This window comes from Coptis chinensis, chromosome 6 (genome assembly GCF_015680905.1).
Source record: "Coptis chinensis isolate HL-2020 chromosome 6, ASM1568090v1, whole genome shotgun sequence".
NCBI classification, from domain to species: domain Eukaryota; kingdom Viridiplantae; phylum Streptophyta; class Magnoliopsida; order Ranunculales; family Ranunculaceae; genus Coptis; species Coptis chinensis.
Genome location: NC_141461.1, coordinates 93,872,598 through 93,997,435, shown reverse-complemented (window position 1 = coordinate 93,997,435; position 124,838 = coordinate 93,872,598). Strand labels below are relative to the sequence as shown.

Below are 124,838 nucleotides of genomic sequence, written 5' to 3'. Positions count from 1 at the left end.
GAATTATAATCACCATTCTTGTAATCACGCTCATTATTGCACCAGTAAGGATATAAGTACCGATTAAAAGCTTCTTTGCTGTCAAGGGTTGAAACACAATCGTCGATACTGTTACTGTTATTGATACTTGTAACAGGATCATCGTTCCCCATTGTCTCAACAATGGGATTAGTCTTACCATCATCAGTGCAAAGCTGTGGTATCATATTCTCCATCACGCACCATGACGAACCATTTTCTTTGTAAGAATAATCATCACTAACTATTGCTGTGGGCATTCGAACAAAGTCACCACCGAATACATCATCTCCAAAGATAAATTCTGGTAACTCATCCTCCAATACGCGCAGTGATGAATCAAAATCTCCACAAACGTCATTAGTCTTAGCAAGATCAAGATTATTTGCTATTGCCGCTGAGGAGTCGAAGTTATACATAACATCATCATAAATAGTAGACGCTGGTATCATCGCTGAGGATGAACCAATTTCTGTATTACACACGCTCGTAGTATCAACACCATTACCATTGATGTTAGAAGTAGTCTCCAACCTCCTTAAGACACTCTGCTTTAGATTCTTTAAATTCCCCTCAAATTCTTGCAACTCCAACGAATTCAGTTGTGAAATATCAACGTCTTCATACCAAAAGTTATGCTGCGTTTCTTCTCCTTTGCAATAACGTTCAATGACTGCTTCTGGTGAAGGATGACCAAACTCAAAGCACTTGCCATTCGCTGAAAAGACAACCATGGCGATCTGCGCATCACAAAGTTTACATAGCGTCGAGGACTTACTGAAGAGGCCTTGTCTTCTTTTTGTGAAGGTCACCGACCTCCTCTCACTGTTCTCAATTTTCTCAATTGGAATTCTTCTCCGAACCATGTTTACGATGTATATAAGAACAAGTGTTATGTACGTAAGTATCTGTATCCTATATATAGAGTGTGTTGAAATCTTTTTAGAAACTCCTCAGTATCTTAGACGAACCGCCTAATGTTTTAAGTACTTTGAAACAAAGTGGGGGTTTTCGGGGGGTTTGGTGTTGTTCGTGGCTTTATTAAGTTTCCTTTTCGGTATTTTTTTTTTTTTTTTTTTTTGTTTAAGTTCTCTAACTTGTGCCAGCAAGGACGAGCACAATTACACAAGAAAGAGAGAGAATAACAACTGGCAATGAGATTTAGTAGTTCCAATGGCCGAGGAGAGAATTTAGAAACTCATGAGTAACCTAATAGTAGTGAGATTCTAATTCCTAAATTTTATTTTATTTCCAATCTCTACACTATATGATAGCCGTGTAGTGTGATTCTGATCTCTATTATCTCAGAATTTAGAAGGCACCTCCCTCAATTCTCTAAAATTATACATATATTTCTTCTAAAATTAGAAAAAACAACTTACAAATTTAATTAATTGGAAAGAGTTACATGGAATTGAAACTGCCAACGAAAGTTTCTTAAATGAATTGGGAACTCTAAGGGTTTTTGACGCACTTTAGGATTCGCTCCTTTCTTTTGCATAATTTCTGTCATATTCTTATTGTTGATTCTTATGGGATACTTTTCCTGTTTTTTTTCAATGCCATGAAACATGTCAAATATAGCTTTAAATGTCGCTGATTTGATTGTGGGTTTATAACTGTTGTGTTTGTAGAAGCACACATGTTTTCGTGGCTTTATATACAGAGTTGAAGATCCAAACAATCCTTGCCGTTGAATTGTCGTTGCGAGGTGTACATGTAAGTCTCTAAGTGGTTATTTGCAAAATTTTCTTGATATCTTAAATTGATGTACTTCATTCCTAATCACTATTAGAATAGCTATGTACTCTAATTATATGTTGATTTAGCATATATCAACATACAATGGTTAATTTAATAGTTTTCTAGCTTTATCTCTAGAACTTAGGCCAATTAGATTTACCCTCCAGTTCTTTCATATAGATATTTACCCCCCAAGATCACACCACATCTAAGTCAACTGTTATCTATTTGGTCAATACATGTAAAAAGACTTTATTGCCCTTTGCCCTTTTAATAGTTATCTATCTTTACCCTCCGAACTTAGGCCAATTAGCTTTACCCCCAGTTCTTTCATCTAGAGATTTACCCCCCAATATCACACCACATCCAAGTTAACTGTTATCTTTTTGGTCAATGCATGTAAAAAAACTTTATTGCCCTTTGCCCTTTTAATAGTTTTCTAACTTTACCCTCCCGAACTTAGGCCAATTAGTTTTATCCCTCCAGTTCTTTCATCTAGAGGTTTAACCCCTCCGAACCTAGGCCAATTAGCTTTAGCCCTATAGTTCTTTCATCTAGAGGTTTACCCCCACAAGACCACAACACATCCAAGTCAACTGAGTTTGACCATGATGTTTTTGGTCAAGACAAATGAAAGACTCTAATGCATTTTTCTAGGTATAATTACATAAATATCCTGTGAGTTTGGCAAATATAAAATTGGAATTCAAATCATCTAGGACACATGTCATGATTTTGTGAACTCTATCCGACAGTTACCACCAATCCTTATCAAATGACATCCACACCCTTAACATTATGAAATTACATAATTAACCTCACGGTTGTTAAAAGCTACATGTATACTAGGAGAAAACCAACCGTGAAAAGGCAATGAAGTCTTTGTATGTGGTAGTGGTGTATGACTTGGAGAAGATAATACTACAGTGATGGTGTATGACCGTCGGATAGAGTTCACAAGATCATGACATGTGTCATAGATGATTTGAATTCTAATTTTGTCTTTACCAAAGTCACATGATATTTATGTAATTATACCTAGAAAAGGGCATTAGCGTATTTTCATTTATCTTGACCAAAAATATTACGGTCAAACTCAGTTGACTTAGATGTGTTGTGGTTTTTGGGGGTAAACCTCTAGATGAAATAACTGAGGGGGTAAAACTAATTGGCCTAAGTTCTGAGGAGGGGATAAACCTCTAGATGAAATAATTTGGGAGATAAAGCTAATTGGTCTAAATTCGGAAGGATAAAGCTAGAAAACTATTAAAATGACAAAGGGCAACAAAGTCTTTTTACATGCATTGACAAAAAAGATAACAGTTGACTTGGATGTGGTGTGATCTTGGGGGGTAAACCTTAGATTAAAAAATTGGGGGATAAAACTAATTGGCTTAAGTTCTAGAGGAGTAAAGCTAGAAAACTGTTAATTACGCTATTTGACATATTTAAAGAGGTGATTTGTTATGACTTACTTTTATTTAATCATAGTGATCCACCCTTGATCTAATTTCTAGTGGTCTCTATATGTTGTTGGTATGATCAGAATGCACCTTCTCATAATTTCCATGCTAAGCAACATACAAAGTCTTATGAATTACATGAGCCAATTTGGCATGATTGGTAGTGCAGTAAAACAGCCATGAATTCATTCAAGAGCTTGGCAGGATGTATTACCACGCTGTATTGGTATGTTGTCCCTTATCTATCTATTAAAAGAATTTCCGAGTGAATGCATGTGGGCGGTTTTGTGTTACCAATATGAGTTTGATATTTCACTTTATTAGATTGACAGATCTGGCTTTCGAGGACGGAACGGCTGTGGCCGATGAGGATGTGTGTCACTGTGTCTCTTGAGCTTGAGGCATTGACAGAACTCAACTTATTTGTTGTTAAAGTGGTCTATCCTGAACCACGGTAAGCTATATCGTGCACTGTAAGTTCAAGTTCTTTTCCTTGGTTTCGTAGTTTTCAAAATATAAGAAGACACGTTCGGAGCGATTGAGTGTCAAACTATAACAAACAAAATGAGATGCACTTTGTTGACTACTAGGGTATGCCAATGTCTACGCCCCGCGAGACTTCAGCCCGTGAGACATCGACGCGCCTGTGGCGTTACCCCGACAACTCGTCGTGCCGCTAAACAACTCATCATGCCATCCCAGCCCAATTGCCCATTATCTATAAGCTCAATTGATCCATAGCATCAATTGGACCAACCAATTGTGCAATACCATATCAAATTTGGAGTCCCAACAGTTTATGGGCTAGCTTAACAGTTTATAAACCCAGTCGCAATTGTTGACTTTTGGATAGATTCCATGGTATTGATTGTACTTAACAAAATTGTACAAACTCTCCAAACACTTGGATATGCCAAGTCATATTTTTGTGAGAATGATTACCTACCATTGGATGGGGCCTTTTGGACCCCACACTTCCCTATTTTGTTAGATAGATTGAAAGAAGTTTCGCAAGTGTTTGATTTACTTATTTTATCTCCTTCAAGTAATTTAGAAGATCACTCAACTTACAATTGGTTGAAGATTGAATGAATTTTAATATGACAAGATGCCCAAAATTTTGTTTGAATCGCTTGTCAGTTTTTTTTCATTTTCATTTTATTTTTGTTCTTTTTTCCATGGTTTTATTGTCTACATGTGTAAGTAATATCAATCCCTAAATCAATACCGAGCATTCATGGGCAACTCACCATTTAAATTTCTTTTTTGGTCAGTATGAGTACCATCAAAGAGTTACTTATCTCATTTAAAACAGGTTTACCAATAAAAAAAAAAAGAGTGCCATCAAGAAATTCAAGGATTCACCTGCTGTTAGTGCTATTAACTAAAATTGCATAGAGCAATTTTAAGCCATAGAATAATATTAATGTCTGTGTCTGAGTCTTCTAGATTTTAAAACGATTAATGCATATGTGACCTATTTTCTTCTTCATGAATTGGAGGCTATTAGTAATTTGTTTCTTATTATGGTAAGGTACGTCTGCAGACTGTCATAGTTACACAACACAACTCAAAATATACACATCTTCATTATTCGATCAATGTCATCCCTACTCCACATTTGTGCTGGCCTTTTGATTATCCCCTACCTAGTTTGTAAGATACCAAATGCATGCTCGATATCTTTTTGACATACTTTTTGCATCTTAGCAAATAATCTCTCTCTTTGAGTTGTTAGATGAGGGATTGTTTGCACAAGTGTAACCCATTTAGGATAAATTCCATCGGCTATATAGTAACCCATTTTGTATTGGCGACCATTGCAATGAGGAGCATCACCATGCATAAAATTGTCAAAGAGGTGAGAACGTTGAAGTACGTTGACATCATTGTTTGAACCCGCATACAAAAAATTATGTGCCAAATCCACAAGTCTCTATCGGCGATGACTTCCAAAATTATCGTAGGTTTCTTCTTATGTCCTATATGTGTACCTTGTCATGCTATATGACACATTTTCCATTGCCAATGCATACAATCCAAACTTTTAAGCATACCCGGGAAACCATGATTTTCACCTTGTTGAATTAGACGTTGAATGTGTTTCTCGTTTGGAGCCCTCAAATATTCTTCTTTGAAGACCGCCATCACGACATCACAAAAATGCCTCAAGCTTTCAAAAAGAGTGTTTTTTGCCATTTGAACATATTCATCTCATGCATCCACACCACAATCATATGCAAACAACCACTTTTTGCATACCCGTCAAATATGGCTTTCCAATGCCATCAATCTTGTATATGAAGTACTTGTCATGGTCGAAGACGACTTTCAAGATTTGGAGGAAGAGATGGCGTTGCATCATAATCCTCCAACGAAAGACATTAAGGGGATATTTCGGGTTTTGCACGAAGTAATCCCTCATAATCTTATTGTGAGTCTCGATTCGATCACGATAAATGTACTTTCTACTGGTGACCAAGCCTCGATGGTCACAACTATCTTCGTGCATGTCTTGCAACAACAAGAAGATAGGTAAGAACATGTTCTCATCGTCATTCACCATGTTCTCTTTTTCGGATGAGGAACTTGATTCAACATAGCGAGGAAAAGAAACCATTTTGAATGTGAGAAGAAAGGTTGCGAAGTTGAGAATAGTGAGGCTTTGATGGTACAATGAAAAAAAAATGTGTGAGTGAAAGAGAATATTAGAAATTTGTGGCCTATAAAGTTGACACAAGAAATGAAGTTGGTGGAATGGATGGATGTGATTGAAACAAAAAATGGAGTTAGAACAATGGATGGATGTGATTGAAATGATATATATAATTGAAGTTGGTTGAGATTGTGAGGGTTGATGCTTTGATGACAAGTATATACATGTGAGTGAAGAATTGGTTGAATTTGGCTAAGGCTCTGTTTGGCACCAAAACTTTCTATAGTAGTTCAATGCGTTTAGGTCACCAAAGTATATTGAAAGGCACCTTAGAACAATTAGTCCAACAAGTGTTTAGTTGTCATTTGCACAATTATGCTGTCATACAAGTAGCTTGTTTGAATGTTTGGTTAGAGCTTATAACATTTACTGCTAATGAAAGAAACTAACAGCAAAAAAATTCAAAATCCGCAAACAACATCCATAGTCTAAACAAATCGAGGGGAAGTTCTTGATTACATATTATAATCAATTATAACTTCGTAGGAAATTGTCAACTCAAAATGAATTCTAAAAAAAAAAACTCTTTTTTTCCGAGATTATTGACATATATCATCCTTTTTTTTTTTATTATCTAAATCATGGAGTTTCTAAAGGTTTTGAACGAAAATGGTTTTAGCCATTAATGGAGGACAAGGTTTGAAAGGTCTCTTGGTATTATAGAGTTGATGATGAAACCATATCAAAGGGAGGAGCATGAGAATTTCAGAAGGGAGGGGATGTTTGCTTGGGAGGGAGAGAAGGGAAGAGAGAGCGAGAGGGAAATGGAAGATTATTTGGGAATTGGAAGTGGAGATCAACTATATAGGCCGAGTGAAGAAGGAGAGACCAGAAACAAGTGAAGAAGACGAACAATTTATGGTTTTGTTTTTCGCTCTCCTCCTTCCCACTATACACGATAGTGAATCGTAGCTAATCACTCGAATACCAATATACACACTTTTTGGGTTGGGCCAGCCAATTAGTAACATAAGGTCCACAATATAAGATCCAATAAAAAAGAACCAAACAAAAAAATTAGGACAGTGCATCCTAACCCATCTACAGGTTGGCCCATTCGTATTGCCAAACATGCCCTAAGTAAAAATTGTGTTGAGTGTCTAGAAGGGACGGACGACAGACTTCCATCAATTTAATTAAAATGGGAGACATACGACACAGTTTCTGCCGTCTATATACAAATTACCAACAGATCACAAAAACTGTGTCGTCCGTCTCCCGACAATTTATTTTGGCAGTTGCTAGACATGACAACAAATTTGGCTGGGTTTATCACACCAGCCAAATTTAGAACACTTCTAGCAGCCCCATTGAAATGACATTTTGGTGTTTGGGGGTGCTATATGGCCCTTCATTGGACTTGCTCTTAACCCCTTCACTAGAAAAACAATTAATATCCCTTCTCTAAGAGGGATCCGCCCCTTGAGATTTGATTTTAATGACTATGTTGATGGTGGCTACTACGATCATGCATATGGAGTATTACAATGTACTCCAAATACATGCTTATTCCTATGATATATAAGACAATTATTATTCCTGCTGCCGATAACTCTTTTTTTTAGGATCACCTTTCTGTAGACAGGGGAGGATCTATGAGTTGGCTGACCCGGGCTGTAGCCCCCTAACATTGCTCAAAACCAATAAATATAGTGGTAACTATTCACCAAAAAAAAAAATCAAAAAAGAAATAGTAGTGAGAATTAGTGTTAGAGCATCTCTAGGTGGTGGTAGTATTACCTCCTGTTGGAAATAAGGCTGGGTCAGACCTAATATGGATAAACGCCCACCAAGATAAGGATAAACCACGGGATAAGGATAACCACCGGTATATTGGGATGAGTATAAGACTCTATCCTTAGCGGATTTTGGATAAGTATGGGACTCTATCCTAGACGAATTTGAGGAGGTGGGAGAGCTCTATAAATAGACACCCCTCCCTTTCACATATTGATCATCCTTAAAACGAGCAAATCTCTCTATCCCTTTAATGGTGGCCTCCAACGTTTTGTAAAAAAGAAGCTAGTTTTTCGTGGAGATTCCATAGGTGGTAACCTCTATTGCTAGACATTGCCAGTTCTTAGTTCTTGGTTCATGAACAAAGGTTGTTTTCCGTTCGTGGTTGGAACTTGACTCTAGCTAAGTTGAGAAGAAGAAGATCTTAAGTGTGCCAAGAACATCAGCTTCTCTGGTAGATCAAAGCTTGGAACTTTGAAAACTGTAACCAAGGTACGATCTTCTGTTTCCACTGCTACTTTATGCATGTTATATAGCGTAGCGGAAACAGAAGATTGTACCTTGGTTACAACTTCAATTCGAAGTTCCAAGTTTTGATCTACCGGAGAAGCTGATGTTCTTGGCACACTCAAGATCTTCGTCTTCTCAACTTAGCTAGAGTCAAGTTCTAACCACGAACGGGAAGCAACCTTTGTTCACGAACCAAGAACCAAGAACTAACAATGGCTAGCAATAGAGGTTACCACCTATGGAATCTCCACGAAAAACTAGCTTCTTCTTTAGAAAACATTGGAGGCCACCATTAAAGGGAGAAAGAGATTTGCTCGTTTTTGGGATGATCAATATGTGAGGGGGGGAGGGGGGGGGGGTTATATTTATAGAGCTCTCCCACCTCCTTAAATTCGGCTAGGATAGAGTCCCATACTTATCCAAAATCGGCTAAAGATAGAGTCCTATACTCATCCCAATACCTGGTGGTTATCCTTATCCCGGTGGTTTATCCTTATCTTGGTGGGCATTTATCCATATCAGGTCTGACCCGGCCTTATTTCCAACATCTCCCACTCGCCCACAACGGCGAAGAAGGTTTCTAAGAGAAGCGTTTAAGTAGAATGTTCAGCCATTTGTGTGTCTCACACGACAAATGATTCGTGTGACCCTAGCACACGTATCATGATATCTGTGAAGTAGCAAGTCGCAATGAAAAGCACAACACAGTGATCTACCATGAAAGTGATCTTAAAGAAGACGAATCTGGAAACCTAATATCCGGAGAGTGTGTGTATACCCCAATATCTGTTTGTTTCATCACTTTGACAAATAACACTCATCCCAATGAGTCCACACCATAAAGTCAAAAACGTATCACATGATTCACAATTATCATCAATTGTCCCGCCGTAGAATCCCAGGTGATTGTGTGATAAACCTTCGTTCTTTTACCGCTTTGCACGCTAAGTCATTGTCGCCGAGTTCTACCAACTTCCCAAGTATGCATCCAAATGCCTTTTTAATAAGAGCTTGTGGGGAGCAAACCAAAGTTACGAGTAGTCCTCTTATTTTCTTGACAAGGTCAAAAGTTTAAGAAGGGTACCATTCAATATGTCTTAAACAAAAAACCTATCAATTGAGCTCACATAACAAGAATTTTTAGGGATATTTATTTTCTTGCTCTCAGGTGGTCAACTATACATATGTTGTGTGAAAACATGTCATGGAAAGAGTATCTAATTTGTTTACTCAACAACATATATCTGTATGTCAACTCATACCATGCAAGTGTTGTCATCCCTAATGACAATTCCAAGGATACTTTGCTCCCACTTGGCAACAACCGTTTGTAGGTTTAGAGAGAATCTTCCCTATGAAGCCTATTTCTTCTTATCCAATTATAAGAAGGGGCATGACTCGACACTAGGTCCACCCTTCCCATAAGGTTTAATGGCTTGTCAAGCTAAACTCCCACTGTTTAAAATGGAAGTGATTGTTCATGTGAGTGAACCAGTCAACCCTATTGACATACATATGAGATGATAAACAATATAATGAGAATGCAATCGATCTGGAAAGAATGCATGTTTATTCATTAAACTAACAAAGTGTTCTTAGCATACTCACATCCTCTTTAACCCAATCATTTTTACATGTACAAGGAAGAGTTCTTTTGGAATAGGTTTGGTCAATGGATCCGCAACCATCTGATCAGTGGATATATGTTGTAGAACCACTTTCTTCTTCATTATCATTTGTCGTACGTAGTGGTGCTTTAACTCTATATGGTTGGTTCTTCCATGGTACTTTGGATCTTTAGCATATGCAAGAGCAGCCATGCTGTCAGTCCAGATATGAACTGGTTCAGCAGCTCTTGAGAACACTGACAAGTGTTTGATGAATCGTCTGAGTCATGGCAGAGCATCATGCAATATACTCAGCTTCCATAGTTGAAAGTGCTATGGAAGTTTGCTTCTTGCTGCTCTAGGATATAACACCTCAATTCATTATGTAGGTATATCCTGAAGTTGACTTCCTCTCATCAAGGTCTCCAGCCCAGTCGGCATCGGAGTACCCAATCAGCTTAAGATCTTTCCCTTGGTAGACAAGCGAGTAGTCCACGGTGCCTTTTAGATACCTCATTATCTTCTTGACAGCCTTCCAGTGTGCGACCCCAGGATTTGTTTGGAACCTTGATACTAACCCAACTGCATAGCAGATGTCTGGCCTTGTACACAACATTGCATACATAAGGCTTCCGACTGCGCTTGAGTATGGTACATTTTTCATAGCCTGAGTTTCAGTAGGATACTTGGGAGACATTTCAAAACTCAAAAACTCTCCTAGACTTACTGGGAGATCCATTTGCTTGCAATTAGTCATGTTGAATATTTCCAAAACCTTCTTGATGTATGTATCCTGAGACAAAGATAACAAGCGTTTGGGTCGATCCTGAGTTATTTTAACTCCTAAGACATAACTAGTTTCATCCATGTCCTTCATTTCAAAGTTTAATTACAACCACTCCTTAGTAGAATTTATCAATGCCTTGTTGTTACCTGCTAACAAAATATCATCCACATATAGAGATAGAATCACAAAACCATTTTTAGATCTTTTGACATATACGCAATGGTCCTCATTTACCATTTCAAATTTGTCTTGAAACATAGCTTCATGGAATCTCATATTCCACTGTCTAGAGGCCTATTTTAAACCATATATGGATCTGTTTAGTTTACACACTTTGTGTTCCTGACCCTTGGTTGAAAAACCAGTAGGTTGATCCATATAGATTTTCTCTTGCAATTTTCCATTGAGAAAAGCAGTTTTGACATCCATCTGGTAAAGCTCTAAATCTAAGTGGGCAACCATTGACAAGAGGAGACGTATGGAGGCAAATCTCACTACTGGTGAGAAGGTGTCCTCATAGTCTATTCCTTCTTTTTGGGTGTAACCTTTTGCAACAAGCAATGCTTTGAATTTGTCTATGTTCCCTTCCGCATTTTTCTTGATCTTGAGAACCCACTTGTTCCCAATAGATCTCCTGTTTGGAGGTAGATCAACTAAGTCCCATACTTTGTTTTTCTTCATCGACTCCAATTTTTCCTTCATAGCTCCCATCCACTTACTTGTATTGGACCCAGAAATAGCCTCCTTGACCGTTTTAGGTTCATCAGATATTTATGTAAGTGCATTGGTCATATTTATCTCCCCTTCAATCTCAAACCGACGTTTGGGGATATGGCCTCTAACACTCTTACGAGATTGGGATTAAGCAATCAGTTGACCAATGCCATTGTCATTGGAATCAAGGTTGATGAAAGTTTCATCTTCGCCTTGTTTAACAGCAGTTATAAGGTTGTCAACTTCATAAAGTCGTAGATCCTTATCAACCTCACCCCTCATTAGGTATTGATCCTCTAAGAATCTGACGTTACATGCTTCTATTTTTGTGACATTCCCTTGAGTATCCTCTCCTAGGAAGATATACCCTTTAGAAGTCTCACTGTATCTTATAAAGACACACTTCTTTCTAGGAGCACTCAACTTCCCAAATTCTCAATTTTGAGAAGTGACAAAGGCTGCACACCCCCATGGTCTAAGGTAGTTCAAAACGGGTTGTCTACCAGTCCATAGTTCATATAGTGTTTTGTCAACAGATTTTGAAGGAACTAGGTTAAGTATGTGTGCAACCATTAACAATGCATCACCCCAAAATGAGATGGGCAAGTTAGCCTGAGCCATCATAGACCTAACCATGTCCAGCAGGGTTCTATTCCTTCTCTCAGAGACACCATTCTGCTGAGGGGTATAAGGAATAGTTAGCTGTCTAGCTATACCCTTATTTTCACAGAGTTCCTTAAACTCATTAGAAAGATACTCACGTCCGCGGTCAGTTCTTAAGGTCTTTATTGTCCAATCAAGTTGATTCTCAACAAGGTTCTTGTACTTTTTAAAACAGTCCAAGGCGTCTGATTTGTGAGACATCAAGTACACGGTCCCATAACATGTATAGTCATATGTGAAGGTAATGAAATACAAGCCCCATGCCTTGCTGTTACATTCATTGGTCCACAGATGTCTGAGTGAATAAGTTGTAAAGGATAAGTTGCTCTTTGGGCTTTCCCAAAAGGTTTCTTGGTGGCCTTTCCAGCAAGACAACTTTCACAAGTTTCCATTTTAACAGAGGTTAAGTTACCTAACAACCCTCCCCTTGCTAAACGGTCTATCCTACTGTGTCCAATATGTCCTAGTCTAGCATGCCACAATTGGCAACCAACCATTTTAGACATAAAAACTTCAGTTTGTGCTAAGTGTAATGTCATAAAAAAATCCATTAAATAAGCATGACCTATCAAACTGTTATTCGAAAATATCTCAAACGAGTTTTGGAAAAAATTAAACACATAGGATTCTTGAAGTAATTTCAAAACTAATAAAAGATTTCTCCTAATTGAGGGTACAAAGAGTACTTCTGCAACAAAGATGAATCTCCCACTCGCAAAATCCAACCTAGAAGTGTCTGTGCCCAAAACATCAGCTACACTTTGGTTTCCCATGTGGACTCCCCGAGTTCCTTGTGGAAGTTTATGGAAATCTTCAAACGGGGACCTATCGGCTTATGTGGTGCATCCGCTGCTGAATCTACAATCCAATATTGTGATGAATCAGACATCATGACAGTACTTAACACATTGACAGTACTTAAAGTAAAACTTACCTCAGGAGAAGGACATGCCCTAGCATAGTGTCCCATCTGATGACAACGGAAGCATTCAACACTAGTCATGTCTATCGACTTCCTAGGTTTCTTTTCTTTGGGTCGGGGCTTGGCCTTTTCCTTGCCTTTCCCTTTTCCACTTTTCTTGTTCCAAGGAGCCTTTCTCCTTTTGGAGTTGACAACATTTGCTTCAGTTTGAACAACAGGCTTTTCATTGAGAAGCCTTTGTTCCTCAAGTTCACATTTCCTTTGCACCTGTGCAAAATTTGTGATACTGTCGTCATGCGTCAAGATAAGATGAAATTGTTCCCAAGTTTTAGGTAAAGACCTAATGACAACTTGAATTTGCTGTTCATTTGACAAGACCTATCCTGCTTGGGCTAACTCAGCAACCATGTTCCTCATCACCGTGCAATGTTGTGTCATACAGGTATGAGGAAGCTTGATAAATTTGTCAAAGCTCATTTGTAGCCTCTTCAGCTATGCAGTAGTCATACCCCCAAGGTCCGCCTTTACTGCTTCCCATAGCTTTTTAGCCAATCCAATGCTATCATACCGCATCATGAAGTCATTCCTTATGGTGCCAAGTATGGCAATTCGGGCAACATTGTCTATGCTTGTATACTCATTGTACTTCCTAAGTGCAGCAGTATAAGCAGCTTGTGTTAATCCTTCGGCGGTAGGTTCTGCTTCTGTCTCAGTTATTACGTCAATGACCTTCCTATCTGCCAGAATTAGCCTAACTTTCCTAGACCAAAGTTTGTAATTCTTATCGTTTAACAAGTCCTTTTCAGGTAGCATGGTAAACGGGGATTTTCCATCGGGTGCCATTCTATCAAGTTTGAATTCCAAAAAAAAATAAGATACTACGAAGAAGAATCATCTCTTAAAATAAATCTAAGTAATCCACATTTTTACATATGAGATGATCATGATAATCTATTAGCATGATTCTAGCCATTAAATAAAATCAATGCATTTGACTATCAATAACATAGAATATGCAAAAAAATCTACTACTTAAATTTCCATTTAATAAAATTGTTTCGACAAAAAAGACTTTTCTATCTTTCAAAAACAATGTGGAACTAAAAAGAGCTAGTCAACCATGAACATAGAAACGTCCTGGGTGCCTAGGGGGGTCATCCTCATCCTCACAGTCACTATCAGCTATTTGAAAAATGCTAGCCACTTCCTCTTTTTCCCTGTGTGGTGGGAAAATAAACCCTGATGGCACGTCATATGGATTTGGTTCCTTAGCATCGTCCCATAACCGATGTAGGAGAGATTTAAGTGGTCGAGCCTTATTCCTATCTTGAATAGGACTGGGGCTCTTTGGTGTATATTCTGGTGATGGTGGCTCTGTCTTTATCCTATCAAATTTCAAGACAGTACGCTTCAAAACTCTCCTATATTGGTTTGCAATCATGCGTTTCTTGGAAGCCCGTCTCCCAAGATCTGGTTCAATTTTCCTACAAGTCTCGGGTCTATGCGACTTAGGCATTGTGCCTTAGTTTTCATATGACCGTTGATAGAAAATAGACAATTTTATTTACATGCAATAGTAAAAATCAGATTTAAGTAATTACTGCATGGTAAAAATAAACATCCTAATGTCAATTTTTAATCGTGAAAAAATACATGTGAAAAATCCTAAAATTTCTAGAGAAATAATCTTAGAAAATAAATTTCCATGTAAAAATTTCTAAGGAAAAAAATTTTCTAGAAAAAAATTACCACTAAAATTTTAATTAAAAATTGCCAAATTATTTTCCATAAATAATTTATTTTGCAAAAAGTTTTTAAGTAATTTCTAATTAATTTTAAACAACCTGATTATTTAAAAATTAATTAAAAGATTTTGAAAAAAATACAGTTTTCAAAAAAAATTAGTAGATCACAAGATCAAAACTACAAACAAAAGCATGCAAACTATGAAAAACATGACTCATGTATGATCCATAATAGAAGCTGATGATCTCATTATACATTATACATGTTGATATCCGGTAGAAGAGGAAGGCTTTTTTTGGATGCTAGTTTACCGATGTTGTCATCCATTATACCGATGCAATATCTGGTTGATAGTCAAATGCATTATACCGATGCAATACCTGTAACTACATGATATCCATTATACATGTTGATATCGGTTTGGATGCTGAGTATATTGCATCGAGCTAGGTTTTCTATGGTTTGCATGCTTTTGTTTGTAGTTTTGATCTTGTGATCTACTATTTTTTTTTTGAAAAATTGTGTTTTTTTTTTCAACATTTTTTAATTAATTTTTAAATAATCAGGTTGTTTAAAATTAATTAGAAATTGCTTAAATTTTTTTTTGCAAAATAAATTATTTATGGGAAATAATTTGGCTATTTTTAATTAAAATTTTAGTGGAATTTTTTTTTCTAGGAATTATTTTTTCCTTAGAAATTTTTACATGGAAATTTATTTTCTGAGATTATTTCTCTAGAAATTTTAGGATTTTTCACATGTATTTTTTCACGATTAAAAATTGACATTAGGATGTTTATTTTTACCATGCAGTAATTATTTAAATCTGGATTTTTACTATTGCATGTAAATAAAATTGTTTGTTTTCTATCAACGATCATATGAAAACTAAGGCACAATGCCTAAGTCGCATAGACCCGAGACTTGTAGGAAAACTGAACCAGATCTTGGGAGACGGGCTTCCAAGAAATGCATGACTGCAAAGCAATATAGGAGAGCTTTTAAGGGTATTGTCTTGAAATCTGATAGGATAAAGATAGAGCCACCATCACCATAATATACACCGAAGAGCCCCAATCCTATTCAGGATAGGAATGAGGCTCGACCACTTAAATCTCTCCTACATCGGTTATGGGACGATGCTAAGGAACCAAATCCATATTATGTGTCATTAGGGTTTATTTTCCCACCTCACAGGGAAAAAGAGGAAGTGGCTAGTATTTTTCAAATAGCTGATAATGACTGTGAGGATGAGGATGACCCCCCTAGGCACCCAGGACGTTTCTATGTTCATGGTTGACTATCTTTTTTTAGTTCCACATTGTTTTTGAAAGATAGAAAACTCTTTTTTGTCGAAACAATTTTATTAAATGGAAATTTAAGTCGTAGATGTTTTGCATATTCTATGTTATTGATAATCAAATGCATTGATTTTATTTAATGGCTAGAATCATGCTAGTATATTATCATGATAATCTCATATGTAAAAATGTGGATTACTTAGATTATTTTAAGAGATGATTCTTCATTGTAGTATCTTACTTTTTTTGGAATTCAAACTTGATAGAATGGCACCCGATGGAAAATCCCCGTTTACCATGCTACCTGAAAAGGACTTGTTAAACGATAAGAATTACGAACTTTGGTCTAGAAAAGTTAGGTTAAATTTGGTAGATAGGAATGTCATTGACGTAATAACCGACAGACGTATGAACCCCACCAAGGATTAACACAAGTCTGTTTATAATCGTTGCGCTTAGGAAGCGACAATGAGTATACAAGCAGAGACAATGTTGCCTGAATTTCCATACTTGGCACCATGAGGAATGACTTCATGATGCGGAATGATGGCCTTGGAAGCAGGAGGCTACAAATGAGCTTTGACAAATTTATCAAGCTTCTTTATACCTCTATGACACAACATTGCACGGTGATGAGGAACATGGTTGCTGAGTTAGCCCAAGCAGGACAGGTCCTGTCAAATGAACAACAAATTCAAGATGTCATTAGGTCTTTACCTAAAACTTGGGAACAATTTCGTTTTATCTTGACGCATGATGACAGTATCACAAACTTTGCACAGGTGCAAAGGAAATGTGAGCTTGAGGACAAAGGCTTCTCAATGAAAAGCCTGTTGTTCAAACTGAAGCAAATGTTGTCAACTCCAAAAAGAGAAAGGCTCCTTGGAACAAGAAAAGTGGAAAAGGGAAAGGCAAGGAAAAGGCCAAGCCTGACCCACAGCAAAAGAAACCTAGGAAGTCGATAGACATGACTAGTGTTAAATGCTTCCGTTATCATCAGATGGGACACTATGCTAGGGCATGTCCTTCTCCTGAGGTAAGTTTTACTTTAAGAATCTTGTCAATGTGTTAAGAAATCTTGTCATCTTTGTCCCGATTCATCACAATATTAGATTGTAGATTCAGCAGCGACAGACCACATAAGCCGGGATAAGTCCCTGTTTGAAGATTTCCGAAAACTTCCACAAGGAACTCGGAGAGTCCACATGGGAAACCAAAGTGTAGTTGATGTTTTGGGCACAGGCACTTCTAGGTTGGATTTTGCGAGTGGGAGATCCATCCTTATTTTAGAAGTACTCTTTGTACCCTCAATTAGGAGAAATCTTTTATTAGTTTTGAAATTACTTCAAGAATCCTATGTGTTTAATTTTTTCCAGAACTCGCTTGAGATATTTTCGAATAACAGTTTGATAGGTCATGCTTATTTAATGGATTTTTTTATGACATTACACTTAGCACAAACTGAAGTTTTTATGTCTAAAATGGTTGGTTGCCAATTGTGGCATGCTAGACTAGGATATATTTGACCGATGGGATAGACCTTAAGCAAGGAGAGGGTTGTTAGGTAACTTAACCTCTGTTAAAATGGAAACCTGTGAAAGTTGTCTTGCTGGAAAGGCCACCAAGAAACCTTTAGCGAAAGCCCAAAGGGCAACTTATCCTTTACAACTTATTCACTCAGACATCTGTGGACCAATGAATGTAACAGCAAGGCATGGGGCTTGTATTTCATTACCTTCACAGATGACTATACATGTTATGGGACCGTGTACTTGATGTCTCACAAATCAGATGCCTTGGACTGTTTTAAAAAGTACAATAACCTTGTTGGGAATCAACTTGATAGGACAATAAAGACCTTAAGAACTGACTGCGGACGTGAGTATCTTTCTAATGAGTTTAAGGAACTCTGTGAAAATAAGGGTATAGCTAGACGACTAACTATTCCTTATACCCCTCCCCGAGAATGGTGTCTCCGAGAAGGAATAGAACCCTTCCGACATGGTTAGGTCTATGATGGCTCAGGCTAACTTGCCTATCTCATTTTGGGGTGATGCATTGTTAACGGCTGCGCACACACTTAACCTAGTTCCTTCAAAATCTGTTGACAAAACACCCTATGAACTATGGACTGGCAGACAACCCATTTTGAACTACCTTAGACCATGGGGGTGTGTTGCCTTTGTCACTTCTCAAAATCGAGAATTTGGGAAGTTGAGTGCTCCTGGAAAGAAGTGTGTCTTTATAAGATACAGTGAGACTTCTAAGGGGTATATCTTCCTAGGGGAGGATACCCAAGGGCATGTCACAAAAATAGAAGCACGTAATGTCCAATTCTTAGAGGATCAATACCCAATGAGTGGTGAGGTTGATAAGGATCTACGACTTTACGATGTTGACAACCTTATAACTGCTGTTGAATAAGGCGAAGATGAAACTTTCATCAACCCTGATTCCATTGACAATGGCATTGGTCAACTGATTGGTCAATCCCTAGCGTTTTGTTGGGGAGTAGCAACATAACTACGTTGGTGGATAACCCCATGTTTGGAAAAAAATTGTTACATGGTATGGGATATAAATTCGGATCCATTGTCAGATTGAAGGACTTGGATTTCATGAAAATGGTCATTAATGTTGCCATGGCCAGATATGAGTGAATGTATTTTAGAATAAAATTGAGTATGAACCATGGCAAAAAAAGATTGTAAATGCATTGCATTTTCAGATTTAACAGTCATAAGATAAATCCATGTAGCACGACTAAAATCATCGACAATAGTTAAGAAAAAACGAGCATTGGAATAGGATGGTAAATGAAAATGACCTCAAATATCACAATGAATCATTTGAAAAGGTCTAATAGTTTTTATTGAACTATAGAAAAAGATAAATGTGTTTGCTTAGCTTGCGGACATACATGACAAGTAGCATTATTGGAACTAGAAATAAAAGGAAACTGCTTAGCTAAAATATGCAAAGGAGTGGAAGAGAGATATCCTAAGCGATAGTGCTATAAATTAGTGGTGGTGGAGTTATAGGATGAGCAAATGGAAGCTAGTGCGGAAGCTAGTTGAAGATGGTAGAGTTCCCCATTAAGCGGTCCCAATCCAATCTTCTTCTTCGATAACTGGTCCTGAAAAAGGCAAGAATCATTAGTGAATATGACAGAGATAGGGTGAGACTTGACTAGTTCACTAATGGAAAACAAGTTAAAATGATAAGTGGGAACAAACAAAACGTTGTCAAGACGCAATAGAGGAGAGAGAATAACACTACCAACATGAGTGATTAAATGGTATGTTCCATTCGGAAGTTTAAGAGTGGAATGTGTTAAACACGTATGATAATGAGAAAACAGATTTAACGATAAACAAACATGATTGGTAGCACCAGAGTCGATGATCCATATGGATTTACAGAAACATAAGAGAGAAATACCTGTCAGGTTGGCTTGTAAAGTGGTGCTACCTGAATCAAGCAAACTAAGAAGTTCGTTGTATTGTTCTATGGAGAAAACAGGAGGATTGGAGTCTGTAGCAATCGAATTAGCTTAAGCAGGCTTGGGGGGATAACCGTGCAGTTTATAACATGTACCAATTTGATGTCCAACTCTGTTACAATGATTGCAAAACGAACGCTAGGAGAAGGGGCGTGCGCCCTCTGTTTGCCCTGGATCTGAAGGTGCGCGTCCTCTAGGCTGTTGCAAACCGCTATTGCTTTGCTGAGGTTTGAACGGGCCTGGTTTCGAAAAAGAAGCCCAATTGGGCTTTTTAAAGTGGGTACTCAGGGCAGCAGCGTATGGAGCAGAAGGAAGAGATAGTCCATGAATCTCTTGTTGTTTTTCTTTCTGTCGGATTAAAGAATAAATCTTGGGCATACGAGGAAAAGGATACATTAAGAGAACTTGATTGCGAATTAAATGGATGTAAAATGATCATCGAGGCCTTGCATGAATTTCATAGAACGACCATCTTCAATCTCTTTGGTAAAAGTAGATGCATGACCACAAGTACAAACAAGCATAGTAGACAAAAAACTTAATTCATCCCATAAAGATTTAAGCAAAGTGAAGTAAGCAGATATCGGACGGTTGTCTTGTTTGAGAAGAGTGATGGAATCCTTGAGTTGAAAGACCTTGGGTGCGTTAGTTTGTGAAAAATGGTCACCTAAATCTTTCCAGATTTTGGATGCAGAGTTGGCATAGAGGATGGTTCCACGGATATCTGGAGTAACAAAATTAAGAATCCATAAAGCAACGAGATCATCACATCGCGACCACTTGACTTTCTCTTTGGGAGTAATGAGAGGTGTGACGGAGCCATCGACAAAACCAAACTTATTTTTTGCTCGAAGTGCTCTAGAGATAGATCGTAACCATGTCGGATAATTGTAACCGGATAACAGAGGAGATACAAGAACAGCCGTGGGGCTATCTGAGTGGTGTACAAAGAAATGATCATCGGAGCCTGGAGGAGAGTCATTATTGGTGTTTGAGTCGTCAGCCATTGAGAATTGAGAGGAGACGGAAGCTTAGAGTGGCTAGGGTTAGGGTTAGGATCGAAATTAGTCTGATACCATGATAAATTAGAAAGAGATAGATTTGAGAGAATATTTACTTTATTAATTTTTACTATTTACACAGTTGTTTATATAGAGTTTACAAGTTCATAATCCGTACATATTGTTGCTTTCTCGTTAGTAGAGATCCTAAAACAAATAGGAAACAAACTGTACAAGCAAAGTTGAGAGTCGTCTAATGGAATGGAAAGCGCTGCGCGCTCTTGTTGTACTAGAATAGAGGGCGTGCGCGCTCTGACTTCTATTAATTATTGACCAAGAGAAAGACAATTGTATGTACTTCAGAAATGAGAAAATCAATCACTTTGGCAACAATTTTCTTACTAAGGATTAAGGAAGCATGGAAAAACTATCCTGCTGGAAATACTCAAAAGTCTTCTTGATTCTTGTGTTTAGCGTTTACAAGAGCGTTGCTATGCAGGCTACGGGCAACAAGGAGGCGAATTGAACATATGACTCTTGATTTCTTGAATCTCGACTAAGGAGGTGTCTATTTTGGAACTTCAAAAAATACTTTGTTTCTCTACTCGATGTCTAGACAAGCATACAAGAACCAGAAGAAATTAATGTATAAACAAATTAAACACACATGCATACAAGTACAGATGAATGTGTTGGCCAGAACAAGAAGAGATAAGTCCTGTACTAGCATCATAAAAATATGTACAACAAACAGTAAAAAAAGATGATCGATCGTCACCTAATCCAGCCAGGAAAACTTATAATTCCAAGCTAGCTAGTGTGCGAAACCTTGTTAACAAGGCAAAACTCAAAAAACATGATCGCAGGCCAACAAATTTTGGACTGGACTCGGGTTGGCCCGCCCAAGTTACACCCCCATCCACTCAAAACCAAAAACAAGACCCCCCAACCGAATGAACCGATTCAGCAAGTTACACAAAACTTTTAGCCCAAGCTTTATTTCTACCAAAACAAGTGTTCTTGGCGCCTTGAGCTAAAAACTCATTTCTAAAGAAAACAAAAAACCTAAAATTTTATAACCTTTCTCTCATTCTAAGTCTATCTATGGTCATGGAGCAGAAATTTCGACCTAATAATCTGACTACGTACAGAAGAACAACAAGAAGTTGGAGAATTTGCAGCGCCAAAAACAACCACATGGTCATATTACCTGTTGAGCAACTTCAGGTATAGGCCAATTCATAACCTGTAAGTTTACATGTCACCTAACCCTGATACAAGATAAGAATGGAACAACGGATAGCAGGGTAGCACATCCGCGGAGCCCCAAAGTTATTTGGTGCACATAGTGACATGTGAGAGTAGAGCGGCCATTAGATGCAATGGAAAACCCCATTAACGTACGAGAAGAGGAGATGGGCCGCGATATAAAGAGAAAAGAGAGAGAGAGAGAGAAGAAAAGAGATGGGCCGCAATATAAAGAGAAAAGAGAGAGAGAGCAGAGAAGAGAGGAAGAAAAAACCCGAGAGAGAGAGAGAGAGAGGTCAATCAAAAATCTATATTCCTGGAAGACTAGTAAGATCAGAGGTGTAGATCTGGTTAAGACACATTTCTTTCTTTACATTACTATTGGAACATATCGTTTATTGTATATTTTTTTATCAACTACAATGTTTGTCCACTAGAATCTTTATTGGATTCTTTTGATAGATTGTTGATATGTTAATCTGGGTTGTTCGTTGTTTTGGATGTAAGGGTGTTTTGCTTTTTCATTCTTGAAAATGGGTCCCCCCTAATTTTCTTGTTTGAATGAGGGTTTTCTTTGAATTTTGAGAATTGGGGATTTCTTTATAGTTCTTGTTTATGCCAAAAATTGAATAATTTTGGGATTTTATGGTGTAATTGGTTTTTTTTACAATAATAGGCCTTCTTCAATTTTCTCTTATAATCTCTACAGCGAAATTTCAATTTTGAGGCCTGTTCTTGTATTCTCATTGTTGCTTAACTTTGGATTTGAAGACAAGTGTAGCTATTGACATTTGCATCTGATCTTGTCCAGTTTCTCATGTTCCCTTTATCTTTAGGCCGGGTTTTTCGTATTAAATATTATATGCTACTAACATAGTAGGCGCTCATTTCTGTATTTGAGATGGATATTATACTGGAACTATGTCATTTGTCAATGTTGATGTCCTTTTGCTCTGCAAATTATATTTTTGCTAATGAGCTATACATGGATTTAGTATACTTTTGCGCACTTTCTTCATTGATATTCATTTTAATCTCTCAAAAAATGATTTTCACTGTTATTCATGCTTGTATCTTAATGATAAGTTGGTAGTAATTAATTAACAAGCACATGCATGCTTTCTCTTAAACGGACATGTTTGTGGACATCTTATATAATATCTTGAACAATTTTTTAATTTACGCTTATTAATTTGTTTAACGGACGACACTATATAAGTTGTGAAAGACACAATATAATATGTCCGTTTAAGAGAAAACCTATTAACAAACCTAACAAGAATAATGAAGATAATTACACAAGCACAATCTGTTTCAAGGTAGAATATGTATCTCAATTTGAGGGAAGTTACACCATCAAAGTGCATTCGATGAACTAGTGCATTTAGTGAATTGCACCTAAGCTAAGAGCTTCAGTTTTGAAGTTCAAGGTGTTGCTTGAGTTGCTTCACTAGATCTAGACATAGTTGCATTCCTCATTAAGGAACCTATGAGTTCCATTGACTTGTCAAGATGACAGAAGCAGAATCAAAATATATATTCGATCACCCGAATACTCACGAATCTTAGTGTGTGAATTTCTGGCTGGTTTAATTTGTTTATGTGGGGGTTTCTTTCTAAACAATGGTTTTCGTACATGTAGCTTTCATCTATCTTGATTGGTTTGTAGTTGCAATCCAATATTGGGTTTAGTTCTCCTTTCCATTCGTTTCAGCTCATCATCTTTAGGTATTGATCGATATTCCAGAGGATTTGTCTATTTATAGCATAATTCGAAGAAGAGGAGTGAAGATATGTTGATGGAGAAAAAAAATTAAAGATGTGTCGGATCATAGACCAAAACATCATTGTCGAATCTGTACTACCGGATGCCAAAGACAAATTGTCTTGTGAGGAGTGGCGAAGCCATGATTTTGTTCTAGGTTGAGCCAATGGTACATGCAGTTCTTTAACGAAATCATATTGCTAGTGTCATAGTGTGTACGAAAGTAGGAACACAATTAATAGACACGTATACAACTATTAGTTATATCATTTTAGAGTCTGATGACGAGCATTGTGCGATTGGCTAGTTAGATATATGTAGAGACTGCATCTAAAAGCCGGACAAGAATACGTACAAAAATAATAGACTGCATCGATCTGTTGCGTCTCTCCATTGTATCATTGTTTTTTGTTCTAAAAAAAATTATTTTGTTTTCAAGTTGCTTCTAAATCAAATTTTCAAATTTACATTTAAATATCTACTTATTTGATTAATTCAATTAACCCTGAAAAATATGACCACATAAAGATATAAAGGTTGGTCAAATTTCTCAATTTCAAAGACGACATTTTTTTAATCAATTAAAATATCACCATTATTCAAAAAAATTGGACAAAGAGATGAATAAGATGGAAATAATAAATACAAATATATTAAACTATTAATGAGAAGTTACCAAAATAAAATGAGACGATAAGTGAGGGAAGTTGCGGAGGGTTAATCTTTAGTTTTCATCTCGCGGTTGAATTAGATAAGGAGTAAAGTAAATTTATTACTCTTTTCAAAAACAAGTAAACAACACTAATTTTTGGGCTAAAATACAGGGAGAGAGAGAGTACTTGAGGTGAATAGTATATTTTTTTCTTGGAAAGTGAGAGTGTGCCGGGGCATACCCTGGTCCCTGGTCCTCCTAGCTCTACCACTGCTTGAGATACTACACATGATTTGTTGCACTCTTGAGGGATTGACGAAGGGGAACGAACCTTACCCAAGTGAAGTTGGTAGTTCGGGAACCTATTTCATAAAGGGTTATGAATGTGAACAGTATGTGGCTGTGTTTAAATTAAACCTGTTGACGAGGAGGCCTATGCAGATAACAATCCACATGACTGTTTATATGATGAGTACGTTGCCTTCAGGATTTAAATGTGGTACATTTGCTGGACAAGGGGATACAAGAGGAGTAGCGGCTTACCTTTTGGATCGCCCCTAAGGTGAACCTAAGTCTATTATATATATATATATATTACAGTTGAGGTTTGGGGATTTTTTGGGGTTCCACCGACAATCATTGTCACCAAGTATTCCATTTTTTTTTGAAAAAGATTCGTTTAAAATCCGTCTTTAATGATTAAAACGCGTTTAAATGTGTTTTGAAGGGTTTAAATGCGTTTATTACGATATTTTCAAAGTATCCCGTTTTAAATTTATATAATTCTATGTTGAAAATTTACTTAATTTATTATCTAAAACTTCCATATTCTTATTCTCTACATTCTTTACAAAATTGCAACCTCTAAAATTGTTTCTAGTGGTACTTGTCAAATTGTCTTGTAGTGTTGAGGCAAGAAATTTTTAAATATCATTTGTAGAATGACAGTTTTTATTTATTTATTTTTTTTGGAAAAGGTTATGGATTTTAGGCAGACCCAGCCCTACCTGTTGATTTAACTTCAAAGAGTTACATACTTCTCTAAGAGTATGATCATTAGAGGGAGAATCCTCACTACAACATCACTAGGCTCTACGCCTTACAATCATGAAAAACCCATGAACAATGCACTCGGAAACACAAACACACACAGAGATAACACAACATAAAACATGTACATCAAATATATGTCTACCACCAAACATAATTTTAATTTATCCCTCAAGACTGGATAATCATATATTCCTCAGATGTTTATGTGTTTTCTCAAAGCTATAAAAAAAATGGATCCACATTATTCACAACAAGAATATGATAAACCAAGAGTATCATCCGAAATCTCTTTGATATATCCATCAAGATTTTTACTTTTATATTTTTTCTTAGAAGCTTACTTAATCATAGCTAAAGTAAGACTAATTTCACCAGGTAAACGCCCCTTGACCACACTTGGAGAGGACCACACTTGGAGAGGGTTCTTTGGTAGTTCTCTTTGACCTAACTGTAGTCCATTCCTCATCTTGAGCTTCCTTCTAAACTCTCGACCTTGTACAAGATGGAGAGATAAGATGTATGGAACTTTATATCTCGTCTGTTGTTGCATGGGAGCACGAGCTAAGCCTGCTCACGAATCAGGTTATGGGAAGCATTTGTAACTACAACAATATCCACCTCTTTATTGGCAGCAAGTAACTCCATTGGAGGGGATACGAGTTCCACCTCCACTTCGTGACTTACATGATGCTCAAGTACATGTGAGGTACTATTACCTATTTGCTCAAGTTCAACTTCAGTGGCGGAAGAGTTAGCACCTTGTTCATTTTGTATCCTTGCTTCCTCCTATGCTCAGAGTGTGGGTTTTATAGTTTGTTACATTTTCATTTGTTATTTCTTTCAATTATAATCATAGTCAAACAAAATTTTCCATGTCTATCGTTAATTTTTTTTTTCCTGTTTTTATTGCGATTTTTATGTTTTAAATCTGTTTTCCGTTTTCTATTATCATAATAGCTAGGCTCATAATAGAAATACACCCATATATATAAGTTGAGGTCCCACTCTTACTGGTGAAATTTCAAGAGATCAGATAAAATGTTGAAAGTTAATTAATAGGATAGCAAACACTAAATCTCTAACAGTCTCAGAATTATTGGTATTTGGTTTACACTTTACACCTGCACATAACAACAAGTAATGATGACTAATTATCGAGAAAAAATAAATAACAAAGATTTGTTATTATACTGACCAAGAGAAAGAAAATTGTATGGATTTCAGAAAATGAGAAAATCAATCACTTTCGCAACAATCTTCTTACTAAGGATTAAGGAAGCTTGGAAAAACTATCCTGGCAATACTCAACAGTCTTCTTGATTCTTGTGTTTAGCGTTTACAAGACCGTTGCTATGCAGGCTTAGGGGCAACAAGGAGGCGAATTGAACATATCAGCGATTAAAGACTCTTGAATCTCGACTGAGGAGGTGTCTGTTTTGGAACTTCAAAAAATACTTTGTTTCTCTCCTCGATGTCTGGACTGGCTAGATGCGTTCTTTAGAGCAAAATGTCTGTATATACACGCAATGGCTGTGCAAACCATTTTTTTTTACCATAAAGCTAGGTTAGAATGCCTTTGGCAGGGGTGGAGGATTTATGCGTAACTATAAACATATAAAACACGTATCCTGGATCATCAGTACTCCCAATGAATTTTACCCACTGAATTTCTTATGAGTTTTCGACGATTAACCAATTTAATTTTCTCCTTAGCATCAAGGTTCTTAATTGAGCTAATCACAACATATATCATCGTATAGTCCTAACTTTATCTTTGCTTGATTACAGAAAACAGAACAAATTAATGAGTAAACAAATTAAACACACATGCATACAAGTAAAGATGAATCAGTTGGTCAGAACAAGAAGAGATAAGCCTGTACTAGGATCATAAAAAAAATGTACAACAGCAAACAGTAAAGAAAGATGATTAAATTGTCACCTAATCCAGTGAGGAAAACTTTTAATTACAAGCTAGTGTGGCTAAGCCATGAAATCAACATGTTAACAAGGCAAAATAAAACTCAAGTCGAGGATCAGAGGGAAAAGGAGATTAGTGTTGAAACCTTGATGCAATACAAATCTATGTTTTATCCATCTCATGGACTTCAGGACTCTCCATGATACTCTCTAAAGAAGGTTTCCAAATTTTAACTTCTTCTACATTCCCTCTTCCTTTCTCCATTTCCCTCAATAGATCTTCCAAACTTTTCCCTCCTTTCTCGTTCAATTGATACATCAACCACTCTAGATCCTCCTTTCTCAACACTATCTTAAGCCTAGTGCCACCTTTTCCATGATTGTCTTCCCTTGGGGAATGACTTGGTTTTTTTTCATTTTCTTGTTCTTGTTCGTTAACTACTCCTTGTTCCTTCAATGTATAGGCTTCCATGCAATTACCCATATCTGCTTTAGTGCTAGAAAACTTTTTGTTGAAATCTAAAACACCATAAGGGCTAGATATGCTTTCACTTATACAATGACTATGCAGGAGTCTAGAAGTGAGGAAAGTGAAGTATTTAAACCACTTGACGGGGAACAGTCCTATTGTTTTTAATTGTCAAAAGAATATTAAAACGAATATAGATCCATTCACATTGAAAAATTAGGCCGGATTTGTTGTATTCCCATTATCATTTTAAATCTTTTATGCTTTCTCTTTCTTAATTTGATAGATTCTATGTGGACTAAAAGGAGTGATTCGGGGGAGGAAACCAACAGTGGACATGTCCTTGTCATCTATTCGGTTGAAAGTGAGAACAGTGTTTACTTATTTTTTTCATTACAATATGACTAATGAGTCTAAATTGATCTATTATTCATTTTAGCACTATTGCAATTTGCAAATGTTTGCATTAAACTTGCAAGTTTATTGTTAATGTTTGCTTTGTTTTGTGTCTGTTTTGCAATTGCATATTATTTCTGACCTTAAAAAACCAGTGAAAGTATTGTTTGATACCTCGTTGCTTGGCTGGTAAGCCAGTCTATTTCTTTTTTACAATTTTTGTCTTTAAGAAATCAAATGTATATTTTTTCATTGCTGGGATTAAGGATTGCAATTGGAAACCAAATATGACTAAGCCCAGTGATTTTTCCAACTTTTGGGAGGTGACTATAACTAATTGTTTGGTAATCGTGATGAACGAATGACGCATTAGAAAACATATCACTTTCAAGATCGGCTGAGAACACGAACCCCGACAAGCGGGCTTAGTGAATGTGAATAAGGTAGACTTATATTCTATAATTGAATTGAAATTAAGACTTTTGATGTTGGGGCACATGGAACCCTCTTCTTCTCTAGCCAACCTAATTTTTGTCTTCACTGGTGACTTGACTAATTATGTCCTCATTCCACCATGCATGCATAGACTAATTTTGTTTGATTTTGGTAGATAGACCCAAATTTGTGCTCCCATACCTGCGTAATCAACAGTATTGTGGAACATTAGTTATCAAAATGTTGTAGGGAAGAAGTTTTGGAGACTAAAGAAATTTGACTCAATTTTTACTCACGGACTCCACACGATACGTTATCACGATCCAAACAAAGTTGAAACGAATCAAATACATACCCGACCCATATTTTATGGTTGAGACCCATGTCAAAGCCCACAATTTCTCTGTACAAAAACCCACGTTTTTTTCTTTCTTCTCAAGTTTCCCACCATCACATTTTCATGCACCATCTCTCAATGAGAATCTCGAGGAAAATATGTACGGTCACAATTCTCATTACCATCATAGCATTTTTACTAACTCTAACCAAGACCACCACAAATTTCACTACAGGTCAATTTCTTGAAAAATTTGAAGATTTAACTAATCAGTTAGGGTTTAAGGCAAAGGCTAGTTTCTTCTTGGTTCAAACAATTGCAATCACTCTTTGTTTTTATTGGACCTGGTTCCTATTATGATTCTCGTTTATTGTGCAAAAATACTTGGTGCTGTACTTTCTTTCTTGATTGAAAAACAGTTTAAGAATAATATAGATGATGTGTTGCAGTCGTCTAATTGAATTGGAAGGTGATTGCAGTTTGATGGAGGCTTTCGATGTTTCTATATATGCTTGAAAGCTTAATTAAGTAACATACACAGTAAGTAATTGGGTAGATCATAAAATTGAAGTTTGTTACTTTGTTTAACATAATAGATAATATGTGTTGATTTCTTAAAAGTGAAATTTGAGGGATGTATGAAATAAGGGACACCATCTTTATGGACTTGGCTTATACAAAGACATTTTCTTGGGTGATGTGGAGGGGATCTCCTTTTGTGTGTGTGTGGATGGACGGATGGTGATCCGCCTCTGCTTCTAAAATGTTCACCACAGTGATAAAAACCAAAAGTATTGGTTGGATTGGAATGAGGCAATATGAGAACATCCCTGGCAAAAGAAAGGCTGTTATTGAATGGAAAATGGATGGATGCTGTTTTCTCATGGACTATATAAAATTATGAACAATGCTAGTGCATTAAGAGAGACCAGAGAGGTGGAAGTGGTCAAATAACAAAAGACGATTAAATCAATCACTTAGGACAGTTATGTCTGATTACATTATGCTTGGCGTAATATTCAAGATTGCTTTATGGAGTCGATGTTTGGTGTTGTCTTATCTTTTTGCGAGCATGTCTTTTTGAGGTCATTTGCAAGAATTGCAACTCCGTAGAAATAGGGTATGCATTAACTTGTGTTCTTACTCTTTTTTCTTTTATTGCAACTCTCTAGAAATAGGGTATAGTATAGTAGTGTTACTTATGATATAGTAGTGTTACTTATGAAAAAGGTGTTGGAATTATCCCTCACATAAGGACAAAAAGGAGTTCAATTTGCATGGATAAGCCTGAGCGCGCGCGTGCTTATATTAGTCTCGTGCTTATATTAGTCTTGCTCAAGGTGCGCACGCACCCATGTCGTAGACAACTTATAGTGTTTTGAGGGCGTGCGCGCTCGACATTGGCCTTGCCGAGAGCGCGCCCGCGCCCATGCCTATTTTTGGCAGAATTCTATTTTTGTGAAACCGCGAGTTTGCAATTTATGTTGGGGTTTTTGGCAAAACCTAACACACAGAACACAGAGAGAAACCAATCTTGAATCTTGAAAGCAATCAAGATTGATAGATAACCTTTACAGAGAGACAAACCTGTAAAGATAGTGGAGTGATCTAGTAAGGTGAGAGACTGAAAAGGAGTGATTGTAATTGTCCTTCCCACTTTATAAAAAGATTAACTCTTGTGGAACTAGGCACCATTGGCCGAACCACGGTATATCTTTGTGTTGTGGTATACGTTTTACTTCTTTACATTATTATCTGTTGTTAATAGTTGTTTAGAGAGTTGGGCATGTTAGCTAGGTTGTAGTTGATATTTAAAATTGTCTGGAGATTGTTGTTGGTTCAAATACAAGTTATCTGTGTAGTGGGGATCGATTGGTATCGGTGTTAAACCCCAACAAGTGGTTTCAGAGCCTTGGTTAAATTAACCTAGGGTGTTATCCAAACTTAGCCCAGAAGGTGTTTGAACAAATTCCTGAGAGGAGGTTTGAGTTGAAAATAACTTGTAGAGATAGACCAGTCCGTGAACACTCGCATGACGAGTCTGAATATGAAGAACTACACCATTTGGAAAGCCAAGATAGAAAACTTGCTCTACTGCAAGGACTTGACACAACCCATTAAAAATAGAGGAGAAAAACCGGAATCGGTTGCTGCGGCTGAGTGGAGCAAGCTTGACATAAAAGTAATTGGGTACATTTAACAGTGGATTGACGACAGTGTCTTTCACCATGTATGAGACTACAACTTTTAGCTTGTGAAAGAAACTCGAAGACCTCTATGAAAGGAAATCGGGCCGAAACAAAATGTTGCTCGTTAAGAAGTTTGTCAACACGAAGTATCAAGAAGGTTCTTCAATGTCTGAGCACCTTAATGAAGTACAGAATACCATCAATAAGTTGCATTTGATGAAGATTAATATGGGAGACAAAGTTGAGGCTTTGTTTCTATTAAACTCTCTACCCGAAAGTTGGGAGACATTAGCAGTTTCTCTACACGGATTAGCTAAGGATGGAATCATTTCCATGGAGATGGCTACCGCGTCAGACTAGAAGGAGTTCAAGAAGCAGCTCCTCTCACTCAGAGATCCTTGTCACAGAGAAACAGGGGAGAGGTAAAAGCAGAAAACCATCTCATTCTAGAGGTGATAACAGAAGCAAATCTAGGGGTGAAGCTAGAACTCCTAAGGCAGAGAGGCAATGTTATTACTGTGCCACCAAAGGTCACTTCAGGTATGAGTGCAGAACTCTGAAGAGGGATGAGAAGAATAATTGTGTACATGAAGACATGGTAAAGAGGAACGGAAACTCAGGCAGAGATACTACCACACTAGTCGATGACGGTCTAGTAGAAATTGTGTCAGATTGTGGTGAGTGTTGTCTTAGTACCTCATGCTACGATACAGAGTGAGTGATAGATACAGGAGCATCCTATCACGTCACACCACACAGAGGATTCTTCACTACCTACAACTGTGGTGAATATGGTGAAGTGAAGATGGGCAACAGTGGAGTCTCGAAGATTGCAAGCATTGGGGATAGTCACATAGAAACCAATGTTGGATACACCTTGACACTCAAGGATGTAAGACATGTCCCTGTCATTCGACTAAGCCTAATTTATGTTGGGAAGTTAGATGATGATGGCTTTGTAAACTCGTTTGGTAATGGGGTATGGAAACTGAGTAGAGGTTCCATTGTAGCAGTCAGAGAGAAGAAAACTTGCTCTCTTTATAAAACACAGGCTAGTTTGTGTAAAGCAGAAGTAAATGCGGCAGAAGAAGAAGCTTCCTCCGAACTATGGCACAAGAGACTGTGTCATATAGGTGAAAAAGGCATGGAAGTTCTTGCGAAACAAAAGGCCTTGCTAAACATCAAAGATACACATTTAAATAGATGTACTCACTGTTTGGTAGGAAAGCAACACAGGGTGTCTTTCCAAAGATTCCCGTCTCACAGAAAGGACAACGTCATTGAACTAGTGCACACAGATTTATATGGTCCTATAAAAGTAAAGTCCCACGGGAGAGCTTTATACTTCGTGACCTTCATTGATGATGCGTCGAGAAAGGTATGGGTATATAGCCTGAAGACCAAGGATGAAGTACTTGGCGTGTTTGAGAAATTCCATAGCATGGTGGAAAGAGAGACATGGAAGTTTTGAAGTGTATTCTCTCAAATAATAGGGGTGAGTATATTGGGTCGTTAGTTGAAGAGTATTGCTAGAGTCGTGGGATTCGTCATGAGGAGATTGTTCCCAAAACTCCGCAGCAAAATGGTATAGCTGAGAGGATGAATCGTACAAGCTACCTAGAAGCTACTGGGTAGAAGTAATGCGCACATCCGTACATGTGATCAACCTATTGCCGTCAAAGCCTCTGAATAGTAATTATCCATAGAGAGTATGGTCATGCAGAGATGTTGGGTATGAATACTTGAGGGTATTTGGGTGCAGGGCATTTGTGCATATTCCGAAGGATGAGAGGTCCAAGTTTGACGACAAAGCCAAGCAGTGCATTTTTCTGGGTTATGGGGATGAGAAGTTTGGCTACAAACTCTATGATCCGATTAACAAGAAGGTAATCCGAAGTCGAGATGCTATGTTCTTGGAAGACCAAACCATAGCAGATTTCGAGGAGGATGAGAAGCTACAAGCTTTTACTAATGATCTAGCTTGTTGATTCAGAACCAGAAGTTTCTACTGTGGAACGTGCAGAAGGCATTGAGAATGCAAAGAACCATAGGCTTGAAGCTCATGATGAAAATCCTATTGCTCATAATAGGATAAAACCTATTGATATAGAAGATGCAAATAAAGTGCATGAACCACCACCAGAGCAAGCAGAAGTGCATCCTTCTGAGGCACTAGCAGATGGGGCAAGGAAGTCAAACAGAGAGAGACAAACTTCAACCAGGTATCCACCGCATACGTATGTTCTACTATCGGATAGTGGAGAACTTATGTACTATCAAGAGGCTCTTGAAGGTATAGACAAAGAGAAGTGGTTAAAGGTCATGCATGATGAGATGAATTCTTTGCATAAGAATCACACTTATGACTTAGTTGAGAAACCGAAAGGAAGAAAAGTTCTCAAGAATAAGTGGATTTACAAAGTCAAGCATGAGGAAAATAATCCACACCCAAGGCACAAAGCTCGCCTTGTTATGAAGGAATTCGGTCAAAGGAAAGGTATTGACTTTGATGAGATTTTCTCTCCTGTAGTCAAGATGACTTCTATCCGAGTGGTATTGGGTATGACCGCAAGTATGAACCTAGAGGTTGAGCAACTAGATGTCAAGACAACTTTTCTTCATGGAGACCTTGAAGAAGATGTCTACATGAACTAGCCAGAGGGGTTTGAGGTCAAAAGCAAGGAGCACCTAGTATGCAAGCTAATAAAGAGCTTGTATGGGTTGAAGCAAGCACCGAGACAGTGGTACATAAAGTTTGATTTCTTTATGGCGAAGCAAGGATACAAGAAGTCTGCTTCCGATCATTGTGTGTTTGTTCAGAAATTTTCAGATGGGGATTTCATAGTGCTCTTGTTGTATGTGGATGATATGTTGATAGTTGGCCCAAACATCAACAAGATATCCAAGCTAAAGAAAGACTTGAGTAAGTCCTTTGAGATGAAGGATTTAGGTCAAGCAAAGCAGATACTTGGGATGCGGATCACTCATGACAGAAAGAGTGGGAAGTTATGGCTTTCTCAAGAAAGCTACATTGAGAAGGTGTTGAAGAGATTCAACATGGATCAAGCGAAGCCAATCAATTGTCCTCTTGGTGGCCAGTTCCGCATGACCAAATAAATGTGTCCAAAAGGTGAGCATGAGCAGAGTCAGATGGAAAATATTCCTTATGCATCCGTAGTGGGTAGCTTGATGTATGTAATGGTGTGTACAAGACCGGATATTGTTTTTGCCGTTGGTGTTGTAAGCCGATTTCTGTCAAATCCGGATAAGGAGCATCGGGAAGGTGTTAAGTGGATATTGAGATATCTCAAAGGCACTTCCAAATCGTGTTTGTATTTTGGTGGAAGTATGCCCTTACTTGAAAGCTACACTGATGCAGACATGGCAGGTGATGTTGACTCGATGAAGTCCACCTCCGGTTATTTGGTTACTTTTGCAAAAGGAACAAGTTTTGGAGACTAAAGAAATCTGACTCAATTTTTACTCACAGACTCGATATGTTGTCACGATCCAAACAAAGTTGAAGGTTGAAATAAATTAAATACATACCCAAACCATATTCTATGGTTGAGACCCATGTCCCACCAAAAAAGCCCAAAAAGCCACAATTTCTCTGTACAAAAACCCACATTTTTTTCTTTCTTCTCAAGTTTCCCACCTTCACATTTTCAAAAGAACACTGTTCAGTTTGCACCATCTCTCAATGAGAATCTCAAGGAAAATATGTATGGTCATAATTCTCACTACCATCACAGCATTTTTACTAACTCTAACCAAGACCACCACAAATTTCACTAAAGGTCAATTTCTTGAAAAATTTGAAGAATTACCTAATCAGTTAGGGTTTAAGGCAAAGGCTAGTTTCTTCTTGGTTCAAACAATCTCAATCACTCTTTGCTTTGATTGGACCTGGTTCCTATTATGATTATGCAAAAATACTTGGTGTTGTACTTTCTTTCTTGATTGAAAAACAATTTAAGAATAATATAGATGATGTGTTGCAGTCGTCTAATTGAATTGGAAGGTGATTGTAGTTTGATGGAGGCTTTCGATGTTTCTATATCTACTTGGAAGCTTAATTAAGTAACATACACAATAAGTAATTGGGTAGATCATAAAATTGAAGTTTGTTTACCATAATAGATAATATGTGTTGATTTCTTAAAAGAGAAATTTGAAAGATGAATGTGTTGGGTGATTTCACTAGGAAGTCACACCTCAACCCAGTTACTTTCAATCCCAAATGATTTCTTTTAGAGCTCACACTAAGGAAATCACCCACCCAAGACTTTGGTAGTTATCACAACAAACTCAACAAAGCAAAACCACTAATTTATCATCACAATTCATAGCAAACAATAAATATAGAAGTAAATTATAAATGCAAAGAGACACAAAGATTTAAGGTGGTTCGGTAAATGTTACCTACGTCCATATAAGAGCCGAGTTTCCTTTATAGTAAAGATTGGAGAGTTTACAAGAGGTAACTAGAATCAAGAACAAGAGGCCTCACTCAAACCCTAGCTCAATAGAGCTCCTACAATTCCCATGAAATGAATCTCTCAAAAAGTTGTCTCAAAACCCTAATTTATTTCCTTTATATAGGTACACATAGAAAAAAGTGAGAAAATGAGCTTTGGGCCGAAATATTGATAAACTGTCAAAATTTCGGAAAGGTGAAGCACGGGCGTGCCTTAGGCAAGGCAAAAGAAAGTGCGTGTGCGCCTTCTTCGTTTCCAACTTCCAGTAACATGAGCACGTGCGCCCCTTGGGTCTGGCTGTAGAGAAGCACGGGCATGCCCTCTTCTCAGAATGAAAACATGCTGAAGATCGACAACATGGTCGGACACCGGAGCAAAGCTCGACGGTTCCATAACCTAACAATCTCTCACTTGGAACCTTCAAGATTCTACATGCCCATCACATCTCAATGGTAACAACTCAATCCAAATCCAATTTACTAATGAAACACTCAGCTCATCCATCATGGTCTTCAAGCAAGAAGACCCACCAAAGTTAAACACAACTTCAACTTCTCAGTAGGCACGATCTTGGTCAACATATCCGCCGGATTCTCACTCCCTTGGATCTTCTCAAGTACCAAAATCTCATCCTCCAACAGAGATCGGATAAAATAATATCGGAGACCAATGTGCTTGGTCCTAGAATGAAAAGCGGAATTCTTAGCAAGATATATAGCACTCTAACTGTCACTGTGTAACACACTCCTCTCTTGCTTCATCCCAAGCTCTTCCATCAATCCTTGTAACCAAATCATCTCCTTGCTTGCCTCTATAACGACCACATACTCTGCTTCTGTGGTAGACAAAGTAACAATCTTCTGTAACTGAGAAATCCAACTTACTACAGTAGGTGCTTACTGCAGTAGCACCTACTGTAAAGACATAACCAGTAGTGCTTCTTCTGTGATCTACCTCACCTACAAAATTGGCATCCACATACCCTTGCAAGTTCACAACACCCCTTCCATAACATAGGTATTTCTCAGTAGTACCCCTCAGATATCTCAATATCCACTTCACGGCTTCCCAATGTTGCTTTCCAGGATTAGACATAAATCTACTGACAGCTCCCACTGCTTGGGCTATATTCGGACGCGTGCAAACCATGGCATACATAAGACTTCCAATGGTAGAGGCGTATGGTACCTTATCCATGAAGTTTCTTTCATCAACAGTCTTGGGAGAGTGTTCCTTGGACAACTTGAAGTGAACTGCCAAAGGTGTGCAAACTGGTTTCGCACCACCCATGTTGAACCTCTTCAATACCTTCTCAATATACTCAGCCTGAGACAACTCCAGAATACCTTTCTGCCTATATCTTCTGATCCTCATCCCTAGAGTCTGTTTCGCTGCACCCAAGTCCTTCATAGAGAACTCACTTGCCAACTTCTCTTTCAATCTCCAAATTTCTGACATATCATAACTCGCTATTAACTGCTTAGGGGCTTGTTTCAAACCATATAAGCTCTTTCTGAGCCTGCATACCATATTCTCTTTACCCTTCTTGATTAAACCCTCTGATTGCTGCATGTAAATTTCCTCAACTAGGTCACCATGGAGGAAGGCAGTTTTAACATCCAACTACTCAAGATACAAATCTTCCGCTGCAACAATACTCAACATTGACCGAATAGTATTCAATTTCACCACTGGGGAGAATATCTCTGTGAGGTCAACACCTGCTTTCTACTGAAAACCTTTGACTACTAGCCTCGCTCTGTAACTCTTAGAACCATCATGTTCCTCTTTGACTCTAAACACCCATTTGTTCTGTAGAGCCTTCTTGCCCATGGGTAGTTTGGCTAACTCCCAAGTGCCATTAGAGATGAGGGACTTCATCTCATCTTGCATAGCAAGCTCCCACTTGCTTGCAACACTTGCCTCCAATGCTTCATCATAGCATTGAGGCTTGCCACCATCAGTAAGTAGCAAGTAATTCACATAGGTGGAGGGTAGATATCTCATACTCGGTACATATGGCCTGGATGTATTCCTTGGAGCACGAGGTGGAAATGGACTCGGTGGTGTAGTATCCTCATTATTATCTGAGTCACTACTACTGTCATCCTCTGACTGTGGGGCTCCTACTATACCATGACTTACATTAAAGTCTTCCAACTCAACATACTCTGTGCCACTCTCTGTAACCGATTTCTTGGTGTGTGCTTCATCTCTGACGTCATTGTACATCACTTTCTCATTAAACACAACATTTCTACTATGAATGATTTTCCGATTTTGATCATCCCAAAAGCGATACCTAAAATCATCACCGCCATAGCCAATGAAGGTACACTTTAGTGACTTAGCATTAAGTTTGCTTCTAGCTTGGTCACTAACGTGGACATAGGACACACAACCAAACACCTTCAAATGGGAAAGGTTCACATCCTTCCCGCTCCACACTTCCTTTGGAATCTTAAAATCCAAAGGTACTGACAGTCCTCTATTGATCAGGTAAGTTGTTATGCTAACACTTTCTGCCCAGAACTGCTTGGGCAAGCCTGCTAGTGTATGCATACACCTAGCTCTATATGTCAATGTTCTATTCATCCGCTCTGCAACCCCATTCTGCTGAGGTGTCCCTGGCAAAGTCTTTTCCATCTTAATGCCATTGTCAGCACAGTACTTCTTAAAACCTGAATACTCATACTCTCCACCATTGTCGGATCTCAGCTTCTTTACTTTCAAGCTTGTCTCATGCTCAACCATGGCCTTCCAAGTCTTGAACACTTCAAATACTTCTGACTTATGTCTCAAGAAATAGACCCACACCTTCCTAGTATGGTCATCAATGAAAGTCACAAAATATAACTTTCCGCCAAGTGAAGAGACATTAGCTGTCCCCCAGATATCTGTATGAATCAACTCAAGCTTGCTAGCTTTCGGAGTCTGACCCATCTTATGAAAACTCACCTGTTTCTGCTTTCCAAATACACAGTTCTCACAGAAGTCAATTTCAGTCGACTGTAACTTTGGGAGTTTACCAGAAGAGTGAAGGATTTGCCTTTCTCACTCATGTGACCAAGTCTGCGATGCCAAACATTCGGATCCTCTATGCCATGTGCCACAGCAATCAATTCACAACCATGTGTAGTCATGTAGAGAGTACCATCTTTGTTACCATTTGCAACAACCATTAAACCCTTCGAGACCTTCCAAGTGTTGCCGGTGAAGATTGTAACAAATTCTTCACTTGCCAATTGCCCCACGAAAATCAAGTTCTTCTTCAAATCCGGAACGTGTCTAACGTCCCTCAATAACCATGATGAGCCATTCATCTTGACATGCACGTCACCCTTACCGATGATGTCACAAGGTTGGTCATCACCGAGAAAGACCGTTCCAAGGTCACTTTCGGTGTAGTTCTCAAAAAACTCTCGATGTGAGGTAGCATGGAAAGATGCGTCAGAATCAAGTACCCAAGACTCCTTCCTATGCTCCATCGAACATATTAAAATATCATCTACCATCTCAACAACATTAGCTTCTTGATTCTTTTTCTTATTCCTATTAATGTTGTTGTTGTTTCTTGGTGCCGAGCAATTGCTATTATATATAGTGGCCAGGCTTATTACCACAATTGTAGCATATAGCTTCACTTATATCTCGAGGATTATGTTCAACGCTTTGCAATCGAGGGGCTTGAGATTTCGATCTCCCCCTCCCCCTTTTCTTACCACGACTCTTATATGAATTTCTTCATCTACTTTTAGTGCTCAATGCCGACCCCGAAGTTGAAAGACTATCCTGTCTCCAAATTTCCTCGGTTAGTACCATACTAACAACGTGTTCAAACTTCAACTTGGTCATTCCCGTAGAGCCACTAATAGTCGACATAGTCGCCTTCCAACTTGGAGGCAATTGTCCAAGTATCGCCAAGGCTAGCACCTCATCACTAAATGTAATCTCAACTGACTCCAATTGGTCCTTAATTTAGTTGAATTTATTTAGGTGATCCTTGAAGGAGGTCCCTTCCGACATTCTTATGCTAAAGAGCTTGGTGATCAAATAAACTTTGTTCGCGGCCGAGGGTTGTTCATATATGATAATAAGTGCCTCCATGAGAGACTTCGCCATCTTCTCGGTTTTAATATTGAAGGCTACCGACTTCGAGAGAGTCAATCGAATTGTGGCCAATGCCTTTCTATCTTGCAAATCTCATATGCCTTGCGGAATCTCATCGGACTTCTCACTATCTTGCAAATCTCATATGCCTTGCGGAATCTCATCAGGCTTCTCACTTATCAAAGTTTCCATCAAATCCTTTTGATAGAGTACGTCCTCAATTTGCATCTTCCAATAGCCGAAGTTTGTACTATCAAACTTCTCTATCTTGTAGCTTTCTTTATCGGTCGTCATAACTTCCAATGAACAAAAACAACGGTGGAGAACCTCTCAAAGGAATTTCTACAAACACCTAACTTTCAATGCTAAAGGTGTAGTCTTTTCCTCATACACCTTGTATACAATGATTCAAGAACCAAGCTTTGATACCACTTGTTGGGTGATTTCACTAGGAAGTCACACCTCAACCTAGTTACTTTCAATCCCAAATGATTTCTTTTGGAGCTCACACTAAGGAAATCACCCACTCAAGACTTTGGTAGTTATCACAACAAACTCAACAAAGCAAAACCACTAATTTATCATCACAATCCATAGCAAACAATAAATATTGAAGTAAATGCAAAGAGACACAAAGATTTAAGGTGGTTCGGTAAATGTTACCTACGTCCACACAAGAGCCGAGTTTCCTTTATAATAAATATTAGAGAGTTTACAAGAGGTAACTAGAATCAAGAACAAGAGACCTCACTCAAACCCTAACTCAATAGAGGTCCCACAATTCCCATGAAATGAATCTCTCAAAAAGTTATCTCAAAATCCAAATCTATTTCCTTTATGTACACACAGAAAAAGGTGAGAAAATGGGCTTTGGGCCGAAATATCGACAAACTGTCAAAATTCAGGAAAGGTGGAGCGCAGGCGAGCCTTGGGCAAAGGAAAGTGCGTGCGCGCCTTCTTCGTTTCCAACTTCCAGTAACATGAGCGCGTGCGCCCCTTGGGTCTGGCTGTAGAGAAGCGCAGGAGTGCCCTCTTCTCAGAATGAAAACATGCTGAAGATCGACAACATGGTCGGACACCGGAGCAAAGCTGGACAGTTCCATAACATAACAATATGAAATAAGGGACACCGTCTTTATGGACTTGGCTTATACAAAGGCATTTTCTTGGGTGATGTGGAGTGGATCTCCTTTTGGTGTGTGTGTGTGGACGGTGTAGGGATGGTGATCCGCCTCTGCTTCTAAAATGTTCACCACAGAGATAAAAACCATAAGTATTGGTTGGATTGGAATGGGGCAATATGAGAACACCCCTGGCAGAAGCGAGGCTGTTACTGTGGTTGGTTAGGTGCCAGATTCTGCAAAATATTTTAGTTGGTTTTCTCTTTCGTCTGTTGGAGCTCCTGCCACGAATCCCAAAAGTCAAGGGTTTCTGGTGACCTCTTCTCTCTACTATGAGGAGCGGGGGGCAGTGTTGCTAGCTACTTGATGATGCGCCATGTTCAACTGAGAGAAATTCAGAAAGTTAAATGATGGATTTGCTTTTGCAGAATGGATCTGAAAGTCATCAGATGGATGGATGGTAGATGTATTTCTGAGGCTACAGCACACTGGTGTCGTTCTTCCTCCTTTTTATATCTTTTGAGCTTTTGGTGTATTAACATGCCGACTTCGTGGCCTTGGAATGTTTTTGCTGAGATCAATTTACTATGGCACATTAGAAAGTCTCCCCTCAACCTCGGCCTCATTATCATTCAATAATATAACTGAAACATCAACCAATACTTCAACACCATACTGTGGAAGTCCCTCTCTTTCCAAGACCCACAATGAAAGTTCAGAATCTGATATTCGCAACTGATCACTATTAGTACAGAACAACCATAACCGAAATCAAACTAACAGTGCTCCAGTTTTAAATACTTTGTTACTAGAGCTGTACAAATGAGACAAACCGTGCGGAGATATCAAGTAAAAACCGATGGACACATCATATTGCATAACGTATACTTGTCACACAAAATGCATTGTGGCTATAGTTCTACATTTTAAAAACCAATTGCAACAGTAAGGGATGGCTCTGGTTCTGGTTCTAACTTCTAACTCCTAAACAAATTAGGAATCACATAATATCCTAAGATTGCGAGTTAGACTTTATTTATGCTTGCAGAGAATGCAATTTCCATTGGCAACTATCTCTAATTAGGTGTAACGGAGTTAGTATGTATCGACGTATATGATATTGAAGAGGTTGTTCATCTAGACAGAGTGGATACACACCTGATAATGCATTCATGAAGATATAAAAACAAATCTCTGATCATGCTTGTGTGATTAAAATGGAAATGAGAATTCGAGCCTGATCGTGTTGGGAATGTTCAACTGTCCACCTCTGAAAGGTATGAAGGTTCTTAGCCTGGGAATGGAGGTAGTGAACTGGTTTGTAGAAATAGCTAGCGAAAACATGGTAGTTGGAGTCTTAGCCATAGGGCTCGGGGTTGTAATTAACTATGAGGCAGAGTCCATCGCCATTGTTCTTGCTGCTGAAACTGCAGTACTTCAAGGCTGTATGAGGATATGGATAGAGTCAGACTCTGGTACGTCTGTTCTTGCCTTCAAAGGGAACAAAGTCAACTAACCTCCTTGGCTGTGGAGACAAACATTGAGAAGGACTTGCAAACAACTTCACCATATCACACACACCTTCAGAGAAGTCAACTTTTCAGCCGATGCTGCTGCTAAGAAGGGCTCACAATTGGCTAAAGATGCAATCCTCTAAACCTGCACTAGGCCTGACTTTCTGATATCTCCTGAATGTCCGTCCAAATGGAACTTACTTTAGGTTTACCTAAATGTGTTGTATTATGTTGTAAAGGGCTCTGATCCTCCCTACTCTCTGTTTCATTCTTTCTTTAAAAAAATTACCTTGCTTGAGTGCTCTATGTAACTTCGAGAGATGTTACAGACATCCTTGTACAAAATTTGCAACCATATATAGTCTGAAATGTGAGGAAATAGAGAGGAGATCTGAACTAAGACGTACATGGTTAAAGAAGTTGCAGTTAACTCAATTATGATATACACTGAGTGATACGTAGAGGATGAGACTTGCTACATCTAAATATATAGCGATTAGCTTGTAGTAGTCGATGTGATAATTAATCCAAATTTACCCTGTGCTATGATCCAAACACCACATTCTTTGATAAACCGTAATGGCATATTTCTATACGAAAGAACCGGCCTGATGATAAATATGCAATTTGTTTAAGATTTTCCAGTTACATTGTACTCATTGTAATCTCTTACTTAACTCTGCTTCATACAAATGGGAACTAGCATTCCCTATTGCAGATTCATTATGCCTTTAACCTGTTCATGCCGCACAAATTTGATAGAAAGTAATTGTAATGCATAGATTTTTATGACTTGTGCTAAGAAGTAGGAATAAACTCTAGACTCACCTTTCAACCAAAAACAAGTCCCCTTTTCAACAATTGAATCACTGACAGAGTCACAGTAACATAATATAATCAAACCTCATCAAGAATAGAACAAAGGAAAACGTAGATGCAACAAAATCTAGCTGTATACTCCATCAATTCATAAATATCTGGAACACTAATGGGTCTAGAAATTCACACTAAAATTTCGTTATAACCTTAAAAATATAGAATAAAATACAATAATAAAAATCATCCTGCAAAGAATTCATTGTTCATGACTTTTCACCTGTCTTATATTTCATATAACAAAATGACAGAGGAAAAGCAATGAACACGAGATCTTTGGAGGTTGAACGGAAAATAACATTTGTGTGCAACAGGATGGGTTCTTGGAGACAATATATATAGGCCTTAATTGGATGAACGAATCCGAGAGGCTACCACAATGCAAATTAGGGAATATCTCAAATGCTATTATTCTGTATTAAGTTTGGCATGCCAACTTACAGTACAAGTCTATACCATGCATCTAAACTAGGAAAGCATTAAATTGCATTCAATCTCAAGATATTTGATTCTGTATCAAGTCTGGCATGCCAAGTTATCTAAACATACGGTATACCTAAAGGTCACTATACCTAATTCACACTTGATTCTTGTAATCAATTGAGATTGACAATCCTACAAGTGATATGATCGAATCAATGGGATGATTAGTTACTACGAAAACTTGTCTTATCACATACTCGATTTTTGTTTAGAGTAATGCTCTATTCTAATGATATCAACCCAATTCAATTCATATTAAACCCAATTATATCGGTATGAATTTATTATATCAATTCAACCACTTATATTAAACTTCATGAACAAAAGAACTTACCACTTCAATTCATACTGATACATCTCTTTTCAACAATGCATCTCTCTTATTATTCTCTCACTTCTTATTAAGCTAAAGTCTAGGCACTCACACATATATATAGCTTCTCCAATTACTAATTTCTACTAAGCTACTAATTAGAAATTTCTAATACCAACCCAATTCTAATTAATCTCACTAGCTTGTATTCCCGGCCCAATATCAATTTGGTTTCCTAATAGCAACTCAAATTTGCTAATCACACCACTTTCTAATTAATTAACCTCCAATACTAATTGAACCAAATTAGATAGATCTCAAATTACTAATTCCAATACAAGGTAACATTAGTAAAACCTAATCATATCTAGAACCACTTGAGAGATAACAAAAAGAAAAATGTAGATGCAAGAACTGCTTAAATTATTCATAAGAATCTGAACATTAGTACACAACCACATTAATGGGTCTAGCGATCGATTTGCACTAGCATTCAGTTTTGATTCTTTTCATTTTGTGTGACGAATAATAACTTCAAATAAAATTATAGATACTTCTGCATACAATTCAGAAAAGAAAGTCTTAGAGAAGACAACCTCTTGTAAGGTGTCATGGACAACACTACTCATTACTCAAGATCTGGCCATTCTACATGGGGTAGGTCTACAAGGGAAACTAAGGAATGCGCCTAAATTGATTGAGCGCTACTGGTTGCCTCCTCCGACTGGTGATAAAAAACTACTGATGGTTCTTCAACGGGGGATCCAGGAAATGCAGGTTGGGGACTATTCAGAGACAATATAATGATGGTTAGCAGCTATGGAGAGAATAAGAACTCAACCAATAGGCAGATGAATTGAATGAGAGATCACATGGACAATTTGTTTATAGACAACAGAAATGGTAGCATAACTGATATAGATGAAAGACACTAAGGATGATTGATCTAATATTCTAATGTTGGTTGAACACTCTGAATAAAAAGTGATGAGCTCAAGAGATGAAGACTTGGGACTGCTGTGGAAGTTTGCATTGGCCTATAGCTGGAGGACGAATTAAGAAGTCAAATTTCTGCATTGGTCTAGCATTTTATAACTCAGCTAGAAAACTTTCATGAACTGTAACATTGTTGAGTATTTCAATGGGAAACATAATTTTGGGCCGACTGTTATATAGGACACATTACAACAGCAACTATACTCTTTACCACCAAATCTACTAATGACAGAAATGGTTGAGCCGCAAAAACTTCTATTTTTTTTTTTCAAATCCTGCAGTTTCATGTATTCACATCACAATTCACAAATACTAGAGATAAAACTGTCACTAGAAAAAGCTAATGGCCAATTGGCCATTCCGTTGTGCCTGTAATTTGCAAGCCAAAATGGGGTTTGAAGAAACCAACCAAACACAGACACTGTAGGGGTTTAGGCTTCTCTCTTTTCACAAAAAACTAACAAGTAAACAAACTATACGGGTTTGTACGTATAAACTGTGTACTAAGGGAAAATCATGGTGCTAGAATTCGAGGTTCCTCATTTTAAGAAAAAAGTTCGAAAAAAAGTTCAGGAAAGCTAGGAAGTTCACATGTAACAATATTCCAAATCAGAGAGTTAGAGAGATCAATTGGTTGGACGTTCCAGACCATCTTCTACCTTTTATTGCCGAAAGGTTAATCGAGGTCAAAGATTACTTGGCGCTGTTTCTCAGTCATGGAGGCCTACATATTTTTGAAATTCGTCATTTGCGCTTTCGAGAACCTCCAGTCCTCATGCGTCCAGCTGAACATGACAATCAACACAAGCAAACACGGAGTTTTTACTGCTTGACCAAGAAGAGACTTTGCGATGTCCGGGTACCAGTACCCCACAGGCTGTTCTTCCGTGGATCAATCCATGGATGATTGGTAATTGTGGATCTGTTTCAGTTTCGGTTACATATTCGCCCTATTTAATCCCTTCTTGTCGGTTGATAATGAGATTCAACTGCCTCCTTTAAGGTATTCCCATGAATGGAACCAAATTTATGCTGAAGGTTTCCTGCAAAAGGCAGTTTTGTCGGACAACCCTGCGTCGAACCCAAATTATGTAGTCATGGCAATCTATGGTGACTACCGTAGATTGGCCTTCCTCAAGCCTGGTGACAGATTTTGGACAGTCCTAGATTTCAAATACGAGGACATGGATGATGTTATATTCTACAAAGATCAATTTTATGTGGTTGACTTCAATGGACAAGTTTTTTTCCTGTGATGTGAATCAACATCCTCCTAAGCTTGTAAAAGTAGCAACACAACCCGGATTGTATTACTACTATATAGGAGGAAGAAGTATCTCGTGGATTTATGTGGGGACTTGTTGCAAATTAGAAGGAGATACAAAATTACTGATGGTTCATATTCCATGGCTGGGTTCGAAGTCCATAAACTGGATTTCCTTAGGCGCAGCAACTGGGTTCGTCTAAAGAGCTTAGGCGGGCGAACCCTCTTCTTAGGGGATAATTCTTCCATGTCATTGTCATCGATAGAGTTTCCAGGAGGCAAGGCCAAATTGTATCTATTTCACAGATGACACCTATGATGGATTTTTCAGAGGCTTATATGATGAACCTGATGATATGGGACCTTCAACTTTGATGGCAGAAAATTTGAACCACATTATCAAATGAAAGCCAAGACTATCTCTCCCCGCCCTATCTGGATTGAGCCAACACAAGGATCTATGCATCTAACTAACCCACAACGTGTAGATGAGCCTAACGATCAACTGTTAAATACTTGATGAAACTGTATGGATCAAAGGAAATCTTCTACATCAACTACCTAAACTGCTAAACTGTTGAAATGTGTTCCCCTGTATTAGAGAGGTCAAACTACTAGAAGCAAGGTATCACATGTATTTTACTTTCTCATGCAATTCATTTTACAAATTCCAGGCATACATGAAGATTAACACCTAACTATAAAAACCATCACAGCAAAGAAGCCTAGCCCCTAATAATCTTTGTTTAAACTTAGACAATGCGCAACTCATGGCCAAACTAATATAAGGCAATTAGAATCGCAACCCTTAATAAGAAAATAGATCATGGTACTCAATGTTCTTTTGGTTAAAGCTATTAAATCAATGAAATTGTTACATTAATTGAAATGAAAATAAAGATTGAACCTGAGCCTCAAAACTTTCTCTCAGCAGTGAAAATGCCTGACAAGCACGTTTCGGCAATACAACACCATCTTTAGTAACACAGGCATCAGCTTCTGAATACCTTTGCCCAGGTTCTTGAACAACTGTTGATGATTTCACCCAACCTATAGCTTTACTAGATGGAAAATATACCCTGGTATGTTCATGTTAAACAAAATCCATAAATTTTCTAAGGTAATAAAATAATCATATTAAAACCAAGTAAACGCACAGAATTACATTTCCAGTGCATCTTTTAGTTCAGAAGACGTTTCTTTAGCCTCTTCTAGTGTCGGTACTCCACCGAAAACAATCCTTCGCGCCGCGTTCAATGAGTCCAGTACATATTCTCCATACGATGAAGCGTCAGTACAAAATTTAGTTGGCCTTCTTTTTGAATTGCAAAACGAGTGTTCCGTAAATTGTCATTATAACTGAATGAAGAAAGATTTAAATAAAACTGACAAAAACAAAAGGTTTTTTTTTTTGGGCCATGAGGGGAATTGAGCGGGTGACTATTGGGGAGCAAATCCAAGGCCGGATAGTATTCCTAATAATATTCTTTATAAATCAGATGTTCACCATGAGTTGATAATTGTTTTATTTTGCTTTCTCTAATCCAGATTATATTTGAGCTGGTACCCCTAATCCATAAATCAAGCAGAAAAATTGTCGATTGTTGATCTGTATCATTCATGCAGAATAACGGAAAGTACTTTCGGAAAGTGTAGGATGTATGTACATTTGTAATAGAGGAAGACCACATTTTCAAGCATGTCTTAGACAAAGTTTTGGGCGTTCGTACTATATTCTCTAGTACTGTTTCAAATTATATTACATTGTAACGACTAACGACTAACGACAAGATTAGAATTGTGTGTTTTTGGAAATTGGCACTGTGGCACTGTGGCTGTGGGCTCTACTTGGGAACATTCAGGCTTTATTGAAATTTACTTCGATTAAAAAAGGAAATGCTAAAATTGTCAATTTGAAAGAAAAACCTAGGAGTCAAGTAATCAAAATTTATAGAGTTCTAAAAGCATATAAAAGTTTTGATTGCATAATAGCAAGTCCAATGGGGAGCTGCTAAAAGGTACCACATAAGCCTTTTAGCTTGTCCAACCAAATTTGACTGCCCAAAATCAAAAAAATCATTCCAATCTTGTTTTTCATGGTAGAAACTTTGTTGTCTGTATAATCCAGACTATAAATTGCAAACTTCTCTTCTCCTCCCCATTTCTCTCTATCTTCAATTGCTTCCACCTCAAAATTTTCTCTCGCAAGCACTCAATTTGACAATTGTTTGGGCAAGATGGGTGAAATAAACATTGACACAACAACAAGGTATGAATTTGTCACGTTTAATCAAGTGCTAATTGAACACATTTACCTCATACCTTAATTAATTGTTAATCGAATGCGTAAATGTAAAGAGCTAGGATGGATGGGAATAATAGGTTAGTACGTAGTCAGTCTCAAGGTCAATTTTACATTAGTATTGTCAAGAATTGTTTTGGTTATGTAAAAAGATTGTTTGAAAGCTTGTGTATTGATGTAAAAGGATTGTTTGAAATGATTGTTTGCTAGTTTGTATATTGATGTAAATAGATTGTTTGAAAGGATTGCTTGCTAGGATTAATTGTTTGAAACGATTATTTGCTAGGATTGATTGTTTGTATGTTTGATCATGCTAATTTGCAAATATCTCATCGTGTTAGTATAAATGGTAAGCATTTGATCGTTAATTTTTTTTTTTTTTTTTAACATCCTAATTTGTATTTTCTTTAATTTTAATGAAATGTTTTGAATAAATATTTAGGCAGCGAAGGAGATGAAATTGCGGTGTTGTTGGGCATCCGTACTTGAACACTTGGTGGAATATAATGGTTGCCAAAGGAGACTATTTTGCAGACATACAAAATGAAATTTATAATCTCCATTTGGGTAATTGTTTCGATGTGGTTTAATATATGCTTTGATCGAGCGGTGGTGGGTAAAAACTCACACTTTTCACTTTCTGCAAGCCGAGATAGGTATCACTCCAGTGGATGTCACTATGCTAACGAGAATGAGTGTAGGAAAAAGAAAGACAGTCACGTTTAGAGAAGGCCGGTACTCGACTCGACTTTTGATTATGCAGAGGAGTGTTAACCCAGTATAAAGCGGGAGCATTGGTCTAAAGTGGTATCAACCTTATTTTTTTTTAAATGAGTTCATGGACAAGACTAAAGAGAGTGACGAAGGTTGGTGCCCGACAAGTACAGATCATGAGAGATAGTTGCGAGCCTTATATTTTTACTTAATCATGCAGTGTTTCTTCCCCACGTGTGATAGTTCACTGAGATTATGTTAGATAATGTGTTTGTCATGGTTAGAATACATTCATGAGTTTGATTGGAGTGGTGCTATGTTTGGAGTTTTGATTTACACGGTGGATCAAGCATGCTGACTTAATAATAATGTTGGGAATGGTCAATGCATGTGGTGGCTTCACCCCTATTTTACAAGTAAGTTTTAGATTTTTAGTATTACAACTTTATTTTAAATTACAAGTTTGTTTTTTATATTTATTTTTATTATAATATAAGTGGCATGAGTACGTACCTACAATGACTCCACTTCTGAGAGTGAACATGGACCGTGATATCGTTCCATGGATTAGAGCATGGATGAATGACTATAAAGATCGAACGCCGATCTGGTCAAAGACGCCACAACATTCACTTAGACCGTAACCAACTTAAGACTAGATCGGCATTGGCGATACAGTGGACACCATACTATACTACAAAGTATTTGCAATTAAATGTTGAGGATGTGGTTGGAGATACCGTGGATGATGGTTGGATGCGTGAGGTGATTCGCTGTGTACGTCGTTCATATGATCTTACAATGCATCGAGTTGTCTTTGAGTTTAGAGATATCATCGTGTGGTACATGGGCGATAGGTATTGGCACCAAATCGTTGGGACATATTTTATCCCACACTCTCCTCCGGAGAATATGTGCCCATTGGGAAGAGCTAGTCAGTAGAGGTTCTAACTATCTTAGAAATAATGAAGACTTGTCGCCCACAAGCTTCACTCTATTTAGATTTGAATAGTGACTATGACAGTTACTGGGATCGCGTCTTAAAGGGGCCTGCTAACATGTACAAAGCTGCTAACATAGATTTTGTAGGATATAAGACTATTAGAAGTGATTTGTGTATCCCACACTCTACTTAGTCCTACTCTTCATCGCAAGGTCCTTACGAAATTTTTGCTCCATCTCCTTCCGATCCGGATAACCCATAGAGCTATGACATAGTTACGTCTCAGGGAATGCATACCGCCATACCTATACCTCACATTGATTAAAGTTATCTTCCGAACCTTGTTCCGAAATTTGACACTCTATATGAGGTTCTAGATTAGGTTAGTATTTGGTTTATATTGAAACTTAAATTATATTTGGTTTATAATGATGAATTTTCTTCTCTTCTTCTTCACTCGAAACTCACATTATCTCTTCCTCCTTCACTCTCCGCATTCCCTCTCCCCGCTCACCAGTGGCGGAGCCAGGGGGGTCCAGGGTACGCCCCGGCTCACCCTCAACTTTCGCAAACAAATTTTTTTGTACTATTCACATATTCACAGAAACCAAAAAGCTAGCTAGTCATATCTGAAAAAGACTGAACAGTCTCCGAAAAAAGCTAACCGTGTGTCTGTGTAAAGTACTAAAGTGCTTGGGTTAACACTTAAGTACTTAACAGTGTTGGCTTTGAAGTCTAACTAAACCCACGACCCATAACCGACCAAAAGACAAAATAAAAAACAGGCACACAAACCGAAACCAAACAATTGAAACAAACAACGAAACAAAAATATCTTACTCCAGTTTGACTTTTTATCAAAAATTTAAGCAAAACCCACTACGCAGGTACCTACTTTTCCACAGTTTTATCTTTCTCTCTATTATTTTAATTAGTTATCTATAATTTCTAAAATTTTATAGGTAAGCCTAATATTATTAAATTTCTTGTCTTATTTTTTTTATCTTTTCATATTAAGTTGATTCCTAAACTATGTTTTTTAATTTTTTTGTATTCTTTTTGTGAATTCATTAAACCACATATTTTTATTTAATTTTATTTTGTGAATATCATAATAACATTGGTAGTTTATTTTAATTAGTGCAATTTCAATTCAGTTGATTAATAGTTTATTTTAATTGTTTAAACAGATATGTTAAAGTATTTGATCAAAGGAAAGTCGTTACCCACTCAACCTACTCAACCACCTAATAAAACAAATATTGTTGCCAATGTTGAAGTAGGATCCTCCTCAAAGCAAAGTCCCCAAGAAATTGAGGATGGTGGTGTTGAACAACCCACATCAAAGCGGGTTCAACGTGGAAATCGTGAAGAACTTGACTTGTCTAGTCTTTAGGGAGACCTTACACTGAGGAAAAAGATTTCAGATTATCATCCTAATGATCAAGACTTGGTGAGAAGAGCATATTTGCTTAGGGGTCATTGCCAGCCTAATCATGCTTTTCCTCCAATAACAAGAGGCAAGAGAATCCGACGCTTTCAGATTGAGTGGTATGAGGAGTTTAGTTGATTGGAATATAGTATTCACGAGGATTCCGCATTTTGTCTATATTGTTATCTCTTTAAACCTAATAAGGGGGCACAAGGAGGTGGGGATGTTTTTTCTCACAGGGGGTTTACTAATTGGGAAAGAAAAACCAAATTAAAGGAGCACGTTGGAGGACCAAATAGTGCTCATAATATTGCTTATAGGGCAACACATGCTTTGTTAAATCAAGAGCAGCATATCGAGACATTTCTTCACAGACAATCTGACCAAGTTCGAAGGGATTATCAAATACACCTAACTGCAATAACTGATTGCATTAGGTTTCTTTTAAGACAAGGTTTAGCTTTCCGTGGTCATGATGAATCAGATGAGTCAATCAATAAAGGTAATTTTCTTGAACTTATACGGTTTCTGAAATATCACAACGAAATCATTAAGAAAGTTCTTGATAATGCTTCTAAAAATCGGAAATTGATATTGCCTGGTATCCAAAAAGATATTGTGAATTCGGCTGCTGTGGAAACTACAAATGCTATTCTAAAATATTATGGAAATTCATTGTTTGCTATTTTAGTTGATGAAGCACGTGATATATCAATTAAGGAGCAAATGTTAGTTGTTTTGCGTTATGTCGATAAGAAAGGTTATAAGTGATTGAGAGATTTTTGGAGTTGTGCATGTTAAAGAAACTAGTGCATTAACACTTAAAAGACAATCGATGAGTTGTTCTCTAAGCATGGGTTGAGCATATCTAGACTGCGTGAACAAGGGTATGATGGGGCCCGACAATATGCAAGGTGATTTGAATAGCCTAAAACACTTGTAATGAAGGAGAATGAGTCCCAGCATTTTATGTTTATTGTTTTGCCCATCGCCTTCCCGGTTAGCCCTTGTAGCGGTTGCAAAAGAACCATGAGTCAATCGCTAACCTTTTTAGTATTCTCTCTAATGTGGTAAATACCGTTGGAGCATCATGTAAGCGGCAGAGATATGTTCATGTGATGCAATGAAGGCTAAAGTTGTTCTGCGCGTTACAAAGTGGAGAAATTTCAAGTGGCAAAGGGTTGAATCAAGAGACTAGTCTTAAACGATCTAGTGACACTCGATGGGGCTCACACTATTATACACTTCTTGGCATGATAACCACTTATGGTTCAGTAGTTGATGTGCTTGATAATGTAGCGGAAAATGGTTCAAGCTCGGAACAAAGAGGTGAGGCTTACGGTTATTAGATTCATCAGCGATCTTTTGAATTTATCTTCAATTTGCATTTGATGAAAGCGATACTAGGAATTAGCAATGATTTGTCAAAGGCATTGCAGCGTGAAAATCAAGACATTGTCAATGCCATGACTCTTGTTAAAATAACAAAGGTACGCTTACAAGCGATGAGAGATGATGGGTGGGATAGTCTCCTGACTGAAGTTTCTTCACTATGTGTCAAACATGATGTGGTTGTTCCAAATATGGAAGAGAGGTATATGACTCGAGGGAGGTCTCGACGAAGAGCATAAGGAAACACCAATTTACATTACTATCGTGTTGGATTATTCTATCACTGTATTGATTTGCAAATTCAAGAGTTAAACGACTGGTTTAATGAAGCAAACACAGAATTACTTCTTTGTATGACATGTCTTGATCCTAGTGAATCGTTTGTTGCTTTCGATAAGCAAAAGTTGATCCGTTTTGCTCGACTTTATCCCGATGATTTTTCAGAGATAGATAAGATGGAATTAGCGGATTAGCTTGAGAATTATATCATTGATGTGCGTTCCGATACTAAGTTTGGTAAAGTAAATGGAATTAGTGGCCTAACCAAAAAAATGGTTGAGACGAAGAAAGACATTGTGTATCCACTTGTTTATTTGTTGATTAAGTTGGGGCTGATTTTACCTGTTGCTACTGCCACTGTGGAGAGGGCATTTTCTGCTATGAATATCATAAAAAATCGTTTGCGCAATCGGATGGCGGATGAGTAGTTGAATGATTGTTTAATAACATACATTGAAAAAAAAAATTGATAGCATTGATACTGAATTGATCTTACAACACTTCCAGAAGATGAAGAAGGATGACGAAAAAGAAGGCCGCTGAGGACAACTATGCACAAGTACTTGTTTAAATTTGATTTTTTTTTTCTAATACATTAATATATATAATATATGTTTTTTTTATTTTTTTATTTTTTTTGTATGCTTGGTTTTTGTCTGGCTGGCTCACCCTCACTTACTTTCCTAGCTCCGCCGTTGCCGCTCACTCTCCCCTGCTAGCAGTTATACTAGTTTACATTAGAGAGATCGGTAGAAGAGACAACCAAAAACAAGTTTCCTGTGCCATATTTGTTTCCAGCAAATACCCCTACTGATGTGGGGGCCATACAGAACACTATGCTCTTTCAAAAAGCCCAAAATAAAAGCCCAACTTCCCTCCTTTTCTTCTTCCTTTCCCACCTTCTCTAAACACACTGTTCCTCATTTTCCCAACCATCACTATGCCCATCTCGAGGAAAGTATGGACGATCTCTATTACAATTGGCATTTTAGCAATCCTAAGATCACTGAGCAAGAAATTTGGATTCGAAAAAGATGAAATATTGGAACTGTTTCGTGATTTATCAGATCGTTTGGGGTTTTGGGCAATACCCATTTACGTATTGATTCACACTGTAACACTTTCTCTTTGTTTGCCTTACGCCGTTTTCTTTGAAGCCGGGGCTTCCCTTCTTTTCGGATTCTTTACAGCTGTCATTTGTGTTTTCTGTGCTAAGATTCTTGGTGCCTCTCTTTCTTTCTGGATTGGAAGGTCAGATTATTTTATTTTTCTAATTTTACGTAATTATTATATTATTTAATGTCGTGTAATAATTGAGAAAGAAAAAAAAAATGCTGAGTAATGTTAGCAAAATGAGTCAATATTTTCATAATGTGCATGTCTTGTTGTAGAGTTGAATAGAGGAGAGTGTTTTGGTCAATGACATAAACATTTCTAATATAATGTACAAATAATGGTGAACATAAGTGCGTTGTGTTAGTCTACTGTTTCCTTTTGGTCAATAGATCGTTGAACTTTTATAGGAGTTATTAGGAACTAGGCTAGGTGACTTGGTCTCTTCGTATTTGTGGTGCGTTGTGATTTATGGGATGCTCTGACTGCTAGAGGGTTGTGTAGAGGATTTATGGTCTGTGAAGACCTTAGTTTTCCATCCTACTTTACCAGTACGGTGTTTTAACATGTTCTTAAGGTTGTTCCAAGTCTTGGCTCAATCTGTTGAAAAGCCAATATGTTAGGATTAGGGAGATAGAAGAGTTTACCTATCTGAACTTAATACTAGCTTTCTTCAATAAGTCATAGGTACATCGTTATTTCTCTTGGGACGCCATAATGTACCTAATTTATCTTGGTTTCTATAGTGAGTACTTCAGGATAAAACTGTGTGTGTCTAAATATTGTCCAAGGAAGCAAGTCCCATTGAGTTCTCCAGATTGGTTTTCTACATGTCATTCTTTTTACAATGTAATTTGGAAAGTTACTGAAAATAATCATTTGGATCTCATTTTGCAATGACTTAGACCGTTAGATGCGAATCATCTGTTTGACTGATTCGATAGACTTGATTTGCTCCTTATTAGGTAGAGTTAGTAAGTCCATTAGACTCTAAGGCTGTGTTTGGTTCGCTGAAATTCAATTCCAAAATGAAATTAGATTCTTTGATTTGTGTTTCCATGAATTGTTTTTCAAGAAACTGGATCGTGTTTGTCTGGCTATAAATGGAAAAGTTTATTTTTAGTTGAGTTTAGCTTGGGAGTACTGGATTAAGGCTTATGAAACCTGCAAAGCATTCAATCAAAACCTGCTATCTTCACATTTCTCCTCCTCTCTCTCCTGCGAGCCATCGGGTGGCCAAAGTTAGAAAACAACTTCCTTTTTTCTGAAAGTGGAGGTTGCTTTCCTCCTTTTCAGCCCATTTAAAAAATCTGTTTTCAAGTTTTTCACTTTCCAGGTTGAACCAAACAGTTGAGAGTTTTCAATTTCCATGAAAACACTTTATTTTCCTCACTTTTCCTTGAGCCAAACACGGCCTTAGAGTTGTGAATCATGCTTTGTCTGAATGGTCGTAGTGGAGGTGTAGAGAGGATGAGGGCATATTGGAGTGTGCTGACTAATAAATTTGGTGTGTCTAGCCTTGGAGCGACAGAACGCTAGTCTGGTCATTGTGCCAGTGTACTGTTTATAGTGGTAATGAAATAACATTTTGGTAGGCTTTAACTGTTTAAGGTGTGCCTAGGTAACAAATTCGATCTTGAGATGATTGGTGGTGTGGACAGAGCCTAGGAGCTACCAGTTAAAAAGCATCGACTGACTTACTGTTTTTAGAACTTGGAAGTTAAATCTTTTTTGCCTTGGAGTTCTACAAAATTTTTGTATTTTAGAGGCTTACTCGCTGCAGTTGCTAAAAGTTGCTGCTTGGAGTACTAGTTTCTATTGTCTAATTAAAGGTTGTATCTCCGGAAATGTTGGAGAATAATAGCTCTCTGGTTTGGTATATTATCTGAGACTATAGGGTTTTTTCCACCTCTTCTTCCTGAGAGTAATCTGTTTAACAGTTTTCTGTCATCTGTTGTATTTTGCAAGACAAACTCTTGCGGAATTTAATTTTCTCCTGGGCTTTTATTTTTTCAGGCTTGTTTTTAGGAATTCAAGCTCAACGATGGAGTGGATCCAGAAAAACAAATACTTCCACATCCTTGCCAAAGGAGTTGAGAGGGACGGCTGGAAATTTGTCCTACTTGCTCGCTTCTCACCAATGCCATCCTATGTAATAAACTATGGTTTGGCAGCGACTAAAGTTGGGTTCCTTGTAGATTTTCTGCTTCCTTCAGTTATTGGATGCCTGCCAATGATTATACAGAACACATCCATCGGCAGTCTTGCTGGTGCTGCTGTAGCTTCTGCATCTGGTTCTCAAAAATCGCAGATTTTCTCGTACCTTTTCCCCCTACTTGGCATCATATCCAGTATTCTCATCTCTTTGAGGATCAAGAAGTACTCTTCAGAGCTCTCTGTGGATGAACCTTCTTCTGGCAAGGATATTCTTGACACTAATAAAACTGACGACTCATCTCAAGAGGCATTACGTGAAGTAGGAAGTGAGGGGTTGAGAAAAAGGCAATGAATCGAGCTGACATTTTTGTAAAAAATATTATTTCATATTCTAGAGATCAAAGAGTGTTAGAGGGGGAAGGAGTAAATGGCATTTGAGATGAGTCTTAACCATGAATATCTGATGTTGTATGTTGATGATAATTTTGGTCTTTGCAAATTTGATACTGGGTAAACTGCGTTGAATGGAAGAAAAAAAAAATAATGGGCTTCAAATTCTTTTAGTTTTTGGCATCTGCAACCTTATGGTTATGGACTTCAATTTGATCAGATAGTCGATGTTCTCTTGAATGTACCATTTTTCTATACTTCAACAAGAATTTGCTTGGCAGGTGTTATTTTCCTTCAGATCATCAGTCACTAAGTCCAGTTGTGTTGCCATACATGATACATGTAGCACAAAATTGTAATTGTTGTGAACCAATCGCAGTAATCCATACGCGTGGGCTGGCCTGTGCAGCTATTCTCAAGGTGTCTGAAGGTGAGATTTGCGAACATTGAGATACCTTTAGATTGTAAGTGTATAATTAAATTCATTTGGTGTCCCGCGGCAAAAAGTGTAAATGGAAACAGCGATCTAATTACGTGTTAATTGACTGTGCAGTGGATTTGTTATTAAAGCTTCTGCATTTGATGTAGTGTTTTGTAGTATAAACGTGGAATCACTTCCAGTTGGTGCATAGGGACAGAGCAAAGACGGGCTCAGATATGGGTGGAGTTGCCGTTAGTTGTGTCATTGAACATGTCACAGTTTGTTAGAGAGCAGTGGTCAAACGGCCATGGGGTGTAGAGAGATGCGGGAGTGGACCTGGTCTGAATCTATCATCGTCTGGTAAACTTTGAACACAATCTCACAGCCCCATCTACATTAATAAGTAGATTGACATAGTCACCTATGGCCTATTTGACCATGGCTGTTTGACTTGCGAGTAAGCTGACCTAATATCAAAGTCCAGCAGTAGCTTGATACTGTTGACATACAATAGTCAGTACGTAGTCACTAGATTAATTTTAAATTTGCTATGATTATCTTCAAATGTTTGTAGCTATGAAGTCTCAACTCTGAAACCTTACTTCCAAATATCACAAATATCAGTAATGTTAATATATATGAAGATGTCACTTTAAGGATCAAACTATAGGAATGACCTGAAGTACAAAAAGAATCCCACCAGTGTTTGTCTGAAAATCTATCTAATAAAACATGATGGTGTAGGAAGCAGGCTCCATCCGATGAATTCTGAATTTATCGTTTTTTCTAAGTTGTGATACTCAAGAAAATAAGTCAATCCCAAAAGATGATGCCTTTTATCCTAACACTGGGATCTATTCGATCTTATTCTTCAAACAAACTATGTATGCCTTATCCTTCTTTCCTGCCGCCATCACTGTAGTTCTTGCTTAAAGTTAATTCGTGACCAAATCTTCAGATGCTTGATAATGGCCTAAAGTTAATTCGTGATCAAGTTAGTGAAGTTACACTCTTTAGCCAAGGCAATGGAGGGAGTTGGCAAGGAGGGTGTTATTACTATTGCTGTAAGTTGTTGAAATTAGCCCCATTTCTCTTTCTTTCATCCCTTAAGTGTTCTCTTAATGATAAAGAATATGATCATCATTAACTGTTCTCTTAATGATTGTTCAAGCACTTGTAAATAAGTAATCTATTATGTTAAAATTTACTGCTGCTATTCTCTTAATGATTGATTTATTCCTCTAGGGCATTTATAGTAAATCTCGGTGACATGTTGGAGCATTGGAGCAATGGTACTTTCAGGTACAACTCTTAATTTGATAAGAAACATCAATAGTGCCCCTTTAGTGAATGAGAGTGCAACTTTATATTCTTTAAGTCATTCTAAGATGACTGCTTGCTGGAATTTAATTATTCTGGTAATAAAACAATTCAAACTACATAATTTATATATTTTTATGAGACCTAGCCAGCGATTTGCCAAATGGTCAAAGTTCCACATATACTGGTGTCCAGGAAAGGTATATGCGTTGTTGATGAGTTGGTCAAAAAGCAAATCAGCAATCTGAAATGTATTTGTTTCTCGCTGAATTTTGATAAAATAGATAAAGTTAGTCTAAGTAAAGATTCCTTATTGTTTTCGATACATTTATTTGAACACATCAGTTAATTGATTTCATCCAAATAAGGATAAATGGTTGATGTTCACCAATTTATTTTGATAGAACACTTTGGATCTGTTGACTGTCATTTGTTTGCCCATAAATCCATGAGACAAATTGCCAATTTATCTAGGTCAGTTCAAGGCCATTTTCCGTAGCCGTAGGATACTGTTAAGGAGATCTCACTTCAAGGCACAAAAACTTTTCTGAGAGAAGCTAATGACCCAACTCGTACTGTGTTTGCTTTCATATCGAGGAAAGAAACCATCTGGTCTGCGTGTGTATGTGCAATGAAATCTCGATGTCAGAGACCAACCTTCTCTCTGTCGCAGCACATGTTTGAGAGAATTATTTAGACTGCAACCTTTGCACTGTTAATTGGATGTGCAAGTGTATTTTTAGCTAAATGCCCTTTTCTTTTCTCTAGACCCTCTTCGAGCTTGAGAGCCATTCTTTCTTCCAAACTCGCATAGTTTAATCTCTCACCCTATTATTTGAGAAGATGATTGGAGAAGCACAAGATACAATTTGCCAAGCGATTGAGGTGGCGGATGTGTTCTTCTTGGAAATTCTGTTAGGCGTCCAACACAAAGAACCATCCCACGGTCTGTAGATAACAGAGGCCCATCCGACGGTCTCTATATAACCAGCGCATAAGCCCATCGATAGTCTCAAAGATTTCCTCGATCCCATGCGGGTTTGCGAGAGAATCATCGTCTTTTGAAACCGCCGTGCGTATTAGTGAATGGGGTGTTTTCTTAATTGTTTTGGTGCAAAAAAAGAACGTAGAACAAAAGAGTAATATCCATTTTATGGATCAAGTAAGCTTGCGTTGTTTATTAGTGGTATTTGTCAGTTTTTGTTTCTTTTTGAGTTTTGAACATTTTATGGAAATGTTTTGCAGAGAATTGGTTGTAATGAATCGGCCAAGAGAGTGCAACCTTTAGACCAAGTAAGACGTTTTATGGGGTTTTGTCATTTTTTATTCTTTTTGAGGAATCGACAGAGAAAACCAAAGTTAAAAGAACACAAATCTGTAAAGTATAGTTTAGTCATGGTCTTTACAGTTTAGTCATGGTCTGTTTATTAATTTATTTGTTGTTATTCATATATGTTTAGTCATGGTCTATTTATTAATTTATTTGTTGTTATTCATAGTTTAGTCATGGTCTGTTTAGTCAATATTGGTTGCAAAATCTAAATGTCATAATATGTGGTACTTTTATATATGTGATCTAATTTACTTCCGCTTGCTATCGTCTGATTTTTATTTCTGATTTGTTTTTTTTTGTTTAATTTCGGCGTGGTTTACTACCGTCTAATTTTTTTAATCCCCTTTGTTTTATTTCATCGCCACCTAATTTTTATCTGTGTTTACGCCTAATTACTACTACATTTACATGCGAAATAATCACTGTTCGTGGTTTACTACCGTCAGCTACCCTCTAATTTTTTAAATCCCCTTTGTTTTATTTATTGCCACCTAATTTTTATCTCTGTTTATACCTAATTACTACTACCTTTACATGCGAAATAATCACTACTACTTTGTCTTTTTTTTTAGGCACCCTTTTTCATTGCAGATTCGACTTTCAATGGTATGTTATCCCCACCTATCTTTTTATGTTTGTTTCTACAGGTTTTATTGAGTATCTATTTCTATTTGTTTCTACAGGATCCCATAGATAAGGGTAAACGTCCAATGGACCCTTCGAACAAGAAAAACAATATTTATGTTCCAGTTCAAGATGGACTCTACCTTCAGCCACCTACTCCTCAACGACCTGCTCGCCCCCAGGTATTGATAACTTCTATTAACATACTTTGAGTTACCCAAATTGTCCTAACACTCTTATTGGTTTCACATCACATTTTTGAACTCGCTTTCAAATATTTATAGCTTCCTACGCGACCAATTCTTGACAAAGGAAAACGCCTCTATGGACTCCTTTTTAAGGAACCTTCAAACCAAAACAAACATGTCTTTGTTGCCCCCAAGATAGGCTCAATTTTCAACCGCCTCTTTGGCTTCCGGGTATTTCTTGCTTGCATTGCCTTATTTATTCTTTTGTTTTATAAATGTCTTCTATCTAATCTCCCGCCATCCGGTTAAAAAAAATGTAATGGCCTGATATATCGTGTCCATAAGGTGTTTTAATATACTGATTTTATGAATCTCATTTCCCCACTTGCGAATTAGTTTTCTACACTGTTGGCATTAGTCGAGACATTCAAATATTTTGTAATGTTGAAGTGATCTCATTTTTTTAAGCCAATTATTTGACTACTCTGGCATCTGTCGAGACAGTTAAGTAACTGGATTAACCAATGAGAAATATATGATTGTGATTTTCAGGTTACGACAGGTTTATATTTATGAAATGTCAAAAATACAGAGGAGATGTTGCGAAATTTTACTATAAAACCACGTGTCATAGGTTTGTAATTGTTTTAGTTTTTGGCGTTACATATTTGCTTGTTCCAAAACTAGAAAAGAGTCTAGAGGTGAATGAATACAATCGTTCATTGTTTCACTTCCGAAATTGTCAATTTCTTCTTCCCTTTAGTATATATAATATTTCCTACTCACTCTATTTAACGAATTTAAAACAGATAATTACATACTTCTTCGATGAAGTTTCCTCAGGCTTAGGATTTATGATAATGACCTTGACATTGGCGCATGAGGATGGGGTTTCTGGAAGACTTATGATTGTCAACAATGTTATCTGTACTTCCGCTACTTTTTTTTGTACTTGGCGTACTTTTGTGGGTGCTCTCTTTGGTACTGTTTTGATGTCCTCATTCAAACCACTTGTGGGAGTCTGATTATGTATCTGTTTCTCATATTGTTCTTATTTCATTTGGTTTAATTGGTGTTCTTCTATGTTTAAGTCCATTTAGATGAATGAGTCTAGAGCATCTATGCAAATCACTATCGGATTTATTGAATGAGAATTGTCTTTGCAGCCTTTTAACATGATCCAAAACATTGGAAAATCATAAAATAATGGGGAGGTTCTATCCAAATTGCCCCTTAGATGGAACAATATCCAGTATAATAAAATCAAAATAGAGTGTTCAAGTTCAGCTTCTATAGAGTTAGCGTTGCGGCGACTCTATCGATCTTGGATGCAACGCGGGCATACCCTAGTTCCGAAATAAGTAATCTTGTTTATCATATTCTAAAGTACGAAACCTCCAATGCTACGTCCGAGTAGGGGTGGGAATTTGGCCCTAACGACCACTAACCCTACGACCGACCCGGACCCTAAGCCCTATAAAGCCCTCACAACTAAAGCCCTCACAGAGTTTAGGGTCAGGCCGACCCTAATGCCTTCTAGGCGGGGCTGGGGCTAAGATTCTAAAACATAGGCCTCAACTAACCAAGCCCTAACCGCCCCTGTTTTCATACTTTCACTATAAATACACATACCATAATTGTCCAACTCTTTGTTAAATATTTTCAATTAAAATAACATTGTCTTTTGTAATTTATCACTTACACCCAATGGTACTTCCAATAACTTGTTTTATATAACAAAAACTTGTCGACTTAAGCGGCCGTGAAGAAACAATGAGCACTAAAACAATAAAAATAAAACTTTATTCCTTTTGATCATCAAGTCAAAGTCCATAACTTATTATTCTCGATTTCTTTTCTCACTTATTTCTTATAAATTATATTTTTATTCACATCCAAGCCAAGTCTAAAACTAAAGATTTCCTTCCACACCATTAAAGCAAAATCTGAGGCGGACATTTGTAACATAGAAACCAAAAACAACCTTTGTCGGAAAAATGACATTTGTAATCTCAAACCTTTCTCCATCACTTGTTCAAAAGCCAATATTTTCATTTCCATATACAAAGCTTGAATCACTTTTAAATTAGAAGAAAGGTAATATTATATTTGTTTGAATCTATTATAGAAATAATTTATGATATTACAAATAGTTTAACAACTTCCAGTGACCATAACCAAAACTATTATGTTTCTTCTTTATATATATTACTTCTTCCTTTAAAATGATAATATAATTATTTGTCTACATGTATTTCAATGTTAAATGTAATTTTAGTGAGGTTTGAGTCTGAGGAAGAAACAAATTCGAACTCTCGATGTCTTGATTCATTAGATTGTGGATGTCGATTTTAAATTTTTGACTTATCACGCGATTATTACTTAGATTGGTTGGACTTTGAGTTTGTATATTATTATGCGTTTTGTAATATAAATGAGTTTTAAAGCCCATGTAAAAAAAAAAATATAGGCTAGCCCCAAAAAAGCCCGACCCTAAAGTCTTTAAAGAGGGCTAGGGTCAGGGTCAGGGCTTGAGGTTTTGACTTGTGACCCGGCCCGACCCGGCCCTATGCTGATTTTAGGGCCGGGCCGACCCGGCCCTAATATCTTAAGGGCTTTAAATGTTTAGGGCCGGGCTAGCCCGACCCGGCCCATTGCCCACCCCTACGTCCGAGTGAGCTTTTCTCATCAAATAATGGATAAGCTAAGTAGGTTGGGAAGGAACTGACATATTTTTAATGGAATAGGTTTCCCCACAGAAGTTTTCTATGCTTCTGTACTGCTGCTGCACATGGGTCAACTGTCAAAGAAAAATATAAAACTTGTAAATAAACTATTTATTGGTGTTTAGAACTCAGTACGTGTACACCACCCAAGATTGTCAAATAAACATGAAGTAACATTGGGGTATGGTATCTTCATTTTATATTCAAGGATCTTGCTTCTAGAAGAAATTAGGAATGTCTATAACATGGAACGTGGAAAAATAAGTTCAAATTTTCCTCTTTCAGCGAATAGAGACTCGATAATAGACATGATATGGAGATAATTAAATACAGAATCATCCATCCTTGTGTAGAGGATTACATTTTTGTGTATATTTAAACCCACCGTTGCTGTTGGGTAACAGACATTTGCTCTGAAAATTTATGCGAGAATGAGTAATATGATGAAAACTGTAGCTTTGTCTATCATTGTCAAAGTTGGTGAGAGCCATAAAAGGGTGTGGACACTTTAGCTTCTTATGTCAAAAATTAAGGACCGAAGTCAAAGTATGACTGTAAGAAAACAAACGTATTTCTAGCAGTGGAGAATGCAATTGCAACAAATTAAAGGCACCATGAACCTTTCATTATGCCACATTTAGATTAATATTGCCCAAAGATTCAGAGAATAGAATCATTACAACAATGATGATGGTTCTTGAGAACTATGTCTTGATTAGTAGTTTTGGTTCTGTTAGTATTTCAGATAGCAGAAGCAGGGTATGAATCAGAAGTTGATGCTCTCCTTCAATGGAAAACCAGTCTCATGAGTCAAGCTGCTATTAGTTCATGGACAACAGATACCAACACAAACAACTCGACTCCATGCATGTGGTATGGGTAGTTTGTGACAGGACCGGAAGAGTAACTGAACTGAACCTTCAAGAAGCCAGCCTGCAAGGTACACTTGAAAACTTAGACTTTTCATCCTTGCCGAAGCTAGTCTATCTTGATCTCAGCAACAACAAACTCACGGGAAATATCCCGTCGCAGATTGGTACACTTTCCAGGCTCACCCACTTGGATCTTTCAGTAAATTTTCTTACTGGTAGCCTTCCACTTTCTTTTGGTAATCTTAGTAGAATCATCGAGCTCAATGTATCTGCTAATGGCTTAACTGGGGAACTAGACCCACTCTTGTTCACCAACTGGACCAAACTTGTGAGTCTTGGACTGCAAAATAACGAGTTTATTGGTACCATCCCTCGTAAAATTGATCTCCTTACAAGCCTTAAAAAACTCACCCTGTCATACAATAATATAGGTGGTTCAATACCTCCAGAGATTGGTAACTTGAAAGATTTGTTCCTAGTAGCTCTCCGTGGGAACTTTTTGATTGGTTCCATCCCTCAATCTTTGGGTAACTTAAGCAACCTCATGGTGTTATACTGTTATACCTTGATCAGAATCAACTCTCTGGATCAGTTCCCTTAAATATTGGTATAGTGAGGAACCTGCGAGATTTGCGTCTCTTCAAAAATCATTTATCTGGTTTACTACCTGAAGAACTTAGCAACCTATCGTCTCTGGCTCGACTTCATTTGAACGGTAATAACTTCTCGGGAAATTTACCACAAGAAGTGTGTCGAGGTGGATCGCTACAGTATTTTGCAGCGGCCAACAACCAGTTAACTGGCCCCATCCCCAGAAGTTTCAAGAATTGTACGACCTTATTCAGAGTTCTACTCAGAGGAAATCTGCTTAATGGAGATATATCCCAAGATTTTGGATTACATACAAGTCTCAATTATATTGATCTGGGATATAATAGACTCAGTGGGAAACTCCCATCAAACTGGACAGCATTTAAAGATTTGACAGCGTTACTTGTTCCTGGTAATGAGATCAGTGGGAGGATTTCGGGGGGACTAGGCCAACTGAATGACTTACAGGTACTTGATCTTTCTGAGAACCAACTCGTAGGAGAAATACCAAAGGAGTTGAGTAATCTGTCTGTTTTGTTCAATCTGACCTTGTGTTGCAATCAATTATCTGGTAATGTACCACCGGAATTTGAAAGACTGTCCAATCTTGAGTTCCTAGACCTCTCATTCAATCAGCTAGGTGGGCCGATTCCAGAGCAGATAGGTGAGTGCTTGACGTTGCGGTATTTGAATTTGAAAAAGAATGAGTTGTCAGGTCTGATCCCATTTCAGATTGGAAATCTAGTGCAATTGCAGGAATAACTAGACCTTAGTCAGAACTCACTCGCTGGAAATATTCCAGCACAATTCAGCAAGCTCATTATGTTGGAACAATTGAATCTCTCCCAGAATCAGCTTACAGGTTCTATCCCTACTTCCTTCAGTCAGATGGTAAGTCTATTAACCATTGATTTTTCGAACAATAAGTTGGAAGGCTGTCTTTCCAGAAGTAAAGTTTTTGAAGAAGCTCCATCCGAAGCATTCAGTAATAATAAAGGTTTGTTCAGTGATGTTGAAGCTTTGCCGCCCAGAAGCTTCTCTGGTAACGAGGGTACTGAAAAAGGTTTGCATAATGGTGTAACAAAGATTGTTGGTTCTATTGTGGGCTCATTGTTTTTACTGCTCCTGCTCGTTGCAATCTTATTTTATTTTCATCGAAAAAGAAAAGTGCAAAATTCTGATGATAATGGACCTGCATCTGCCAGCAAAAACATATTTTCAGTTTGGAATTACGATGGGAGCATTATCTACGAAAATGTCATTGATGCTACAAATAATTTTGATGACACGTATTGCATTGGGAAGGGAGGATCTGGAAGGGTTTTCAGGGCAGAATTACCAACTGGGAATGTAGTAGCTATAAAGATGCTTTCTTCACAAGAAGATGGCAAACTAGATAATTTGGAATGTTTTATGAATGAGATTCAATCCTTAACAGAAGTACGGCATCAAAACATTGTAAAACTTTATGGGTTCTGTTCTCACCCCAGGCACACATTTTTGATTTATGAGTACATGGAAAAGGGAAGCTTAGCTGATATTATCAGTAGAGAGAATGGAGCAAAAGAGTTTGATTGGCTTAAGAGACTGAATGTCATCAGAAATGTTGCCAATGCTTTATCATACTTGCATTATGATTGTAAGCCACCCATCCTTCATCGTGACATATCTAGCAGCAATATTTTACTGAATGCAGAATTTGAGGGTTGTATCTCTGATTTCAGCATCGCAAGACTTTTAAATCCTGATTCATCATTATGGGCCAAAGTTGCTGGCACGAAGGGCTACATGGCGCCAGGCAAGCTTATGCTTCCCCTTCCCTTTTCCATTCAATAAACATAATCATGTCTTGAGAAAGTATATCCAACTTTTGAAAGTACTTCTTTATAATCATATTGGATTAGATAGGTAGATAGATACTGTCTTAAGTTTCCTACATTTAGCTCGGTTTCCTAATTAACTTCGGAGTACTTTTTATTTGTTTCAGAGCTTGCTTACACAATGGCGGTGACAGAAAAATGTGATGTTTACAGCTTTGGTGTATTAACATTAGAAATTATTATGGGAAGGCATCCAAGGGAACTCATCTCTTTACCATTGCCGCCAGTTGATCTGAACATATCACCGCATGATGTGTTAGATTCGCGTCTCTCCTCTCCCGATCCACAGGTTGTACTCAGAATCTCTTCAGCATTCATGCTAGCTCTTGCATGCTTGCATACCAATCCACAATCTAGGCCAACAATGCGACAAGTGTTGCAGAGTATGTTAATCATGTAACTTCTTGAGTAAAATTTTGAGAATAAAAAGGAAATTGTGTATACCTTTTTTTATAGTGAAAAGACCTGCAAATGCATCTTTATATTCCTTATTTTTTGCCATTGGTAGGTATGGATCCAGACGAGTATATGTAAACAATCTCATGGTGCAAAAGTCTAGTTATACATTTATGGAGCGGCTAAGAGCCAATATTTTGGCGTGTATATATGTTGCAGGTTACACAGTCGTTCCAGCCTCCAGCTGGATTTGTCCCTCAGATGGATGTTTTAGTAAACGCTCTTGTTGTAATATCCCTAGAATCACAGTGCGTGTTGATCACGTCGAAATGATCTTGTAATCCTAACCAGTGTTGAATCCTAACCAATAAAATTGATTTGCACATTATATATCTATTAATCGAAACTTGTAATGTATCCTGTCGGTAGTGGAAAGCGCATACCTGCTTAACCTGGATATGACCTGAGAGTTGCTATTAGGGAGTTGTAGTGTGGCCGCATCATCAAAAATGATGTCTGAATTTTCAGCAGTAGGTATGACTACCAGAGTTCATATATGCATATCCTCAAATTTGAGGTACCAGTGTTGACTTGAAGATGGTTTTAGGAATGTGACTCGTAAGATATTTTCCTTCAATTTGTAGTCTCCTGCCAGAAACGTCATCAACAGATATCATGGGCGGTTTGACTTTATTTAAGTAGAAGTATTTCTTATAAACATTCTGGAGTCTCTGATGTGCCAAGTATATGGTTACGAACTTACGATTGATTGTTTCTGTCCAAGTAAGTATAAGTATTTTCAAAGTTACTGATTTGAAAAATCATAGATTGTAGAATACTCTTATTTGAAAAATCATAGCAAACCAAACTTACCAAAGTACGATGTGACCTCCAACACGGTTTTGACCAAGTAGATTCTTGAATGAGCGTCTTCTTCTCTGTTTTGTCACCTAATTGAATTGAATTGAAGTATAAACAAAAGCTGGAAACATCACAAAATTATAAAATTACCGAGTGAGAGAAGACTTGACGCATTTTGATGATGACTTATTACCCTTGAATGACTTAGAAATGAATCTAACTAATATATATCTTTCTGATTACGATCAAGGCTTTCAATCTCTTCCCAAGCATGGGCTTCTTAAGAGTCCTCCCGCCCCTGTTCCTTGTCTTTCTATTCTATACAAACTTCGCAACAAGTCAAAAAAATTGTCCAGTTAGATGCGGCGGCGACGAAAGAGAACCTAAAATTCACTTTCCTTTCGGCGTTAACGGTGATGAGCGACAAAGTTGTGGTTATCCAGGATTTAATCTTTCTTGCAACAATAATGGAACAGTTCTTGACCTTGGATCGTCGGGTAAATTTATGGTACGAGGAATAGATTATGTCACACGGGCAGTAGCAATCTATGACCAAGAGAATTGTCTTCCTAAACGGCTTATGAATCTTAACCTTTCAAATTCTCCTTTCAAGAGTGCTTACTCTTGGTACGTCGGCTTCTACAATTGTTCTTCACCGCCTGATCCATCATATCGTATAGATCCTATCCCTTGTCTCAGTACGTCAAACTACTCAATATATGCTACAACTTCTCCGAACCCAACAATAATACCAAGCTGCGAGTTCATTAATTCAGTTGCGGTTCCAGCATGGCCAGTTTACCCGTTTGGATATCCCGCTGTTGATATTTACAAACATCTTTTTCTTATGTGGGATACGCCGGACTGTACGGAGTGTGTTGTACGAGGTGGCCAATGCGGATTCAAGAACAGCAAGAGCTCTGAGGTCGAATGTTTTAATCTTCGAAAACGTGGTAATTATCTCTCATATTTAGCATCTCGAATTGGCTTATGAAATATCAAGCTTGACTAGTTATTAGATTAAATAATTTTTTGACTGAAACCATCAAAATGATTTCGCTTTGCTTCACTTCGAATTTAAATCTCTGAATTTAAATGATGTCGCTTCGAATTTAAATGATTCTTCGCTTCACGGGTGAATTAAGAAAAGAACCTGCTCAACTATGCTATTGTTGTGGATTCAAAGAGAATCAGCGCTTAGCAATGAAATGGGTCTGACAATTAGACACAATGGACACAATAGTCTTTATTGTTGAGTACTGAATTACTTGATGAAGTTCTGATTTCCATATTTTTTTTGTTCGGGGCACGATTTGTTATTCTGGTCCAAACCAAAAAATTTCCTAAACTTCGCACCGAACGAAACGACCATACATACATGATGGTAAAGTGTGTAATTCTCCACCTTGAAAGGCCCTTAATTAAGAAAAATATCTCCTTCGCCAAATTTTGATCCTGACTTCAGTATTTTGTTCGGGAATTCTAGTAGTCCCATAAGTTAACACTACCTTTACGAACCTGTGAACCTGTGATTCTAGTATCTACGAACCTGTGATTGCAGACTTGCAGTACCTAAAATGTTAAGGACAAAGGTATAACGTAGTATATATGCTTAATTACGACTTATATATGAGCTATCTCAATTCTCAACCATGGCCAAAAAACAGAAAATGTGTTCCAACAGGTGATAGAAAAAGAAAATGATAATTAAAAAATAACAAAGAGAATAATAATAAAATAATATAAAAAATGATAATTTTGGTATGTTCAAGCTGAAATTTAACTTTGATTAGGGTAAAAAAGAAATGTATTATTAGGTTATCGAAAAAAAAAAGAAAAGAAATGTATTATTGTAAAATTAAATAGGCTAAGAGATTGTGTGTCTTCTCTCTTTAATTGAGAAAAGATGATAATTTATCATTTATATATATATATATATATATATATATATATATATATATATATATATATATATATATATAGATTACATTAGGTTTACATCTAGGGTTAGAGTTCCCAAAACGATTTTGGTTATAGAATAGGAAACTTCTAATACAAGAAAAACAACCGACTTTATTAGTCAAGTTAGTTATCAGTGAATCAAGCGTCGCGTCTTGGATAATGTGAAGCAAAAAGCCAAGCCGCCTTGTTGTACAACAACAGCCAAGTATATCTTATTACTCCCCTCAAGTTGGATCGTGGATATCGATAGCGTCCAACTTGCCAACCGTGGTTTGAAAGGAATGACTTCCTAGTGGTTTGGTGAAAATGTCGACAATTTGATCAACATAATGAGTGTCTTCTTGGAGCAATTAGCGTGATTGGATCTTTCACGAACAAAGTGGCAATCAAGCTCAATATGCTTGGTCGTTAAGTGAAATACTTGGATTCTCAACTATGTGAATAGCGGCTTGATTGTCACAGGGGAAGAGAAATAGGTTGGCAAAGAGAAATACCAAGATCGGTAAGAAGATATGTCAACCATTGCAATTCAAAAAGTGATATAAGCCATAACACGATATTCTCCTTGGGCGGATGACACCGCGTAACGATTATCCGTTTCTTGGTTTTCAAGATATAGGACTGAACTAAGAAAAATGCAATAACCGGTGGTAGAAGCGGCGGTTGTGGGACAACCTCGCCCAATCAAAATCACAAAATCCCTCGTAAGTGGAGGACTATTGGAGGAAAGAAGGATGCCTTTACCAGGAGATCCTTTGAGATATCGAAGAAGTCGATGTGCGGCATCCATGTGAGCAATACCGCGAGCGTGCATGAATTGGCTTAGTACATGAACCACATAAACATCCAGTCCTCATGCGTCCAGCTGAACATGACAATCAACACATGCAAACCACCCGAAGTTTTACAGCTTGACCAAGAAGAGACTTTGCAACGCCCAGGTACCAGTACCCCACAGGCTGTTCTTCCGTGGCTCAAGTCATGGATGGTTGTACTGTGGATCTGTTTCAGTTCCGGTTAGATGTAAAGCCCTATTTAATCCTTCTTGTCGGGTTGATAATGAGATTCAACTGCCTCCTTTAAAAGGTATTCCCATGAATGGAACCAAATTTATGCTGAAGGTTTCCTGCAAAAGGCAGTTTTGTTGGACAACCCTGCGTCAAACCCAAATTATGTAGTCATGGCAATTTATGGTGACTACCATAGATTCTTCTTCCTCAAGCCTGGTGACAGATTTTGGACAGTCCTAGATTTCAAATACGAGGGACATGGATGATGTTTTTTGCTAAGTAGGATTGGGGAATTCATTAATGAGAAAAAAAAAAAAAGAACTGTACAGTGTTGGAGAGTAAGGAGTGCTAGCCTCCTACATCACCAGTGCACACTCAAGCAAACCTACAGTAGATTTAAGTCTGGTACCTCCCATTTATGGGGTCTACCATCACATATGTAACTGTTACTGGTACCTAATTTTACTCCAAAACAGAAAAGAAAGGGCGTGGATGATGTTATATTCTACAAAGATCAGTTTTATGTGGTTGACTTCAATGGACAAGTTTTTTTCCTGTGATGTGAATCAACGTCCTCTAAGCTTGTAAAAGTAGCAACACAACCCGGATTGTATTACTACTATATAGGAGGAAGAAGTATCTCGTGGATTTATGTGGGAACTTGTTGCAAATTAGAAGGAGATACAAAATTACTGATGGTTCATATTCCACTGGGTTTGAATTCCATAAACTGGATTTCCTTGAAACAGCAACTGGGTTAGATCTAAAAGAGCTTAGGGCCAGGCTAACCCTCTTCTTAGGGATAATTATTCCATGTCATTTGTCATGATAGAGAGGTTTCCGAGGAGGCAAGGCCAAATTGTATCTATTTCTCAGATGATACCTATGATGGATTTTTCAGAGGCTTATATGATGAACCTGATGATATGGGACCTTCAACTTTGATGGCAGAAAATTTGAACCACATTATCAAATGAAAGCCAAGACTATCTCTCCCGCCCCTATCTGGATTGAGCCAACACAAGGATCTATGCATCTAACTAACCTAGCGTGTAGATGAGCCTAACGATCAACTGTTAAATGCTTGATGAAACTGTATGGATCAAAGGAAATCTTCTACATCAACTACCCTAAACTGTAAACTGTTGAAATGTGTTCCCCTGTATTAGAGGTCAAACTACTAGAAGCAAGGTTATCACATGTATTTTGCTTTCTCATGCAATTCATTTTACAAATTCCAGGCATACATGAAGATTAACACCTAACTATAAAACCATCACAGCAAAGAAGCCTAGCCCTAATAATCTTTGTTTAAACTTAGACAATCTCCAACTCATGGCCAAACTAATATAAGGCAATTAGAATCGCGAACCCTTAATAAGAAAATAGATCATGGTACTCAATGTTCTTTTGGTTAAAGCTATTAAATCAATGAAATTGTTACATTAATTGAAATGAAAATAAAGATTGAACCTGAGCCTCAAAACTTTCTCTCAGCAGTGAAAATGCCTGACAAGCACGTTTCGGCAATACAACACCATCTTTAGTAACACAGGCATCAGCTTCTGAATACCTTTGCCCAGGCTCTTGAACAACTGTTGATGATTTCACCCAACCTATAGCTTTACTAGATGGAAAATATACCCTGGTATGTTCATGTTAAACAAAATCCATAAATTTTCTAAGATAATAAAATAATCATATTAAAACCAAGTAAACGCACAGAATTACATTTCCAGTGCATCTTTTAGTTCAGAAGTCGTTTCTTTAGCCTCTTCTAGTGTCGGTACTCCACCGAAAACAATCCTTCACGCCACGTTCAATGAGTCCAGTACATATTCTCCATAACGATGAAGCGTCAGTACAAAATTTAGTTGGCCTTCTTTTTGAATTGCAAAACGAGTGTTTCGTAAATTGTCATTATAACTGAATGAAGATGAGCGGGTGACCATTGGGGAGCAAACCCAAGGCCGGACCGGCTGTGACATCGTCATGCCTGTTAGTATTCCTAATAATATTCTTTATAAATCAGATGTTCACCATGAGTTGATAATTGTCAACTGTATCCACTATTTGAGTTAATTTAAGACGATATTTTATTTTGCTTTCCCTAATCCAGACTAGCATATATTTGTGCTGGTACCCTAATCCATAAATCAAGCAGGAAAGTTGTCGATTGTTGATCTGTATCATTCATACGGAGTAACGGAAAGTACTTTCGGAAAGTGTAGGATGTATGTACCTTTGTAATAGAGGAAGACCACATTTTCAAGCATGTCTTAGACAAAGAAGTTGGGCGTTCGTACCATATTCTCTAGTACTGTTTCAAATTATATTACATTGTAACGACAAGATTAGAATTGTGTGTTTTTGGAAATTGGCAGTGTGGCTCCAATTGGAAACATTGAGGCTTTATTGAAATTTACTTTGATTAAAAAAGGAAATGCTAAAATTGTCAATTTGAAAGAAAAAACCTAAGAGTCAAGTAATCAAAATTTATGGAGTTCTGAAAGCATATAAAAGTTTTGATTGCATAATAGCAAGTCTAATGGAGAGCTGCTAAAAATTACCACATAAGCCTTTTAGCTTCCTTTAACCAAATTTGGCTGCCCAAAATCAAAAAAAATCATTCCAATCCTGTTTTCATGGTAGAAACTTTGTTGTCTGTATAATCCAGACCATAAATTGCAAACTTCTCTTCTCTTCCCCATTTCTCTCTGTCTTCAATTGCTTCCACCTCAAAGTTTTTCTCTCACAAGCACTCAATTTGACAATTGTTTGGGCAAGATGGGTGAAATAAACATTGACACAACAACAAATTATGAATTTGTCACGTTTAATCAAGTGCTAATTGAACACATTTACCTCATACCTTAATTAATTGTTAATTGAATGCGTAAAATGTAAAGAGCTAGGATTGATGGGAATAATAGGTTAGTACGTAGTTAGTCTCAAGGTCAATTTTACATTAGTATTGTCAAGAATTGTTTTGGTTATGTAAAAAGATTGTTTGAAAGCTTGTGTATTGATGTAAAAGGATTGTTTGAAATGATTGTTTGCTAGTTTGTATATTGATGTAAATAGATTGTTTGAAAGGATTGCTTGCTAGGATTAATTGTTTGAAACGATTATTTGCTAGGATTGATTGTTTGTATGTTTGATCATGCCTTTAATCATGGTTAATTGGGCATTATTTGGTGGTAATGGGTTTGATAATGTTTGAATTGCAGGTGTCACTCAAAATGAGTAACAAAGGTAAACGATTTTCCCGTTGAAAAATAGTTAGTAGATTGACAAAAAGTCAACGCCAACGCTAAACGACAATGAGGATGAAAAACAAAGTCTATAATTTGCAAAACCATCCAAGACTTTCATTTCCGTGACTCAATCGATCTACTAACACATCCTACATTGGCTAGAAACCCGTAAACACAAATATCTCATCGTGTTAGTATAAATGGTAAGCATTTGATCGTTATTTTTATTTTATTTTTTTAACATCCTAATTTGTATTTTCTTTAATTTTAATGAAATGTTTTGAATAAATATTTAGGCAACGAAGGAGATGAAATTCATGGTGTTGTTGGGCATCCGTGACGTGAACACTTAGTGGAATATAATGGTTGCCAAAAGGAGACTATTTTCGCATTATCTGAATGAAATTTATAATCTCTATTTGGGTAATTGTTTCGATGTGGTTTAATATATGTTTTGATCGAGCGGTGGTGGGTAAAAACTCACACTTTCCACTTTCTGCAAGCCGAGATAGGTATCACTCCATTGGATGTCACTATGCTAACGAGAATGAGTGTAGAAAAAAGAAAGACAAATAATGATCCGTTTGGAGAAGGTCGGTACTCGACTCGACTTTTGATTATGCAGAGGAGTGTTAACCCAATATAAAGCGGGAGCATTGGTCTAAAGTGGTATCAACCTTATTTTTTTTTAAATGAGTTCATGGACAAGACTAAAGAGAGTGACGAAGGTTGGTGCCCAACAAGTACGGTCGAGAGAGATAGTTATGAGAGCCTTATATTTTTACTTAATCATGCAGTTGTTTCTTCCCCACGTGTGATAGTTCACTGAGATTATGTTAGATAATGTGTTTGTCATGGTTAGAATACATTCATGAGTTTGATTGGGGTGGTGCTATGTTTGGAGTTTTGATTTACACGGTGGATCAAGCATGCTGACTTAACAATAATGTTGGGAATGGTCAATGCATGTGGTGGCTTCACCCCTATTTTACAAGTAAGTTTTAGATTTTTAGTATTATAACTTTATTTTAAATTACAAGTTTGTTTTTATATTTATTTTTATTATAGTATCAGTGGCATGAGTACGTACCTACAATGACTCCACTTCTGAGATTGAATATGGACCGTGATATCGTTCCACGGATTAGAGCATGGATGAATGACTATAAAGATCGAACGCCAATCTGGTCAAGACGCCACAACATTCACTTAGACCGTAACCAACTTAAGACTAGATCGGCATTGGCGATACAGTGGACACCATACTATACTACAAAGTATTTGCAATTAAATGTTGAGGATGTGGTTGGGGATACCGTGGATGATGGTTGGATGCGTGAGGCGATTCGCTGTGTACGTCGTTCATATGATCTTACAATGCACCGAGTTGTCTTTGAGTTTAGAGATATCATCGTGTGGTACATGGGCGATAGGTGTTGGCACCAAATTGTTGGGACATATTTTATCCCACACCCTCCTCCGGAGAATATGTGCCCATTGGGAAAAGCTAGTCAGTAGAGGTTCTAACTATCTTAGAAATAATGAAGACTTGTCGCCCACAAGCTTCACTCTATTTAGATTTGAATAGTGACTATGACAGTTACTGGGATCGTGTCTTAAAGGGGTCTGCTAACATGTACAAAGCTGCTAACATAGATTTTGTAGGATATAAGACTACTATTAGAAGTGATTTGTGTATTCCACACCCTACTTAGTCCTACTCTTCATCGCAAGGTCCTTACAAAATTTTTGCTCCACCTCCTTCCGATCCGATAACCCATAGAGCTATGACATAGTTACGTTTAGTGGAATGCATACCATCATACCTATACCTCACATTGATTAAAGTTATCTTCCTAACCTTGTTCGAATTTGACACTCTATATGAGGTTCTAGATTAGGTTAGTATTTGGTTTATATTGAAACTTAAATTATATTTGGTTTATAATGATGATTTTTCTTCTTTTCTTCTTCGCCGAAACTCACATTATCTCTTCCTCCTTTACTCTCCTCCCTTCCCTCTCCCCACTCACCGATGGATGAGCTGGGGCCTAGGGTACACCCTAGCTCACCCTCAACTTTCGCAAACAAATTTTTTTCTACTATTCACATATTCACGAAACCAAAAAGCTAGCTAGTCATATCCTAAAAAGACTCAATCAGCCTCCTAAAAAGCTAACCGTATTAATGTGTAAAAGTACTAAAGTACTTGGGTTAACACTTAAGTACTTAACAAGGTGTTGACTTCAAGTCTAACTAAAACCCACGACCCATAACCCACCAAAAGACAAAATAAAAAACAGTGCACGCAAAACCAAAACCAAACAATTGAAACAAACAACTAAACAAAAAATATCTTACTCCAAATTTGACTTTTTATCAAAATTTAAGCAAAACCCACTACGCAAGTACCTACTTTCCACAGTTTTACCTTTCTCTCTATTATTTTAATTAGTTATCTATAATTTCTAAAATTTTATAGGTAAGCCTAATATTATTAAATTTCTTGTCTTATTTTTTATCTTTTCATATTAAGTTGATTCCTAAACTATGTTTTTTAATTTTTGTATTCTTTTTGTGAATTCATTAAACCACATATTTTTATTTAATTTTATTTTGTGAATATCATAATAACATTGGTAGTTTATTTTAGTTAGTATAATTTCAATTCAAATTGATTAATAGTTTATTTTTAATTGTTTAAACGGATATGTTAAAGTATTTGATCAAAGGAAAGTCGCTACCCACTCAACCTACTCAACCACCTAATAAAACAAATATTGTTGCCAATGTTGAAGTAGGATCCTCCTCAAAGCAAAGTCACCAAGAAATTGAGGATGGTGGTGTTGCAACCCACGCCAAAGCGGGTTCAACGTGAAAATCGTGAAGAACTTGACTTGTCTAGTCTTCGTGGAGACCCCCGTGACCGAGGAAAAAGATTTTTAGATTATCATCCTAATGATCAAGACTTCGGTGAGAAAAGCATATTTGCTTAGGGGTCCTTGCCACCCTAATCATGTTTTTCCTCCAAGAACAAGAGGCAAGAGAACTGGCGCTTTCAGATTGAGTGGTATGAGGAGTTTAGTTGGTTGGAACATAGTATTCACGAGGATGCCGCATTTTGTCTATATTGTTATCTCTTTAAACCTAATAAGGGGCACAAGGAGGTGGGGATGTTTTTTTTTTCACGGGGGTTTACTAATTGGGAAAGAAAAACCAAATTAAAGGAGCACGTTGGAGGACCAAATAGTGCTCATAATATTGCTTATAGGGCCGCAGAGGCTTTGTTAAATCAAGAGCGATATCGAGACATTTCTTCACGCACAACGACCAAGTTCGAAGGGATTATCGAATACTCCTAACTGCAATAACTGATTGCATTAGGTTTCTTTTGAGACAAGGTTTAGCTTTCCGTGGTCATGATGAATCAGATGAGTCGATCAATAAAAGTAATTTTCTTGAACTTATACGGTTTCTGAAAAATCATAACGAAGTCATTAAGAAAGTTCTTGATAATGCTTCTAAAAATTGGAAATTGACATTGCCTGATATCCAAAAAGATATTGTGAATTCGGCTGCTGTGGAAACTACAAATGCTATTCTAAAAGATTATGGAAATTCATTGTTTGCTATTTTAGTTGATGAAGCACGTGATATATCAATTAAGGAGCAAATGTCAGTTGTTTTACGTTATGTCGATAAGAAAGGTTGCGTGATTGAGAGATTTTTTAGAGTTGTACATGTTAAGGAAACTAGTGCATTAACACTTAAAAAGGCAATCGATGAGTTGTTCTCCAAGCATGGGTTGAGCATATCTAGATCTAGCGTGAGACAAGGGGTATGATGGGGCCAGAATATGCAAGGTGATTTGAATGGCCTAAAAGCACTTGTAATGAAGGAGAATGAGTCTACATTTTATGTTCATTGTTTTGCCCATCGCCTTCGTTAGCCCTTGTAGCAGTTGCAAAAGAACCATGAGTCAATCGCTAACCTTTTAGTATTCTCTCTAATATGGTAAATATTGTTGGAGCATCATGTAAGCGGCGAGATATGTTGCTTGCGATGCAATGAAGGCTAAAGTTGTTGCAAATAAGTACAAAGTGGAGAAATTTCAAGTGGCAAAGGGTTGAATCAAGAGACTAGTCTTAAAACGATCCGGTGACACTTTCGATGGGCTCACACTATTATACACTTCTTGGCATGATAACCACTTATGGTTCAAGTAGTTGATGTGCTTGATAATGTAGCGGAAAATGGTTTAAGCTCGAACAAAGAGGTGAGACTTCACGGATTATTAGATTCAGTCGCCTTTTGAATTTATCTTCAATTTGCATTTGATGAAAGCGATACTAGGAATTAACAATGATTTGTCAAAGGCATTGCAGCCATGAAGATCAAGACATTGTCAATGTCATGGCTCTTGTTAAAATAACAAAGGTAAACTTTACAAAGGTGATGAGAGATGATGGGTGGGATAGTCTCATGATTGAAGTTTCTTCACTATGTGTCAAACATGATGTGGTTGTTCCAAATATGGAAGAGAGGTATATGGCTCGAGAGGGTCTCGACGAAGAGCGTAGGAAACACCAATTTACATTACTATCGTTTGGATTATTCTATCACCGTATTGATTTGCAAATTCAAGAGTTAAACGACGGGTTTAATGAAGCAAACACGAATTACTTCTTTGTATGACATGTCTTGATCCTAGTGAATCGTTTGTTGCTTTCGATAAGCAAAAGTTGATCTGTTTTGCTCAACTTTATCTCGATGATTTTTCAGAGATAGATCAGATGGAATTAGCGGATCAGCATGAGAATTATATCATTGATGTGCGTTCCGATACTAAGTTTGGTGAAGTAAATGGAATTAGCGGCTTAGCCAAAAAAATGGTTGAGACGAAGAAAGACATTGTATACCCACTTGTTTATTTGTTGATTAAGTTGGCGCTGATTTTACCTGTTGCTACTGCCACTGTGGAGAGGGCATTTTCTGCTATGAATATCATAAAGAATCGTTTACGCAATCGGATGGCGGATGAGTGGTTGAATGATTGTTTAATAACATACATTGAAAAAAAAGTTTTTGATAGCATTGATACCGAATTGATCTTACAACGTTTCCAGAAGATGAAGAAGGATGATTAAAAAGAAGGCGAAGGACAACTATGCACAAGTACTTGTTTAAATTTGATTTTTTTTTTTCTAATATATTAATATATATATATATATATATATATATATATATATATATATATATATATTTTATATATGCTTGGTTTTTGTCCGGGTTGGCTCACCCTCACTTACTTTCCTAGCTCCGCCATTGCCGCTCACTCTCCACTGCTAGCAGTTATACTAGTTTACATTAGAGAGATCGGTAGAAGAGCCAACCAAAAACAAGTTTCCTGTGCCATATTTGTTTCCAGCAAATACCCCTACTGATGTGGGGGCCATACAGAACACTATGCTCTTTCAAAAAGCCCAAAATAAAAGCCCAACTTCCCTCCTTTTCTTCTTCCTTTCCCACCTTCTCTAAACACACTGTTCCTCATTTTCCCAACCATCACTATGCCCATCTCAAAAGGAAAGTATGGACGATCTCTATTACAATTGGCATTTTAGCAATCCTAAGATCAGTGAGCAAGAAATTTGGATTCGAAAAAGATGAAATATTGGAACTGTTTCGTGATTTATCAGATCATTTGGGGTTTTGGGCAATAGCCATTTACGTATTGATTCACACTGTAACACTTTCTCTTTGTTTGCCTTACGCTGTTTTCTTTGAAGCTTTTCAAATTCTTTACAGCTGTCATTTGTGTTTTTTGTGCTAAGACTCTTGGTGCCTCTCTTTCTTTCTGGATTGGAAGGTCAGATTATTTTATTTTATATAATTTTATGTAATTATTATATTATTTAATGTCGTGTAATAATTGAGAAAGAAAAAAAAAATGCTGAGTAATGTTAGCAAAATGAGTCAATATTTTCATAATGTGCATGTCTTGTTTTAGAGTTGAATAGAGGAGAGTGTTTTGGTCAATGACATAAACATTTCTAATATAATGTACAAATAATGGTGAACATAAGTGCGTTGTGTTAGTCTACTGTTTCCTTTTGGTCAATAGATCGTTGAACTTTTATAGGAGTTATTAGGAACTAGGCTAGGTGACTTGGTCTCTTCGTATTTGTGGTGCGTTGTGATTTATGGGATGCTCTGACTGCTAGAGGGTTGTGTAGAGGATTTATGGTCTGTGAAGACCTTAGTTTTCCATCCTACTTTACCAGTACGGTGTTTTAACATGTTCTTAAGGTTGTTCCAAGTCTTGGCTCAATCTGTTGAAAAGCCAATATGTTAGGATTAGGGAGATAGAAGAGTTTACCTATCTGAACTTAATACTAGCTTTCTTCAATAAGCCATAGGTACATCGTTATTTCTCTTGGGACGCCATAATGTACCTAATTTATCTTGGTTTCTATAGTGAGTACTTCAGGATAAAACTGTGTGTGTCTAAATATTGTCCAAGGAAGCAAGTCCCATTGAGTTCTCCAGATTGGTTTTCTACATGTCATTCTTTTTACAATGTAATTTGGGAAGTTACTGAAAATAATCATTTGGATCTCATTTTGCAAATGACTTGGACCGTTAGGCGTGAATCATCTGATTGACTGATTCGATAGACTTGATTTGCTCCTTATTAGGTATAGTTAGTAAGTCCATTAGACTCTTAGGCTGTGTTTGGTTCGCTGAAATTCAATTCCATAATGAAATTAGATTCTTAGATTTGTGTTTCCATGAATTGTTTTTTCAAGAAATTGGATTGTGTTTGTCTGGTTATAAATGGAAAAGTTTATTTTTAGTGGAGTTTAGCTTGGGAGTACTGGATTACGGCTTATGAAACCTGCCAAGCATTCAATCAAAACCTGCTATCTTCACATTTCTCCTCCTCTCTCTCCTGCGAGCCATCGGGTGGCCAAAGTTAGAAAACAACTTCCTTTTTTTCTGAAAGTGGAGGTTGCTTTCCTCCTTTTCAACCCATTTAAAAAATCCGTTTTCAAGTTTTTCACTTTCCGGGTTGAACCAAACAGTTGAGAGTTTTCAATTTCCATGAAAACACTTTCTTTTCCTCACTTTTCCTTGAGCCAAACACAGCCTTAGAGTTGTGAATCATGCTTTGTCTGAATGGTTGTAGTGGAGGTGTAGAGAGGATGAGGGCATATTGGAGTGTGCTGACTAATAAATTTGGTGTGTCTAGCCTTGGAGTGACAGAATGCTAGTCTAGTCATTGTGCCAGTGTGCTGTTTATATGGTAATGAAATAACATTTTGGTAGGCTTTAACTGTTTAAGGTGTGCCTAGGTAACAAATTCGATCTTAAGATGATTGGTGGTGTGGACAGAGCCTAGGAGCTACCAGTTAAAAGCATCTACTGACTTACTGTTTTAGAACTTGGAAGTTAAATCTTTTTGCCTTGGAGTTCTACAAAAATTTTGTATTTTAGAGGCTTACTCGCTGCAGTTGCTAAAAGTTGCTGCTTGGAGTACTAGTTTCTATTGTCTAATTAAAGGTTGTATCTCCAGGAATGTTGGAGAATAATAGCTCTCTGGTTTGGTATATTATCTGAGACTATAGGGTTTTTTCCACCTCTTCTTCCTGAGAGTAATCTGTTTAACAGTTTTCTGTCATCAGTTGTATTTTGCAAGAAAAACTCTTGGAATTTAATTTTCTCCTGGGCTTTTATTTTTCAGGCTTGTTTTTAGGAGTTCAAGCTCAACGATGGAGTGGATCCAGAAAAACAAATACTTCCACATCCTTGCCAAAGGAGTTGAGAGGGACGGCTGGAAATTTGTCCTACTTGCTCGCTTCTCACCAATGCCATCCTATGTAATAAACTATGGTTTGGCAGCGACTAAAGTTGGGTTCCTTGTAGATTTTCTGCTTCCTTCAGTTATTGGATGCCTGCCAATGATTATACAGAACACATCCATCGGCAGTCTTGCTGGTGCTGCTGTAGCTTCTGCATCTGGTTCTCAAAAATCGCAGATTTTCTCGTACCTTTTCCCCCTACTTGGCATCATATCCAGTATTCTCATCTCTTTGAGGATCAAGAAGTACTCTTCAGAGCTCTCTGTGGATGAACCTTCTTCTGGCAAGGATATTCTTGACACTAATAACACTGACGACTCATCTCAAGAGGCATTACGTGAAGTAGGAAGTGAGGGATTGAAAAAAAGGCAATGAATCTAGCTGACATTTTTGTAAGAAATATTATTTCATATTCTAGAGATCAAAGATTGTTAGAGGGGGAGGGAGTAAATGGCATTTGAGTGAGTCTTAACCATGAACATCTGATGTTGTATGTTGATGATAATTTTGGTCTTTGCAAATTTGATACTGGGTAAACTGCGTTGAATGGAAGATAAAAAATAATAATGGGCTTCAAATTCTTTTAGTTTTTGGCATCTGCAACCATATGGTTATGGACTTCAATTCGATCAGATAGTCGATGTTGTCTTGAATGTACCATTTTTCTATACTTCAACAAGAATTTGCTTGGCAGATATTATTTTCCTTCAGATCATCAGTCACTAAGTCCAGTTGTGTTGCCATACATGATACATGTAGCACAAAATTGTAATTGTTGTGAACCAATCGCAGTAATCCACTCTACGCGTGGCCTGTGCAGCTATTCTCAAAATCTCAAGGCGTCTGAAGGTGAGATTTGGGAACATTGAGGTACCTTTAGATTGTAAGTGTATAATTAAATTCATTTGGTGTCCCGCGGCAAAAAGTGTAAATAGAAACAGCGATCTAATTACGTGTTAATTGAGTGTGCAGTGGATTTGTTATTAAAGCTTCTGCATTTGATGTAGTGTTTTGTAGTATAAACGTGGAATCACTTCCAGTTGGTGCATAGGGACAGAGCAAAGACGGGCTCAGATATGGGTGGAGTTGCCGTTAGTTGTGTCATTGAACATGTCACAGTTTGTTAGAGAGCAGTGGTCAAACGGCCATGGGGTGTAGGGAGATGCGGGAGTGGACCTGGTCTGAATCTATCATCTTCTGGTAAACTTTGAACACTCACAGCCCCATCTACATTAATAAGTAGATTGACATAATCACCTATGGCCTATTTGACCATGGCTGTTTGACTTGCGAGTAAGCTGACCTAATATCAAAGTCCAGCAGTAGCTTGATACTGTTGACATACAATAGTCAGTACGTAGTAACTAGATTAATTTTAAATTTGCTATGATTATCTTCAAATGTTTTTAGCTATGAAGTCTCAACTCTGAAACCTTATTTTCAAATATCACAAATATCAGCAATGTTAATATATATGAAGATGTCGCTTTAAGGATCAAACTATAGGAATGACCTGAAGTACAAAAAGAATCTCACCAGTGTTTGTCTGAAAATTCCGAAATAAGTAATCTTGTTTATCATATTCTAAAGTACGAAACCTCCAATGCTACGTACGAGTGAGCTTTTCTCTGCAAATAATGGAATTGGTTTCCCCACAGAAGTTTTCTATGCTTCTGTACTGCTGCAGTGCTGCTGCACATGGGTCAACTGTCAAAGAAAAATATAAAACTTGTAAATAAACTATTTATTGGTGTTTAGAACTCAGTACGTGTACACCACCCAAGATTGTCAAATAAACATGAAGTAACATTGGGGTATGGTATCTTCATTTTATATTCAAGGATCTTGCTTCTAGAAGAAATTAGGAATGTCTATAACATGGAACGTGGAAAAATAAGTTCAAATTTTCCTCTTTCAGCGAATAGAGACTCGATAATAGACATGACATGGAGATAATTAAATACAGAATCATCCATTCTTGTGTAGAGGATTACATTTTTGTGTATATTTAAACCCACCGTTGCTGTTGGGTAACAGACATTTGCTCTCAAAATTTATGCGAGAATGAGTAATATGATGAAAACTGTAGCTTTGTCTATCCTTGTCAAAGTTGGTGTGTACACTTTAGCTTCTTATGTCAAAAATTGAGGACCGAAGTCAAAGTATGACTGTAATAAAACAAACTGTATTAAATCGTTAGGACATTTATAAGTTTTGAATTAGGTTAATTTTTTGTAGATATAATCTCATAATTATTCTAAATATTGTCACAAATAATAAAAAAAATCAATTTTTTTTAAAACTTGCCAAATATAGTATTAAAAATGGTAAAAATGAACGGTCTACAATTAGCCAAATTTTATAAATTGTTAACTACATTTGGCAAGTTTGAATTTTTTTGATTTTTTTATATTATTTGTGACAATATTTAAAATAATTAGGAGATAATATCTACAAAAAATTAGCCTAATCCAAAACTTATAAATGTCCTAATGATTTTGAGTTTGTTTACGTATCAAGATAAAATATGTCCCTAGAACCCCTCCCTTGCAACAAATTAAAGGCACCATGAACCTTTCATTATGCCACAATTAGATTAATATTGCAAATCATTACAACAATGATGATGGTTCTTGAGAATTATGTCTTGATGACTTTTTTAGTAGTTTTGGTTCTGTTAGTATTTCAGATAGCAGAAGCAGGGTATGAATCAGAAGTTGATGCTCTCCTTCAATGGACAACAGATACCAACACAAACAACTCGACTCCATGCATGTGGCATGGGGTAGTTTGTGACAGGACCGGAAGTGTACTGAACTGAACCTTCAAGAAGCCAGCCTGCAAGGTACACTTGAAAACTTAGACTTTTCATCCTTGCCGAAGCTAGTCTATCTTGATCTCAGCAACAACAAACTCACGGGAAATATCCCGTCCCAGATTGGTACACTTTCCAGGCTCACCCACTTGGATCTTTCAGTAAATTTTCTTACTGGTAGCCTTCCTCTTTCTTTTGGTAATCTTAGTAGAATCATCAAGCTCAATGTATCTGCTAATGGCTTAACTGGGGAACTAGACCCACTCTTGTTCACCAACTGGACCAAACTTGTGAGTCTTGGACTGCAAAATAACGAGTTTATTGGTACCATCTCTCGTAAAATTGATCTCCTTACAAGCCTTAAAAAACTCACCCTGTCATACAATAATATAGGTGGTTCAATACCTCCAGAGATTGGTAACTTGAAAGATTTGTTCCTAGTAGCTCTCTGTGGGAACTTTTTTGATTGGTTCCATCCCTCAATCTTTGGGTAACTTAAGCAACCTCATGGTGTTATACTGTTATACCTTGATCAGAATCAACTCTCTGGATCAGTTCCCTTAAATATTGGTATAGTGAGGAACCTGCGAGATTTGCATCTCTTCAAAAATCATTTATCTGGTTTACTACCTGAAGAACTTAGCAACCTATCGTCTCTGGCTCGACTTCATTTGAACGGTAATAACTTCTCGGGAAATTTACCACAAGAAGTGTGTCGAGGTGGATCGCTACAGTATTTTGCAGCGGCCAACAACCAGTTAACTGGCCCCATCCCCAGAAGTTTCAAGAATTGTACGACCTTATTCAGAGTTCTACTCAGAGGAAATCTGCTTAATGGAGATATATCCCAAGATTTTGGATTACATACAAGTCTCAATTATATTGATCTGGGATATAATAGACTCAATGGGAAACTCCCATCAAACTGGACAGCATTTAAAGATTTGACAGCGTTACTTGTTCCTGGTAATGAGATCAGTGGGAGGATTTCGGGGGGACTAGGCCAACTGAATGACTTACAGGTACTTGATCTTTCTGAGAACCAACTCGTAGGAGAAATACCAAAGGAGTTGAGTAATCTGTCTGTTTTGTTCAATCTGACCTTGTGTTGCAATCAATTATCTGGTAATGTACCACCGGAATTTGAAAGACTGTCCAATCTTGAGTTCCTAGACCTCTCATTCAATCAGCTAGGTGGGCCGATTCCAGACCAGATAGGTGAGTGCTTGACGTTGCGGTATTTGAATTTGAAAAAGAATGAGTTGTCAGGTCTGATCCCATTTCAGATTGGAAATCTAGTGCAATTGCAGGAATAACTAGACCTTAGTCAGAACTCACTCGCTGGAAATATTCCAGCACAATTCAGCAAGCTCATTATGTTGGAACAATTGAATCTCTCCCAGAATCAGCTTACAGGTTCTATCCCTACTTCCTTCAGTCAGATGGTAAGTCTATTAACCATTGATTTTTCGAACAATAAGTTGGAAGGCTGTCTTCCCAGAAGTAAAGTTTTTGAAGAAGCTCCATCCGAAGCATTCAGTAATAATAAAGGTTTGTTCAGTGATGTTGAAGCTTTGCCGCCCAGAAGCTTCTCTGGTAACGAGGGTACTGAAAAGGGTTTGCATAATGGTGTAACAAAGATTGTTGGTTCTATTGTGGGCTCATTGTTTTTACTGCTCCTGCTCGTTGCAATCTTATTTTATTTTCATCGAAAAAGAAAAGTGCAAAATTCTGATGATAATGGACCTGCATCTGCCAGCAAAAACATATTTTCAGTTTGGAATTACGATGGGAGCATTATCTACGAAAATGTCATTGATGCTACAAATAATTTTGATGACACGTATTGCATTGGGAAGGGAGGATCTGGAAGGGTTTTCAGGGCAGAATTACCAACTGGGAATGTAGTAGCTATAAAGATGCTTTCTTCGCAAGAAGATGGCAAACTAGATAATTTGGAATGTTTTATGAATGAGATTCAATTCTTAACAGAAGTACGGCATCGAAACATTGTAAAACTTTATGGGTTCTGTTCTCACCCCAGGCACACATTTTTTATTTATGAGTACATGGAAAAGGGAAGCTTAGCTGATATTATCAGTAGAGAGAATGGAGCAAAAGAGTTTGATTGGCTTAAGAGATTGAATGTCATCAGAAATGTTGCCAATGCTTTATCATACTTGCATTATGATTGTAAGCCACCCATCCTTCATCGTGACATATCTAGCAGCAATATTTTACCGAATGCAGAATTTGAGGGTTGTATCTTTGATTTCGGCATCGCAAGACTTTTAAATCCTGATTCATCATTATGGACCAAAGTTGCTGGCACGAAGGGCTACATGGCACCAGGCAAGCTTATGCTTCCCCTTCCCTTTTCCATTCAATAAACATAATCATGTCTTGAGAAAGTATATCCAACTTTTGAAACTTCTTCTTTATAATCATATTGGATTAGATAGGTAGATAGATACTGTCTTAAGTTTCCTACATTTAGCTCGGTTTCCTAATTAACTTCGGAGTACTTTTTATTTGTTTCATAGCTTGCTTACACAATGGCGGTGACAGAAAAATGTGATGTTTACAGCTTTGGTGTATTAACATTAGAAATTATTATGGGAAGGTGTAGAGAAAAAACGAGTTTTTCTCTGTTTTTTACATTCGAGGCGTCCGCTTCAGAAAAAGGTACCCGACCATGGTCCAATGTTTTACGCCGACCAGAATTCCGTATAAGCGCGCCAGCCAGTCAATTTTGTGAGGGCTTTCACATCAAGAATCGCGATTTTGGTTTTGGTATAAAACAAAAATCTTTTTAAAACCTAACTTTTTCCAAAACCAAGAAAAAAAAGAGATTATAAGAGAAAGCAATTCTGTGAGTTGAGTGTTCATTCTTTGTGAGTGAATTGAGAGACTTGTAATCTGCTACTTAGGACATCTAGTAAAGCTTGGAACTTCAAGTGTGGAAGTAGGAAGAAATTCTTAACCACGATATATCTCGCCTTGTGGTTTGTTCTTCCTTTACATTAATTGTTTTACTTTATATGCTTGTTATTTGATATTGGAAGTGTTCGGATATTGCTTGGAGGGTGTTGAAGTCTTGTCTAGTGTGAAGGATCAATCTTTGTGTAGATTGATCGGTTTGTTCGCGGTAACGCCATTTTCGCGACTTATATATTCACAACAATTGGTATCGAGCTTAGGTATACGACTCCAGATTTTGAGTTTAGTGCTCAAAATTTGTGTAGACAAGGTGTTCGATTAAATTCGAAAGAAACCGTTTCTTTTGGGTTATTGTGTGTAACTTGAAAAGATGGCTCCCAAGATATTAAACGCAAGGTTTGAAGTAGAGAAGTTTAATGGGAAGAGTAACTTTGGGATTTGGCAAGTCCAGTAAAGCGACATCCCTCATCCAACAAGGCTTTTTAAAGGGGATTAAATCTAAGGCTACGAGTATGAGTAATGATGATTGGGAAGAGTTCGATCTTCAAGCTTGTTCATCAATCCTGTTATGTCTTGCTAATGAGGTTATGTATAGTGTGATGGGAGAAAATACCGCCGCCGTATTTGGCTCAAACCAGAGTCTATGTATATGACCAAGAGCATGACGAAACAAGATGTACCTTAAGAAGCGTCTTTATCTTTACATGATGGTCGATGGTTCATCGATGCAAAGAGCACGTTAGTGAGTTCCGCTGACGCCTAAGCGGATTATTTGAATGTTGGTATGAAGATGGATGATGAGGATCAAGTGGCATGTTTAATATTCTCTTTGCCGTAAAAGCTATGAGCATCTAATGACTACATTCATGAACGTAGAAGTCGCCGATCTTGACGAAGTTCAAAGTGCACTTCTTTCTTATGAAGTTAATGAAGAAGACATTAATAGAGAATAGCATCGATGCAGTCGGGGGCTAGTGGCAAGAGGAAATTCAGATAAAACGAATTATTCAAGTAATGAGAATTCTAGGTCCAAGTCAAAGAAGCCTTTAAAATATGTACAAAGGCTACAATTGCAAATGAAAAGGGACATTATGCAAGTAATTGTCCTCACCAAGAAAGAGAACAAGAGAGACGGTCGAAGAAAGGTAAGGCAAAAATCGAGGCAAATTATGCTTCGAGATCCGAAGAGGATGAGTTCACTCTCGGTGTCCACACAAGACTATATGACCGGTGCCGGATTCTTGATTCCTGATGTTCCTATCATATGTGCCCGAATAGAAAGTGGTTTACTTCTTATGAGAGCATTGATGGTGGTTCCGCTTTAACGGGTAATGACGTTGCTTGTAAGACGGTAGGAATTGGAACTATACGGGTCAAGATGTATGATGGTGTAGTGAGGACTTTAACCGATGTGAGACATGTTCCTGAGCTAAAGAAAAATCTTATTTCTCTTGGTACCTTGGATTCCAAAGGCCACAAGTTTGTAAGCGTGGAGTCCTAAATATTGTTAATGGCTCTTTAGTTGTTATGAAGCGGTCAAAAATATGGAACCTTGTATACTCTGATAGGTAGTACGGTGATAGGCGATGTAGCAGTGGGTGCATGTAGTAATGATTCTGAGTGCACTAAGATATGGCATATGTGTTTAGGGCATATGAGTGAAAAGGGTTTGTCTGAGTTAGGTAAGCCGGTGGTTCTTGAAGAACTTGAAGAAGCCAAATATGGGGTTCTGTGAGCATCGTCTATGGGAAGCAAAGCAGAGTCAAGTTCAAGTCAAGCACGACATTACAAATGAGCATCCTTGATTATGTGCATACGGATGTTTAGGGGACCCTCCGGGTGGCTTCCAAGGGAGGTAACCGCTATTATGTCTCATTCATTGATGATCATACTCGCTATGTGTGGGTGTATATGATGAAATCGAAAGATGAAGTGTTTGAGACATTTAAAAAGTGGAAGGCAAGGGGTTGAGAATCGCATTTATAGGAAGGTAAAGACATTACGGTCCGACAATGGTAATCGAGTATACCTATGGACCTTTCCAAGAGTTCTCGCGGCGCAATGGAATTGCCGCACACTTAAACGATTGTCGAGAGCACGCCACGCCAGAATGGAATGGCAGAGAGGATGAATAGAACTTTGCTTGAAAAGAGCAAGATGTTTATTGTCTAATGCCGCCTAGGCAAAGAGTATTGGGGGAGATGCAAAGGTCCATGGCGTGTTACCCGCATAAATAGGTCACCAATGCAGCCTATAGATTGCGGGACACCTTATGAGGTGTGGTCGTAACCCACCGATTATAGTATTTTGAAAGTGTTGGATCGACAAACTTACTACCATGTGAGGACATCAAGCTAGATCCTGTGAGCTAAAAGGCCATATTCTTAGGCTTTGCAAATGGGGTAAAGGGATATCGATTGTGGTGTCTAGAAGACCACAAGTTCCCCGGGTCGCCAGAGATGTTACCTTTGATGAGACTTCGGTTATCTTCAGCAGTTCTGAAGTAGGCGGGCGAATGGTGAGTCTATAGGTTCAAGCTTAATGAGCTTGAGTTGTCCCGATGCGCCAGATGACCGGTTAGATCATGATGAGGTACCAAATCATGGAACCACACAAAGAACAGGAAGAAGAGCAAGAGCATCCGCGAACTTGTAGTGGCTGAATCCAGCCACGAGACAAGTTAAAGAAGTGCACAAGTATGGGCACGAGAAGCCGTGAAACACTATGGTCGTGGATTTAGTGGCATATGCACCGAATATCGAAGATGATTTGTTTATAGCTTCAAGGAAGCCGTTAGAGATGCTCATTACGAGAGATTGGTTGGTAGTTATGCAAAGCAGAGATGGAATCTCTTGATAAAAATCACACATGGGACCTAGTTTTATCACCAAAGCGGCAAAAGGACTATCGGCAATAAATGGGTGTTCCCGAAAGAAAGAGGTCCTTCCCCGAACCGACAAGATCGGGTACAAGGCAAGAGTGGTAGCAAAGGGTTTTTCACGTAAAGAAGGAGTTGACTACAATGAGGTATTTTCCCCGGTCAAACATACGTCCATTCGCGGTGTTATTAAGTTTAGTTGCTCACTTCAACTTGGAGTTAAAGCAACTTGATGTGAAAACCGCTTTCTTGCATGGGGACTTGGAAGAAGAGATCTATATGAGACAACCTTTGAAGGGTTTTGTCGTCTTGAAAAAGAAAGAAGATTATGTATGCAAATTGAATCGGGTCACTTTATGCGGGTTAAAGCAATCGCCTGCAATGGTACAAGCGCTTTGATACATTCATGATGCAACATGAGTACACCCGGCGCAGTATGATCGGCCGCGGTCTACTTTGAAGGCTTCATGGTAATGACTTCATCTATCTCCCCGCTTTATGTGGATGACATGCTTATTGCTTCCAAAAGCATGGTGGAGATAGACAAGTTGAAATCTCAACTTAGCTCGAAGTTTGAGATGAAAGACTTAAAGGAGCCAAGAAGATCTTCGGGCATGGAGATTGACAGAGATAGGAAGAAGCGACGGATAGTTGTATCTCGGAAGAAATACATTCGTAAAGTAATTTCTCGATTTGGTATGGAGAATGCAAAGTCGGTTTCTACACCTTTAGTTTGGCATTTTAGGCTTTTCGCCTAAAGTCTTTCCTAGTTCGTGGAGGAACAACAAAAGTATATGGCAAATGTTCCTTATGCAAGTGTCGGGGCGCTTTGATGTATGCTATGGTGTGCACATGCCCGACATTTCACGTGCGCTTAGTGTTGTCGGCCGGTATATGGCAAATCGGGAAGCAAAGATTGGGAGGCGATGAAATGGGTACTAAGGTACTTGAAGGCTACTTTGGATGTGGATTAGCTTATGGTGGAGGCACTTGTTATGTCACTGGTTTGTGGATTCTCGATTATCGCGGTGATCTAGATAGACGGCGATCGACCACCGGTTATGTGTTTATGATGCATGGTGCACCGGTTAGTTGGAGGTATATGCTTCTACAGTACTCTGATTTACTCTATCTACTACCGGTGCAGTATATGGCGATGGCGAGGCGCGAAAAGAGGCACTATGGCTTCGAGGTCTTCTAGATGATTTGGGTATTGAGCAGAACAGTGTTGTTGTGTATTGTGATAGTCAGAGTGCTATTCATTTGGCGAAGAACCAAGTTCATCATGGTCGGACCAAGCATATTGATGTCCGATATCACTTTATACGGGATGTCGTTGAGGATGGTGATGTAGACTTGAAAGAAAGTAGACACCCATGACAACCCCTCGCCGATATCTTGACGAAAGTTGTCACCGGAGTTAAGTTCCAACACTGTTTGGACTTGCTCCAAATCCTACATGTTTGAAAGAGCCCTGTGTGGGCATAGCCTTTCGAGGCAAATGATTGGCGAAGTCTTTCTTCTTTGGAGGTGTTCTTACCGGATGTGATCTTCTTTGGATGTGTTCGCCTTAGTTTTATGTGTTAAAACCTCACCGAGGTGGAGAATGTAGAAAAACGAAGTTTTTCTCTGCTTTTACATTCAGAGCGCCCAAGCCGTGAGTGGCGCAACCCGCCATGGTCCGATGTTTTTAGACCGACCCGGAATCGGCGCCACTTCACCACCACCTTCAAGCTGAATGAGCGCCGCGCCAGTCAATTTTTGTGGGCTTCGCATAAGAATCGCGATTTTGGTTTTTGGTATAAAAACAAAATCAATTTTTGAAAACCTAACTTTTCCAAAACCAAGAAAAGAGATTATAAAGAGAAAGCAATTCCGTGTGAGTTGAAAGTGTTCATTCTTTGTGAGTGAATTGAGAGACTTGTAATCTGCTACTCGGACATCTAGTAAAGCTTGGAACTCGCAGTGATGTGGAAGTAGGCAAATTGCCGAACCACGATATATCTCGTCTTGTGGTTTGTTCTTCCTTTACACTAATTGTTTTACTTTATATGCTTGTTATTTGATATTGAGAAGTGTTGGGATATTGCTTGGAGGGTGTTGAAGTCTTGTCTAGTGTGAAGGATCGATCTTTGTGTAGGATTGATCCGTTTGTTGTGGGTAACGTTGTTTCCGCACTTATATATTCACAACAGAAGGCATCCAAGGGAACTCATCTCTTTACCATTGCCGCCAGTTGATCTGAACATATCACCGCATGATGTGTTAGATTCGCGTCTCTCCTCTCCCGATCCACAGGTTGTACTCAGAATCTCTTCAGCATTCATGCTAGCTCTTGCATGCTTGCATACCAATCCACAATCTAGGCCAACAATGCGACAAGTGTTGCAGAGTATGTTAATCATGTAACTTCTTGAGTAAAATTTTGAGAATAAAAAGGAAATTGTGTATACCTTTTTTATAGTGAAAAGACCTGCAAATGCATCTTTATATTCCTTATTTTTTGCCATTGGTAGGTATGGATCCAGACTAGTATATGTAAACAATCTCATGGTGCAAAAGTCCAGTTATACATTTATGGAGCGGCTAAGAGCCAATATTTTGGCGTGTATATATGTTGCAGGTTACACAGTCGTTCCAGCCGCCAGCTGGATTTGTCCCTCAGATGGATGTTTTAGTAAACGCTCTTGTTGTAATATCCCTAGAATCACAGTGCGTGTTGATCACGTCGAAATGATCTTGTAATCCTAACCAGTGTTGAATCCTAACCAATAAAATTGATTTGCGCATTATATATCTATTAATCGAAACTTGTAATGTATCCTGTCGGTAGTGGAAAGCGCATACCTGCTTAACCTGGATATGACCTGAGAGTTGCTATTAGGGAGTTGTAGTGTGGCCGCATCATCAAAAATGATGTCTGAATTTTCAGCAGTAGGTATGACTACCAGAGTTCATATATGCATATCCTCAAATTTGAGGTACCAGTGTTGACTTGAAGATGGTTTTAGGAAGAGTTCGGTTTTAACCGGTTATGGATCAAATCCAAAGAACCGTTGATTTAGATTCAATCCGTTGTGTGCCGAGATCTGTGTCCTGATCCACGAAACGTCAATCCAACAGCAAATTGTAATGGTTGCTGGGATTTGATCCCAGTAACCGGTTACTGTGTAGCCGGACTCTTTTAGGAATGTGACTCGTAAGATATTTTCCTTCAATTTGTAGTCTCCTGCCAGAAACGTCATCAACAGATATCATGGGCGGTTTGACTTTATTTAAGTAGAAGTATTTCTTATAAACATTCTGGAGTCTCTGATGTGCCAAGTATATGGTTACGAACTTACGATTGATTGCTTCTGTCCAAGTAAGTATACTGATTTGAAAGTTACTGATTTGAAAAATCATAGATTGTAGAATACTCTTATTTGAAAAATCATAGCAAACCAAACTTACCAAAGTACGATGTGACCTCCAACACGGTTTTGACCAAGTAGATTCTTGAATGAGCGTCTTCTTCTCTGTTTTGTCACCTAATTGAATTGAAGTATAAACAAAAGCTGGAAACATCACAAAATTATAAAATTACCGAGTGAGAGAAGACTTGACGCATTTTGATGATGACTTATTACCTTTGAATGACTTAGAAATGAATCTAACTAATATATATCTTTCTGATTACGATCAAGGCTTTCAATCTCTTCCCAAGCATGGGCTTCTTAAGAGTCCTCCCGCCCCTGTTCCTTGTCTTTCTATTCTATACAAACTTCGCAACAAGTCAAAAAAATTGTCCAGTTAGATGCGGCGGCGACGAAAGAGAACCTAAAATTCACTTTCCTTTCGGCGTTAACGGTGATGAGCGACAAAGTTGTGGTTATCCAGGATTTAATCTTTCTTGCAACAATAATGGAACAGTTCTTGACCTTGGATCGTCGGGTAAATTTATGGTACGAGGAATAGATTATGTCACACGGGCAGTAGCAATCTATGACCAAGAGAATTGTCTTCCTAAACGGCTTATGAATCTTAACCTTTCAAATTCTCCTTTCAAGAGTGCTTACTCTTGGTACGTCGGCTTCTACAATTGTTCTTCACCGCCTGATCCATCATATCGTATAAAACCTATCCCTTGTCTCAGTATGTCAAACTACTCAATATATGCTACAACTTCTCCGAACCCAACAATAATACCAAGCTGCGAGTTCATTAATTCAGTTGCGGTTCCAGCATGGCCAGTTTACCCGTTTGGATATCCCGCTGTTGATATTTACAAACATCTTTTTCTTATGTGGGATACGCCGGACTGTACGGAGTGTGTTGTACGAGGTGGCCAATGCGGATTCAAGAACAGCAAGAGCTCTGAGGTCGAATGTTTTAATCTTCGAAAACGTGGTAATTATCTCTCATATTTAGCATCTCGAATTGGCTTATGAAATATCAAGCTTGACTAGTTATTAGATTAAATAATTTTTTGACTGAAACCATCAAAATGATTTCGCTTTGCTTCACTTCGAATTTAAATCTCTGAATTTAAATGATGTCGCTTCGAATTTAAATGATTCTTCGCTTCACGGGTGAATTAAGAAAAGAACCTGCTCAACTATGCTATTGTTGTGGATTCAAAGAGAATCAGCGCTTAGCAATGAAATGGGTCTGACAATTAGACACAATGGACACAATAGTCTTTATTGTTGAGTACTGAATTACTTGATGAAGTTCTGATTTCCATATTTTTTTTGTTCGGGGCACGATTTGTTATTCTGGTCCAAACCAAAAAATTTCCTAAACTTCGCACCGAACGAAACGACCATACATACATGATGGTAAAGTGTGTAATTCTCCACCTTGAAAGGCCCTTAATTAAGAAAAAATATCTCCTTCGCCAAATTTTGATCCTGACTTCAGTATTTTGTTCGGGAATTCTAGTAGTCCCATAAGTTAACACTACCTTTACGAACCTGTGAACCTGTGATTCTAGTATCTACGAACCTGTGATTGCAGACTTGCAGTACCTAAAATGTTAAGGACAAAGGTATAACGTAGTATATATGCTTAATTACGACTTATATATGAGCTATCTCAATTCTCAACCATGGCCAAAAAACAGAAAATGTGTTCCAACAGGTGATAGAAAAAGAAAATGATAATTAAAAAATAACAAAGAGAATAATAATAAAATAATATAAAAAATGATAATTTTGGTATGTTCAAGCTGAAATTTAACTTTGATTAGGGTAAAAAGAAATGTATTATTAGGTTATCGAAAAAAAGAAAAGAAATGTATTATTGTAAAATTAAATAGGCTAAGAGATTGTGTGTCTTCTCTGAATTGAGAAAAGATGATAATTTATCATTTATATATATATATATATATATATATATATATATATATATATATATATATAGATTACATTAGGTTTACATCTAGGGTTAGAGTTCCCAAAACAGTACATGGTTATAGAATAGGAAACTTCTAATACAAGAAAAAACAACCGACTTTATTAGTCAAGTTAAGTCCAACAAGAATCCAAGCGCCGCGGCGCCGCTTAGGATGTGAAGTGAAAACAAAGCTGGCTTTGTTGTACAACAGCAGAGTATATCTTATTACTCCCCCTCAAGTTGGATCGTGGATATCAGTAACGTCCAACTTGCGAACCAGAAGCTGAAAGGAATGACTTCCTAGTGGTTTGGTGAAAATGTCAGCAATTTGATCAACATAATGAGTGTACTGCGGAGCAATTAGCCGTGATTGGATCTTTTCACGAACAAAGTGGCAATCAAGCTCAATATGCTTGGTCTGTTCGTGAAATACTGGATTCTCAGCTATGTGAATAGCAGCTTGATTGTCACAGGGAAGAGAAATAGGTTGACAGTGAGAAATACCAAGATCAGTAAGAAGATATGTCAACCATTGCAATTCAAAAGTGATATAAGCCATAACACGATATTCTGCTTCGGCGGATGACCTGGCAACAGTTATCTGTTTCTTGGTTTTCCAAGATATAGGACTGGAACTAAGAAAAATGCAATAACCAGTGGTAGAACGGCGGGTTGTGGGACAACCTGCCCAATCAAAATCACAAAATCCTCGTAAGTGGAGAGGACTACTGGAGGAAAGAAGGATGCCTTTACCAGGAGATCCTTTGAGATATCGAAGAAGTCGATGTGCAGCATCCATGTGAGCAATACACGGAGCGTGCATGAATTGGCTTAGTACATGAACCACATAAACAATGTCGGGACGTGTGACAGTAAGATATATTAGACGACCAATGAGACGCCTATAGGAGGAGGGATCGGACAAAGGATCACCATCAGTAGGGGATAAGCGGAGATTCTGCTCCATAGGAAAATCTACCACACGGCCACCTAGTAAACCAGCATCTCGAAGGATTTCCAAAGTATATTTCCGTTGATTCAAAAACATCCCTTGGTTCGAACGTGCCACTTCAATGCCAAGAAAATATTTTAAACGGCCCAAGTCTTTAATATGAAAATGCTGAAATAATAAGTCTTTGAGAAGGTTGATGGCATGAAGATCAGTTCCAGTAACAATAATATCGTCAACATGGACCAAGACATAAACAGAGGAGATGCTAGAAACTTTAGAGAAAAGGGAATAATCCACCTTGGACTGTATGAAGCCAACAGATATCAAAATGCTAGAAAACTTGGCAAACCATTGTCTGGATGCTTGCTTGAGGCTATACAATGATTTGTGAAGTTTGCATACCCTGGTCTCCCCCTTGCGAGCAAAGCCAGGCGGAAGAGACATGTAGACTTCCTCGTGTAAATCACCATGCAAGAAAGCATTGTTGACATCAAGTTGGTGAACATGCCAACCTTTAACCACTACAATGGATAGAAGTGCGCGAACGGTGACAAGCTTGGCTACAGGAGCAAAGGTCTCATGATAATCGAACCCCTTAACTTGAGTAAAACCTTTAGCCACCAAACGTGCTTTGAACCGTTCAATAGAACCATCAAAATTGTGTTTGACCTTGGAAACCCACTTGCAACCAATAAGCTTTTTGTGTGGTGGTAAAGGTGTGAGACTCCAAGTACCATTCTGTTCAAGAGCCGCAATCTCAGTAGCCATGGCATCACGCCAATGTTTAAACTTCATGGCTTGAGAAAAAGAAGTAGGCTCATCTACAGAAGAAATTGCAGAAAGAAATACTCTATGTGCAGTCATTGTCACCAAGTACGGTACGGGTTTAAAACGGTGTATTTGAAAAAAACTTAGTTCGTGTTTTAAACGGAACGTCTCGGGAAAAAAACAAAAAAAAAAAAAAAAAAAAAAACGTGGGGCATAAAATATGGGTTTAAAACGGTAAAACGGGTTTAAAACGTATAATACGTACAATACGTAAAAGAAACGGTAAAAACCGATGATAAAGAATATAATAGATAAAGAATTTGATTTTTTTATAAGAGTGGAAAAAAGAATTGACACATAAAATAAAAATAAAAATAATACAAATGAAAGAAAATTCAAATACATGAAAGTATCAAATTATCATTACTCATCCAAATACTAGAAGTTTTAGATTCAGTACCAAAACACGACTCTAAATAAGATACTACTAATTACCAACCATAATGGCATAATCAAGTTCTACAAATAAGTTAATAACTTTAAAATTTATAATAAATTATTAATAGTCCAAAACAAAATAAAACTGTCTCAATAAGTCAATCTAACGCCCACTCTTCAAAAAGGTAAACTCCAAAACCCCCTTTTCTCCTTCGTGTTTTCTTTTAGATAAAAAAAAAAAAAGTTTTAAACGGGATATTTTCAAAATCTCGGGTTTTAAACGTTTTTTAAGTTAAAAACGTTTAAAACGGGTTTTTTTTTAAAAACCCTGGTTTTAAACTGGAACCAGACGCCTTGCCAATATCTCGGGTTTTAAACACGTTTTTTTCAAAAAGATGCCGAACTTGGTGACAATGTGTGCAGTAGAGAACTTATCATAAGAGATGGAATAATGGAGAGGATGTGCAGTACCTGATTGCGCGAAAGCTGATGGAGAGGGCATTGTATTGCAGTAATAGTCCTTAAGTTTCACAGGAAGATGGCGGTCATGAGGTGGGAGTTCAACTGGTGTAGCAGGTTCAGGTGACGGGGAAAGGTTGAGGGGAATTGGAGATGGTGTCTCGGTTGGTGGAGGCTGTAAAGGAACTGGCATGGAGAAGGGAGTGCGTCAGAGGAAGTGATAGGGCGCGTGCGCTCTGATTGGGCATCAAAAGAGCACGGGCGCGCTGTAACCTGTGTGGGGAAATCAGGTGTAGGAAAATCAGGAAGAGACAATGACACAACTGGAATCGAGGTGGAGGGGGTGGAACTAGCCGGACCTATGTCGGTGAAAGGAAAAACTGACTCATGAAAGACAACATCACGAGAAACATAAAGTGTTTTAGAGGCAATATCATAAACACAATACCCCTTTTGTGCATAGGGATAGCCGACAAAGATACCCGGTTTAGCACGTTGATCAAACTTATGTCTAATGCGTGGATTATGTGCAAAACATAGGCAACCAAACACTCTTAAGTGTGCATACGAGGGTGGCTGGCCAATGAGAATTTCATGAGGAGTTTTACTAGATAAGAGAGGTGTGGGTAACTTATTGATGAGATAGGCAGCCGCTAAAATACATTCACCCCAAAACGTCAAAGGTAAACTGGATTGGAAACGAAAGGCACGTGCAACATCAAGGAGATGGCGGTGTTTTCTTTCAACAACCCCATTTTGTTGAGGTGTATAAACACAACTACGTTGGTGAATGACACCCTGAGTGGAGAAAAATTGTTGCATTTTCGCAGAAAGAAATTCAGAACCATTGTCAGAACAAAAAATTTGAATTTGAGGAAGAAAAACATCACCATTCCCAGAAGACACGTGACCTACAGAGTTATGGAATTGAGTGTGCACCATAGCAAAAAAAGATTGTAAAAGGTCCGTAGTGTCGGATTTAGAGTGCATTAAATAAACCCATGTACAACGTGAAAAATCATCAACAATAGTAAGAAAATAGCGTGCACCAGTCAAGGAAGTTTGAGAAAAAGGACTCCAAATGTCACAATGGATTAACTGAAAAGGTCGAGTTGTTTTTATTGAACTAGAAGAAAAAGACAATCTTGATTGTTTTGCCTGAGGACAAACATCACAAACATATTTCTTAGAACAAGTAATAATGGGAAAACTAGTAGCTAACTCCTGGAGACGACTCGACGATGGATGTCCTAATGTCAATGCCAGATGTCAATGGTGGGGTTGCCGGTCACTAAGGATGCAAAAGAGGAGTGAAAAAAATAAAGACCATCATGCACATTACCCTGTCTAATCCTCTTCCTCGCTTGCAGGTCCTGAAAAACACAATGGTCATAAAAAAAAGTTACTGAATATCGGAGAGTTTTTGTTAGTTGACTCACAAACAACATATTAAACTTGAATGAGGGTATAAAGAAAACATGTTCTAATTGAAAACCATGTGAGAACTGAACAGTGTCAATATGGGTGACAGATACATGGGAACCATCAGGAAGTTGTATATGTGTAGTATGAGAGCAAGGCGAGTATGAAGAAAATAGAGTCAATGAGGAACACATATGATTGGTTGCCCCTGTATCAATAATCCAGGCAGATGGTAATGGCGTAGAGAGGGCAATACCTGCAAGATTTGCATTACCACTACCTGATCCAAGCATTGCTAAGATTCGATTGTACTGATCTTGTGTAAGGGTAGGAGCTGTGGTCATTGCTTTCTTATCATATGGGCCAGAAGAATGTGAAGCAGTAGCATGAGCACGTGCGTGCTCTGGGTAGGCAGCAGATGAGGGCGCACGCCCCTTGAGTGGGTGCCAATCAGGATATCCATGTAGCTTGTAGCAAACATCTTTGGCGTGACCTTCAATCCCACAGTTTTCACAACGTGGTCTTGGTTTTCCTTTGCGACGAAAATCCCCTCCATTAGGACGATTGTCAGCATTTGCAGTTAGACGATTGTAACTGAAATTGGGCTTGTTAGAATATGCAGCAATGGAATTTGTGGTCGATCTTTCAACATGATTGACAGAGAGAGCACTGGAGTATGGAGTATGCGCGGAAGAATTTTGTATTTCTTGTTGTTTCTCTTCTTGTCGAACCAAAGAATAGATCTTGGTTGTGCTAGGAAAAGGGTGTACCAATAGAATTTGACTGCGAAGTCCTTTGTATTGATGATCAAGCCCTTGTAGAAATTCCATACCACAATCTTTGATCATATAGCGCTGCATTAGTTTTCCCATGTCCGCATGTGCAAGTTGGAATATTTCTAAGGGAACTTAATTCATCTCAAATAGCCTTCAACTTCGTGAAATATGTAGAGACAGATATGTCTTCTTGTTTTAAGGCAACCGACTGTTTGAGTTAAAAAATCTTTGGGGCGTTTGTTTGAGTAAAATGTTCCTCTAAATCTAGCCAAATCTCTCTTGCATTGAGTGCATAGAGTATACTGCCACGAAGGTGGCTCTCGGTGGAGTTAATGATCTAAGAACTAATAAGGTCGTTACATCTTGCCCATTGCTGAGATTCTCGTGGATCGATAGGTTGCTCCATAGTGCCGTCAACAAAACCTAGTTTATTCTTGGCACTCAGCGCCATGGTCGTGGCTTGAATCCATGTTCTATAGTTGTCGCCATCAAGAAGAGGAGTCACCAAAACAGCATTAGGATTGTTTGAGTGGTGGATATATGCGAGATGATTAGTTTGCGGTTCCATTGGATTGGTCGAGAGGGTGACTGGGGATGAAAAAATAGAACCGGTTGAAGCACTAGTATTGAATTCAGTAGAAGGGGATGTAGACATAGGTTACGGATCTTGAGTTCGTTCCGATACCATGTAAAATTAAATAGGCTAAGAGATTGTGTGCCTTCTCTGAATTGAGAAAATATGATAATTTATCATTCATATATATAGAGATTACATTAGGTTTACATCTAGGGTTAGAGTTCCCAAAACAGTACATGGTTAGAATAGGAAACTTCTAATACAAGAAAAAAACAACCGACTCTATTAGTCAAGTTGCGTCAACAGTAATCCAAGCGCGTGCACGCTTAGTATGTGTGAAGGAAAGGCGTGGGCGCGCCTTGTCGTACAGCAACAAAGTGTATCTTATTAATTATTGAAATACATAACTCAAATGATAGAACAACACCTTGTGAAAGTGCTACTATATACACTTATACAGTCAATTTCATTAATTAATGATGCATTTTTCTTCTAAACAATTGTTTTTTTCCTGCTAATTAATGATGCATTTCTCTTCTAAACAATTGTTTACTAGGTCTTCCATGGGCTGTGAAATATGTTATCAGCATTGGAATCGGCATACCAACCTTCGTATGCATCATTCTAATAGCATGCTACATTTGCGGAAGGTTCAAGCAGTCTTATGGTCATGGTAACAGCCACCGCAACCGCCACTCACACTTTGACACATCATCAGTGTTGCCACAGCCCGCCATTTTTGTGGTGGGCCTTGATGAAGCCATAATAAAATCTTACCCAAAAACCGTCCTTGGGGAGAGTCGACGATTGGACAAGCCTGAAGATAGTATTTGCACGATATGTTTGTCTGAATATCGAGCCAAAGAGACACTTAAGACCATCCCAGACTGTAAACATTTTTTCCATTCTGCTTGCATTGATGAATGGCTTCGTAGAAATGTAACATGTCCTCTTTGCCGGAGTCCTCCAAAGCCATTAATGCCACCACCTCCAGCATGATCTCTTTCTGTCAAAAGCAACAGAGTTTTTTTTACTACGTATCTTGAGAAACATTACTCTACCTTGTAGGCTTGTGGTATAGACGTATAGTATATTGGAGAATAAAAAGGTGCTACACTTACAAACAGTTATGAAGTGATGTCACTATGGCTGTGGTTGGTATAAAAGTCAAACTAAAATGTACACTGAATACTGATGGCGCAGCTTTCCATTGACCCTCGGTGGTCAAATAAAAAATTTGGATAACTTTTCTAATCAAATTTTGATGGGTTAACTAGTATTATCTCCCACTATGAGCCAATTAGGATTTCCATCTTACTAGAGGGGGAATTGGGTTGATCGTGTGTTTTTTTGTATATCTTTGGGGAGACCCTAATTTTCCATCTAGTAGGGGGCAAATCCTAATTGACTTATCTAGTAGGGGTAATAGTAGTTAGCCCTTATCCCAATTTTGATTAAACACAGGTGATCAAGGAGTGGGGAAGTAGTTCAAGTGAACTTTGCTCCAATTAAACCGCAAATTTGCATATTCTATATGCGATTTTTTATTGTAGAAGTGTAGAACCTCCCAAGTCACCCCTATCTTAGTTGAAATATGTTTTGGAAAGCTTTCCCGGCCAATTTGCAAATCAAACATGTACAACGGAGAATTCAACCAAACGTCACTGCATCTTCGAATTTCAAAGTGGGACTCATCCAGTACATTATTTGAGGTTGGTGAAGATGAATACAACTTCCTTTTTTAAAACAAATAAGATAGGTCCGGTTAAATATATGCTCTGGTTCTTAAGAGGGCACTCTCCGACCCCAGGAACCGGTTTATATATATGGTATAAAAAGTATTGTAAACAGAATTTGCTTTATATATATATTATAGGTGTTAAATTAGATAATGAATATTAACTTCCAAATGTACTAGATGTTAGATGCTAGATTCAAAATATAGTTAGAACTGTATTGGTCTAAACCCTAAACATATGTACAGTTGCTACATACCAATTATGAAATCATAAATAATAACTAAAATGTTTTATTATGGAATGAAAAATTGGTTTAAATTATATCATATACTCAAACATTAATTTGTTGGTAAAAATTTAGATGTTATATTGAAATAAAGTCTAGATAGAATTGTAATGTTTCAACCCCTAAACTCTAGGCACAAGTAAAGTTGCTATTAATTATGAAATAAAAAATTATAACCCAAATGTTTCATTATAGATTGGAGAATGGGTTAATTTAAATAATTATATTGTCTAATCCAATTTTAATATGTTAGTAAAAATTTAGATATTAGATTCAAAGTGTAGTTAGAATTGTACTAATTCAAACCCTAAACCCTAGACATAAGTACAGTTGCTACAAATTTCGAAATAAAAAATTATAACTTAAACGTTTTATTATAGATTGGAGAATAAATTATATCATATAATCCAATTTTAATTTGTTTGTTAAAATTTAGATGTTAGATTCAAAATCTAGTTAGAACTGTATTTATTTAAACCCTAAACCCTAGAGACATATACAATTGCTACCAATTCAAAAATAAAAAATTATAACATAAATGTTTTCTACTTGTTGGAACTAAGTTATCACCTAAAACAACTACAAATAAGTTAAAATATGTTAATTATTAATCAAATTATTATCAAATAGAGGATGAAACATTTAAATATTGGAATTTGACAACACAACAACAAGATATCGAATGGTTTAAGATTTTCCGGTGTCTATTTGTTGTATCTTTACTTAGTAAATAGTACCCGGCCCGATGCTGTAATTTACAGTTATATTTCGGCAACCTGTTACCGTGGTTTATGATATTTTACAGCAATGTGCTACCATTCCTCAAATAGCACATATATCAAGATTACACAAAATTTATTTTGAAGTATAGGATTCAAACTATCGTATTCCATTTAGTTTCAATTACATTAATCTCTAATTTCTTTTTTTTCTTGTTCAATTGGTTCTTTTAACATCATATAAATTTCAATTTATTCGACATTGAGATATGGGTAGTTATATTGTGATAAATCTCTCATTTGAGAGTTGGGTAATGATACATATACTCCATTTGAGAGTTAAAATGTAAAGGTATTGAGAGTTGAGAAGTAGGGGAAAATTGAGTTAAGTTGAGTTGAGTCAAGGAAAATTGAGTTGGATGTAGATAATTGGAGAAGGAGAGTACGTGTATTTTGATAATGTATAGAGTTGCATAGTGCAAATTAGTTAGTTAAGGGCAATAGGAGGTTACCACTATTTTTTATGGGGAGTGCCCTCTTAGAAAACATGGGTTTTAAGTTGGGACACAAATGTATTAACAAATTTTCGGGCAAAGAGTGCCCTCTTAGAAATGGAGAGTGTATTTAAGATTACCCTGCATAACTAAGAGGAATAATCACTGGGAGGGATTGCAAATCGATTTGTTTTGTTTTAATATACAAACAAATAAATACTTCGCCACGTAGCTATCATTTACACTGGAAATGGCAAGTTCACATACCAACTATTTTTTTAAAAAAAAAACACACCCAAAAGACTTCATTCATTCATCAGGAAATTACAAGTGTTCATAGAGCGACAATACTAAACAAAGAAACAACAGACACTGGTACAACCGTATAATAGTACCATCGCAACCTAAGTTGATATGACATATACCAACTATTTGCATACATCACTACATTTTCTGGTTTTATTTAACTTTCATTTAATTGAAAACACAATGCCCCATTTCTTATATTAGAACAACCTTGTTGGGGATGTAAATTGAGGACCGGAGTGTCGGACATCTTATTGTTCTTTTGTTTGGGATTACACCTTGGTGAGCTTCAAAATAGGTATAATTGAATTGCATTTCTACTAGCTGAATGGGATTAGCGCCACCGCATTGTATGCTTGGGTAATAAGTATACGGGAGGTAGAATTTATTGAATATAGTGGACAATGGATATAATCCCCCTGGAGATATACCTATAGCAATTAGCTTGGAATCAAACTTAAGTTCATTCGTAAGCAGATCTAATGCCAAACTGAAGTAGCCAAGTTGTGATAGACCACTACAAGTACCGTGTTTATCCCACTCATGTTCCCATAACCACTCATTTGTTCTCCAAGTAAGACTTAGCCACCAATCAATTTAGTTTCAATTACATTAGACAATTTCAATTACATTAATCTCCAATTTCTTCTTTTTCATGTTCAATTGGTTCTTCTAACATCATATAATCTTCAATTTATTCGACATTGAGATATGTGTAATTGTATTGCGATAAATCGCTCATTTGAGAGTTAAAATGTAGAGGTATTGAGAGTTGAGAAGTGGAGAAAAATTGAGTTGAGTTGAGTCCAGAAAAATTGAATTGGATGTAGATAATTGGAGAATGAGAGTGTATTTTGATAGTGTATAGAGTTGCATAGTGCAAATTAGTTAGTGAATGGCAATAGGAGCAATGTTTTGAAAACCGAACCGGTGATCGAACCGATTTTTTGTTAAAATGGTTCAACCAGGTTCAACCATGGTTCGACTCGGTCGGACCGATTGATGTTTATTTAGTAAATTTTTTAATAATTACAATAATGAAATGAATAAATACATGTTTTAATTCAATATTAATTGGTATTATATATCAAAATAAATTTATTATACAAGAAATACATAGTAGTATGTTGGTTTGGAATTTGGATTATCTTGTTTAGGTGTTAGGTTCAACTCCCCATATTATCAATTTTTCAAAAAAAAAAAAAATATATATATATATATATATATATATATATATATATATATATATATATATATATATATATATATATATATATGATCCGGTTTAGAGCTGAACCGGTTCAACCACGGTTTAAGCTTAGACCGAGGGTCCAACCATAAACTCAAGTTTTAACTGAACAGAACCGAAAATTTACGGGTTTCGGTCGGACCCCGGTTCAACCACCGGTCCGGTCCGGTTTTCTAAACACTGAATAGGAGGTTACCACTATTTTTTATGGGGAGTGGCCTCTTAGAAAACATTGGTTTTAAGTTGGAACACAAATTTAATAATAAATTTTCGATTGGAGAGTGCCCTCTTAGAAATGGAGAGTGTATTTAAGATTACCCATATATAAGATATTAATACACAGACCATTGTCATTTGAAATGTTGATAATTTGATATCTAGGCCATTAGGTGGGTATGTAATGGGTTGGTCACTTGGTCCAATACTTTTTTTTTTTCTAATAATGGCAAAGATAGCAACATATAACACAAATTTCTACTATAAATAAAAAGAACTAATTAGAGTATTCGATCATATAGGATCATTTAGTTTTGAATTTTATAAGGCTGGGTTCAAACAATCAAGCATGAGGTACTCAGGTGTGTTTCCGATGAAAGACAATGAGTTTTACAATTTTTTAAACAACTATGTTGACTAAAGACTTGTTGTACGACCAATTTTATGCGGCATGGTGATAGTATAATGTAAAATATTATGAGTCCGGATTCAAAGAGGGTACCCACACAAGGCAACTTGTGTGGGCACACCCAATCTCGTTAGTTAGATTTATTTTTCTTTGAGATTGAGATTATTTAACATGTGATTAACCCCATTTTTTTTTAGTTACCGAAAATATAGTTGTCAATATCTTCTATTTTGGAAAGTAAATCAAAACAAATGGAAAGAAACAAATCATAAAGATAGAGAAGGTGATAATTTAGCCGTGAACTCATCTTCTTTGAATCTCTGGTATTAGGAGCAAGTTTAGAAGGGTGTGGTTATATGAACCAAGGACCAAAATATCGCCGATATATCCGATATATCGCCGATATATATCGGTATTTTGGTACACCGATATCGATATTTTTGACATATATCCACCGAATATAGAACCTTTTTTTTCGATATATATCAGAATTTCCGATATAAAACTTTATATCGCCAATATAATCGATATATCCGATATTTACGATATATATCAGTTGACTTTTTTACCATTTTTTAATATAAATCTGATATTTCCAATATATTTCTGATATATTTCCGATATTTCTGATATATCCGATATTTATGATATTTTAAATAGTTTGGACTAGTCACCAAAAAAATTGGATATATCCGATATATTTGATATATATCGGTTTTTGGGTACACCGATATATTCATCGATATCGATATTTTGGGCCTTGATATGAACTCCATTTAAAATGACACAAAAAAAACTCCATTTAAAAAAACTCCAAAAAAATCAATTCATTTTAAGATGTACAACAACCTTGCAAAAAATTGTTTATAATTTTATGAAATTATATCCAATGGACCATATTCTCTTAATTTCAGTACATCATTTGACAATGTTAAACGTATTTTTTTGTAGGGTGTTCTCCATCATGTGACGTATATATCTACAAAAAATTAGCCCTCAATTCATCTTATAAGTCCACTATTAGGAGTGGAGTAACTTTTGAGCCAACATAAGGTGGAGTTCATATAACCATCCCCAACTTATAATTTCTTCAGAGATACCAATAAATCTTAAGTAATATATTATGTCAGAGACTTAAGGAATGCTACTGCTTGGTGTTACTTGCATACGACTTCTATTAAGTACAGAAAACTTGACTTAATAGATCCAGTATGCATGAACTTTCATATACAATAATTTGATCTGCCATTTGGAATAGGGACAAGTTTTAATAAAGAGAGTTCTGCTTTGGCAGTAGACCTAAACACAAATATTGAAAGAGAAATTGGAGAATAGAGATAAAATAAATAAATAATAAAAATAGGAGGGAAGATTAGAAGAAGATTAGTTTTCTACAGTGGCTGATTTAACACGAAAACCAAATAAAAAAAAACGAAAATATCTCTTTAGGATTTGTTTCGATTTAGTTACCAAAATAAAAGATTTGACTGCCTATATATCGTAACAAGTAGAGAAAACGGTGTTAAATAATCTGAATCCCAAAGAAGATCTAACGAGATTGGGTGTGCCCACACAAGTTGTCTTGGGGGCGAGTACCCTATCTGAATCCGGACTCAAATATTATTTAGTGTATAATCACCATTCACCCTAAATAAATCCTACCTACATTAATATCCGTTCTTTTAGGATGCTCATAGTGAGCCACATCAGCAAAGTTTTTAAAATAGTCCCTACTTGAAAAGTAATTACTTTTCTTTTTTCCAAAATAACCCTAAATTTGGTGTCCTCTCTAATTTAATATAAGTCAAATTGTCTTTTCATGTGTATTGGAAAAAAATAAAATAAAACTACGTCCATTATTTCAATTCTACACCCGTTATTTCAATTATTCGCATCGGCTATTTTAGTAATTATCAAATAAAAAAAGAACCCAACTCTTCGTTAAGCGTAACCTAACCGCCTTCTTCTTCTTCTTGACAGAAACAAAACCCCACTCTTCATGAAACACCCCACTTCAATTAAAAAAAAAAAACACCCCAAACTCCCTCACAATGTATTCGTCAGGCGATTAATAATAACTCACTGAGTCTGAAAGTCAACACAAATATTAATTCAAAAATCATTCAAGTGGTCTAAAGTCCGGTGCTCATCATTGAAACGTAATAGGGAGTATAATATTACTTTGCTTCCGGGTGATGGCATTGGTCTTGAAGTTATTTCTATTGCTAAAAAAGTTCTCACTCTTGCTGCTTCTCAACAAGGTAATTAATAATAATAATAATAATTAAGTTCATGCCATTTGGGCTTCTTTATTAACTTCGTTGTTGTGTTTGTAGGTATTGAGTTTGAGTTTAAGGAAATGCCAGTTGGTGGAGCTGCATTGGATTTAGTTGGTGTTCCTTTGCCGGATTAAACTCTTTATGTTGCTAAGCAATCTCATGTTGTTCTTATTGGTGCCATTGGAGGGTATAAGTGGGATAGTAATGAGAACCATTTGAAGCCAGAAACTGGGTTACTTCAGCTTCGAGCGAGTCTTGGTGTATTCGCGAATCTGCGACCCGCAAATGTTTTGCCACAAGTAATATGCTTAGCTACTGTTACTATTGCATTTTAATTATATTTATTATTTTAATTAATAGAAGTGTAACTATTGACCTTTCTCAATAGTTAGTGGACTCCTCAACATTGAAGAAAGAAGTTGCCGAGGGGTTGATCTCATGGTTGTTAGAGAGCTTACTGGAGGTTATCATAGCGCATCTCAACTTATCTTAAACGATTACCTAAAATCAGTTAGTATATATTTTGAAAAAGTAGTTTGTTGATCGGTGCACTTCTTTTTTTATGATGACAGGAATTTATTTTGGGCATCCAAAAGGTTTTAGTACAAATGAAAAAGGAGAGGAGATTGATTTCAATACTGAGGTGTATGCTACTTATGAGGTAATGCAAACTTTTGCCACGAGTTGTCTGTAAGCTTAATGTTTAGGCAATGTTTCCTAAATAATTTGGTAAAAACAATGTATGTTTTTTAAGGCTAGGCAATTACGTTATACTTTTATATGAAAGATTCTTATAAAGATTTTGGATGGAACTTCTTATTGGCATCGTTGAGGATAGCCAAGATCTAACAAGAGATAGGAGGTTATTTGTCTTTTCTTAAGTAAATACATGGGGGACACACAAGAAGGATTTTCCCCTCTGAGGTTTTCGTATGCAGTTAAAGCTTTGGTCTATGACGGGCCTTGCAAATAGTAGGCGTTCTTAGACGTGAGTGTGTACAACCTCAAACGCAAGGTAGGCTAGAGAATTGGCGTTGGCCTAGGTGCACTTTTACCGCATAGGGTTGTTCGACAGTTCATATACATCTTTCCTTTCCATATCTCCAATTAGACATTGTGGCATTAGCAATGGTAACAGGAGAATAGATGCTTCAGGTTCTATTGAGTATTGACTGGGCCCATTGATATTTGAAATGTGGCCACAATCTAACATGTTCAGTTTCAGGTTCTCGCAATCATCACCAGATACATTTTAGAATTTGATAGGAAATCAATACAAATGACTGAATAAGTCAAAACTAAGAAACAAATGACGTTTGACGCCTTATTCGATATCTATTTTATTGTTGCTTTGTATTTTTTTTTCTATTTAATTTGGCAGTTTACATAAGTTTTTCTTCTTCATTGTTCGTGGTAGCTATTCAGATAATAATTTCTTCATGTCTAAAATTTTATTCATAGGTTATTGTTTCTCGATTCTTGAAGGTGTTTTTGTTAATCAAAGAATAAGAAGAATAAAAAGAATAGATGGCTTCAAGACCCATTGTTCCACCGTAAACAACAAGAGGTAAAATATTGTTTCTTTGAATGCCTATTCTTTTGTTTTTTATATTTGGTATTCCTTTCTATTCTATCTGTCTCTTCACCGGTTTTCTATTGATGATTATCTAATAAATAAAATTTAATGATTTTAAATCTTCAATTCGAAGGAGGATTTGGAATTTAAGAACACTGCGGCAAGTGGGGGTGGCGGAAAAACCTACGTCCAAGGTGTTTGGAAGTTGGACTGATGGAAAAAAAAAAAAAAAAAAAAAAAAAAAAAAAAAAAAAAAAAAAAAAAATCCTGACTTTTTAACTGAACTATTGGATTCTGCATGTATGCTTACTATCATTTTATAACTAAATTTGTTGGATTGGGTATATTTGTTGGATTGTATAATGCTCTTGACCCAAATTTTGGGTTTGATTTCATATTTTTACCAACAATGCAAGGAAAGTTTTGAATTCCTTTCAAAGATATTCAGAAACATAAAAAATTTCCTGAATGAAATAAATTTTAATTTCTGAAAGCATCATTCTTCACCAATGCTTAGACTTAGCATATTTTCGACCAGTATCCATTTTTTGTAAACCAAAATAATAGGCATTATTGCTCTGTTCATCATAAATGCCCTACGCCAGATAATGGGTTGATTTTCATCAAATAATCTAAAGTGGGTTTTCCTAGAATTTGTTTGTATTTCGGTATTAGGTTTCCCTGATCAACATTTGATGAAATTGACATCATTTCTGATTGATTAGAAAGATTCAGGTTACTTACATTGTTATATATATATATATAAGCTCATTTCATTTCCATTACATTGAAAATCTTATACGATTAATAAGGAATCTGCGACCTGTCAATGAGTTTGTTCTATTCGCAATTTCATGGCCAATTATAAATGATTTCCCCTCTACACATGGATAAAACAAACCTTTCAGTGATTCCTTATAGTTGAGAATCACTTATGTGATCCCTATTTGAGGTTATCCAATATTGTTTTGTCTAATTATTGTTGTTTCTTCTTTTGTTCTTTTCTTTAAGAAGATGATTTCGGTGCTTCATTACTTTTAGCAATAAGTCATCAGTTCAAACAACTACGTACTTTTCATTTTCGCTTAGTCATATATTGTACCTACTTGAAATAAATCAACAAAGAATGTCTACATTGCTAGCAATTCTTATTTTTAGAAGTCTCACATCCAGTTCAAAGGTTCGTTCAGTAACCTTTCAAAGGTTCGTTCAGTAACCTTGAGCCATTTCTTATCTTTCCCTCTTTTAATATATTTGTTTTGGGATTTTTTATGGTTCTTTGAAATATTTTCACGGGGTTTTGAGTTCTCTGAGAGTGATTTGGGGATTTCTTTGCAATTTTCAGTGCCAAGTTGTTTGTTTGACATTTTCAATTTTCTTTATGATACTGAGTTTTCAGGAATTGCAACTTGATGTATTTCTGAACCAGGAGATGCATGTAGGAAATACAAGGTACTATATCAAATTCGTTGAGCCTCTATACGCCTTCTCCATGTTGTTATTTTAAATTAGCATGTATTTTCTCATTTAAGCTCTGTTGCAATCTTCACAATCAAGTTGTTGTATTTTATGACTTTCTGTTATACATGATCATGTCTATTTTACGAAAAAAAACTTTGGTTAGGATCAAGCTTGATGTAGTTTACGCCCACAAGAAGTTTATTGTGAAGGGAAATTATTCTAGTCGATGGTTTTATTTTATTTTTATTTTTAACTAATCAATAGAGTTTTTTGTCCTGCTATCTCTCGGTTGCTCAATGAGCTTTTGATATATGTCAATCTCATACCGGCCGCTAAGTTCACATTGAAATATGCCAAGCTAAATATTGATGTAATGGTCATAGAACTTTGATTCAAAGCATCATAGACAAAGGGGACTTGGTGGCTTTTGCACTGTAAAATTACTTGGTGGTTAGTTATTGTCTGATTGATAGCCCTTGAAGTTTGAAGTTAGTGACTAAGGTTAAAGGCCATAGAAAAAATTGCATCAGTGAAATATATTTCCCTATGTCACTACCTTATTATGTAAAATTTAATTATCTCTATTCGGGATTTAATCTATGCTTCCCATGTAAATATTTTGAGTGTACTATGTCAATAAGATTGGGATAAGGAAATATAATGGCTAAAATAGTGGCAAAAACTGTTGGATCTTTACATACTAAATTAAATTGAGGGGTTGGAAGAGACTTGACAACTTTTATTTGCATATCTGTTCAAGTATCAATTCTTCAATGAGGTAGGTCCTATCATGTCTTATTGCTTAGTTGGAGTTATATAAGAGCTCGGGTACGTGTCACAGTCATCAGACTCCACTAAAGGCTGGTACAATGGATAATTTTGTTAGTGTATACCAAAACCAAGATATTTGATCAAAGAAGTTTTGGGGAGTCGCATATTGTCGAGTTGTTAAAAGTACAAACGAATCTAATCTTGCTCACCCATGTTGAAGTGCAGAGTAGCTTTAGTTTCAATAGAGTTGCCTTGTCGGTGTATACATTCTTTAGAAACAATAGCGCCTATTTATGGAACTTTATGACAGAGAGAAACAGGCGATTGGCAAACGTGATTGAGCAATGACAGCGGAGGCTTTAGGAAGGACCTTGATAGAAGTGGCCTAAACTAAGGGCGAGTGTTTAGAAGCTTAATTGGATTGCATGAACTCTTAACTTAAATATGTCTCAGTTTTTATATGAATAGAAGAATAATATTATTCTTTTTTTTCCTTGGTAAAGTGACATTGCATGAACCTACTCTCACATCTTTAATACTAATGACTACTTATTTCTCAATCAATTATGGTGTATGTATTGTTCAGAAAAATGTTATGATAAGGAAGAAGAAGGCTTGACTTATTATTGATGTTTTCCGGAACCAGACCTTCCAGAAGTAGATCTCACAAGATAATATATTGATGGTATTAAGCCTTCTCTACCGGAGCTCCCAGAGTTGAAGCAGAGTAGATAAGAGAGTATGAGACTCAGTATGCAAGATGTTATTTTTCTTGCGAATGACATAAATGTAGGTCATTTTCCATTGTTTCCCAGTGGTAGTTTCTCCACTAGCTGGCATCTTAGTTTCTACAATCTAAATCTATGACGGTTTTAGACTTCCGGCCAATTAATGGATTTTTCAGGTTTGCAAGTTCTTCGACGCAACTGTTGCAAAGGGGCTGAGAATTGGTGAGCAAATGAAGCTATGTATGAATGTGGATCTTCAGTTGAGAATGAGAATTCGAAGTTGTTAAGTGGTTGTCAGCAACCCATTTCAAACTTAGCCTACTAATTAATATGTAATGATCTAGACTACTTTAGAGTCCAAGAGTACTATACTTACCATATCATTAGTGGTGAAGTGTTATTATTGTTACCATACATTATAGAATTATGTTATTATTGTTATTTTCATTGAAAATTATGCTTGCATAAGGATGGGTACAGAACCAGACATGGACAAGCGTTATAAAAATAATTAAATAGATAAATGTTTACACTTGGCGTTATTGGTGTTAATGATGGTAAGTTATTATTTGTTACTGATTATTACTAATTTAACAAGAAATGTATAGCAAGTCCAGCCATCGACGGGAAGATTTGCTCACGTGTTCATTATACAAATGGGCTTATGCATTAAGCACATCAACCAAAATAAAAACCCTGAAAATTAACAGGCCAGAGATAATAGGTTTTGAAATAGCAGGCCCGGCCACTGGTCGGGCTGCAGGGCTAGTTTGTGACAAATTTCTAGATCGAAAGTTCAAGTGCTTAAAAATGTCACGGACCTAATTCATATACGAGAGAAAAAGAAACAGTGAATGACTTAAGAGGGGTTGCACCGTTGCAACTCGATTAATGTTAAACCTCTATGTAACACGTACGTGAACCCTACGAAAACAAAGGACGATACTGTAATTCGCTACTTCGTAGAATCCCGAGTTTCTTCACTCAGCAAAAGACACAACACAACACAACACAACACTTCCATCACAACTCAACACACGCGCACACACACTCTCTTTCCTTCCACCTCACTTGGAGAAGAAAAAACAAAGGTAATAATAATATAAATCTCTCTACACAGTAAAGATTTATAATTTTTGCATTTTTTTTCAAAACTTTTATTGGGTTTGGGGAGGTTTGTTTTAATTTGTAATGGGAATGCAGTTGGTTAAAAAAAAAAGAGATAGTATTTGTTCATAGTTTGATTCATTCATTTTCTTATATATATATATTAAGACATTTCCGGTTTTCTTGTTTGAGTAGAGACTTGATTTAAGATGTCTTATAGACGGAGCCTCTCAATTAGAGTTGGCCTTCTAAGGCAACGTTTTAATCCGTCTTTTACATACATCCTACACGACGATGATGATAAGTGTCAGCCGTCAGCTGCTGATATATCTCGACCGCAAAACCGTTCTTTTCTGCAAAGGGGGTATCACAATAGTAGTATGAATAGTGCATCTGCGGGGATTGATTCTCTGTTCCGGAGAAACGGGTATTCATCTTTGCCTCTGGGGCTTGGATGTTTGTCGTGTAACTATTCTTCGAATGCTATTGGAGAAGAAGCTGATAAGATAGAGGAGTACTTGAATGGTGTTACTGAAATTATCTCAGAGAAAAGTGTGGAAGTAGTTTCACAAGTTCCAGCTGCGAGTGAAGTGGCTATTGCTGCTGCTGATTCTTACTTTCCTGTTGCTGCCTTGCAATATATAATTGATGGTGTTCATTCTTTTACGGGCTTGAATTGGTAATACTCCATCTTCAGTATCTCTTTCGAAATATTTAACTTGTAATTTATAAATGTGGGGGGATAGAGCCACTCCCGAGACGTACAAAATGAATCAGGACTTGATTTTTTGTAGATATGATCAGCTCACAATGTAGATCATCCTCACAAAAAATCATCCTATTTGGATATGTCTAACCTTGCGAAATCTAGTGATAAATTTTGAACTTTTATCTAACAGTCCAGAATTTTCCGATTTCATAATAACATTTGATTAGGTTAGACATAGTTGAATGAGCTGAAATTTTGTGGGCATGCTATTCATGTTGGGGAGATCATACCTACACAATATCAGCCCTTAATTCAACTTTGAAGTCCACATTTCTCTTGGGAGTGGGATTGCCCCACCCCCCACCCCTTTTATATATAGAAGATAATTTTATATCAATTTAAACATAATAAATTGATTCTCAATGAAAGCATTAGGATTTCTGACACAATTTCTAGGATTTTTGTTTACCATTATATTCTTAAGATATATATGCTTTGGAGTGATTACATATTCAAGTTGTGAATTTTCCATGGGTACCAAAATTGAGTTCTTACATCTCGGATGCTACTTTTTATTTTGTTTTTAGTGGAAAAACTAGTATTTTATAAAGATTAATAATGTGATAGAGGGGTCACACTCCAGTTCCCAAGATTAAAGATGAATCAGGGGAGCATTATATCTTTCGTCATTGATTTTTTGTGTTTAAATTGGGGGTGGACTAGATGGTTCAACCTTGATGTATCTAGTTTATACATTTTCTTTGTATGTATCTACATAAAAGAGAAGTTAGAAACTATTAGTACACTTTAAGCTTTAGTCAATTAACTACTTACTCCATACAGATTTACACATCATCTTTCTTTGTTCCTGATCAGTTATTGCAAGAGTTTCCGCATATGCAAAAAAGTTTAGTTTTTATCTTGTTTTAATTGTTTTTGACATATAGTATCTCTTCCCCAGGTGGGCATCAATAGTTTTAACGACTTTCATGATTCGAGGGTGTACGGTTCCTCTTTTGATAAATCAACTCAAAGCTAGTTCAAAACTTGCTGTAAGTTGCACTTGGTTTCTCTTCTCGTCTTTTATACATTCATGCATACCTTACGTGGAACTTCAATGCACTTTTCTCTTATCTTGCGTCATGGAAAGAATCAAGTGTGGGGAGTCAATCATGCTATTAGTAGTTACAATTTATGACACACAAACTTATCTCAGTGACATGGTTAGCTTGCTTAGTGCAATATGCTGTGTTGAAATTGACATCCCCTTATTCCCACCGTTGGGTCAGTAATGATTTACAAAACATCTGCATCCCAGCTATTTTGCGTGTTAAATGTTTTTAGTGCTGCATCCCAGTCATAACTGATTCATGCTTATTTTGTGTAGAAAATGAGACCGGAGCTGGAGGAGATAAAAGATCAGATGCAAAATATGGTATGTAATTCTGAGTCTTTTATGAAAAATAACCGACTTTTGTCTACCAAATACCAGGACTGACATGGAACATGTAAATACTAAATGATACAAAATATGGATGACCGATAGAATTGAACCTTGCTGGAAGTGGAGTTCTTTTTTCTGAAGATATCAGTATAGGGTATTAACAAATAGTAATATCAAGTTAAACTTCTTTTACTTGAAAACAATGAAATGCAAAATTTAGGATAGTTGGCTTTCTTTGAAAAATATTTTTCGGTCACCAGCCAATAAAACAAAATTGGTTTAAGGAGATAATTGATCTGCCAAACATCTTAGCGATCAATTTAAGTCACCCGGTATGTCGCTAAAGTTCTACTTATGAATTTATTGAACAAAAAGTTGGCAAAACCACAAAATTTTGATGAAGCGTCATATTTTGTACTTTTGTAGAATGCAAAATCTGAACCTTTGTACAGCAAAATAACAAAGCATCAACTTTGAAATATTTTTCTTAATGTTTTGCAATAGCTTCCACGGCGCAGTATTGGTACTACCTATTTAAAATCACTTGCGAGACTGATGTCCAATTTTATACCTAAACTGCAAAATTTGGCATCAAGTCATATTTCATTTTGACAAAATGTATGAGATATTGGACTCCTGAAGTTCTTTTAATTCTTTCATTATAAAAAGAAAAACATCAATCAGTTAGAGGCTTAGAGCTATTGATTTCATAGTATTCAGCAGGGTTATATGATGAGAATGATAACAAAATTTCATTCTAAGCTACTTGGATGTTAGTTTTATGGACTGGTAATAGTCTAGCCAAACCCACCTTATTCTGTGTGCCTGCTGTGTTTCTTTAGAAAGGCCCTCAAGAAAGAGAGCAGCGCAACATCCTATTGTCCAAGTGAACCAGTGATGTATTTAGAAAGGAAAAGGGACATATTGCTGCACAGTAAAATTGATAGCGAAATATTAAGTATTTTCTATGAATACAATATTTTGAGAAATGCTAGCAGAAAACTCATGTTGTGAGTTGCATACATGCTCTTCAGTCTACACATTTTCTTGGGATCAAACTCTAATTACAATATTACATCCTTATGCAAAAAGTGAATCCCAACATAGGAAGTGTCTTTTTGTGCTTAGCATGTATGGACTCACAAACTTTGTTGTCTGTTAGCCCTCTAACAGAATATTGAAACCCTAGTCAGATGAATAGAAGTAGAAACATTTTTCACAATCCAATACTTGAACAGTGGTACACACAAGGCAGAAAAACAACAGTAACTTATGGTGTTGTATGATTTTTCTGAGTAGTACTATACTTGCAAATTTAAAGCACCAAGTGGTTTTCCTTTACTGGACTGAAATATGTGATGAGGCGTGAATTGCAGATAATACATGTATATGACATTTTCATGTATAATGTCAGTCCCTTAAGCTGTCTTCATTTATTCCAGATGCTGTTAGTGGATATTTTTTTTATTGTCAACTTAGATTCTTTTGATTTATTTTTTCTCTATGGTGTCAGAAGATTCAATTGTTTTCAAATTATACTTTTATGACATAAAGGAACTTACCTTTTCAGGCATCGGATCCAAAGGCTGTTGCTGAGGGTCAGCAACGAATGAGTGCACTTTTCAAGCAGTAAGCTGCTCTTTTGTGTACTTAATTAGGTTCCTGTGGTGGGTTGTTTGGCTGGCTGTTCTATATGCTTATTTCCTGCTAGATTGCTGTTTGGAATGTGTCACAAAAGTTTTCACCCAAAGTAGTACACAAAATCTAGCCAAATTTTGCGGTATGAATTGGCATGACACATTGCCCCCCCACACACACACACACACACACACACACACACTTTTTTGTTTGGAATCAGACATACCCCCTCAAATTGACGGCACAGACCAGTCAACGTGTAATGACCTTCATTTCTGGGGGACAAGTCAAATTTCGCATATAGAACTCTAAAGGAAAGGGGGAGGGTATGTTGATTTGGATATTCAAAAGGTCAACACACATTAACTTGGATGCCTTCTGTTTAGGGTGGCAGGGTTCGGGTGGGGGTGTCTCATTTCGCAAGGAAAAGGGAGGTCATGTCTAATTAACCTATCCAGATGGAGAGTTAAATCTGAAGAACTATCTTAAATCTGTGTGTGTGTGTGTGTGTATGGTTGTGAATCGAACAAAGAAAGATATACAGTATTTTGGTATCTCCACATGTTGATAGTGTCAAATACATGGTCTTTGAACATGTGTCGGACACATGGTTCAGAGGATGATGTTCATCACTTCAAAGCTCTTTGTAATTGGTGTGTCAATGTTACTTTACTTAATATGTTCGTCTCATTTAGATGTTTTATGAAGACTTCGGAAATGTGAACATTAATTCTATGGCCTTTGTTTTTCTCAGTTGTGTTTCCTTGATTTTGATTTCTGCAGGCACGGAGTCACTCCATTTACTCCTTTGAAGGGAATATTAATCTCGGGTCCTATTTTTGTCAGCTTCTTTTTAGCTGTAACTTCTTTACTCCTACATACTCCAACTTACATATGGAATTAATCACTTAAATATTCACTATGCTTGAGCTTCACGGTGAAATTTAAGTATGTGGATCCGATGCATGTTACTTGCAGATTTCAAACATGGCAGAAAAAGTTCCATCTTTTAAACAGGGTGGTGCTTTCTGGTTTACCGATCTTACAACTCCAGATGCACTATACGTATTTCCTATTCTGACGGCGTTGAGCTTTCTGATTACTGTGGAGGTATTGATTCTTGTTTTTGTTCTGCGTAGCTTTTACTTAAAGGACACTTTGCTTCAGTTTCAGGCTCTTTTTGCTTCATTTTGGCTTTCTTTTGTTGGCTTGCCTTCATAGGTAGAATTCAAACCATCAATATCTTGAATGGTAAGGTATGGTGCTGGAGAACATATGTTAACTTTGTAAAGAGGAAGAAGAGTTTGGATCATATTCCTCTTAATTGTGACTTCTCTAAGGATAATTGGGGCTTATTCGTTTTGTCTTTCCGTAAACCTTGGAGGATGCCTACTAACATTAGGGTGGCACTTGGTGGTATTGTTAATATTTAATCATCTAATCATTGTTTTAAGGGGTTGTCCTACCAGGACTTTGTGTAATTGGGATACTCTTGTAAGGTATTGAGGGTGAGGGTGTAAAATTGGGTAATGGGATAGTTGTCGAAGGTGTAGTAGCATCTTTATTGTATCTCTTGAGATATCAATGAATTGATGAATTTTATCGATGGAAGAGAAGAATTGTTATAGACATTTACCCCAGTTGAAGACAGTGTACGTTCTCTTTGGAAGGTGAAATGTAATACATTCTGCGTTTTGAATTCCCACGAAAACAAGATGCTTCTGATTGCCTTTTCAGAGAGTCAATTACCTTTATGCATAACCTGTCGAGATTTTGAACTTGGTCTAAGTTCTTGGGTGCTATTATGAGTTAATCAAAAGAATATGGTATCAGTCAATAGCACAATAACCTTGTGTACAATTAGAATTCTATCTGTCCTAGTTTTTATTTGGTTGGCGTTTACACATTTCTGCAAAAAAAAAAGTACATATTTGTATTCCATATGACTAGACCTTTTAGGTATCTAATTATCAATGACTTGGTTTCACAAAGTTACTGTTGTATTTTGTTTATGCAATTAATTATATCTTGTTGTTTTATTAGTTCAATATGCAAGAGGGTATGGAAGGAAATCCGATGGCTCGCACCATGAAAACGTTCTCCCGGATCCTTGGTGTTCTTACCGTTCCATTCACAATGAGTTTCCCTAAGGTATATAGTTCTAACAATTTTCTTTATCCTGCTAGGAAATATTACATGTGAGAGTGTGAGTCCATTGTGTTTATACATCTTTCCAAAAGACTAAACAAATAGCTAATGCCCAATATACCCCTACCATGTTCAAAGTGAATGTTTTACTGTCGTGTTATAGCCTTATAGGCTCTTGCGAGCTCAATATGCTACCGATTTTTCTTTGTTGATAGCAAATTTTACTGCTTATTATTTTTCTATCCATATTTTGGTAAGTATTAGGTTGGAAATCATTTAGAGTTTGTATTAATAACTGACTACAGCTTTGTTTGGGTTTCTATGTTTTCAGGCAATATTTTGCTACTGGATCACCTCCAATATCTTCTCATTGATGTATGGAATCGGTAAGTGCCTAATGAAGCAAACAATAAACAATGGGGTTTTCTGTATTTCACAACATTTTCTATCCATCCGTTGGGTGTTGCCTGCGCATATATCCAAAACCAACATCAAACCAGTACCAGAGAACCCTGGTTATCATTTATGATATCCTTGTAACAAAGTAGAAATACCCACTAACCAAACCACCAATAGATTGAGCCACATTTATAGATCGGAGGAATTTAAGAGACCTCTCTGAATGACATAAGTTCATCTTTACAACGTTTCTTTGGGATAAGTTATCTGGAACTGTGGAAGTTGACTGCGTCATCTTATTTGGAATTGGTTAATCTCAGATCTAGTTCCCTGTTTTTCAAACAGATATTTCATTTTCATTTGGGCTAGAAAGATTTTCAAAGAAAACCCACAAGTGGGGAATATAATATGTACATTCTTAAAATGAAATACAGAGTCTAATATACTGGTCTTAGTGCTTAGGAGCTTGTTCTTTAACAAGGTACTATTGGGTTTGATGTTTTCACAGCCATATATATTTAATGTCCTTTTTGATATTTCCTCTTCTTAAAGCTTTCCATAGTTACATTGCTAGTCATATGTTTCAGTAGGTATGACCATGTGACCACTATCAGAGATGAATGAATACATATAAAACTATATGGAGCATAAAGTAATTGCAAGTATATTATTTTGGCATGGGTATTGGGGATGCAGTTTTGACAACATTGTAATGAAGTGTTAATTCTTCTTTATCACACTACGCTATCTTAGTAAATTCTTCTTTTAGCATCTTAATCCCATGTTTGAAAGCCCATTTACAGTTGTATCACAACGGAAAACTTCAGATCCAGCCTTCCAGCTTTTGATTTTTCTCGTTAGTCTTCCCATAAATTACTACATCCTAGTTTATTGTGACCTTAGCACTCGGTGCAGGTCTAGTTAATTTGTGGCTATTTTTGGACTTCCAATCTTGTAGTAGAGTTTTTTTTTTTTTTAAATAAGCTAGGGTTAGGCAGACCCCCCACCTGTATTATATATCAAGAAACATGTCTTACATATTGTACTCCAGAAGCATCCTTCTCTACATGATCTTGAATAACTCTATCTAAAGGAGGGATAAAAACAACTAGAGACGGAGATTCTACATGACTACATTACAACTAAGAGAATCCAAATAGTCTGCATCTTTGTTTGTTTCTCTGAACTCGTGGGCTATGGATATAGCTGCAACCAAGTCTTCACAGAACCATGGAGGTTTGTCAATCTTATTGACGGACTGAACCGCTCTAAGAGAATCATAGGACACTTCAATGCATTTCAAATTCATAGCTAGGCAGATGATGAGACCTTGCTCAATAGCTTTAAGCTCCTAAAAGATGACTGCCTTCGTGCCTCCAGTACCAGAAAATGCAACAATGACCTTACCATGGCAGTCCCTAATTAATCCACCATGACCATTTCCAATGTCGTTTAATGCTCCATCCGTGTTCAGTTTAAACCTTCCAGGGGGGGGGGGGATCCAAGGACACAAGTTGATTACTTCCATCTTGAATTCAGCTTCAATGCCAATCCTCTCACAAAGATTTCTTGCTTCTAATGTATCTGGCAGTTTTAGGATTTTAACCTGCAAATAAGCTTTGGTATCCCTTATAATCTTGTTGATCATACTAAATGCAGGCATGGATCTGTTTTGAAATCTTCTCCCATTTCTCTCTCTCCAAATCTCATAAACAAGGGCATAGAAGTACACTTTATAAATGTCTTTGATGATGCTTTTTCCTTTACAAAGCCTGAGAATAGAGAACCACTCTCTATTGGCATTTCTGGAATCAGTGGAGATGCCAAGTAGATTAACAATACCTATAATAACTTCTCTAGAATAAGGGCATCCAAAGAATAAATGTTTGGAGTTCTCTCCATGATAGGTGAATAAATGCTTGAAGTAGAGTTGATGCCAAACGAGTAGTGCATGCCAGGATTTGTGTGCAGGTGATCTCTGGATTCTGTAGAATAAGATCGTCCTTCTGCGCACTTGCTCCTATCCCTGTTCCTAGAAAATGCATGCTTTTTGTATTAATAAAATTTTGTCCATCTGACACTTTATTGAAACACGCACTTTACACAGTTACTAATAATGTACATCCTCTTTGTTGAATAACATTTGTCTGTTCATCTTATTTGCAGTAATCAAACGGCCTGATGTGAAGAAGTTCCTAAATCTTCCTGCGTTTCCTGTTACATCTACTCCCGCACCAAAACCTGCATTCTCTGTGCTTTCAGCATTGAAAATGTCCAACCCTGCTGCGGAAGGACCTGCTTCTTTAAATACGGAGAATTCAAAACGTTCCGATGGAAAAATATCTTCATCTTCAGTTATCAGCCAGAGGCTTAGAACACTAGAGAAACAAGTGAAGGGGAGAAAGAAAAATAAGAAGAGGTAAGAAACTCTAGACAATTCAAATTACATCATACCATTGGGTTACAGGGTCACCTGAATTTTTAAAGAAATAAATATCGTTTAGCCATCTTTGTCTTCTCAACTTGAGGTTGGATCATAGAACACGGATACAGAGCTTGTGCACAAGTTTACTCAGAGGCAAGGATGTGTGAGGAACTTTCGTGTTGTAATTTAAATAATTTTGCTCGATGGCATTGTAGATTCTTTATTTATAGTGAGAACAAGACTGCATTGTTGAGTGCAGAAAATTTTGTGTTCACGACCTAGTTGTTTTCCTCTTCTACATGTCACAGTTTGTTAGAGAGCAGTGGTCAGTATCTTGTGTGATTATGTTGTATAAACTATAAATCCATTTCTCGCTAATGCTGCAGGTACCTGACCAGATAGATTGGACGTTGTGTTTTGTTTCAGCTTTGAAAACTCTTTTTAATAGATATTATTTGTCAACGGTTGATTGAATGATTATCTTGCTCTTCCTTGTGTGCATTATTACAACGCGTTTGTGTACTAATCAGCTTTGACTTGGGAGGAAAAAAATAGATGTTGAGAAGTTGAGAACTGGTTTGCTGACAGAGGATTATAGAAAATTAAAGTTCAATAGATAGGGCATTCGAAGACATGTTCCCTTTCGTAATCTGTTACCACCAGTGATTTTGTTCTTCCACTTAAAGTTTTGTTTTTTGAAGATTTAGCAAAACACACATTGTTACTGTAGATGATGTTGAAGGAAAGCCGCATCTTCACAAATTGTTTCTGGTGTTCCATTAATTTAAGGCAACAAGCTTTATACTGGAAGGAGAAGAAGTAGGAAGGGATACACGTTCAGAGCTTGCATAAGTAGCAACTGATGGTTGACTGTAAACCAATGAAAGGAAGATCAGAATTTTGTAATTGCAAAGCTACAGTTCAACTGAATAATCATTAACAAAAGTGCAAAGTACGGATGCTGGTTCGTTTAGGGGTGAAAGTGGATATCCAAATATTCAAATCCAATTCGAATTCGTATTTGAAAAATTGGATTCATAATTTTTTATGTCTGGTTTTGGATACTACTATATCTGCATTCGAAAATATCCAATCTGATTTAAAAAATTAATAGTTATTATATATAAATAAATAAATAATTAATTATTGTATAAAATATTATATAAAATCATAAACTAATAATATAAAACTATAATAACAAAATAATAATAATAAATGATAAATATATATATTTATAATAGTTTTTATAGTGGTAAA

General features: G+C 37.1%; 9 protein-coding genes, 1 long non-coding RNA gene and 3 pseudogenes across 13 annotated transcripts; 10 read left to right on the top strand and 3 right to left on the bottom strand.

Moving 5' to 3' along the window:
- Positions 1 to 19,845: 19,845 nt before the first annotated feature.
- LOC147495578 (uncharacterized) lies at positions 19,846 to 20,436 on the bottom strand. The gene has a single exon (XM_086568420.1). It carries the CDS (start codon positions 20,434 to 20,436, stop codon positions 19,846 to 19,848), a length of 591 nt encoding a protein of 196 aa, XP_086424546.1.
- A 6,795-nt stretch (positions 20,437 to 27,231) lies between these two features.
- Positions 27,232 to 27,552, bottom strand: LOC147495577 (uncharacterized). Its single transcript, XM_086568419.1, has one exon. It carries the CDS (start codon positions 27,550 to 27,552, stop codon positions 27,232 to 27,234), a length of 321 nt encoding a protein of 106 aa, XP_086424545.1.
- A 17,673-nt stretch (positions 27,553 to 45,225) lies between these two features.
- On the bottom strand, positions 45,226 to 47,553 carry LOC147495576 (uncharacterized). The gene is made up of 3 exons (XR_015199212.1): positions 47,218 to 47,553; positions 46,960 to 47,131; positions 45,226 to 45,831 (listed from the first exon to the last, which is right to left on the bottom strand). It is a non-coding gene; the product is annotated as an uncharacterized LOC147495576 (long non-coding RNA).
- A 2,480-nt stretch (positions 47,554 to 50,033) lies between these two features.
- Positions 50,034 to 53,542, top strand: LOC147495575 (uncharacterized). Its single transcript, XM_086568417.1, has 6 exons — positions 50,034 to 50,175; positions 51,202 to 51,362; positions 51,648 to 52,171; positions 52,573 to 52,772; positions 52,842 to 53,037; positions 53,371 to 53,542. Exons 1-6 carry the CDS (start codon positions 50,034 to 50,036, stop codon positions 53,540 to 53,542), a joined length of 1,395 nt encoding a protein of 464 aa, XP_086424543.1.
- A 453-nt stretch (positions 53,543 to 53,995) lies between these two features.
- LOC147495574 (uncharacterized) lies at positions 53,996 to 56,947 on the top strand. Its single transcript, XM_086564195.1, has 2 exons — positions 53,996 to 54,365; positions 56,244 to 56,947. Exons 1-2 carry the CDS (start codon positions 54,055 to 54,057, stop codon positions 56,734 to 56,736), a joined length of 804 nt encoding a protein of 267 aa, XP_086420321.1. The 5' UTR covers positions 53,996 to 54,054; the 3' UTR covers positions 56,737 to 56,947.
- A 1,182-nt stretch (positions 56,948 to 58,129) lies between these two features.
- Positions 58,130 to 61,737, top strand: LOC147495573 (uncharacterized). The gene is made up of 6 exons (XM_086564196.1): positions 58,130 to 58,259; positions 58,441 to 58,497; positions 60,421 to 60,454; positions 60,532 to 60,654; positions 60,757 to 60,891; positions 61,470 to 61,737. Exons 2-6 carry the CDS (start codon positions 58,466 to 58,468, stop codon positions 61,683 to 61,685), a joined length of 540 nt encoding a protein of 179 aa, XP_086420322.1. The 5' UTR covers positions 58,130 to 58,259; positions 58,441 to 58,465; the 3' UTR covers positions 61,686 to 61,737.
- Positions 61,738 to 64,250: 2,513 nt separating this feature from the next.
- On the top strand, positions 64,251 to 66,887 carry LOC147495572 (uncharacterized; annotated as a pseudogene). The gene is made up of 4 exons (XR_015199560.1): positions 64,251 to 64,713; positions 64,791 to 66,488; positions 66,574 to 66,647; positions 66,837 to 66,887. The product of XR_015199560.1 is annotated as an uncharacterized LOC147495572 (transcript).
- Positions 66,888 to 68,491: 1,604 nt separating this feature from the next.
- On the top strand, positions 68,492 to 68,980 carry LOC147495571 (putative RING-H2 finger protein ATL21A). Its single transcript, XM_086568416.1, has one exon. The coding sequence runs from the start codon at positions 68,492 to 68,494 to the stop codon at positions 68,978 to 68,980; it is 489 nt and encodes a 162-aa protein (XP_086424542.1).
- Positions 68,981 to 78,577: 9,597 nt separating this feature from the next.
- Positions 78,578 to 82,598, top strand: LOC147495570 (uncharacterized; annotated as a pseudogene). Its single transcript, XR_015199559.1, has 3 exons — positions 78,578 to 78,759; positions 79,802 to 80,084; positions 81,960 to 82,598. The product of XR_015199559.1 is annotated as an uncharacterized LOC147495570 (transcript).
- Positions 82,599 to 84,697: 2,099 nt separating this feature from the next.
- Positions 84,698 to 93,156, top strand: LOC147495569 (uncharacterized). Its single transcript, XM_086568415.1, is given in 5 exon segments — positions 84,698 to 84,793; positions 84,877 to 85,382; positions 85,416 to 87,244; positions 87,434 to 87,515; positions 92,909 to 93,156. Coding segments are annotated over 5 exon segments (2,724 nt in total). The 3' UTR covers positions 93,120 to 93,156.
- A 1,210-nt stretch (positions 93,157 to 94,366) lies between these two features.
- LOC147495568 (putative RING-H2 finger protein ATL21A) lies at positions 94,367 to 102,737 on the top strand. Its single transcript, XM_086564194.1, has 2 exons — positions 94,367 to 95,099; positions 102,035 to 102,737. Exons 1-2 carry the CDS (start codon positions 94,418 to 94,420, stop codon positions 102,475 to 102,477), a joined length of 1,125 nt encoding a protein of 374 aa, XP_086420320.1. The 5' UTR covers positions 94,367 to 94,417; the 3' UTR covers positions 102,478 to 102,737.
- A 4,099-nt stretch (positions 102,738 to 106,836) lies between these two features.
- On the top strand, positions 106,837 to 114,165 carry LOC147495567 (3-isopropylmalate dehydrogenase, chloroplastic-like; annotated as a pseudogene). Its single transcript, XR_015199558.1, has 8 exons — positions 106,837 to 106,841; positions 109,063 to 109,157; positions 109,233 to 109,474; positions 109,564 to 109,638; positions 109,748 to 109,836; positions 110,637 to 110,742; positions 112,151 to 112,203; positions 113,570 to 114,165. The product of XR_015199558.1 is annotated as a 3-isopropylmalate dehydrogenase, chloroplastic-like (transcript).
- A 472-nt stretch (positions 114,166 to 114,637) lies between these two features.
- On the top strand, positions 114,638 to 123,896 carry LOC147495566 (mitochondrial inner membrane protein OXA1-like). The gene is made up of 10 exons (XM_086564192.1): positions 114,638 to 114,802; positions 115,014 to 115,497; positions 116,489 to 116,579; positions 116,915 to 116,962; positions 118,542 to 118,600; positions 119,393 to 119,468; positions 119,588 to 119,719; positions 120,653 to 120,760; positions 121,089 to 121,143; positions 123,323 to 123,896. Exons 2-10 carry the CDS (start codon positions 115,028 to 115,030, stop codon positions 123,577 to 123,579), a joined length of 1,296 nt encoding a protein of 431 aa, XP_086420318.1. The 5' UTR covers positions 114,638 to 114,802; positions 115,014 to 115,027; the 3' UTR covers positions 123,580 to 123,896.
- The last annotated feature ends 942 nt before the right edge of the window (positions 123,897 to 124,838 follow it).

Excerpts from the sequence above, each read along its gene's own strand:
- LOC147495578 (XM_086568420.1), bottom strand. The coding sequence starts at position 20,436 with ATGGCTGACGACTCAAACACCAATAATGACTCTCCTCCAGGCTCCGAT.
- LOC147495577 (XM_086568419.1), bottom strand. The coding sequence starts at position 27,552 with ATGGGTAATTGCATGGAAGCCTATACATTGAAGGAACAAGGAGTAGTT.
- LOC147495575 (XM_086568417.1), top strand. The coding sequence starts at position 50,034 with ATGAAGACTTGTCGCCCACAAGCTTCACTCTATTTAGATTTGAATAGT. Across the intron at positions 50,176-51,201 it reads AGGATATAAGACTATTAGAA|ATATGTTAAAGTATTTGATC; the intron begins GTGATTTGTGTA and ends TTGTTTAAACAG. Across the intron at positions 53,038-53,370 it reads GTTCCAAATATGGAAGAGAG|TGGCCTAACCAAAAAAATGG; the intron begins GTATATGACTCG and ends AAATGGAATTAG.
- LOC147495574 (XM_086564195.1), top strand. The coding sequence starts at position 54,055 with ATGCCCATCTCGAGGAAAGTATGGACGATCTCTATTACAATTGGCATT. Across the intron at positions 54,366-56,243 it reads CTTTCTTTCTGGATTGGAAG|GCTTGTTTTTAGGAATTCAA; the intron begins GTCAGATTATTT and ends TTATTTTTTCAG.
- LOC147495573 (XM_086564196.1), top strand. The coding sequence starts at position 58,466 with ATGTTGGAGCATTGGAGCAATGGTACTTTCAG. Across the intron at positions 58,498-60,420 it reads TGGAGCAATGGTACTTTCAG|GCACCCTTTTTCATTGCAGA; the intron begins GTACAACTCTTA and ends CTTTTTTTTTAG. Across the intron at positions 60,455-60,531 it reads TGCAGATTCGACTTTCAATG|GATCCCATAGATAAGGGTAA; the intron begins GTATGTTATCCC and ends TTGTTTCTACAG.
- LOC147495571 (XM_086568416.1), top strand. The coding sequence starts at position 68,492 with ATGGTACGAGGAATAGATTATGTCACACGGGCAGTAGCAATCTATGAC.
- LOC147495568 (XM_086564194.1), top strand. The coding sequence starts at position 94,418 with ATGGGCTTCTTAAGAGTCCTCCCGCCCCTGTTCCTTGTCTTTCTATTC. Across the intron at positions 95,100-102,034 it reads TTTTAATCTTCGAAAACGTG|GTCTTCCATGGGCTGTGAAA; the intron begins GTAATTATCTCT and ends ATTGTTTACTAG.
- LOC147495566 (XM_086564192.1), top strand. The coding sequence starts at position 115,028 with ATGTCTTATAGACGGAGCCTCTCAATTAGAGTTGGCCTTCTAAGGCAA. Across the intron at positions 118,601-119,392 it reads ATGAGTGCACTTTTCAAGCA|GCACGGAGTCACTCCATTTA; the intron begins GTAAGCTGCTCT and ends TGATTTCTGCAG. Across the intron at positions 119,720-120,652 it reads GCTTTCTGATTACTGTGGAG|TTCAATATGCAAGAGGGTAT; the intron begins GTATTGATTCTT and ends TTGTTTTATTAG.